The sequence below is a fragment of the Abrus precatorius genome, unplaced genomic scaffold (genome assembly GCF_003935025.1).
Source record: "Abrus precatorius isolate BTA unplaced genomic scaffold, Abrus_2018 Scaffold11, whole genome shotgun sequence".
Lineage (NCBI taxonomy): Eukaryota > Viridiplantae > Streptophyta > Magnoliopsida > Fabales > Fabaceae > Abrus > Abrus precatorius.
This window is the reverse complement of record NW_020874303.1, coordinates 29,606,245-29,717,165: the sequence shown is the minus strand read 5'-3', so window position 1 is coordinate 29,717,165 and position 110,921 is coordinate 29,606,245. Positions and strand designations below refer to the sequence as shown.

Here is a 110,921-nt window from a genome sequence, read left to right as displayed (position 1 = left end):
CTAAGATAAAAGTCAAATTTTTGGATACCATTTTTGACTGCTAAGGCTTCTTTGTAAGTAGTATGATAATGCTTCTCAGATTCTTTGAATTGTCCACTGGCATGACCACAATATGACTTTTTCCCATCAATTTCCTCAAGTAGAACAGCTCCTCAATAATGATCACTAGCATCTGTTTGCAATATTCTTTTTTCATCTCTAGGAATCTTTAATGGTGGAGGATTCTGAGCTACCTTTTTAAGATGTCGAACAGCTTCAGTCTGTTCATTGCTCCATGGTGGAGGATTTTTTCTAAGTAATCTTGACAAAGGGCTTGTATATTTGGCAGCATTAGGAATAAAATCCCTAATATAATTCAGAACTCCAAGAAACTGTTAGATTTGCTTGATTATGAAATTTTCATTAGGAAAATTCAGAAGTTCTTCTACAATGTGAGGCTGTGGTTAATAATTTTCCTGAAAAAAATGCATTCGCAAAAAATCTATCTGGGTTTGAGCTAATTGAATCTTTTTTTCTGACAACATAATCTCATAAGTATTGGCAATATTAAAGAACTTGTCAACATGGCTTTATAAGACTCTGTGTCTTTTGAAAATAATAATACATCATCTATGTAGATGAGTATACCATCAAGAATAGGTTCAAAGATTCTAGTCATGGCTTTCTGAAATAAGAAAGGTGCCACTTTTAAACCAAATGGAAGGACTTTCCATTGATACTGGGCATTCGGTATACAGAAAGCAGTTTTGTATCGATCAGAAGGATCAACACCAAGTTGCCAAAATCCTGATTTTAAATCAAACTTTGAAAAGATCATGGTATCTTTGATAAGGGTATGGAGAGATGAGGTTTTTGGGGTAGGAAACTTATCATCTTTGAGAAAATGATTAAGAGGCTTGTAATCAATTACTAACCTCTTCTTTCCTCTGAGTTTTTCTGATCTTTTTTCAACATAGAATGTCTGGCATGCCCATTCAGATTTGGTTGGTTCGATCAATCCTTGATGAAGAAGTTCATTGCATTCTTGTCTAGCCAGCTGAAGATCACTTGGACTCATTCCAGGATGAGTAGCTTTAGTAGGATTGATGTCTTCATTAAGCTTAAAAGGAAGCTTTATAAAAAATTCTGGATTATTCCAGATTGCATTGGGATGAGAAAAATTCTCATGACCATCTACACATAGAGTTTTTAACTTTTCCTTGATTTCAGAATATTCTATTGGACTTTCTTCAAGCAAATAAAGCTTTAAAACATCTGTGTAGGGCTTAAAGCTTCTTTTGAATTTTATTCCTCTAGGAAGAATTTGAAGTTTGTCCGTCAGGCAGTAAGCATCCATTCCAAGCAGAATATCTTTATTGGGAAGATAAGTTCCTAATGCAATCTGGAAACAACTTAATTTCAATGGGCATTTTGAAAATTAAGTGTGTATTGAAGACCTTTCCATCAGCTACTACAAAACTGGTTGTATATTGAGTCCAGCATTCTTTTGGAAGGATATCTGGATTCATCATGGTTCTTTGTGCTCCAGTATCCATATAAGTTATGGCTCTAATTGGTGTAGCATATTTGTTGATAAGAACTTGAACCTCAGCACAAGGTTGTGACGGAGTTTGAAGGACACTATTTACTTCTTGAGTAAAATAAAGAGGAATGTACTCTTCTTTTTTGCTTGAAAAATCTGAAGAATCATCAGAAGATTCTTGAATAGCAAAGATAGTATCCTAGTCTGCTTCTTCTTATTCAGAATATTCAGATTCAATGTCCCCTTCAACAGGGTCTAATGAATTTATCAGGTTTTGGGCTTTGGCATCTTTGTTAGGACATTTTTTTTTTGCAAAGTGTCCTTTTTTTTCGCAGATAAAACATCTGGTACCTTTGCTTTTTCCCTTCTTGTTTTTCTTCTTGAAGTATTTTATCTTATTCTTCTTCTTTGAAAACTTCTTTATTTTGCCTTTTTTCTTGGATGAACAAACACACTTCTTGTCTTTACATCCAATTTCAAGATATTTTTTCTTGCAGGCCTTAGTAAACTTTGATCTTTCATTCATCACATCAGAGATGAATAGATGCATTCTGCATAATTTGTCAAGAGATTCCAATGTCTTCTGGTGAATTTGGCTAAGGCTTAAACTGGTTAAGTCTTGTCCTTGAGCTGTAATAAGTTTGTGAATCTCTGGCTGCAGTTCTTGAGGAAGAGAAGCAACATAAGTGTTTTTTAGACTAACATCATTGTATCCATTAAGAAGATAGAAAATTTCTACCATTCTTTTATAATGTCTTTCTAAATCACTTCTCTTTAATGAACAACATCTCATTTCAAAATATTTTTGCGTGATTTTCTTGTCATAGAGATCCATGTCACCCACAAATTCTTGATGTATAGCTCCAAGAACTTGGTGAGTATTTCTCAGTTGATGAAACTGGTTCTGTTTGACACTGCCAAGGTTGTGATACCATTCTTTCAAGGTGTCAATCATTCTGCAACAGAATTCTTCAATGACTTTGTATGGATCTGCATCTAACTTCATGAATTGGGTGTCTAACCAAGCTTCAAAATCAAGTAATCTCTTTCTTCAATATTTTGAAGAGACATCATCAAGAGTGAAATAAAGACCTCCATTAATTTTTTATCCTTTTTTCTCTTGCCTACTGGTTTCTTCTTCTTCATCAGGTGAATCATAAAAGGATCCTCTTTGATTACTGGATTGTGCTGTATTAACCATCAGCATTTTAGTAATATTGGTGAAGTTTTCATCTGAGGATTTGATTTCTGACAAGTCTGATTCACTCTGGGATTCTTCAGCTGTTGAAGATCCATAAGATCCCTCATGGGAATCTTTCTCAGTTTCTTCGGATAAGTTGGAATTTGAATCATCAACTAAGTCATCTTCTTCAAATATTACACCTATGAAAGGTGTTTTCTCTTGACTTCCTTTTGATGACTTTTTTGGTGGAGATTTTTCTTCTTCAGAAGATTCTAAGCTTTTTGTCTTGATAGTTTCTGAAGAGGAAATACTCATCTTTCATTTTTCCTTAAAATCACGTGTGGAAGACCTAGGTTTAGGTCTATAAGCAGAGGGTAAGGAATAAGATGGTGCTGTGAAAGTTCCTTGATAGAAGGGAGATGGACTGAAAGGAGAATAGTAACTAGATTGTACATGAGGTGGAACAAGAAAGGGATTAACTTCAGCTTCCCTATTCTGTTGTTTAGCAGCAATCAATTCATCCATTTTTTTGACTTGCTCTTTGAGTCTCCTAATTTCTCTATATTTTTTGTGGTATTCTTCAGTGAAAACAGCTTTTTCTTCTGTCAGCTTCGAAATGTCTAACTCCAATTTAGCAATCTGCTTCTGAGATTCTTTATAACACTTTCTGAGTTTATCAGAAAGATATTGGAGTCTTTCTTCATTCTTATGGACAGATTCAACAATCTGATCCATTTTTCCGTCCATCTTCTTCAACAGTTTGTTCTAAGCCAAAGAATTCTTAGTTTGACAATTGAGAACTTCTTCAGCCTGGGATGGAGCTTTAAGAGCTCCATCTGGTTGTACTTCTGTAAGTATCACTAAAGGCCTAGTATTGACTTTAGTGACTGGATCCACTTTCCTTTCTAATGAAGGAAATTCTTCATCATACTTTGTAAACATCATAAATGGAACAAGAGTTGGAACCTTTTCTAAAGGTGTGCTGAAAGAATTGCACAATCCTGGAGGAGGAGGCCATGTGATCAGATCTGGATCACTAGGAGGTTTGGACAACAGACCTTCTTTCCTCAGAATCTCCAGGGCCTTATCATAGATGGGCAAAGGTTTTCTTTCATTCCTAATTCCTAACCATGGAGAAAATCCAGAGTCTCTTCTTCTGGGCTTAGGAGGTGGCTTACACGGTTTCTTTTTCTTCCTTCTCTGATCGTCTTCATCATCATCATCTGATTCTTTATCAGATGTATCACCAGTATGCATCCAGCAATCACAGTCAGGATCACACATAGAAGGATCAACATCCCACATGAAGTGACCATCAAATTTGTCTGAATAGATGGAAGATCCATCAGGTTTAAAGCTGTATACTGGGATTCTGTGTTCTTTTCCAACAGGAACAACCATAAGTGATCAGAAGCAGTTGGAAGAAGGGCTTGACTCGTCTTCAGGCTTTTTGAATATAGTTTGGACACCACCATCAACAGATCTTCTAAAAGTAGCTTCAAAAGATTGAATAGGTTTGTTGTTTTGCCTGATTTTCTCATAGTTAGTTGTCCACTCAAGCGGAATCAACTTGAGAAGTTCCTTTGTGGGGATTTGCCTGAGAACTTGGATAATGGATGGTACCTCATCTTCACTTCTATTGGCTATGACAAATAGATTATCATTCACCATTCCTGGAAGAGGAAGGTCATGGGCATGGTTTTGCAATCTGTATATCATTTGATGATGAAGTGTTGCGGTGATGGCTTCTTCAATCTGTTCAGCTCCAGTGAGCTGAATCTGAACCTTCAATCTGGTTGGCAGAGTTTTATCTCTCAATGAGACATTGTAGTTTGAAAAGATAGTGAGGACCACACTTCCAGCATGAAGAGTGGTTAGCAATGTTACTATAACAGCATGTTCATAATGGATATAAGTAGAATCAAGGAGAGTGATTCTGGCAGTTACTGGGAGATTTTTTCTACCATGCAGTGATAGGACTAATCTGATTACTCCAAAATGTAGAGCAGTATATCCTTCAGTTTTTCAGTGGTCTATGAAGGTTTTAGGGATCTCGAGATTAATATACCTTTCTTCTTTGGTGGCAGGTATATCACACTGGTCCATTCGAGTGGATTGGACATATTCTTTGATAAGAGATTGTTTCCTAAGAATCAACAAGTTGACTTTGTTGGTCCAAGATTTTTTCCTTTTGAAAACATTATAGGGGTTTACCAAAGGAGCTATAGATTCTTGAATTTGAGCATCTTCAGGAACATAGGTTCTTTATTTTATCAGAGGTGGTTCTAATACAATCTTTTGGTAAAGAGATTGGTGAATTTAGGAGAATAGGAGAAATTTCAGTAGAAAAAGTTTGGTTAGTGTTTGCGGTTGTACTCATGATTTTGTAGAAACTCTTACTTACTTTATTTATAATGACAATAAAATTGACAATAGTAGTAAAATAAAATTTCAATATAATATATATATATATATATATATATATATATTAATGGAAATGTTGATCTCATCGTATTTGATTGCATTTAATTAGATGGAATAGAAGATAAGTACATCACGTACACTTGTCTGATATGGGTGCTAATATATTATAAATTAATTTTTAACGGCGACTTTAAAATTAAAGTCATAAGTTATTTCATGTTCTCTCTGAATTTTACACGTGAAATTATTATTATTATTATTATTATTAATTTTATTATTTAATAGTAAAATTAGTAGTTTACATAAATTAACCTCTCAATTTTATATTAATGAACTCTCAGTGGTAACTGCTTTTGATTTGATGGAAAAATAGGTACATGGATAGGAGCCAGACTTGGTAAACTCACTCATCGAAACTCACCCTCCTTCTATTATTACAAGAATCCTATATAGTATATGTGCCCAACTAAACAGATCAAGCACACATGCACTTTTTCATTGCATTATGTGTGCAATCTATTATTATCATCAAGCATGTGTGGGATAACGAACACTAAGCAATTTTATATCATCTATGACGGGTCCACAAAGCGAACCAGAGTTATCACTCTTCATAGTGTAAAATGTGCTTAGGAACCGAATACGAGTACGTGGCAAGACGGCCTTGAAGCGAAGCTTGGCTCTAATAAACCCTCCTTTACCCTTAGATTGATAAGGAACTTGGATGGTTTCTTTGCCAGCAAAGGCTTCAACGACCATGGAACCTTCACATGCATTGTTGGCATCGCCCACAGTGAAAGTGAGGTCATAAACCTTGTCAACCTGAGTGATGACAATTTGTGCAAGGGCGCTCTCTTTCCCAGCAACAAGTTCAATGGCTCTTTTTCCCTCAGGCACAGCGAAGTGATCAGAATCAATATACTTCACTGCCTTCAGAGACTCAACTATCCACCCTGGCAAAGGACCGTGAGCATCCTCAACGTGGGGTGGGATCAAAGCCCCCCATGACGAATTGGGAAACAAATATGGCCCTTCTTCAAAGTTTCCATTTTTCAGCAAATTGGCTGCACCCACATTATCAATTCAGTAACGCTAATTCATAAATATTTTTATATATAAAAGATTTAAAGGAGAGGCAGAGGAAAGGGAGAACTCACCTCTGGTTCTTCTGGGTGGGTTCAAAACCTTGAGGGCAACAGAATCAATAAGAGGCCCGCAAGCTGGATCCTCTTCTTTGCCAGGGTTGTGGATCACAATTTCTCCTGCTGGGTAATCTGCTCGGAACCCACAAGTGAATGATTCCCAACCGTTGCTACCATACATAGTTTGAATAGGTATGATTCCCCAGTCTCTCTTTTCATTGTTTGGCACCACTGACACGTTAAGCTTCTCTTCTTGGGCACACGTGCGAGCTGCACTGAGCGTGATGGAGTAGAAATAGCCCTTGATCAGCTTCACCTTTTGCTTAATTGAAGCTTCGTTACCCAGCCTTACTGCATAGTCACCTTCCGGCACAACTAAAAGCATGTTCCCCTGTTTCTGCCCTGATTTTATGTATTCCACAAAGCCCGAAGTTATCCAATTCGGAATTGCATCTGCCTTTGTCACTACCGACCCATTCAATTCTGATGGGCTTGGGCCTCGCTCGAAGTTCCCATTCGGCAACAACCCTTCATTAAGTTCATGAGTCGTGTCACTTTACATCAAATGAATCATTTTCATTTAATTTATGCAGGAATCAAGTAATTTCTTTTAAGAACACTTTTTGGTCTTGTTCCTTATGGTAAGGAACGTGTTAGTGCAAGCTGTGAGCACGTGAAAGAATGTGTAAGCCATGTGAGTGGATTTCCAAATATTGTTTTGTTCTTGTAGATCCTTATGGATTGTCGGTATGTGTATTTTTTAATGGATCTTGATATTGGACATTGATTATATTCTTTAACTGTCTTAGTGTTAATTTAATTCTAATATTACATCAAAGAAAAGAAAGATAAAAGTGACTGTAAAAGAAATTTTCCTTACATAAAATTTTAATGCAAAAAAATTGCGATGTAAGTCAGAAAACATTTCCTTTTCTTCACAAGAATTCACAAATGTAGTTCATTATTTCAAGGATTTAAAGAAAAGCAGAGACATTAAAAATATATAATTATTCAGTATATAGTTTTTTTCAAATAATTATATATATTTAATAAGATATATCAAATATTCCTTCAATCAATTAACCGACTGGAAATATGAGAAATTATCTTTTAGATAGCACATCATAGACTGTTTCTGAATATGTTACACAAGTTCCAATGTATCAAAATGGATTCGTTATTATGGAAGTGGAACAGATTAAGAGCTAATTCATATACAAACAGCAAACTGTTTTTTCAACAATACTATTTTCTCGTTTTGATTTTGGTATGTTGGATCGCCATATTTTCTACGAGCTCACTTTAAAAAAAATTCAGTTCGGTATGAATCTATGTTTGAGTGGTTGCAACCTAAAAAGAAACACACAGTCTTTGTCTACAATTATTGGAAAGTAAGATCTAAGGCATCCGTTCCCATATTGTAAATAATGTCAGTATAATAATAGAGTGCCTGAGATCTGACCAAAGGGGTGTTACGGATTCAGATTTACCAGAACAAAAACATATAACAATTTACATAATATAGTAATATAGTACTGTTCAATTATTTGTGATTTTGTAGGTAAAACATTCGTGGTATTATGAGGAAGGTAGTGATCATAGCATACGAACTATACATACATAATGTAAGCAAGATAGTATTCAATGGGTTGTGAACTGTGATTAAATATTCTAATCATGGGAATGTAAGTAGCGACCTTGTTAAACGGATAAATTTAAAATTGAAGCATGTTCTGCATTATGCGATTCTTGGTCAATTTCGAGACATTAAATATGAATGCTTTAGCAATTGAAATGCACAATGAATAAAATCATAATATATGAGTACTATATGATATGATGAACGATACGATTGCATATATAAGTAGAACTAACCATCTGTGAAGGAGAAAGCAACGTGGCAGGTTGAGATTGAGAGGCATAGCACAAGTAGCACTTTGAGCTTCTGCATTTTGATGAACCACAAAACACAGAAACAGAGAGAGATTTATGTGAGTTGAGGTTGGGATCCAAGGGGGAGCGAGCACTCGGTTTTATTTGAATCATTACATGAAAAAGCCACTTATTTGGCGTAAAACTACATTAATGCCACTGGAACTATCCTAATTCTAAACCTTTTCATTATGATTTCATTTTTCCCGGAAGAGATAGCTTTGTCCCGAAGACATGTTAATGTTGCCAAACGAATCTCAATAGTGTCAAAGTTAAAAACCAGTTCATTTGTATTTTATAGTAAAGTTCATTTAATGCTTTTTCATTGGTAACGAGATTCACACCGAATTTTGTTTTTATCTAATTTTTGTTATCAGAACCATCTACTTTGCATGATTTTGATAAAAGTGGAAAACTAATGTATATAAAAAGCATGTAATGCATAAATTATAGTTGTTCATACACTAGGTTTGCATATTATTCAGCACATTCTGAGTTTTGTTGTAACTTGTTTAAATTAATTCAAATCCAGCACATAATTTAGTTGCTAAGTTAACACTTAATTGAAGGAAATGGTTTGACGAAGCAAGAAATGAATTGAGCCAGCACTATTTCCTTAGTTGAAAGAAAGGAATTTTTATTACTACGACATGGTTTGCATTTGCAAGTGTTTGCAAAATAAAGTACAATATTCAGTTTGGAAAATAATGGTTATACAGATTAAAGATGTTTTTAAGTGTATGTATATAAAAATATATATAATATGAACTTTTAGTAGTTGTAATAATGAGATTGATTCAATTTTATGCAGCAAGGTGAGACAAAGCCATTTAAAACCCACATGCTCTTTCAATCCAGAACATACATTGTCGGTGACGAGAAATGATTTGGTGTTCTAAAAGTACTATATTATATTATATATTATTATAATTCATTTAAATGAAATTATTTTAAATTCCATTTATGTATGACTATGATATCCACACGATATTTTTTAAAATTTAACTCTTTTAGAGTGAAAAGGTTAAATTTATTTTCTGTCGCTCACGATACATGAAACATGTTCGTGGACACGGGCTGTTTTTGTCTGTTTTGGTTAGTTTTTTCCCCTTCAAACTTTGTTAATTTATTCAAGAAAAGAAAATATGAGAATTAAATGGCGACTTTAGCCTCAATGTACCATGAGGACGACACACATGGCTGTGAATTTGATAATGTTCATATGGATCTTCGAAGAAGGTGGGTTGGGTCCAAGATATCTGGATTATAAAGACAATATCACCCCTCAATAATTTAAAATTGGTAAGTGTTGTATACCAAATCTACATGGTTTAATGCATGCCCTCGTGGGGATTCAGAAGTGTACATCAGATCAGCATCTAACCTGTGAATGATAAATCATGAAACTGGAAAATGAAAAAGAGGATGAATCAGATCCTATCCTAGGCAACCCATGTGAGTGTTTTGAGTTATTTTTTTATTTCAATGCACCTTCACCTTGCCTATATATCGGTGCCCATTCTTTAATTTTTATCCTTTTGTTTCTTGTCTATAAATTTTATCCAATGTGTAAACTTATATGTACAAAATAAAAGTTGCATCAATTCGCTAGCCTAAATATGAAAGATTTTACCTGGAATGAACCAAAAAGAAAATTATTGAATAAAAGCCTAACAACCTCTTCCTGCTATATTAGCCAAAACATGTAATTCACTCATTAAACAAATTCAAAATTTAAGGTTTATTACACCTAAGTATGAGTTTTTAGTCTAGAGACCAGAAATAAAAGAGGTAAAACATGGGTGATTTGATGGCAGATTCCTTAGCCGACAATGTCATATGGTGAGTAGATGTGCCTAGGGGATGTACCAGAAATTTTTGGGTCTCTTTTATGTTAGTTGTTGCCTTTCATTCATATTAAAAAAAATAAGAGATTTTCATTTTCATAACTTTTATAATATATCTTTTTAACTTCCAAATAAAAATAAAATAAAATAGGGAGCCATTTTTTATTTTATATATTTTTTTGAATATGTATCTAATCACGACAAGTTCAAACTTATGCACTACTTAAGCCGTATAAAGTGCATATCATTTGAAGAAATGTACGGCTAACTTAGAAACACAAATGAAAAGTGACATACATAGACACATGTTAGTAAATTTGAAAATATGATTACAAAGTATTGCACCGTAATTAAGACAAGTTTTGCTTGGGTTTTTTGATAAAACGTAGGCCCATTTGATTTATCTTTATGGGCTATATTGAAAATAGCCCATTTGATTACAAGGAAGAAATGGCTATGAAAAATGATGGGCTAAGGAGCTATTCTTGCTAAATAGTAGAAGTTTTGTCATCAACAAAAACACCGGTTAAGTAATTAATAAATACTTTTTTGTATTGAAAAATATGTTTGGGGTGTATTAGAAATCAGGTAGAGTGTTACACTTTTTAATAAAAAAAATATTTTTATTTTTTTAACCGGCTGATTAATATTTTTCATAATATATTAACAGAGGATCAATATATTACTAGTCGCTGCAATGTAGAAGACGTAATGCACAAAAATGTGAAAAATATTAACAAAAGACGTTTCGATAAAGTATTTTTTTAACATTTTCTTTATAATTTGATAAAATTTTGTGGGAGTTTCACTCAATAACAAGAGCCTATTCTCTTTTGGCAGGGCTAACATTGCGAGGTGGAATTTGAATATTAAACTTCTGTTGAAATTATAATATATTTCACATTTTATTGTTGTCTAAAAAACTCGAGATTATCTTTCCTTGGAGCATTTTAGTGATTTCATGTACAATATAGAACATAGATGAGGTTGTTGGTTTATTACTTACCGATTGCTCCTTTTTATGCATTAATATGTGATATTGATACCTTTTTGTGCATAACATAAGGAATACAAGTAACTAAAGCAAAAACACTGAAATTTGAATTCTATTATTTTTCGTGATTGATTTGCTAATTTTACATATAAAGTTTCTATTATGATACGCTATACCACTTAATAGCATCAGCTTGAAAATTTTAGACTCTAAAACTTGATCTTCATATCTATATACATTGATATCATCTTTTTCTTTCGGCAGGGATTGGAGCAGTTATTATATAATATCCATATTCATCACATTTCCATGATAATCTGTGAGTTTGGATCAATTTTTCTCGCCACTTCATCAGGATAAACCTGAAAGCCCTCGGTGAAAACAAATACAACACACTTTTTGTGAGAGAGAGAACAAAAAATATTAAGCTCTAAATTCAAATAAAGAATAATCAAATTGTGGTTACCTGGCCATGTCTTTCCTCACAAAAGCTTCTTGTTCTGACCTTCAACTCCCCTCTATTAGTAGTTAACCCATCCAATATTTCAGCATTATCCATTTCCTTGGATCCAACTCTGGGTGATTCCACCATCTAATGAAAAGTAAAGAACATCTTTGATATCCAATATTGATGTGTAGAAGAGAATTAAGATGAAATAGTCATAAAATTAAGCACATCATACCCTGAAAGACATATTGAAACTAAGTCCTGGAGCACCAGCTATTTCTTCATATTCAGCCGCATCTAGTTCCCTAAGATGGTGAGGTTTGAACAGCTTGGGGAGTATATGCTGCCTCAATGTGATCAGCAAAAAGAAAGGCAAAGGGAATAGTATTCCAGCTATGGGGATCCATGTCACTCCAAAACAAACCAAAAAATATACACATTGGAAGAGTGTAAAAAAGACTATGTATCTATGAGGTACTGATTCCACAAATGAAGCATGATCCCCTTCCAACAACCTGCCAAATATTGTGTAAGAAAATTGAATGAAATAATTGATAGGGGAAGTTTCATGATTATGTGAAATTGATGAAATCATAGCAACTTCCACTTACTTGTACCACCTACTAGGTGTTACAAAAAGAAGTAGTATCCTTTCCCAGAATTGATTCCCTGGAAGACTATCTATGGCCATGTAAGCAAAGTATCCCCACAGAACTGAAGTTGGTATCTTTCTTATCGCAGGCATAGCAAAGACTGATGCTCCTACAAGGAGTGATTGTAAAAGATTGCTCAATCTCTGCTCCTTTACTCTGACAGGCAAATATGCATCAATGTGTTTCTCAGGATCAAAGTTATTCTTATTGTTGTTTCCTTTGTCTTCACCATTTAGAACAACCACTTTCAAATCCTCTAGTTCTTTGGCCACTGCATGATCCTGCAAATAATCATATTCATGATCATAAGGAATTTAGCTATTGCTAAGTTAGCTTAATTAGGCTAAGGGAAGAGGAGGCTTATGCTTACATCTGGGCTGTTATCCATTTCTATGAACACTGCTTCCATCTTCCCATATATTTCAGAGTTGCTAGCTTTCAACCTTATGCTTTCCTTGGCACTTTGAACCATCTTTCTTCGGATCAACTGCAGTTGAAAAATTGCCATATCAAATATCCAATTCAATCATGATACTTACTAGAAAATCCCAAAACTGATGACCCACTTGTTTCTTGAAAACAGATAGGCTCTTGGTGTGCATAGGGGATTGAGGCAGAACTCCATTTGAAGGGGGTAGGCCAATTAATCCACAAAGCAATGTCTGAATTTTTGTCCACAGAGCAAAGCATCAATTCCAAAATGATCATTAATGTGAATGACAATTAAACAAGTCACTACAAAAGAGATATTATATATATACCATGAATCCTAGCAACAATATGTCATAGTGATATGCAGAAGGTTTTCTGAGATTGAACTCCTTCTGTTGTGCCAGCTGAGAAGCCACACTATGATCAAAGAAGTAGAGTCCAGCGATCATTAAGGCAGGAATAAAAGCAGCAAAAATATATGCCGGAGAAACCTTCCCCATATCCTGCAGCAAATGATGATTAGTAATTTCCGAAAGTACAAAAGCAAATAATTGATGTGATTATATGCAATATGGATTACTTTGATTACTGTCCAATGATGTAAGGAAGTAGATTCCCAAGCCAGAGGAGAAGTGAGCCTTCTGGGAACACCAGAAGGCACTTTACTTGGTACTACAAATGACAGTGCTGTCCACACCACCACCATGAAAGGCACCCCATAATCTGCTACGAAACTTCTGAACCACCCTGCTCAATAAACAAACTGAGTCAGATTCCCCATTCCATGCATCCTAATAATGACTCAAATCACACAGAATTCACTTGACAAACCTGTCCCATAGTACCATGACCTCGCTCTTCTGCTTTTTAAAGAAGTATAGAGAAGGCCAAAGGTGAATATAATACCCAACAATCCATTTGCATATAGCCAAGGAGAGTGGTACTTTTCCGCTGTTGGGTTTCCATCCTTAGGAAGATTGAACTCACTTATCATTCCCTGAACTTACAAAAGCTTGTATCAAAGTCCTTTTCACATGTATTATGCCTAATCATGTTTCATTTTACAGTTAATACCTAACCTATTATATCACAAACTGACCTTGATAGCCTCTTGAATGAACAAGACAGTGATCAACATGCCAAAAAGTTCACCAGCAATCCTTGTAAATCTATTAATGATATTGCCAGCATTGAATATTGCTAAAAGAAACAGCAAGAGAGCAGTCCACACACAAACCCTGAAATGTTAATAATAATATCAATTAGACATTGGTTACAAAATGAACTTGGGTTATACACAAAATGTTATTCTTACCATCCTGCCCAAGCTAAAAAGAGTTCGCGTCCCAAGGAGTCCCTATCTTTAGCAAAATTGTACAAATATGTGTACATAATGATAGTGGGTTCAGCAACTCCTACTATTAGGAGAGGCTGGCCTCCCAAAATTGAGTGTATGATGCCACAAATAGCTGTAGAAGCCAGTGTTTCTACGGTGCTCAAGCTTCCATCTATACACAGACAAAAAATTGCTCAATACAAATAACACACAAACATACGTATGCATGCTTGTATCTATGAATATCTATGTATGTATAAATATGTATTGTGCCTTCTAAGTTTTGAGTTAAGAGGCGCAAACCTGTGTCTTTACTTATCTGTTCGCCAAAGGCAATAACAGGTAGAGCAGAAGCGAAGAAAATATAGGTAGTTGGGGCCAATATCCTATCATTAAACAGAGAATGGTCGTTAGAGAATACTAAAAATTTTCAAAGAAAACCCTTCATGATCTTTGTGATAAGAAACGTACCCTTTTCCTGAACGGAAACCAGAAGTCCAATCTTCTTTATAGTGCACCAATCTTCCTCGAATATCGTTCAAAACACCCTTGAAAGGTGTTTTTAAGCTCTCCATTTCTGCATCCACGGCCTAATTATCAAGGAAATAATAACGGGACATCCAAAAGAAAAGTCAAAGAACAGAAAAATAGCGAAATATTGATGAAGAAGTAACACAAAAACGTGAGAGGAAACTCATAATGCTTTTCATAAGAATCATTGGAACACAAACACGATGTAAAGAAACAAAAGAAAGAAAACTCTATCATCTTTGCACGCACATGCAACGAAGAAACTTACCAAAGGGAGAAAAAAATGATGACAGTGTAGCAAACGAAAATGAGTATTTGAATTTGCTTTGGCTTTGAGTGCTACTTATGCAGTGGGAAAACAAAGTCTTTGCCTTTCAAAGACCCACGAGAGAGAATCCCAAGTAGTCCCCAGCTGTGAGAATTTCTATTTCTATGATGTAATATATGATATCACAGTATCACACTCACATTTTTTAATCAAAACTTTCAAAGCAATGTTAAGGTGACAAGAAGAACAAGCTCATTTTTGGCAATAAATCAAAGCAAATAAATTTCCTACTACAATTGCCACCTGTCATCTTTTCATTTTTCTAAATTATTTTTTTTCTTGACTTCTCTCTCTTATCTCTTTGTTGACCTTTCGTATTGTTAATTTTAATTTTTTTCATCTTTTACATTCAAACGAAAAAGACTTTTTAATATACTAATGATTGATAATTTTATTGCATATGAGATTTTGAATACCTTTATGTTTTAGAGACATTAATATATTTATTTATTTATTACTAATACATCCGAAGTATTAAAAGGATTGATAAGAAGATTAATAGAAAGATATTATAATAGAATCTTATACTACTGTCATTCTTTTGTATTTTTGTCTTTGAACAAATGGCATTACTCTTTTGTGGAAATGTTGGAACTAACTTATTTTAAATCCTTTTTTTTTAATTACTGAAGTAATATTAAGCACAAAGTTTTTAAAACAATATAACGTAAAAATGTTTTTAATTAATTAATTTTAGAAACTTCTCACCCCTCCCTACTATTTGCTAATCTGTGTAAGATCAAAATCACACTAACTAATTACTTTTTCGAACTAAAAAAATAAAATAATTTAATAATATTTACTTTAATTTTAAATATATTGTTTTTAACTCTAGTGCTAAGTAGTTGTTATGATGCATAAAAAAGTCAAACAGATATGCTAAGTAGTTCATTTCTCTTTTATCTTTTAATCATGTTTGGATATCTAAAAATAAAATAAATATATAACTTTATTATTTTTAAGAAATTTTATGATGAAATAAAATAAAGATTCAATGTCTTTATTTCGGAAGTTGAAGAAATAAGCTTATAAAATATAAATTAAGAAATATAATTACTTATATTAAATTTTATACTTAATGTTGTGGTCTTTCTTAATAATTAAACTCTAATATAAACAATTTTTTTTATAAGACAGATAAAAAAACAAAATAATAGAAAATAATACTTAAATGATACCCAAAAAAAAAAAAGCAAAAAAATCCTAATAGTATTACGCTTTTAGTCCTCAAATCTAATTAATTACGTTATAAAACATTAATTATTAATGTATGAATTAAATTTTGTCAATACTTTTTTCTTTTTCTTTCTCCCATATATATATATACACGTTTCCTTAAGAAGCTTTCAACCTTGATAATATTAACAAGCAATTGGTCCACTACTTTAATATTTGTGAATATAAGTAAAAATAAAAATATTAAAAATAAGAGAAAAATATTTTATTTACTCCAAAAAATCTTATTAATGAAAAATATTATAATAATAAACAATTTTATTTACAACAGTAAAAGAATGACAATCTTTTCTGTCTTTTGAGATTCTCATGGAGATTACTCCATTTTTAAATCTTTACCGCATGAAAAATAGAGAAGAAAATAAAAATATTTGAAGTAGATTTAGGGATAGAGAGAGGGATCATACTATTCCATGAGGTCCCCGACTATTAAATTTTTTTTTTAATTTATTTTTTTTCATGAATGACTTTTAGCTTCTTTTTTATTAACCATTATATAAATATATTTTTAGTATTTTCTTGAAATAATTTTATATATTAATTTACTTATAATTTAAAATTAACTCAACGACCTAAATTTATTCAATGGATTTTTTATTATTAAAGAATTTTAAAAAATTATTATTATCATTGTTATTGTTATTAAAATTAAGACTCTATAGAGACTTGTAAATTATTAATTTAAAAAACACGGTCTCTTACTATATATTAATTTGACAAATTAATAAAATATACATATTATTATGTAATACTAACATTAATAAAAAAAACAATAAAAGAAATATCAATTACAAATAAAATATATAATTTAAGTGAAAAGTTTTAAATTAAGATGATACAGCTAAATTATAAAATCATAGCAATTAAATTTTTGTGAATAATTACCCACCTTTATATTCATTAAATCTGAACCTAATTCTCATCGTAACCGTTGGTATTTTGGTCACATCAAGTAAATAAATAAAGATGCTTCGTGCGCTTCAAAATTAAAATAAAAAGACACGTCACTATTGCCGTCATTTGATAAATTATATATTATCAAGTCTATGTAAAAAATTAAATATGATAAAAATAATTTAATAAATATTTAATTAATCACCAAATACCTAAACTGACGTAAGAACTTTATTATTTATATTAATCGCACGTGGATAAGTGTTATAACACTAGGATTAACTGATAAGTGTTTCTTATAAAATTTTATCTTTCACGATAATTTTATACTTTTAAAATATAAATATTTAATTAAATATAATCTTAATTTATTTCACAAAAACTTTAAATTGAATAAATTAATTAAATTTTGTTTCTACAAAAACTATTGAATGTGTTACTTCAGCTACTTTTACCTTTTTTTTCACATTCAATGTTCTTTTCACCTTCTTGGATGGATTATTATTATTATTATTATTAAATTTGATTGTTAACCTGGTTTAATTAGTATGGGTAAACATTATGAACAAAATTTAAATTAAGGGGCAACTTTTATCCTGTAATCTTATGCATTTTGAGAAGAAAGATTGAAGCTCTCTAATCAATGATGAAAATATCTTTCCACTTTCTGGGATTTTATGGGACCATTCAAACATATTTGATGCGTATAAGCAACTATTTATAAACCCAACATTGGGCTTTGGGCTACCTACATTACATGGGACGGTTATTTTTCACCTACTTTCAATGTTTTTTAATGAACCCAAAACGTATGTCATTACCTTTTTTGGCTCTGTACATTTAAATCAACGCCTGTTACATCCTTCATTTCAAAATATCTTCTACCCTTTATAGTATTGCGCACATTTGGGAAAAAAACACAAAGTACTACAATAAAACAGCTTTATATTGCTATTAAAATATTTTTCTTAAAAAAGTTTAAGTTTGATTGTAGTTAATTGAATATTTAAGTAAGTTATTAGTAAATAACCGTGATATTAAAAAAATACTTAATTCTAAATATTTAGAGAAATAACAGTCTTACATCTACTCTATCTGAAGAGTAATTTTTTTCTCTCCAAATCTGAGGAATGATTTATGCTCAATGTCACGATGTATTTGAACTGCTATATATCTAAAAATATAGCAATAAAAAATAATATTTTATTAGAAACTGTAAGTATTAGTATATTGAATTTTATAATTTTAAAAGAATCGTTTTTCTAATAAATAAAGTGGTGGTAGATGGCGCAAACATGGATGGATTTGAATTGAATGGTTGCGATAAGTGTACAAATCAAAATAATAGAGTTTTACTTCTCCCAAAGGATTGGACGCTGTTCATCCACTTACGAGTGCGAGGGTTACCTACTTGTCACTTTTTCAAGTGTCTAACCAATCAAGCACACAACGTTGGACAAGAATATTCCCAAAGCTTAGTTTTCTTATGTTGACCATGGAAAATAACACTTGGAAAATGTGTGTGTGTGTTGCTGCTGAAAACAATGACTTGAAAAAATGGCTCCTTAGAATTGATTTCATTAGCTGTCTGTCTGTGTGGTAAACAATCGTTGTGAAAATTTGTGTTATGGCGTTATTCTTGACTAAGACGCCTGTCTAACTTCTACTGATGAACCAACATCAACACAGAAATTAACGAAATCAAAATAATAAGTTCCATTTTTTAACTTATTAATATGTTATAAAGTATTTTATAATTTTTAATTATTAAATACGATATTAAATATATTTTTTATATTTTAACAATAACAAATAACATACTTTTTAATTTGCTGTTTATTTTTATAAAATAATAAGACTATTAGAATGACAAGCAGAAAAGTACAGCGAAACTCTATAAAGAAACATCTCAGCGTCTCGCTGGTGGTGACAGTAAATTGAGACCAAAATACTATGTCTTGTAGTCACCTCAAATGGAGGGTGAAGAGAAAAAAACGTGGGTTCTTAATTTTCTTCAATCTCAGAAAAATAAAATCATCCACTTGGATTATTATTTTTCCATTTTGTGGAGGTTCCAGGTGCCACAGCTTCAGGACCAATGCGAAGGTTTATAGGAGGCTGTGACCATAAATATTTGATGGCCAACAAATTTCTCTTTTCCAAAAAAGAATGATCTTGCTAACCAGTTCCGTGGGACATTGGCTAAGTAATTAATAATAATAATATTTTATTAAAAATTATGATGAAGGTATAATAATAATAATAATAATACTTTTATTTTTTTTTGAAAAAAAATTAACCACAGTGCTTAGCATTTGCTAAACAAAATTAACAACAAAGAGATGAGCTGCGTTGGGCTGCCCAAATCATCTTCAGTTGTCAGTCGGGCGGACATGCTGGGCCCATTTACAAATATTAATGAGCAGGCACATTTTGACTTTGTTTATGAATACTTTAATTTTATGTATTCTCTTTTTGTACCACTTTTTTTCAACCATGGTAGCCCATTAGTATGGAAATAAAAATATATAACCTATTAGTTAATTTAAGAATTTAAATTTCAAAAATCACTTCCAGAATTTAATTTATGAAAAGGTAGCTAAAAACAACCACCTTAATGCTAACTACGCTTAAATTGAGGGCCCAAATAAGCACCAGCGACCCACTGATCAATGCACACTGTTTCCTTGTATTTCAGTTGTTGGCATAGTGGCTTACGAAGGTTGATACGCATTTGAAGGACAGAATGGCGGCTACATCAGCAGCTCCAAGATGAGATGAGAATAGAGATGCTAAACCAACTAGAAGGTAAATCCGATACCCCTAAAATTCTCTTGTTAGCATATATTTATACCCAAATTGTTCAAATACAATGTATTAACTGAACGTAAAGGTTGACAAACATTTAAGAGGATACCACATAGGTTGGTCCTTACAAAACAACGTGGCTGGGGTGAACTAGCCTTCCTACAATTTTCCTCTTACCTGTGGATATATAACTACAACACGCCCCTCTCAAAATTTCGTTAGATTGCTATTTAGAGAAAGTCAAATATCAGAAAAAGAATTTTCTTTCATAAAGAAGGATTTAACTGTCGGCACAAAAAATTCTGTCCATTTTAAGTTTACTCTTTACATCTTGTATCTCCTTCATTTGTTTCTGCAAACAAAACAAATTATATCAAAACATCTAGCCTAGACATGATATGTTCAATCAACAAGATTGTCGGCCATGCATTGGAAACACATTGAATAATTTTTCACGATGCTATACCTTATACAGCGCATTCCACTGATAATTGGATTTCAGATATTGCAGTAGCCATTCAGTGGCCATCTCGTACTCAATTGTGTTGGGCTGGGAACAATGTGATGTTGATACTGCATTTCTCTTAAAAAAAGCAAAAAACACAAAGTAAATCATGTTTTCAAATGTGGGGGAATAAGGTAAAGTAAATCAACCAATTAGATGAGTTAGGCTACAATCTCCTGGCGTTGCTTATGAAGTGCAGTTCTGTCAAAGACCAAATGGCCTGTGAATTTTCCTCTCTTGACTGGTTCACTTAAAGTTTCCTTTGTGGCACATACAATCCTGCATGAAAATTTTAAACGGTATATATTACGCAGTACATTATCATGCGAAGTTAGCAATTTGTCTATAGTCCTGTTTATAATAGAACATTATGGCATCATTCGATTTATGTAGCTGACTCTAACTAGTATGAAAGGTTTGGTTGCCGTTACAATATTATGCAAAGTTTAAAATGCTTCAGAAAATCAAAGCCATCCAATATCAAAGATTTCTTCCCTTGCATTGCAACAACAAATGATACAAGCGGAATGGAAAATGCATATGGTTTGCATTAACAATGCAGCAGCTACTGGGACGGAGTTTCCATATTGGCTAACTTTTCAACTTCATAATATAATATTTTTAAGAGGTAGGGGGTGTTATATCGCTTAGATGTCATCCAAGTTCCTAAACAGAACAAATTATCACTGGAGAACAATCAAAGAAACTAGAAGATAAATTCAACATGAAAAACAAAGCAACAAACAAATTACCTCCCTCCTCCAAGAATAAGGCATCTCTTGTTCAACTCAGATATTGCAGATTCAGCTGCTTTTTTTGTTTTAAAAATAACCAATGCTCTACCTGTCAGCAGATGAGAAAACAAAATCAATGGATGATCTAAAAATCACAACACATTTATCATGCACCCATGAATTTGACATTTCTCATCATACCAAAGAAACAGCAACAAAAATAAAATGAAATATGGGATTGTTTGCTGATTATAAAGGTAAATCTGTAAATACCACAGTATGTATTGGAAGTCAGGCTCCTTTCTATCATCCTTGCCTCAACCTGCTCATTGAGAGCATGCCATACAAGATTCTGAACAAGAATTGAAGAAAAAGAAATTAAGAAACAAGACCACTAGGCACAATGTCAACATTAATTTAAAATATAAACCCAAACTTCCACTTAGGAGGGAAGAATAACTCTTCTCACAACCGATTGTCCCATTACATCCATTTAAGTTTCAATTATTTGATTATAATCATACATGGCACGTCCGCACACAACAATATAGCGTATTTTAAATAAATCAAAGGTCCTTCCAAAACTATGCCAACATATAGATTATATCAGTTTCAACTAACAGAAGATTTTTCACTTTTCAGTTGTCACATTGAATAGCAATTCTACAGCTAATCATGTCGTGTCTCTGCTGATGTTGAAATTTCCATAAAATTGTTCATAATTGTAGATGGTTGTTATTTTCAAAAGTTTAATGTGCAAATGAATTAGGCAGCAACAACAATTGTACAGTTTGTTTGTCATAGCACCATCTTAACACGAATAAAAATATAAACAGGTTCTATTCAATAAAAAGTAAACAAGCAACAAGAAAAGAATTTGAACCTCTACTTCATGTGACGTATAGGATGGATCCAGATTATTCAGTAAAATCAGGGAATCCAACTCTTGAGCTTTCTGTAGTCTGTCATCCCAAGGCTACAAATGAAATAGTTACTAAGAAATCAAGCATAACAATGTTATATCATTATGATAGAGAAATATTACATTTACTCATATATAAAATCTGTGGTAAGTAAACATGACTAAAAAGATAAGGAAAAATGTTTATAGTTTTAGATACTAGGTCAATATAAACCAGTTTAGATCCCTAAGTACTAGGTCTTAAAGTTCTGGAAAAGTAAAGAACCTTCAACATAAACACTATTTATATATTATTTTAGACACAGAAACCAGCTCCTTTTTGTATTATCCATATAAGAAAAAGACTATTTGCTGGATAAATCCAAACAATGAAATGATCAAAACCTAAACCACGAATCTAAAATGAAAATAAAGAAATAAAAGCTCACCATTTTCTTAAACCACTTTCTTTTTTCCTGCAACAACAAAATTGGAGGTTGGCAAGGGATTAGAACCGTGACTAGAATCACATACAAAATCACATTTGCAGGTTACAGATTATAAATACTTTTTTTGTTACCACAAGGTTCCCAAATACTTGTTTTTGTTACCACAAGGTTCCCAATCTTTTTTTCTCACTTAAGAAGATAGTTAAATCATTTATACCCAGCAAAGAAGGGACATTTTGCATTTAAAGAAGTGAATGATGAAAGAGTCCTATCATTGTAGTCAAATAATAAAAGGGGAAAAAAAAGAGCTTTGATATAACAATTAACAATATATACAATGATGATGAATCTCTCATATTCGACAATATTTACAAGGTTTGAAACAAGTAGATATTATGGTGTATCTGATTTATTCACCTTATCTAGGATTAATCTTTGAGAAAGCAGTTAAAATATGATAACCAACATTGATTTTTAGAAACTTACTGCATTTGGTCTTTCGGTCACGACAATAACATTTTTGTATGTTTTGACTCTTTTATCCTGACTGACTTGTAGCTTCTTCTCATCAGTTTCCTCTTCCTTAAGGGTTTTGCTACTTTGACCAATGGTTGACTTCTCCTCTACGATCTTCCTCTTTTTATATGGAAAAGAATGCGATGATCCCTTTGGCAACACATTCTCAGAAGTCCTCACTTCAGCTTTATCATTAACTTGACAGTGCAAGATAGTCGAAGGATCATTCTTATTCTTAATCTCAATTTTAGGTCTTATATTTGTCCCAACATGCAGATGGGTACTGGGTTTTATATCCCTCTCCCTGTTAAAGAACAGCTCCACTGCAGAACAGTAACACAATGAGCTAATGTGTCTAGAAAGATAACTTAAAACAACTGCAAGCTGCTGTATTACAAAAATTTCACTAATTGCTCCAAATTAACAAGTCAAAGAGTTTCTACATGAGGTATGCACAGTTTTAATTAATGAAGATAGCAGGTCAAGAAATACAAGACATGGATCACCTTTAACTCCACCAATCACATCAGGAAATTTATCACTGATTACACGCCTGTCAACATCAAAAGTATAACTGAAAAAGTAGTTTGCCATCTTTAATTCCGTTTCAGATGGCTCAGGATTTCTCTTGTCCTTTGAAGTGCAAACAATACTGCAATTTCCAAGAATTGCTTCCTGAAAACAAAATTTTAAATGGAGGAAATAGCATCAACAAACTTCTAGAAAATGACAGACTGAATTTTCAACATATAAAATTTTATGAACTAGAAAAGTACCATGTAAAACAAAAAGACACATTAGGTCTTCCCAAAATGATAATGACAGAATGTACCAAAACAGGAAATTCAAAACATGTTAGCTACAAGCCTACAACGTGTTTAACAACAACTTACGTAACATCTCAATCCAACCATCTAAATGCATGCCAGTAAGCATGTATGCATATCTTCAGCAAGATAACATGGTGCGTGGTTTATAACAGTGCTAAAAAGTAAACCAAATTCATTAATAATAACAATTTCAGAAGTGCAAAAGGGAGTCTGGTATTTGGATGAATGCAGGAAAATGCTCCTCTCATTCATTTTTAACCTTCTGAAGTTCCTCTTAAAACTGGCATTATATTAATTGTGACTCGGTGTAATCTTGATTGGGATCTTCATAATCCTCAGCTCTCTAGTATGTAGATGTAGAGTTGACGTCTAGTTCCCCCAATCACAAAACACTTCAACTATGTGTTTGGAAAAGCTTTGTATAGGAGAAATAATCGCTTATTTTTCAAAGCTCTCTCAGAAAGCTAGAAAAAATAACCAATGCCAAAGTTTGCATAATCACCATTTTCAACCTACCAAAATAAACTAACATGTGCAATCAGATGTCATGATCCCAAACATTCAGACCCCTTAAATTCCACATTGAAATAAAACTTCTTCTTGAATATATAACTTCACACTCAAAACTTTAATGATAACTTGAAAAGCAATTAACACCGTACACGATCAATACGTAGATAATATCATAAATTGAAGCAATTAATCAACTAAATTACCAGAGGAAAGTCATTGGAAACAGCTTTGCCCCCACCAGATGCCAAAAACAACTCATTCCAACATGGCTTATAATCTCCAAAGAACTTCCGAATCTCAGCAGGACGAAGAAACCAGATAACTCTGGCCATCTTTTGACAAGTTGACGTCTCAAACAAGTTCACAATCTTGCCGATAGAAGTCTCAACAAGCCCTGTAGGATGAAAGAATGCACAATCATGTAGAAAGTACTCCTTATTTTCGAAAACAAATGATTCATAGTACCGCACGTCCTTATTCTCCCCACCAACTTCCCTCTTATTACCCCACTTAAATTCTCCAACATTTTCCTCTGACGAATGTGACATGGCTTATCACGTGCCACTCACAAATGATTGGACAAAAACCTGAGATAATAAAAAAAGAAGATTACACACTAAAAACAATATATTATTACTATCAAGACGCGAATCTAATAGAAGATCAAGTATAGAATGCTGAAGCGGCAAAGTCGTTACTAAAAGGGATTAAAAAATGATTATGACAAACAAGAACGTGATTATTATGTAGAACATGAATAAAGAAGATAATGTTAGCATCGTTTCGGTCGCGAAGAATAAAAACGAGTTTTGAATACGGTGACATTTTCAATAATCTATTAGCTTAGATGCTTCCATTGCATTTTTATGGCGCAATGATAGTATTATAGTAAAAATGAAGCAGTGTGAATGGAGTACCTAAAAACAGAGAAGCTGAGTATCAACGTGCGGGGGGGAAGTGGAAGAGAGGAAAGCAAAGCATTGGTTAGTACTTAGTGGCTAGTTAACAGTAAGTAATGGAGGAAGAGGGAAATGTAAACGACATCGTTTTGTATCTGCACGGGTTAAGAAATAGGCGCTACCTAGCCCAGTGCAGGGGCAATGAGAGCATGGAAGCATGCATGGCATGACCATTGGCATGACCATTGACCACATTCCCAAACTCATTCACGCGTTTCTAGCGTTTCCCATCCCACTCTTACAATCTGTTCTTGTTCAACCTTTTTTTCTCTACCTAAAAATGTATTTTCAAAACTTTTTTTTTTATGTGGTGTTAGAAATATTAGAAAAAATTTCAACAATTTATAGTTTGTCTAGTTTGATTTGGATAAGTGATCCTTGGAATAGAAATACTTATTTTACACGCTAACAATTTATCTCTATCGATTTAACTATTATCCTCAGCATATTTTAAATTTAAATAAAAGAAATAATTAATTCAAAATATGGAGCTAAACGAAAATGTTGACTAAAGAAATGATAAAACTGCAATAAAATTCATGAGTTTAAAATAACAGATTTGTTAATCTCATCTCTTCAAATTAATTTAAAAATTTAGATAAAAATGAAAAGTTTAAGTATGAAAAAATTAACACGGCCAAATTTATTTAACTTTTATAATAGTGAAGTGAGACTTAATTAACTAAGAACTTGAGAGATCAAACTTACAAATAGTTTAAATTAAACAGACTAAAATTACAATAAATAAATAAATAAGTAGTCATAAGCTATTATCTAATATTAATATTTCAAAAAACCAGTCTTTTTTACCAGCTGAAATAAAGAGAAGATTAAACCTGAGGTATCCACAAATTGTTTTGGCACCCAAAAAAGAGTTTAAATTTCATTTTGATACGTTGTTTAATTGCTTTAGTTCGTAGACCCAAAAGATATATTAAATCCCTATTAATTTAAGTCGTGAACACATAAGGTAACAAAGCTCTTCCAAGTTCCTATGAATGAATGTAAATGAAGAAAAAGTTGTGCTAATAAAATTCTCCCCTTATTTTAGCATGTTTGAAATAGCATATTTCAAGAGAAACAATCGATTCTTTTAAAAAAAACTCGTAAAAGACTGATAAATAAGCAATGGTTTTTTAAAAATAATTTATATCAAGCATGCACTTGATAGGTCAGCGCAACTCGGATTCATCATAATTCAATTTCAATGTGGCTTTAGGAAACCAATAAAGCAATTAAAAATGTGGAAACGAATTTCAAACAATTTGTGGGCTTCAATTGTGACCAAATTATAGTCATAAAAAACTGTGTTAAGAAGTGTGAAGTGCTTTTATTTAGAAGGTCGGAATCATAAAATGATAATTTTCAGCAGCTGGAAATAATCATGCTACATTATATTCATGATCAACCTGATGATAAATTAAATTTACAAATGTATGTTTACTTATCTTCCCACTTTCTTTTAGTGGGAAATGACAAGCAGCTCAAATGAGGATAAATATTGACGGCTAAAAAAAGATGGGTAGGAAGATACGAGTTAAAACCCCTAAAGCTGGCACATCAAAAACAACCAAGAGAAGAGAGACGCCTTTGGTCTCTTTCTCTTGGAAGTAATATTTGCTTATAAAGAAAGAGAAGTAGAAACCAAGATAATGACAGGGCAAGGGAAAACGGGGAAACAAGCACGCTCAATTGATGAACCTATGTATTGTCAACATGAAAAGAGATGGTCATTGGCTTTGCGAGTTATATACAGAGAAGAGTTTACTAATGAAGGGAGATATAGCTGCAAGCAACGCATTTGGACACTCCTCATGAGGTAAATGGCCACATCCGGATATCGCAACCAGTCTCTGCATGTGAAATGGGTAAGGGAAGTATTAGGAAACCTTGAAAAGTAATCATATGCCGCAAAAAATGCTTGGGAAATTAAAAATGTGACAGGAAAACAACGGGGAAATGAAAAAAGAATCATCCACCTTCCGATACTCCTTCCAATTACACCCTACTTTCTTACCCCCGATTCAAGAGCATGATGGGAACTTGTATACTTACAGAATTTACAAATTTGGAGGCCATTGCTTGACAATATTTCATAGAGACAAGTGAATCTTCAGCACCAGCTATAACCAACACTGGAATGTCTTTTACAGCTTGTAATAATGATTCTTCATTTTTGGCTGAAAGAATGGTTTCAGATGACAATTTACCAATCTCATGAAGTGCTTCATCCCATCCCTCTACATATAGAGGCGCCTAAACACATTTAAAGTACAGTGTAACATAAGTCAATAAAATCCTTCCCCAAACGTGATACTCAATAAAAGTACAAGCAACCAACACCCAGATGGAAAGAAAAAAGAGGTAGAAAGATCACATAGAAGGTTGTAAGCTAAAATTATAACCAGCAAGCAAAGTTTATCATGGTTTATTAGGATATGAAAATAAAAAAATTAGCAAGGATTATACGTAAAACTAACAACATTCTCAAAAAGGAATATATGAAACTAATAATATTATGTATTCAATATGCCAAACTATCCAAAGATAGCTTGAAATATGGGGGGTCTACTCTAGTTAACGTTTGTGAAAGTACATTATACGACATTATCTTTAGGTTAGTAGTAATTTTCCATTTTATACAATTACATATCACTGCAGTTTAAAAGGAAAGAGAAGCTCCTATTCATGATTATCAACGTGTAGCTAAAGGTACCAACATACCTTGTAGAGAGTCAAAACTTCTGATGTCAATTTGGTAGCATCATACCATGAATGCCGATTCACCACTTGGGTGATTTCTGTTCTTAAGAGTGGACGAACCAAATGCTTCTTTCCAAGTGAGGTATGCAGAAGGATTCTGGCAAAGGAAGGAACTACTTCTCTTGACAAGCTAACATTTAGCAATATAACCCCTTTCACTGTAACCTGAATGACACAAGCAGATGTAATGACTAAATCAAATGAGTAATGCGCACATTAACAATAAAAATCATAACCACAATCATTAACGATTAGTTCACATCAGACAACTTTACTAAATCTGAGTGCATGACCACTGTAAAGTGATATCTTCATCTATACAAAAATGAATACATTACCAAGCTACTTTACTACTGTCCATGGAATCCAGTTTTTTTTATCAGTCTTGACTATTTTGTTGGATAATTAGCAACTAACGTGACCCTAGGCACACATGAATATATATTTTAATCCCAACATTACATGAGGATTGAGGCCTTCATTCTGAGTAAGTAGGTCTCCTAATGGATTCTATTTCAGCTTGCCATCATGACCCCACATATCACGACAAAAATAAATCATTAAAACAATGAACACAATATGCTCTATAGCATACTTTCATCACCATATTGTTTGAAAAATTTAAAGGAGTTTTGCTGTTCTTTAACCGATCAGGTCCACTTACCAGGTCCAATTAAAAGCTCAACTGCACAATGCAGATTTGGTTCCGTTATCTATTAAACATATGAAAGCAGGAAGAAATACTCACATTGAAAGAATTCATTGATGTTTGAACTCTCTGTGCAGCCATCAAAGCAAGCAACCCTCCATCATCATGACCAATTAGCACAACTGAAGAAAATCGAATCTCAGAACAGAAAGACAAAAGCAGGTCAACCTGGAAGAAAAAGAAAATTCCATCAGATACGTGACTTCGGATAAAGCTTAATCAAAAACTAAAAACGTAAGGGAATATGTTGGTCCAAAGGCTGTCAGTTGGATATAAACTGAAAGCTCTAGACCTTGAAAGCCAAAAATAAACTATCCCATTCGAAGGGAAGCAATCTCATCACAACTTCAGACAGAAAAGGAAATTGGCACATACTTTTGATACTTGTTTAATGATCATGTCTACAAATATAAAATATCGAATGTATTCTAAAACACCTCACTAAGGATTAATAGTAATCACCTGACTTTCAAGTTTATAAGGATTAGGCAGTTCTTTTTTCTCCCAATCCTCCTGACGCAGCCTTGAAGTCAATCCCCAACCAGGCCTGTCAAATGCAGCAACTGTGCAATTACTCTGCCGAGCTAGAGATCCCATTACTTGTCGCCAAGAGAAGACACCTCCCCCAAACCCATGTATTAAAACAATACCTACTTGGCCAACGCCCTCTAAACTTTGCTCCAAAGACGAAGATTCTAAATTAATTGTTTCATCAGCTTCACAAATTTCATCTAGATGAAAAATGGGGATATTGTCAGAAAGAAGGGGAGTAGTTACTGGACCATCTAAAAGAGGGGCATGTAAAGATAAGCTATGGAATTGATTGCTATAGCTCCTGTAGAGTTGTCGTTGGCTTTTTGGAGACATAGACAGTAAATTCCTACTAAACTTTGACAAGCCCCCAGCCATTGATGAAGTACTGCAAATAGAACTAGATTCAAGCAAGGATGTTGAGGACAAGTTAAGAGGAGGTGAACCAGGCAGGCTGAGCTTGTAATGGAGGGTAAGGCCTTGGCAGGTGAGGAATAAGCTCTCTGAGTCTGAAAGTAATCTGACTGGCAGTTCCTCATCACGAGCTGCTCCAAAAGCTCTACACTTCATTTCACTATCACTTTTTGGGGTTCTCCCCCCAGAGGGAACAGGAGAACGAGGGACCTTCTGATAGCCAGAGAAAACGTTTTTGCATGAAAGGACCTGCTAAATTGGACAGAATTTTTAAAAAAAAAATTACATATGCATCATCAAAGTAATTACAACTGTCATTAGAGAAAAAAAGTAATTAGAACTGATCAACTTAAGCTTTTTTTTAGAAATTTTTTTAAGCTGGAGCATAATATTACCGCCACCTAATTCTGAAAAATTAAAAAAGAGAAACCAACATACTGAGCACTAGACTGAGATGTTATTATAACGCTCGAAAACCATTGCAAACTTACCGCTTCAGGGTCAACTCGGTGAAACAGGAGCTTCCTCCTTGCTCGGCAGCTAGTTCTATAAGCAACCACAGTATGGCCAAGGGCAAACACAACTGACGAGAGAAATAAGACAGGCATTCCCCACGACTTCTTCAAATGGAGTCTCTGCCTTGTAGGGGAAACCGAAGTTTCTGCTTCAATCTGGGAATTTACAGTGAAAACGCAAGCTTTGACTGAAAGTAGAACAATTGAAATAGAAGAGGACAGAGTCACAGTTCCAAGGTAAGGACCATGCGAAAGAGCGGGTCCATCACAAATGGAATAAACACCTGCATTCATTTGTGGAAAAGAAAGGGCCAATATGAGAACAAAACTTTTATTTTTAATATGAAAAAAACTGCAAAAATTAACACGCAGCAGCGATTCATTTGATTAAAAAAATTCCAGCCAAACGGTATGAGATGCTGCTACATTGAATTTAACTAAAAATGTATTTCTCATCATTTCAGGAAAAAAAAAAACCATCCTTCCATTCCTGATCAACTTCCATTTTATCATTTGATGTAAAGCAAAAGAACATAAAATTTATCACGTAAAGAACATAAGATGAATCATAACGTGCTCAGTTGAAACACTATAAAAACTGCGTAAATTAGTACGACTACGAGAAACGATTTCATGGAAGAATCTAATTAGCAAAAATATAAAGCTAAACTATAATAAAATAAACAGCGAACAAATAGTTCGATAGACAAATTAAGCAATATATCCTTCACCTTCAAATGCTCAACCTGAACAAAAAGATGAAAAATGAATTGTCCTAACAGTAGGATCATCATCGTGGCGTCATGTCATAATGCAAGTGAAAAGTGAAAGGGATGCCACAAAAGCAGAATAATGGATCATACAGATAATGATGAAGGATCTTATGACTGAAACGAGAGGAATATCCGTCAATGAGCTCTTGAAAGCGTATCGACGAAAATGCTCCTTGAAGCCGTAGCACCTGACGCACGTGAAGCTCGAAATCAAAACGCAAGGCACGAGAACGTCGACCACCGCAATGAGCACCGGCAGCGACGTCACCAGCAGCGACGCTACCAATGTCCCCACGAAAAAAACCATCCGAACGAACCTCCGAAGCTTCTCGAAGCACTGCCCTCCCCTCGCCATCACGACTCAACAAATAGGGATCCGCCAGCCGGTAACGGTTCCCAGGTTCGGCGAGCGGTTACGACGGTTTTCTTAAGAAAAAATCGGTTAATTAGTCGAAACTTGAAAGAGAATGATCTCCGAATCCGATATCCAACAGAAACCCTAGCTCAGCTAAATCGAACACGGTGTTAACCGGCGGCGACTCATCGGCCATTCCCGGCGGCGGAAGTTCAGTGTCGCCGGAACGATTGCGTGTGAGGCAAGAAGAAGGCCATGAACATCGCTAGGGTTTCAGTGGAAACGAAAACGAAGACAGAGAGAGATAGAGATAGAGAGAGAGAGAGAGAGAGAGAGAGAGAGAGAGAGAGAGCAAGAGGGTGGAACGATGAAACCCCTCTCCCTATGATTTGTCCACAAGTTTTGAAATCCCCTTTGCCTTTCGCCTTCTCCAACTTCTTTCTTCGTTTCACTTCCTTCCTCTCTCTCTCTCTCTCTCTGTTTTCCTCGTTCTCCCTTTTTTATTTTTTATTTCTTTTTAATTTCCCTGTTTAAGAACTCATTTCGGATTAGTTATTTTTAAATGCTAGACTTATAGAATTATGTAATATGAATATATATATATATATATATATATATATATATATATATATTGCGATTCTTTATTATGGTTATTTAATTATTAATAATCACTTGCTGTGTTGGCAGACAGGAAATCATCATTAGTTAATTAGAATGATTTTATTTTAAATTTTACACCATTCATTCCCAGCGTGTTGCAAACCTGGCGCCTTTTGCTAATCTATGTTAGATTTGAAGGAAACAAAGTTCTAGAAAAAAAAAATAATTTTAAGAGTTATTTTATTTTTATTTTTTTAACTAAACAGAAATAAATAATTGTTTATAATTTTCCTCTGTTTTCTTTTTCTATTTCATCAAAACCAGATATTTTGTGTTTTGTGTGTGTGTGTGTTTTTTAATATTGTTTCCTTTATATTATTGTATGCTTGGACTCAATTTGACATAAAATAAATAAATAATACAGTTAAATAGTTAGTCAAAAGTGTTGTGAAGAAGGGCTGAAGAGGTCGAATTGGTAGCATTAGCTTAGCAGTTTCTTTTAATAATGCAGAGTACAAATGGCATGATGTTCTTGAGCCCTGAAACGGTCTCGATTGATTTACCTTTTTCTTTTAAATTTGAATTCGACAAGTACTTAGCCACGCATGCATGTTAACAGATGTTTATTCTATTTTTTTAGTTTATGTCAAATTGTCATTTCCATTTATATTTTAATATATGGACATCGCTATATTAAAATTTTAAAACAATGCTAGTTTAATTGCATTATAATTCAATGAAGGTTCTAACTAAATACGTTTGTAGGATTCAAATAAATAGCGGGGGATCCTCGCTCTCAGAGATTCGCAACGGCTAGGGCGAGGCAAGTGGTTCGGTGTGATGGGGACCAACAAATCAAAGAGAAATGCCAAGTGGACCCAACCAACTCTGAGTCACCATTGCATTTGCACCACTCACTCAGTCACACCCTGTTTCCATGTTCGCTAGCTGCCACCTGTCCGTTAGAATCATTTTCCACCTTTTCCTCTGTCTCCCTCTCTTCTCCTACCATTAATCGTCATAATGTTTTAATTATTATTTTTAAATAATAAAATTATTTCATATTTATGTTAAATATACACATATTCATCGAACAAATCCTGTTCGGTTCATTTTATTTTATTTTCCCCCCTTCTATAATTCTTTTAAGCCTCAACGGTAGGAAAATGGTTTCAAATTACACTCGAAACTGTCCGTTGCCACTTCATTAAAATTAGAAATTATTATTAGTAAAAAAATTACTAAATTACAAGACAAATAAATAATTTGATTGCGAGTGGGGAAATAGGAATAAGATTAGCAGCTTCCCTTCCCACACCTTAGCTCACATCTTCACTTTTCACTTTCTCTTTGCGCGCACCGCAGCAGATACAAGCATGCGCGTTCTCTGTAACTTTTCTTTTTTCTTTCCTCTGTTTAAAAATGTTGTTTTCAGGGACTACCCTGGTTATAGGGATCATGGATCACTCATCACGTGTATCCCCAAAGGACTATATCGTGATAATCAAACGTATATTTTAAGTAATAATTTTGTTCACCAAACATTTAAATTACGATAAAATTCAAATGCAAATTATTGTAAATGTGTGCATTTATGTATATATATACATGTGATTTGAGTTCTTTTAAGCGTTTTATAATTTTTTACCGGATTCTTAATTAATTTTAAATAAATGATATTTTGTAATTTCTGGAGGCGGTAAAAATGGTTTGTCTTGGTGTGTGAATTAATTATGAAATTTTTTCTCTTCACCATTCGCCAATTTCTTTAATTAAGTTCGTATTAATTTAATCTATTTAAATGTAAAACATAGATTTGTATGAACTCATTCCAAATAGACCGAAAGCTTAAATTGAATTTTAATACAAAGATTCGGAGAGGGGAAGACAGTGATAACAGGGGAATATGCCAATTCCCAAGAATCAGAGTGTATCAGAGTGAAGCCCCGAAAAGGAATTGACGCATCTGCAATTTACAAGCTTTATAGGAAAGGTCCTCACTTTAGTATATATAATTTTCCGTATGAAAAATGAAATTGGACCCCATCTTGCATTCTTAAGGCACATCAGAATTCACAGCGCAGCTCATTGGCAACATAGCAAGTACCAAGGTATCCAGTACAACCTTGTCAGGCAAAATGAGCCCAATTAACCCATTCTTTTCCTTTTACCATAATTATTTTCAAGTTCATACATGGAAATGAAAGAAAATAGATGAATTTGGTTTGCATATCTGATGGCCCAAATAAGCGTCATGCGTGATTCTTCTTCTTCTTCTAAGTTTTATCTCTCCATGTGCTTCTTTAACTATGGTTTGCTGATTTTTTATTTTTTAGAACAGGATATATTTAAAAATTTAACCACTGTTTAAAGATTAATTAAAGTCAAGATAATTTATCTGTAAAATAAATTGTTCATTTTGAAAGAGTCAAATTTGTGCTTCGATGTGGCCCCTTTGTGTTCTTCTCCTCTGTCCTGTTTGATGACAGGATCCACACATACTCACAGAGGATCTAATAATACGCTCTTTTTCCGTTCGAAAAAACTGGAGAGTATATTTTGTGCTTAATTTTCCCTGGTAATGACAATATTGGCAACTTATGAATCTATCTTTTCCTTCTAAATAGGCTATAGTGCTGTCATACCAATTCATTGCCCAATAATGCAACCATAGCGTAGGCTTGATCTCCAAAATGGAAGCATAATTTATGATTATAGATTGGTTTATCTAAACATTAAACAAAGTGATTTTAATCATATATTGTAAAAGTTTTTCAAAAAAACATTTTTAGTATTTTATAATTTATATTAAAAACTTTAAATAAACATCCTACAGACCATTAACAACGTTATAATGAAATATTAAATCTCTGGATTTACGTATTCTACTTCCAAAATTGATTGTTCTAAATCTCCTGGAATCAAGCAAATTTGCAGTGACTATAGACTATCGACATCATGGCCAAAATAAAAAAAGACAAGTCAATAAAGTGCTATAAAAAAATTCCGAGCTGGTGTCAGAATGAATCAAATTTTCAACACTGGCGTATTTCTTTTACATTTTCAATGCTCAAAGTTTCAAAATAGAAAATAATTTAGCATCTAACAAACAAACAAACAATACTGAGCTGTACAGTTATTATAATCTAATTAACGAGATATTTCAATCTATATATATACACTTGGTTACATAAATTGTGGAATCATCTGTCTCTAGCCAAAATTGTCGAAACAATAGAAGAATCTTTGTCTATCACATTATTACATGCAAAAAAACGAAACAACACACACTTGAACATTTTGCTATTCGTTAACTACACTAATCTACGTTTTCTGTTTTCTTCTCAAGGTAAGCTAGATGCTTAATTACACCACAGGCATCTTGCACATAGAGCATGTGTATCTGTGTGGTCCCCTTTATTATAGGCTTTACAGCAACAATTTGCCATGATTTCCCCATCAAAGCAGTGCATGTACTCCTACCTGTTTGGATTGTTGTTCTTTGAACCCGTTATATTATTGAGATATTCTTTACTATAATGTTCTTAATAAAGACACATATAATAAAATGATTCCCAACACATAGCCCAGCTTTCTCTTGTGCAGGGAACAATGATGGACGACGTGACTCATTTTCTGCAATATGTTTCTGTTTTTTAGAATAATTATACGACCTTCAAAGTTTCACAATATGTATTGTACTTTGCGTTTTTTAAATTAAAAGAAAAATAAAAACGTTTTAGAAAAAATTGAGAGAGATCGTTCATTATTTTATAAGATTTTGTTTCCTTAAAATAGTTAAAATGGCTTTGGCAGGTAGTCCTGTATAGTTGATGTTGAAAAACGGGAAATCTAAAAGATGACAAAGTCTAAGCAACCCAGTGTTGTCCATTTGATGATAAATTATGTGCCAAAAGACAGCATAAGTCAGAAGATCGGCAGCTCAATTATTTGTTTTTCAAACTTGTTTTGGTTTAATTTGATGGGTCATAATCAGTTTTTCCTGCGAAAGTTAGGCCTATTTTAATATATAACTTAATTAGATTTAACCCCCTACGTGCATAGGGCTTGACATTGAACAATAAACTTACACTTCAAATTTATTTTGCAGGTTCTAATTTCAATGGCATTGTAAATTATTAACGTAATTTTGGCGTGCACATGAAATACTACACAGTTTTGTTATCACTTTACATAATATAGTAAATATGAGAAAGAAAAGCTGTCGGGTTAAAAAACACATTAAAAGATAAAACGCTCAAAACAACGAATAATTAAGAAACCAGTACACAACTTTTGTTGTTATCTTTTGCTTCATATGTTTGTTTTTCTATTTTTGGTGGGTAAGGACAACACGGTAAGTTTCAAGGATATAACAAAATTTTGGGTCCTTATGTGATGGGCTAAACAGTGTTTCTTTGATAGGTAATTAATTTATGGGAGTGTGACTGATACTTCCTATAAATATTTTTTTTTGGTTACAAATATTTATTAAAGAATGGATATTGGATTAGGGAAAATATAATTAGTGGTAATGTGGAGGAAAACTTTTCCTAATAATATTATTTGCTTTCTTAGGTTGAACCAATTTTGTTTGGATTGAGTTGATCCTTTGGTAATGATTAAGAGATAAACTTTTCACTTGAAATGTTTCCTTGAATATATATGTCAAACTCTCATATTTCTTATTCCAGCCATGACTAGTTGGGTCACAATTTAAAAAAATCCATACAAAAATATTTTTTTCTTCACTCTGTTTAAAGAAAATTTCCTTAATCTCACGCTATTAGGATTCTTAGTCTTCTTGAAAAATTCTAAACTAATGCAATATCCTAATAATAAATCACACTTCACCAATTTTGTTAGCAACTTATACCTGTGTCTTAGAGTATAAGTCTTAAAATGACAATGTATGTAGTGGGTGGATAACAGTTTAGGCATTACTTTTTTAATGTAAAGTTAATATATGGAATTTTTATCCGACAAAATAAATCACCTTTTATATATTGTATGTAGATATGAGCAAAGTAAACAGGAACCGTATGTTTTCTCATCAAATTACATGAAGCAAATTAGGTTGATGTTATTTTAGGTAATTAACAATTCATTAAAAATGTTGTAGGGGACAGAGTCAAAGCAACCCCCTCCTTTGTCTGTTGGTTGATTGGGTTTGATAGAGTTATAAGCCCACTTTTCCATCGCCGTGGGTATAGGGACACGACCAAAAACAAAGAACTAGGTACAGGAAAAAGAATTTTACCGGAAATATCAAAATGTGAACCAAAGAAACAAAAACAGAATGATATTAATTGCGAAGAACTCACGAATTAACGAAATAGCATTAATCATAATATGGATTAAATTTTTTTAAATCTTTATAGTACTTAAAGTTGTTCATTTATGATATAAAAAAAAAGTTATATATTTTAAACAAAGTGACATTATATGATATACCAACAATATCCATTTGTTTATATTAATCAAAATAACCTTTTCTAGTTTCTTACAAAATATTATCAATTTATAAAGAAATATTGTGCTTATTATTATTATTATTGGTCAAACAGTATTGTATTTCTCAATGTGATGGATCCCCCCAAACAATGGGATCAAAGCCCAATTAGCAATGTCCCATGAAAGTGATTAAGATATGCCCAAAAGTTCTCCCGCGCATGTGCATCTGATACTTTCATGGCAGACTATAACATGTTGACCCAAAAAACAACTATTTTGATATATATTCCTTTTTGGTCCAACTATAATATTATTAATTTTGATACGTAATTTATTTATAACTTGATAATGTCATAAAAAATGTATGAATGGATATTTTTTAATTCATTTTATTAATATTTATCCTTAGCGTTAATTTTATGCATACAAAAATAACATATTTTTTACCAAAGATTTTTTATAACATATGCATATTTTTTAATATGATACATATTTACCTTTTTAGATAAGAAAATTTTATCACTTTTGAGTCTTTAAAATCAGCCTTATATATGAATGTTAGTAATTTTCTTTCTTTTATTACTTATGGTTAGTAGTACCTCCAACAACAGTTAGTCAAACAATGATTATATTTTAGTTGCTTGTTAGAAGGGAAGGAAGAACACAACAAGCAACAGACAACATAGTTTGAAGCAATCACGGCTTTGTGTCCTCTTTCTTTACGTTCCAAGAAAGGCAGCACAAACTCTCACGTTAAGGGGAAAACAAACAAGAAGTGGGTGGTCGTGGATGTAACAATTTAGCATGAACCTGCATGCATTTTAATATTTGGATACTGTTCGTCACTATAATAATATAGTTCAAATCATCCTCATCGTGCAAAAGTCAAGAAATCAAACACCATATTAAATGCACCTTTATAAAGTTCATTTTTGAAATAATTTAAAAGATTTATGTATAAAAACAAAAAAATAGAAAGCATTTAATGACATGTTAAATCTCACAAAATAAGAGAGGAAAACTAACCAAAATATGACGTATTGAATATTCTTAATTGTGAATAAAAAAATTCTTAATCGGCTAATTCACTCATGAATCACGTTCTAAGTCCAAGGTTCCGGAATACGCAATGTTACTTTCAAGTTGTCTGTTTTTAATTTTAAGATGCTGTGAATCCATGCAAATAGCGTTTTTTCTATTTCTGTTATCTGCAAAAAAGAACAAATGAACATTTGGTAGGAGAGAGGAGAGAGGTTTTGGGAAATCAGAGCTAATTTAGTTGCCATTTTTATTAGCCTTGTGTGGGAGTAATTATTGTTACATTAAAAGTGAAAGATCCTACGAATGCTCTATATTTGGTGCCTGTGATTGACCGTTTCCCATGCACTTTTCCTTATCTATCCTTTTCAGTTCACTCACCATTTGTTGCCACACTACCACTCGTGCGAGTTCATCTCCAACATAACACATCCCTTACGTTAACACATTCACTTTAACCCCTTAATTTTACTTTTTGTTGTCTTCCTCAGTCATTTGAGAATTGAGACAGAGGGATTAGTAGTCGAAGATTCTTTGGCATATAACCTTTCCGAAAAGATATTTATTTGTATCTGTCCCTTCATTCCTTTAACAAATATATATATCTCCAGGAGCAACCACCTTATCCCTCGTTATCCCTCTCAGCTTCTTTGTGTTGTGTCTCTCTTGTTCAACCTAAGAGAGACATGGACGTTGTTCTTCAGACCAAAGGGCTTCTCTCTCTCCCCACAAACCCAAGGAACAGGCTTTTACAAACATCCCAGGGTTTAAAGCATAGATTTTTCTCTCCAAAACCAAAAATCCTTGGTGGGTCTTTTCTGACTTCCAATGGATTCCAAAAGTTCAATGGCTGTGCCTCAATGGGTAATAATGTCTTTGGCCCAAGGAACAGAAATTTGTTCGTGTGCAGGGCTGAAGCTGCTGCAGCTGCAGCTGATGCATTTAGGGAGCCAGAAAACGAGAAAGCCAAAATTTTGGGTATTGAGGTTGCCACCCTCAAGAAGATTGTGCCTTTGGGGATGATGTTCTTTTGTATACTCTTCAATTACACCATTCTAAGAGACACTAAGGATGTGCTGGTTGTCACGGCCAGAGGAAGCAGTGCGGAGATTATTCCGTTTTTGAAAACTTGGGTGAACCTTCCAATGGCTGTTGGGTTCATGTTGCTGTACACAAAATTGGCAAATGTATTGTCCAAGCAAGCACTCTTCTATTCTATTATTCTCCCCTTCATTGCCTTCTTTGGGGCGTTTGGGTTTGTTCTTTACCCTCTCAGTAACTATATCCACCCTGAGGCATTTGCTGACAACCTTCTTAACGTCCTTGGCCCTCGCTTCCTTGGTCCACTTGCAATTATGAGAATCTGGAGCTTCTGTCTGTTCTATGTCATGGCTGAATTGTGGGGGAGTGTGGTGATTTCTGTGCTGTTTTGGGGGTTTGCCAATCAGGTTTTTTCATTGTTTCAACTTTTGAGTCTATTTTGTCAGTTGGATTTTGGCTTGATTCTGTTATAGTATATTTTGGTGTTGTTTTCATATTATCATTGTTAATTCTGGTATCTTGAACATGGAATCTTAATATCATCATTATGATTGGCTATTCCCTATTGGATTGTGTCACTTTTCATCTATTACATTTTTTTATCTGTTCGTTGGTATTGATTCATTTTCCTCAGGTTTGCATGTCAATGGTAATTATTCATTTGTTATCTATTATAGCTTAGCCGCTCAGCTTTCGATGATTCACTTATATGTTGTTTCTTTTTATGTGCTTAATTCATGATTGCTAAATGATTGTGATCATGTGATGGTAGGGCAAGGTGTTGCAGCCTCTTCTTTTATATTGCGAATATATTTTTCCAATTTGAACTGCTTTATGCACATTATAATGAATATAAAGATACTGAGTTTCTTCTTTGTGAAGGAGAGTGCTAATACCATTTTTTTTGTCAGATAACTACCGTTGACGAAGCAAAACGATTCTATCCACTGTTTGGACTTGGGGCCAATGTAGCCCTTGTGTTCTCTGGTAGGACAGTGAAATACTTTTCTAATCTGAGACAGAATTTGGGTCCTGGAGTTGATGGCTGGGCCATCTCTCTGAAAGCGATGATGAGCATAGTGGTGGCTATGGGACTAGCAATCTGTTTCCTGTATTGGTGGGTGAATAATTATGTTCCTCTTCCTGCAAGAAGCAAGAAGAAGAAGGTAGTCTTTTGAATCGTGCTCATTCTGTTCTTCTAATGCTTACATATTTTCTTTTATTCTTGAGTGTATACTAATTTAGTTGTCGAGAAAACTGAAAGCAAAGTAATATATCATTTCTCAGTTTTTTTCTGATGTGTTAAATGGTACAGGGAGTATTTTATTACAAAAACTGGCTTTCAATATAATGTTTAGATGGGGAATCATTTCTGTAGTATGATTGATTCATTTCTATGCGTGTATGAAATTCTCCTAGCTCTTTGGTTATCCTCATTTTATTTTAAATGTCCGAAAATAGGAAATTCCAATTTTTTGGGTCAACTACTAATATTGTGCAATTTTTCCAGGAGAAGCCTAAAATGGGAACAATGGAGAGCATAAAGTTCTTGGTTTCTTCAAGATATATAAGGGATCTTGCCACTTTAGTGGTTGCATATGGAATTAGCATTAATCTAGTTGAGGTTACATGGAAATCAAAGCTCAAAGCTCAGGTAAAGTAAAACTTTCTTACTTTTGGTTTTATGATTTATCACAACTTTTTTCATCACTCTCTCATACACACCATTGCAATTTGTGCAGTTTCCTAGCCCAAATGAGTACTCATCTTTTATGGGTGACTTCTCAACTGCAACTGGAATTGCTACATTCACAATGATGCTTCTAAGCCAATTTATATTTGACAAATATGGATGGGGAGTTGCTGCCAAGATCACCCCTACTGTCCTGCTTTTGACAGGAGTTGGTTTCTTTTCTCTTATATTATTTGGCGGCCCAATTGCTCCTGTTATTGCTAAGTTTGGAATGACTCCACTGCTTGCTGCTGTATATGTGGGTGCCATGCAGAACATATTCAGCAAAAGTGCTAAGTACAGTTTATTTGATCCTTGCAAAGAAATGGCCTACATACCCTTGGATGAGGATACCAAGGTTTGTACTTATATCTGCTACAATAATATTTGTGCTAAATCAACTTGAAACTTCTAATAATTTATATTACATATATAATTAGGGTTGTATGGTCAAGATTGTATTACTTAAATTTGATCATGTCCATCTATTTGTTGTTGCATGATTAAAGATTAAATTTTGAATTTAATTAAAATACACCGATATTGTAATTTTTTTAAAAATTATTCAATCTTGAATTAATATATCAGCAAGAATCATTGTCTTTTGGGATTTTTAATTTAAAAGTTATGTTCTAATTGAGTGGCAATATAATTTTTTTCTACACTTATATCACTAAAATTAAAATCTTAATTTTTCTCATGAGAATATGTTCTCACCTTTGACTGGTTTTGAATCCCAAAATCTTGCAGCTGTATCCACTTATAGTTGACTTGTGTTAAACTCCTTGGTGTAGGTGAAGGGGAAGGCAGCCATTGATGTGGTGTGCAACCCATTGGGAAAGTCTGGAGGAGCTCTAATTCAGCAGTTTATGATCTTAAGTTTTGGTTCACTAGCTAATTCAACTCCATACCTTGGAGGGGTGCTTCTGGTGATTGTTCTTGCTTGGTTATCAGCAGCTAAGTCTCTGGATACCCAGTTTTCTGCATTGCGTCGAGAAGAAGAACTTGAGAAAGAGATGGAAAGAGCAGCTGCTGTTAAGATACCAGTTGTGGCTAAGAATGAGGATGCAAATGTTTCACTGTTAAATCCAACTCTAGGTGACTCCTCAAGTAGTCCTTCTGAAGCTTCAACTCCTAGCAATATTTAAGCATACTTCTTTCTGTTGAATTGCATGGCAGAAAGAATCAGATGAACTCATGAGTGATGTTAGCCCAAACTATTTGTTGTAGGTCATTATTTCATAGAATAAGTTTCTCACTATTTTTTTCAAGTCTCATTGTTGTTACTTTTGTCCCCATAGATAAATGATTTTATCATTCTCTCATTATGAAGCTTTCCTATTTTGTGGGAGCACATTTGTTTTCAAGTTATATCAAATGAAAGAATGAACAGATTTGTAATTTTTGTTTTGTAAACAATATATGTTGGTTGGTTTACAGGGAGCTATGCTACCCACTTGCCACTACAAAAAAAAACGAATGTAAATAATTAAAAAAGAAAATTACTCTACAAGTGAATTTAGGAAACAACAGGTAATATCTATCAATATATAATTGATAAAATTAATTAAAGGATCTGTAAAATAATTTTGATTAGTTAGTTGATTAAATAAGGCTTACTCTTTAGGAGACTTTTGAATTGATAGTAGCACTTTTTTTTGGTCGAGATGGAAGCATTTCATTATTGTCTTTCGGTTTTTTGGGTCAAACGAAGCATTTCATTTTTAAGCACTGTCCTTACATGGGCTTCTAGTTGAATCTGTAGTTCATATATTTTTACACAAAGCCCAAAAGATATTGTGTATGAGTAGGCACAGAACCCAAAAGAAAAAGAATTCTGCCGTGGAAATGGCCCCAATTCAAGAATATAATTATTTTTGGATTTCACCTTAGGCAAAAGAATTATGGCCCGGGCTATCCTCAATAAAATAAAATAACATAGTAACTATTATTTATTTTAATTTTATACAATTCTTACTTTTTAAATTTTTCAAAAATATATTAAAAAATTGAAGTGAATGAAATATGTAATTTCACAAAATTGAGGTTTACTCTAAAAATGAAGTAGGGTGGGGCCCATGGTACTGAGAGGTACATATGGCAGCTTCGAAAGCAACAAACGTTGGGATGGTTCACGAGATTGGGATATGCAAAACACAAACTTTGGCGTATATGTGGGACCCCCCCAGGTTTCCGTTTCATTGTCCCCACTGCTATGCACGGTTCAATTCCTCGTTCTTGATATCGACGATCGTAAATCCATCATCACCTACCTTTACTATGGTGCAACTGTGACATCATAAACAAAACAAACAACCTTCAATTTTTGTTTGTATATCCCTTCTCAATTCCTTCCTATATGGTATTCTATCCATGTAAATGGAACGAGTCCAAATCCCTCACGCAAAACATTACATGTAGAATCTTAGATCCAACAAACCACTCTCTTTCAAGTCCTTTTCAACTCTGATGCTGTTATAATTACTTTTGTTCTCCAACGATTTCAGCAATTTAGTCTCTCTCTCTCTCTCTGTCATAGGAATGGAAGATTAAGCAGTGTGAATACTCCCACTCCTCTTTCTAAATTCCCCAACAAGGCTAAAATTAAAACACTGAAATATTTTTATCATTATCTTACCAATACAATGCAGTCATACTTCATATATCTTACTGTTTTGCACGCTGACATTCCACCCAAAAATATTTTAACTTAAAATAACTAAAATTGAATTGGAATTAAATTAGAGAACAGCCGAATAAAATCTCACAGCATTTGTCAACGAAATATACTACATACCTGCCAAATAATGGTCCTAGTTCTGTTTGTTATCCACATATGAACAAATCTTTATTATTTACCTGCTTTGTAATGTAAAATACTAAAATCAACATGAACATTTTTCGAGGTCATAGTTGTCCACAAAGATATTTTCACTATTTTTTAATATTAAAAAAATAAATTCATAGATGAAAGTATTTATATGAGTACATTACATTACATATAAGAAGCAAGGAATTGTGGAGCTGAGTTTCTGAGTGCTCACAGAAATGAAGAAGCAATCTTGTGAAGAATCAGAGACCAGTTTCCCAGAGAAATGTGTAAGCCAATTATCCTCGGAGTGCTGGTTCGACGATGCATGCATCCTTGACATGGATTACTTCGTGAAGACCCTTTCAGGCATCAAACAGAAAGGTGTGCGTGCTGACTTGATCGGTTCCATCATCACTCACTATGCTTCCAAGTGGCTCCCTGATCTTTCTGCGGCTGAAAATGGCCTCACCCATTTCCATGAATCACCCGAAAGTGTCACAATATCATGGATGAAGAAGAGGTTCTTCGTGGAAACCTTGGTGGGTGTTCTTCCTCCAGAGAAGGATTCCATCCCATGCAACTTCCTCCTTCGTCTTCTAAGAACTGCTAACATGGTTGGTGTTGAGGCCACTTATAGAGTTGAGCTTGAGAAGCGCATTTCATGGCAGCTAGATCAAGCTTCTCTCAAAGAGCTCATGATACCCTCTTTCAGCCACACTTGTGGGACCCTCTTGGATGTTGAGCTTGTCCTTAGGCTGGTTAAGAGGTTCGTGAGTTTGGACCATGATGGAGCTAAAACTGGTGTTGCTTTGGTTAAGGTGGCCAAGTTGGTTGATTGCTACCTCGCCGAGGCTGCTGTGGATGCCAACTTGAGTTTATCTGAGTTTGTTGCACTTGCTGGAGCTCTTCCATGCCATGCAAGAGCAACCGATGATGGCTTGTACCGAGCCATTGACACTTACTTAAAAGTATGCCTTTTTTTGTTTCAATTTGTTTTATTATTCTTTGATATTCAGTAATCTTCATTGTCTTAGTTTATTTATTAAAGACAAGGAGAGAAGCAAACAAGTGGAGATGAATTTAGAGGTTCATTCTGGATATCCCAGAAAATGTTTCTTGTGTTGTCACCAACATGAGATACTTCGGAGGGTAGGAGATTGAACAGGGACCGGGAGCAAAAAGCCAAGTGAAATGACATAAATGTCTTTCATGTGGGGCTACAGGATCATAGCTGTAATTAGCACTTCTCTACATTTGGCTTTTCTCTTGTCCACTTACTGATGCATGGAAAAGGTTATTCAACTGTTTTACTGAAATGGAACGTAATTAATGATTACTTGGTATGGGAAACGGGAAACCCTTTTTGGTGTAGACGCTAAAGCTGGGCATTTCCTTCCTATAGCAATGTGTACTTCTTAGGTGTTGCCACTCTAACAAGTATAGTAGTTCTTCTGAATTTAAGTAACCCACATGCATCTTAGTAGTTAGTCTTCTCCCACGATATTTGAATAATACAATCTTGTCCAGTTTATGATTACAGCTTCATTTTTACTATTTAAAAATGCGGGATACTAGTTATTGCTCAAAAGAAGAACATGGGAATTGACTTTCCATAACTAGTACGTCTGATCATGATATAGCAAGCAATAATCCTAAATTCAATACCGTTTGAAGACTTATATTTGGTACACGGGTAATACTAAAACCCATGAAAAGCCAGGAATAAAAAGAGGAAAGAAAGAGAAGAAGAGATTTGAATGAAATTTATAGCATTTTGTTTTGAGTACTTGATCAGAGTAAGTTTATTTTTGGGTATGATCTTGAAACTCTTCTAACTCTGGTTATGTGTTATAGGCACATCCAGGAGTGTTAAAACAAGAAAGGAAGGGTCTGTGTAGGCTGATTGATAGCAGGAAACTCACACCGGAGGCCTCACTTCATGCAGCTCAAAATGAAAGGTTACCTGTTAGAGCTGTGATTCAGGTGCTCTTCTCTGAACAAACCAAACTCAATCGCCACATAGATTGGAGTGGCTCCTTCAGTGGCTTGAGGAGCCCAAATAGTGGCCTTGATCCACCAATACGATGCCTTTCAAAGCGTGAAATGAATGCTCAACAAATGGAGATAAGGAGGCTGAAGGAAGATGTTCACAGGCTGCAAAATCAGTGCAATGCTATGCAAGTTCAGATGGAGAGAATGATGGAGAAGAAGAAATGGTTATTCAAATGGAAGAAATTTGGAATGCCTGTGTTTAGTAAAAGTTGGGGAGAGGTGGAGAAAATCCAAGAAGAAGAAGAAGAAGAAGATGATGATGAACAGGCTGAAAGGGAAGTTGGGTTTGGAAGGCAAACGCCCATGTACATGAAAACCGGTCTGGTCAAAAGTAGGACTCCCTACAAGTGGAGGAAATCTTTGTCCTGAAAGAGAGGCTGTGAATAAAAAACATATGATTGACATAATTTGTTGTGTTATATAAGTCCGTTTGTTGGAACTTGAGAAATAATGTAAGATACAACTCTGTTGTATTTGGAATCAATTCAATAAAGATGTGTGTATACCGAAGTTCTAGATACAAATGTGACTACATATATTAAGGTATGCCCCCAAGTAAAGATATATATGAAAGAAAGAGTGAGACAAGAAAATGGACAGATCTGATTTGCTGGAGGAAAATTCAACGTACTATTTAAAGTGCGTTCTTTTTTAAATGTTTCCTCATTTTTAATACACCAATTTACAAATTTTAACCATTCTTGACCTTCTTGCCAAGTTGCATCAAGATTGTTCTTTCAGCAACAATGGACATATAGGAACAACAGCAACCAAGGTCATTTCTGTTTGTAAAAGGTGTAAAAGGGTATGTGAACAAAGAAATTATTGTAGCAGATGCGGGAATTTTCAAATTTCTTGCACAAAGTTTGCGATAACAAGAAGCTAGAAATGCTTGCGGCAAAACAACAAGCTGTTATCACTTGTCAAATATTTGACAGCTTAAAAATCTTATACACAAATCAAACAATAGAATACCAACATTTCACACCTTATTTTCTCTTCTTTTTTTGGATTACAATAAATTTCACTCATTTTATTCTCCTAGCATCACTCAAATTTGTAAAATAGTCAAGATCAAGAAACACAAGGTACAAATGCATTCCTAAAATATATTTTGTATTCATAATTTGACAGCTTTCTTGATTGTCTTCATGGATGACCTCAAGAAGCTGTTTCCTGATGCAAGATCCTCATTAACACCATCATCACTTGCCATTGGCTTCTTCCGTATGTAGTCCACACCTTTTTTTATCCCAAGAAGCAAAGATGGAGAAGATGGGATTCGCCTCAAGGTCTTGGCACTCTCTGATCTAGCAAGCTTTTTTCCCTTTTTATGTTGTTCCTTTCTTTCCATCCCTTCAAAACTTGGAGTGCCATTTCCTTCACATATGCGAGCTTCTTCACAGTAATTTTTGTATCTTGTTGGCATAACACTTATATCTTCTTCATTTTCTATTCTATCTTCTTTCTCTGTCCAGCCCTTATTGTCTTGAAGAAGTTGCAGCTTCTTCTCTTCATAATCAGAATCTGAAACTTTTGAGACCTTCAACTCCTTTTGTGGAAACTTCTGATTCAGCTGTTGGATTATTTCTTCAGTTTCAAGAGAAGCGTTTTTGTTTGTTTCTTGTGGATCAGTTCCTTCTTGTTGACCATTCTCTAAAAGCATTTGAAGCCACCTTTCAACATTTCCTTTGCCACGTTCCTTCCTTGTTTCTTCATCATCTTCCTCGGTTTCTGTCTCATGAAGACCCAGGAATGAAATGGCATAATTCCTCTTCTCTTCACTGATTTCTAGCTTCTTAAGTCTGTGCTCAATTGAGTTTTCTTCATCCAATAAAACACTTGATCTGGTATGCTCCTCAAGCTTCTCTTCTGTTTTATTAGTAGTTGGCATTTTCAGCTTCTCTTCTTTTTCTTCCTGTTTTTGTTCTTCGTTTGCAGATAAGCCAGCTTCAGATGCCCTTTGTTCTTCTTGTAAAAACACTCTGAGCTCCTTGTGCAAAGGTGTTCTTGGTCTGCTGGGTCCAGGCAAATAAAGAGCAGGTTTAATGTCTCTCTCTTCAAATGTGAAATCATCTATTCTTGACCTCTTCCTTCCTTGCTCCCATTCAGGTCTAATCTGTTTCTCTATGTCATCCCTTTGTTTGTATTTCTTGTGAAGATCTTTCTCAGCAGCATCGCAGAGTGCCCTCTGTGCTTCAAGTCTAGCCATTAGTGCATTAGTTGCAGCCTGGTTCAATCTTACCTGTTCCTTATAAATGACACTCCTGCACCAAAACCAATTTTTCAAAAACTTCTTGTTGACGATCAATAATACAATTATTATATTGAAAATACAAATATTAGAACTAGCTTTATTGAAGTATATAGGAGTGTTCTTTTACTGCTCTTTACCAGGAAAATATAAAGAGAAATGTGTACAACACACTCAATCACACTGTTTTCAACGCTAGATATTACATTGCATTTATTTCAATTGAGGTTATTGGGACTTACTGGTGCATAGTGTCTCTAATCATCTTCTCTAGCATAGTCCTGTAAGAAGATTGAGCCTCAGCTAAACGTCTGCACTTTTCTGCTTTCCTCCTACGTTTAATGAGAGTTAATTCCAGGTCTTGAATAGTGAGCTTTTCTTCCTCATTTTTGAGCTTCATTTCATTCACTTCATTATCTAGCTTCAGCATTTCTGCGTGCATTTTTGTAGTTTCCTCTCTTTGCTTCAGGGAATCTCTGGCCATGACAATGGCTTGGTAGGGGTTTTTCACAAACTCTGGATCTTCATTTTCTTTCAGGAGATTGCCATTTCTTTTTCTTGCAGCAACTGAAAAGATTTCCAAACAGAGGCTGGTCAGACACAAAAATCAATCTTCGTATTCAAATTCAGATAATTAATTCAAACTTGATATGATAATCCCATAATCATGCGCTGCTACTAACCTATTGCAGGAGACATGGGCCTTTGCTTCCTATTGTAATCAAGTTGTCTTAATGCATCATAAGGTTCCCTTCTAGATTCCACAATTGCAGCTGGAGCAAGGCCAATTTCATCTTTCAATCCAACAAAGTGTTGTGGAAAAGAATGAGAATCCACTATTTGTGAAGCATTCAATTCTTGATTTTCTCCTTCATAGAACAAGAATGAAAAGGCTCTGTGCCTGTTGTTTGCAAGTACAAAAATATCATCACCCTTCTCCACATCATGTTAATGAAAATTAAGGCCCAATAAAACTAAATAAAGCAGAAAACCTGCCTGAAGTCTGAGTTTGAAGAAGCAAAAATGGACATGAACTGGTTTACAGATATACCCAATTGGAAATCCCACCATGGCACCAAGAATTCCAGTTTGTTTTTCTTCCTCTTACAGGCTTGCCTCTGTAATATACTTAGATTGCTAAGAACAGTCAAACCTCCCCCTGCATTATCATCCCAAAGAAGCAAAATCACACATTGAAAGATATGTCAATTGAATTCTACTCCCTCCAATTTTTTTTAGACCTCTTTGATGATATTTTATTGTCCTTGACATATCACTCTACGAAATTTTAAAAACATTCATTAATTTTTTATATTTATCTTTCATAAATATTAAACCTTTCTCACTTCTCAGTAATTAATATAATAATAGAATTTGAATTTAGTTTAAACAGGGATAAACTTTAACAGCTTTGTAATATCTTCATAATAATCTAAATATTAAATAAAAATATATATTTATTATGTTAAAAGTATGAAAAAGGATTTAATACTTTCTTTAGTTAGTAAAATTAAGAGTATTTGTAGGCATAAAAGTAAGAGAAATTATAATCAATTAATCATTTAATTTAACAAATTTTCTTAATACGTCCTAAATCACACCGAATGATTAATTGAAAAAGAGAAAGAAAATTATTACTTGAACAGGGAAACCAGTGATCAATATCCCAAGCCAAAGGAGAAGCTGAGTCAGCATGATAATAGAGGACGTTGCCATAAGCATCAACTCGAATCACCGCAGGGTCAAAGCCAGCATTCCTGAAATTTCCCAAATTGATCACAAATCAAATCAGAATTGAAATTTCCAAAACATGTTTGAAGCTGCCAAACTCAAAGTACCTACCCAAGATGGCTCAGCTGCTTCCACAAGACACTCACAAAGATTTTAGGTTTGCTCGTTGGTTTAGCTTTCGGATCAATCATCGGAAACATCTCATCCAAATCCCTTGCTCTCTCAGCCTAAAAGTCAAACAAAAACATAGCAAACACATAAACTGAATTTGAAGCTACCCAGTGAAACAAATCATTCACCCCGCAACTTAACTTCCTTAAAGTTGCGTTTTTTTTTTTCTATAAAACTGAACGAAGAGTGAAAAGGGTCAGATCCAATTTGCTTACCTCGTCTTCGTGCAAAGCATGAGGTATGAAAGTGAAGGGAGGGCCATGGCTATAGGGAGTGAAACCTCGGTCACGACAGAGTTTAGCGTAGGCTTTAGGGTATCCAAGGTTCTCATTGACACTCATTTCCTCTGGGGCAAACCCATAATCTTCCGCCATTAGCGTTGAGCTTGAAGAAGTTTTTGTTTGAAGCAGATACAAAGACAGGGGGGGAGAGCGTGTTATGTGGGGGAGAGAGGCAACGGTCGAATTGCTTTTAACTTTCAAAGGTTTCAAACTGAAAATTTATTAAATCAAAGTTTGGGGTTATACCTAATATATTTCGATGCTATACTATGGTTGGGGGTAACGGTTACATGGGAGGAAAATAAATGTCATAAATTTATTTGGACCAAAATGTCCTTGAAATTTTAGATGTAACCCAAAAAAGTGGCAAAAGAAGATGAGATGAAGACTAGTTTGGTTACAATTGCCGTGGATTAACATAATGTCGAAATTTGAAATTGGTGTTAAAAGTAGGAAATGATTCCTGAAAAATCAATCTCGTTTGAACAGCAAATTGGGTCACTGCTCCCAGAAAAGCTACCAAAAAGTCCCTTTTTTTCTCAAGGTACACTCCCAAATAAGAAATCCAATTGTAAGATTTTGTCTCTCAAAGGTCACAAGACCCCAGGGTTTATGTTGAGCGAATTTGGATATTGCCAATGCTCACCAATCATCATTTGTGGGGTAAGTAAGTGAATATGGCCCATGGATTCAGCAACTGTGCTTTTAACTTTGTAGGTCGATTCCCCACTTATCTAATATATAAACAGTAATTTAAAAATTTGGTTCATTTAAGTTAATTTACAGTTGAAAAATACATAAACAGTGATTAAAAGTTAATTTAAATATATTACTTGATTATATTTTTTTATAAAATATTTAAACAGACTTCTTAAATAATTATTTTTATTTTAGTTCTCTTTTTCTTTGGTGAGTTCTTAAATAATTGACTTGATAATTAATAATAAATAGTACTGATAAATATATTTAAACATACTTTTACTTAATTCTTTTTGTATAAAATAAAAATTGAAATTTAAAATATAAAATATTAATGGTTTTAGTATAAATATAAAATATTTTCTGGACTACATTTTTTTTTTGTCAATAGGACTACATTTTATCCAATAAACATGGATCCATCGAATTGACAACCTTACCATCGAATTGACACATGATTTGGTTATTGAAGTATGTTAGCATGATCAAGTTCTTGACCAAAAAAAAAAAAAAAAGTGTCAGTGCAACGCTTGTTATTTCTATTAACACAGTTAACGATAAGTAGGATATAGCAGTAGTGATGATAATATTATCAATCAAACCTTTTCTTGTTAACGTTGATTAACAAATTTTCAAATTCACTACCTTGTGGTTTTCTGCTAGCCAATCAAACAGATGACACGATACAATGCCTGCATTTTTTCAATTTCCAAGTGTCCAACGCAATAACCAAGTATTCATTTCTTTAAGGCTTGAACTTGTCCATGTTCCAACTTTTTAACCAACCCTTTTCATTATGGTAAAGTGTAATAGGAAGCAAAATAATAGCTTTAGTTGACCCCATAATCTATAATTATGTTTCATTTAAATGTCAACAACTGATAGATTGTGCCGGTTAACAGATGACGTTATGAGTCCAAATCAGAGTTCTACTCTTATAAGTTTCATTTGAAAAATATTAGCAAGAAAAGAGTGTACCTACTTGCATGGATAAATTTAGCCATAAAGTCCACGATTATTGCGTCATCCTTGCTTGGCTCTATTGTCATATCATGCCCTGTTTAGTCTCAAAACTTCAGTAAAAACAGGATCCCTATTCCTGACACTTTACCCCCAGCACTTTCATCTGTATATATGTATTCATGCATGCCATTGTTTTTCCTTTCACGTATTCTTAGGACGTGAGGAATGAACTTAACATGCAAAGAAAGATTTTGTAACACTATTCCCTGGTTTTCAACTTGTAAGAAAAGTTTGGAATAAAGTTGTCGGGCTAAACTAGTTTGAGTAGTTGTTGCAGCTCTAGTTTTTTGCTTTTTCATCCTTTCTTGGTTGACAATGGAAACTAGTAACCTGAATAATGTTACTAACAGCTTACGAGTAAGTAGTTCTTCAATTTGGAGAAACAATACGATGGACGTTTTCTCTAGGTCCGCTCATGAAGTAGATGATGAAGAAGCTCTAAAATGGGCGGCACTTGAAAAACTCCCTACTTACAATCGTTTAAAGAAAGGCTTGTTAACTACATCCAGTGGTGAGGTCAATGAAATTGATGTCACTGATATTGGAACAAAGGCAAGAAAGAAAGTGTTGGAGAGGTTGGTACGAGATGCTGAAGAGGACAATGAGAAGTTTCTGTTGAAGCTAAGGGAAAGAATAGATAGGTAACTTATCCTTCTATTTTCTGACCATATTATTACAAGGCAAAATGGTTTAAGCTTTTATTGTTTTGTTTTAATGTATTTCCTTGACAACGCAACAATGAGTTTTCTCTCCCTTTTTTATCATCCAATATTTCTAGAGTTGGTATTTGTATTCCAACAATTGAAGCCAGATTTGAGCATCTAAATGTTGAGGCAGAAGCTTATGTTGGCAGCAGAGCCTTACCCACGTTTTTTAACTTCATTGTTAATACATTAGAGGTAAACCGTGTGCTTTCTTGCCTTTTTTTAATCAAAATTACTATTAGTTTATGTTTGATCTATAATAACTCTCACAATTTTGATCTTTCAGAATTGTTTGAATTATCTGCATATTCTTTCAAGCAAAAAGAAGCATGTGACTATTCTTAAAGATGTTAGTGGAATAGTAAAACCTTGTAGGTGAGAAGATAGGATTGTGTGGATTCATAAAGCTCAAACCTTATTTATTTTCCTGTATCTCAGTCTCATACTTCGCCATTGCTTTTATCAGGATGACATTGCTTTTGGGTCCTCCAAGTTCTGGAAAAACAACACTACTTTTGGCTCTGGCAGGAAAACTTGATCCAAATCTTAAGGTGAAAAAAATTCAATTCATCCTTCGTTCTATTTTAATCAATTAATTTAATTATTTATATCCAACTTGAATGCTTATATATGGTGCAGGTTTCTGGGGGAGTGACTTATAATGGGCATGGAATGAATGAATTTGTACCTCAGAGAACTGCTGCCTATATTGGCCAACATGATGTTCATATTGGAGAAATGACTGTAAGGGAAACCTTGGCTTTCTCTGCAAGGTGCCAAGGGGTTGGATCACGTTATGGTAGTCAACTTTCACCTAAATAAAAGCCTTTCTTTTCATTTCATGCTTTTATTGAAAATGATTACTTCCAAATTTGTAATCCAAGCATTACTCAATATTGTTGTGGCCATACACAGACTTGCTATCTGAACTGTCAAGAAGAGAAATAGCAGCAAATATTAAGCCTGACCCGTATATTGACATCTACATGAAGGTGACAATGAGCTTTAAAGTTTGTTTTATGTCCAACGCTTCCATTAGAAATCTACTTAAAGAGATTTTTAGTGATTGTTTTATAAATAAATCAACTTAGTAAAAATTATTTAAGCGTCCCAACCTCTTATTATAGTCCAGTTATATTTTGATTAATAAAGCTTATGCTATTCATTTTATTGGCTTCTTATGATACCAGGCAACAGCATCTGAAGGCCAGGAAGCAAACCAGATGATGACAGAATATATACTTAAGGTGATATCTTCATTATTCTTCAAAGTGTTCTGAGCTTACTACAACTGCACAAATATGAAGCTCTCAAGAATTTACTTACTTGTATTTTATAGATCTTGGGGCTGGAAATATGTGCTGATACTGTGGTAGGGGATGAAATGTTGCGTGGTATATCTGGTGGACAAAGGAAGCGTGTTACCACAGGTAGTGATTCAATTCAGTTTCTGCATTCTATATTCGTGTCTTGTAATTTGTATGGATCATTTACAGGGGAGATGTTGGTTGGTCCAACAAATGCACTGTTCATGGATGAAATATCAACTGGCTTGGACAGCTCCACAACTGTTCAAATTATGAAATGTCTTAGACAAATTGTTCACATTCTAAATGGAACAGCAGTTATCTCACTATTGCAACCAGAGCCAGAGACATATGAGCTTTTTGATGACATTATTCTCCTCTCTGATGGCCAAATAGTATACCATGGACCTCGTCAGCTCGTCCTTCAGTTTTTTGAATCTATGGGTTTCAGATGTCCTGAGAGAAAAGGTGTTGCGGACTTCCTTCAAGAAGTAAGTCAATATTTACTTTGTTGAAGGCAGAAATGACTAAATTAAAACTTATAAAGATTAAAACAATCATGACTTTTAAGAGCTAACTTTTGGGGTTGAATTAAGTTCAAGTCTAAACTTAAGATGATATCAAAAAAACTTGGCTCCACATATGTGAATCAGAATAGTAGATGTATCTATATTCTTTGCCTACTCTTATAGGTAACTTCAAGGAAGGATCAAGAACAGTACTGGGTACACAAAGATGAGCCATACAGTTTTGTTAGAGTTAATGAATTTGCTGTGGCATTTCAACGCTTCCATGTGGGTAGGGAAATTGGAGATGAGCTATCAGTTCCATTTGATAGGACAAAGAACCACCCAGCTGCATTAACTACTAAGAAGTATGGGGTAAACAAGAAGGAGCTTTTGAAAGCTAACTTCTCAAGAGAGTATCTGCTTATGAAGAGGAATGCATTTGTTTACATCTTCAAGCTATCACAAGTTAGTTTTAGGCTCAGTTGTGTTTACATGCAATTAGGTTTGATTGTTTTGATTTTTAATTTGTGTTTTGCCTGCATGATTTTACGTGTGATTTTTCTTCTTTTCCCATTAGCTGGCAGTGATGGCAGTGGTAGCAATGACAGTATTCATGCGAACTGAGATGCATAGAGATTCTGTGGATAATGGGGGAGTTTACAGTGGTGCACTTTTTTTCACTATAGTAATGGTCTTGTTTAATGGGATGCCTGATATTTCCATGACTGTAGCAAAACTTCCTATTTTTTACAAGCAAAGGGACCTCCTATTCTACCCTGCATGGGCATATGCTATCCCCAGCTGGATCCTTAAGATTCCTGTTACATTGACTGAAGTTGTGGTCTGGGTATCTATCACCTACTATGTAATTGGATTTGACCCCAATGTTGGCAGGTAAATAGTCTTTCCATATCTCAGCCTTTAGAATTAAGTTTAAACATTCAAAAATAGTAAACTTTTACTGAAAATGAGAGCATTTATTATACTTTTGTATATTTAATTTAATAAATACTTTATTTCTCAGTAAAAATTTATTATTTTTAGATGCTTAAACTAAGCCTTAACGGATAAAGTTGAGCAAACTAATAAACATTTACTTTGCACCTGGGACAGACTTACTCCAGTGAATTAGATATGAGATGCTTTTCTTGATGCAGGTTTTTCAAACAGTATTTTTTGTTATTACTACTTGGCCAGATGGCTTCTGCGTTGTTTCGTTCAATTGCTGCAGTGGGTAGGAATATGATTATTGCTAACACATTTGGATCATTTGCAATAGTCACACTTCTTACATTGGGTGGCTTCATATTGTCAAGAGGTACAACAGTCCAATAAGTGTAAAATATGTCTTTCCGTTTCAAATTTTTGAACCTTATGTAGTGGTTTGCCCTTTTTTTGTCTCCTATTGAAACAGAGGATGTTAAGAAATGGTGGATTTGGGGTTACTGGATTTCACCAATTATGTATGAGCAGAATGCTATGATGGTCAATGAGTTCCTTGGTCAGAGTTGGAATCATGTAATTTTTCAAATTATCAAACTTCAAATGTTTTCCAGTTTCCAATGAGTTGCTAGAACATCTATTATTTTGGCTCACCAAACACCAACTATAGGTTCTTCCAAATTCAACCGAGCCATTGGGAGTTGAGGTTCTGAAGTCTCGTGGTTTCTTCACCCATGCATTCTGGTATTGGATAGGGGTTGGAGCATTGTTTGGGTTTGTTTTTCTGTTGAACATCACATTCACTTTGGCTCTCACTTATCTCAACCGTGAGTATCTCCCTTATATAGCTTTTATATTCTTGAAAATGATACCATGACTGACTTATGGTAATGATTAAGCAGCACTAGAGAAGCCACAAGCTGTCATATCTAAAGAAGCTCTTGGCAAGAAGCATAGAGACAAAACTATAGAAGATATTGAATTAACACTCAACCTCACAGTAAATGCAACAACAAGTAACAACATAAAGATAGGTGATTTATTTTATGCTTATGACTTGCATATACGTAGCATGTTTGTGTTTTTCTTCTAGAACTCGTAGCAAGTCTTTCAGATTCTGAAAAACCTTTCAATTGTCATGCAGGGAACTTAGATGACAATGGAACAGAAAGTATGTCTTCCAGCTCTGCATCAGTGAGGCCAGAGGCTGATGTTGAGTCCAGCCACAGGAGGAAAAGGGGAATGATTCTTCCATTTGAGCCACATTCTCTTACCTTTGATGAAATCACATACTCGGTAGACATGCCAGAGGTGATTGATTCTCACACAGACACTAAAGATATTGGACTTGGAAAGAATATTATCATATCATAAGTCTGCTTTTTTATTTCAACTTGCAGGAAATGAAGAATAGAGGTGTAATTGAGGACAGATTGGTCCTTCTGAAGGGAGTTAGTGGAGTATTTAGGCCAGGCGTTCTCACAGCTCTGATGGGTGTAAGTGGAGCAGGTAAAACAACTTTGATGGATGTGTTGGCTGGAAGGAAAACTGGAGGGTACACTGAGGGGAGGATCACAATTTCAGGGTACCCTAAAAGGCAAGAAACATATGCTCGAATCTCTGGCTACTGTGAGCAGAATGATATCCACTCTCCTCATGTTACAGTCTATGAATCCTTACTTTACTCAGCATGGCTTCGTTTATCACCTGAAGTCAATTCTGAAACCAGAATGGTTAGCATTTAAAGTCCAACCTTACATATTGGCAATTGGTAATTACCTATGTTAACTGATCATAAGTCTAAGAATTAGTTATCTTTACTATAAATGATTATAGATGTTCATTGAGGAAGTGATGGAGCTGGTAGAGTTGAACGTGTTGAGGCAAGCTTTAGTTGGTTTGCCTGGTGTGAGTGGTCTCTCTACTGAACAGCGCAAGAGGCTAACTATAGCAGTTGAGCTAGTGGCTAACCCTTCCATAATATTCATGGATGAGCCAACTTCCGGTCTAGATGCTAGAGCTGCTGCAATTGTTATGAGAACAGTTAGAAATACAGTGGACACAGGAAGAACAGTTATTTGTACAATCCATCAACCAAGCATTGACATATTTGAAGCTTTTGATGAGGTGAATTCTGTTCTTGATCAAATGATAATTATATTCTGATTTGGCTCTTTGTACAAGTTGAGCATGATCAACAAAAATTGGTTTCAGCTTTTCCTACTGAAGCGAGGAGGACAAGAAATATATGTTGGCCCATTGGGTCGTCATTCGAACCACCTCATAGAGTATTTTGAGGTAAGGCATGTCTAAAAGACTCAACAAAAATCTCAAATGACATCTATAGGAGTTCTTGACAGTTGTTATTGATACTGCATTATTTCTAACTCTGCTTTCAAGCAGAGGATTGAAGGGGTTAGTAAAATCAAAGATGGACATAACCCTGCAACATGGATGTTGGAAATTACAACTTCGGCACGAGAAATGGATTTGAATGTTGACTTTGCTGATATATACAGAAATTCAGAACTACATAGGTAATTTAGTTTGTAGTGTTGCACAAGATTCTTATTTTGTCAAAATATTTTTTTAAAAAAAAATATTACAAGGATATTATTTAAAACAAGTGCTAAAAAATTTATATTTATGCCATATGTTAGGAGGAATAAAGCACTTATAGCTGAATTGAGCAAACCTGCTCCTGGTTTCAAGGAACTCAATTTTCCTACTCAATATGCACAGCCATTTCTCATCCAATGCATGGCCTGCCTATGGAAACAACATTGGTCATACTGGCGCAATCCTCCATATACTGCAGTGAGATTTTTGTTCACTACATTTGTAGCTTTGATGTTTGGAACAATGTTCTGGGACCTTGGATCCAAAACGTGAGTTACTATCACTTAACTCATAATTAAAAAACATGCGCATAAGATGTGTTGATACTTGATCCCTTCTGAAAAATTTGCAGACGACGGAAACAAGATCTGTTTAATGCCATCGGTTCCATGTACAATGCCATTCTCTTCCTTGGGACCCAGAATGCCTCTTCTGTGCAGCCAGTGGTGGCCATTGAAAGAACAGTATTTTATAGAGAAAGAGCAGCTGGAATGTATTCAGCCATTCCCTATGCAATTGCGCAGGTTATTAATTTAACTTTTAGTAGCATTATTTAGTATTTACGGCTATGTCAATTTTATATTTTAGCATATTAATGTTAATCTATACATCTTTTAATTCTTAGGTTGCAATAGAGCTACCATATATTCTTGCTCAAGCTGTTACATATGGCCTCATAGTTTATGCAATGATCGGATTTGAATGGACTGCATCCAAATTCTTTTGGTATCTATTCTTCATGTACTTCACATTTCTATACTTCACCTTTTATGGCATGATGACTGTGGCTGTAACACCAAACCAACATGTTGCTTCAATTGTGGCCACTGCATTCTATGGAATTTGGAATCTTTTTTCTGGATTTATTGTCCCAAGACCTGTAAGTCATGTAATTTACAAATGTAATAAGCATGCATATTAGGAATTTCAATAAATGTATATGGATACCAATGCTTAGTTTTGTTTTCTATTTTCTCTGACTCATTTTGGTGACAGAGTATTCCTGTGTGGTGGAGATGGTACTATTGGGCATGTCCTGTGGCTTGGACCTTGTATGGATTGGCTGCATCGCAGTTTGGTGATGTAACAAGTACAATTGAGTTTAATGAGACAGTTAAAGAGTTTCTAAGGAGGTACTTCGGTTATAGAGATGATTTTGTAGGAGTTGCTGCATGTGTAGTTGTTGGGTTTGCAGTTCTATTTGCTATTATCTTTGCTATATCTGTAAAGGTCTTCAATTTCCAAAGGCGATAGAATAGAAGCTTTCAAGTGAATAGCAAATAGTATATATAAGTCACTAGTGGATATAGAAAGAAAAACTAAAAATAAAAAATGGGAAGCATGGTTTGAACTTTGAATATGGTGAAAGACCCCTTTGTAAGCATTGAACTGAAGGTAGCTTACCACGCCTCTCAGTTTGGACTTTGGAACTGATTATGACATTAAACCATTTGTTAAATAGGTGGTGCAATTTACACAGTCTCTGACTTATCAACAGAGGACATTGACCCTAAGTTTTTAACACCTCCCCCCCCCCCCCCCCGGGCGGCGATTGGTGATACTTGTTATTTTTTAGTACATTATTTATCTAATTTCTTGAGGGAAAGAAAAAATTACAAATTATTCAGAAAAACTAAACAAAATTACAAACTTCTTAGCTCATCAGCTTTTGAAAAAGGTTCAAAAGATCTGGCAAAGACACTTTGCTCAAATTTGTCACCCCCACACTTTAATTTGTGCTGTGTAGATCAAATTTCTTGAAGTCTTCCAACATAGTCTCCCTTAATGGTAATTTTTTTTTTAAAAAAAAAATCTCTACTCATACCATGGGAATGAGGCCAAAAAAATGATAATATACAATATTCTTAAATATTTAAGGATACTTTGTGACATGGGTACATATTATAAAATGATATTAACTGATATAAAAACATCAAAATAAATAAGCCATCTAGAAGCAGGTGGCAATTTAAATATTTGCGTCATAAATTTCAAATCGGTCAAGCCACCGAAACCGAATCATGAATATAGATGGGAAACCAATGAAAGAGAATAAGTCCAACAATATTTTATTGATTTTACAGATGCCATGCGTAGACCCTTGGTGGGAGTGCTAAAAGATAACGTGATCCTTCTCCATTTCCCTTTGCTCAACCAATAAACTTGTGGGCTGCTTTTCATGCATCTAGAAGCCTACACTGTTTACTTTTTTTTTATTGGATAAATTTAAAAACACACAGTATCGTGCCATGATTCATGATTCATGAAAATCTCTAAATCAAGAGATATCTAATATATGTTGGAATTAGCTTTAATCTAAACTTTAAACTTGTTTTATCAAGTTTGGAGAAAAACAAAACTTTAGTCAAATCCAATTGGTGTCAATTTTTTTACTCCTATGGTTGAAACCATAGCTTGATAATAAATCACACTTGTTTTGATTATAAAAAAGGGGTTTAAGTTCGTATTTAATGTGGACCATTAAAAGGGTAAAAATCTACTAGATCTATTACTACTATAAGTTTTCCTTTTTTTTTTGCAATCGAGTACTATCTATCTAGAAGTTGATTGATTGGTCTAAAGCGCCTTTCAACGACGAGAAGAACAGATCAATTTTGTTGACCGACGTTAAATTTAAGTTTTTATGAATCTAGAAGTCAAAATGCCATGGCTGATTGTTCTAGTTGCCATTATTTGGGAAGTGAAGACTCATAAACAGTACACACGTGAATTTCCAACCTTCAAGCTTTTATTTTCTTTAAAATTACAAATGTAAAATATCTGTGAGTGACGTCTTTGCTGATTCAATTTATTAGTTGATTTTTGCTGTTTCCTTTTCTTTTAATCAAATTTCATCTCAAAGGATTCTTATGTCCTTCCATTGGACATACATTATAGTTTTTCAAACAGTGTCATATCATGTCTTGCATTTCTAAATTTAATTCTACAAAAACTACAAAAGATCTTCCCTCCCTTGTAGGATACTTTACAACCGTACTGGTCAAGCCCAAAGTCCTGACTAGACCCTTTTAATTATTTAATATTATTTTTAAATATCCTAACCTTTTTTAATTGTCTTCTTTTGTTATTTTGTTGTTTTATGAATCCCTTTTGCTGAATTATTGTTAGATACAATTATTACACACTGTTCTTCCATCCCCAAACGAGTAGTCTCAGCCGCCTTGTTTTAATCCAATAATTACGGAACAATAATATTCCCTACCTTTTTTTTTTTTCATAGATTTTGTTTAATTCTTAATTCGATTTTTTCGTATATTTTTGGCAAACATTGCTTTATTAAAAGTTAGAACAATACAATGATACATCCCGAGAAACTTTTGCATGACCGTGCATTCTACGGCCTCGTACTAGTTATTTATACACATTTCTAAGATAAATGATATACTTTTTTTTTTTTATGAAAAGATAAATAATAAATTAGAGCATATGATTCGAGTAACCAGGAAATTTCCTCTTTCTTTATTTGACCATTGGAGAGTGGAACTTTCCCTTCAGAGTTTGTTATGATTAATTTAATTTCCCCGTGTTCTTTTTTCTTTCTTTTCTGGTTTCATTGTTTAACTTATTGTACTTTTTCTTATATCTTTAATATGAAAAAATAAAAGAAAATGGGATATATTTCAACGTTTGACTCTTCCTACGCCGCCTGTTTTTTGAACTTCAAAGGTATAAATAGAGACATGTTTTTCCATTCCATACTCAATTTTCATCGCACCCCAGAAATCAAAATTTTATCTTTCATTTGTTTTTGTTCATTCTTTGATTCTTTAGCATTCAGCTGCAAACAAAAAGAGAAGTGTGTTGTTGGGTTTGGTCACATACGCTTTAAATTTGCCTACCTTGAAGAAGAAGAAACAAGGAGGTGGGTAAGTGACAATGGAGGGAAGTGATGTATACAGAGCAAGTAATAGTTTAAGAGCAAGAAGTTCCACTGTTTGGAGAAACAGTGGTGTTGAGGTTTTCTCAAAGTCTTCTCGTGAAGAGGATGATGAAGAAGCTTTGAAATGGGCAGCACTTGAGAAGCTACCCACATACAACCGTCTCAAGAAAGGTTTGTTAACTGCATCACATGGAATCACCAATGAGATCGATGTCACTGATCTCGGTTTTCAAGAAAGACAGAAACTTCTTGAGAGGTTGGTCAAGGTTGCTGAAGAGGACAATGAGAAGTTCTTGTTGAAGCTCAAGGAGAGAATTGATAGGTATATATATATAATATACCACCATGCATGTGGATTGCTTTTGCGTCCTTCTGTTCCAAGATTCACTGTTTGATGAAGTAATAACTAATAAGCTTCTTATCTCATTCTTTTTTTCTAGAGTTGGGCTTGATATTCCAACAATTGAAGTTAGATATGAGCACCTGAATATTGAGGCAGAGGCATTTGTGGGAAGTAGAGCTTTGCCCAGTTTCATCAACTCTGTTACTAATGTCATAGAGGTAGGGAGGGACAGATTCTAGTGCATAAAATTTTGCTTTTTGGTTTTCGTGGTTTCTTTGTTTTGGTTTGCGATTAGTCTCATGGTCTTTCTCTATTTTGGTCTTTCAGGGACTTCTGAATTTGCTCCATATTATCCCAAGCAAAAAGAAACACGTCACTATTCTTAAAGATGTTAGTGGGATTGTTAAACCTCGGAGGATGACACTGCTTTTGGGTCCTCCCAGTTCAGGAAAGACTACACTCCTTTTAGCCTTGTCAGGAAAGCTTGATAAAAGTCTTCAGGTGAAAAAGATCTACCTTAAATATTGTATATTAAATAACAAATATGGTATCACTAAAAGCAAAATCTAATTTGGATACCTATGTGTTTTTCAGGTATCCGGGAGAGTGACTTACAATGGACATGGAATGAATGAGTTTGTACCCCAGAGAACTGCTGCGTATATTAGCCAGCATGATGTTCATATTGGAGAAATGACTGTGAGAGAAACCTTGGCTTTCTCAGCTAGGTGCCAAGGGGTTGGATCACGTTATGGTTAGTCCATTTTTACCACCTTGATAACATTTTCAAAATCTAACTTAAGATGTGTGTAGCATAAACACAACTTGTTTTCATTTTTGGGATCCACAGACTTGCTGTCTGAGTTGTCCAGAAGAGAGAAAGATGCAAATATCAAGCCTGATCCAGATATTGATGTCTACATGAAGGTGAGAAAAACAAACTATTATCAACCTTTACTTTAGTAAAATAAGAAAACAAAAAAAGAAAGCTACTTTATTTATATATTTAAATACTGTCATTGTATCTAAATCTGATTATCTTTTGCTATAACAGGCAACTGCTGCTGAAGGCCAGGAATCAAGCTTAGTAACGGACTATACACTAAAGGTAATACTCAAGGTTCAATTCAATTGCGTGATGTCATGAGTTGAAGTTTGTTTAAAGGCCAAGGTATTCAATTATTCAACTGTATGATTTTGCAGATTTTGGGGTTGGACATATGCGCTGATACTATGGTGGGAGATGAAATGTTGCGTGGGATCTCTGGAGGACAAAGGAAGCGTGTTACTACAGGAGAGATGTTGGTTGGACCAGCAAATGCTCTATTCATGGATGAAATCTCCACTGGGTTGGACAGTTCCACAACATTTCAGATTGTGAGCTCTTTAAGGCAATATGTTCACATTCTTAATGGAACTGCTGTTATATCTTTGCTCCAGCCAGCACCTGAGACTTATGAGCTTTTTGATGACATTATCTTAATCTCTGATGGACAAGTTGTTTATCATGGTCCACGTGAATATGTTTTGGACTTCTTTGAAACCATGGGTTTTAGATGTCCTGAGAGGAAGGGTGTCGCTGATTTTCTTCAAGAAGTGACTTCTAAAAAGGATCAAGCACAGTACTGGGCCCGAAGAGATGAACCATATAGATTTGTGACTGTTACTCAATTTGCTGAGGCATTTCAATCATTCCATATTGGTAGAAAACTTGGCGAGGAGCTTGCAGTTCCATATGACAAGACTAAGAACCACCCTGCTGCATTAACCACTAAGAGTTATGGTATCAACAAGAAGGAGCTGTTAAAGGCTAACTTCTCAAGAGAGTACTTGCTTATGAAAAGGAATTCATTTGTCTACATCTTCAAGCTATGTCAGGTTGGTTCTAGAGTTCTTCCTCGTTTATATGAATAAAAACCAAATGCTATATTTCATTTATAAATGAATGTTTTACATGTACATGTTTTTGACCTACCGTTTTTCTCTTGATGCTTTTCAGCTTTTCGTCATGGCCTTAATTGCAATGACACTATTTTTCCGTACCGAGATGCATCATGACACTCAGGATGATGCGGGTGTTTATGCTGGTGCACTGTTTTTTACATTAATAATGGTTATGTTTAATGGAATGGCTGAGATTTCTATGACCATTGCTAAGCTTCCTGTTTTCTACAAGCAAAGGGACCTTCTATTTTATCCCTCTTGGGCATACGCTATTCCTTCATGGATTCTTAAGATTCCTGTTACAATAGTGGAGGTTGCTGTTTGGGTATTTCTCACCTACTATGTTGTTGGATTTGATCCAAATGTTGGGAGGTAAAGAAGCTGCTTTTATCAGTTAGGAGTGCGAATGCTACTTATACTAGTTTGCATGTTACTAATGATGTGAGGTCTTGAATTTTGTGCAGGCTCTTCAAGCAGTACCTTGTGCTATTATTTGTTAGTCAAATGGCTTCTGGATTATTCCGAGCTATTGCAGCATTGGGTAGAAACATGATTGTTGCCAACACATTTGGTTCCTTTGCAGTTCTCACACTTCTCGCATTGGGTGGTTTCATTCTGTCAAGAAGTAAGTTGAATTAACACACACCCGTGACCCCAAAAAAACAAATTGTTGCATTTTTCTCATAATGTATAAACCTTAACTAATGCTTCTTGCATTTCTTTGCCAATGAAACAGAGGATATCAAAGGCTGGTGGATTTGGGGTTACTGGATTTCACCTTTGATGTATGGGCAGAATGCTTTGATGGTCAATGAATTTCTTGGGAACAGTTGGCACAATGTAATTTCTTGAAATTGCAACTTTAGAATTTGCCTACTTTTGGTTAAGAAAAGTGCAGGCCTAATATTTTTGCTCCAATTACAGGCTACCAACAATTTAGGAGTTCAATATTTGGAAACTCGTGGGTTCTTCACAGATTCATATTGGTATTGGTTAGGCGTTGGGGCACTTGTTGGATTTGTGTTCCTTTTGAACCTGATGTTTGGTTTAGCTCTTGAGTTCCTCGACGGTGAGTATTTTTTGCATCATTTGTACTTTAAAATGTCTTTTTTATAGATGCAAGTTTTATTAATAAATATGCATTTAAATGTGCAGCATTTGATAAGCCACAAGCATCAATTACTGAAGATGAACCAGAAGCAGATAACCCTAACCAAGGAAATGTAGCAGAAGTTGAATTACCACGCATAGGTGCACTACCTTGCTTATAAATCACTCATGAATACGCTATGGCAAACATACTCATTAATTAGTAATTCATAATACACCTTAAGACGCTGAAATCTGAACATTTTTTCAAATGTCTTGCAGAAAGTTCAGGAAGAGGTGATTCTGTTGTGGAGTCTAGCCATGGAAAGAAAAAAGGAATGGTCCTTCCTTTTGAACCACATTCTATCACCTTTGATGAGATCATATACTCTGTTGACATGCCACAGGTAAATCACAATCATAGTTGTATACAAATTTAATATTTGTGTTTCTAATAGTGTTTCTCTTAGGATTTCTAACTCTATATATATTTGAACTTGCAGGAAATGAAGGAACAAGGTGTACAAGAGGATAGATTGGTCCTTTTGAAGGGTGTTAGTGGAGCATTCAGGCCTGGTGTTCTCACAGCTTTGATGGGTGTTAGTGGAGCTGGTAAGACTACTTTGATGGATGTTCTGGCTGGTAGGAAAACCGGTGGATATATTGAAGGAAGCATAAAAATTTCTGGGTATCCCAAAAAGCAAGAAACTTTTGCTCGTATCTCTGGCTACTGTGAGCAAAATGATATCCACTCACCTCATGTTACAGTTTATGAATCCTTGCTCTACTCAGCATGGCTTCGTTTACCTTCAAGTGTTGATTCCAACACCAGAAATGTTAGTAAGAACAATGAAAAAACTTTTAGCTAAGTCATTTATATAGCTGGCTTTCTCTTCTTAGAGGCTGATTGTTCAAACTTTTTGGATTTGACCAATGGTTGCAGATGTTCATTGAGGAAGTCATGGAACTAGTTGAGCTGAAGCCATTAAGGAACTCATTGGTTGGTTTGCCTGGTGTGAGTGGTCTCTCAACTGAACAACGCAAGAGGTTGACTATTGCAGTTGAATTAGTGGCCAATCCCTCTATAATATTCATGGACGAGCCTACTTCAGGGTTGGATGCAAGAGCTGCTGCAATTGTTATGAGAACAGTGAGGAACACTGTTGACACAGGAAGAACAGTTGTTTGTACCATCCATCAACCTAGCATTGACATATTTGAAGCTTTTGATGAGGTGAGCAATCATAATGATAAATGAAATTGTCTTATGTAGGTTTTTTCTCCATTAGACTTGAACCTGACATGTTATTTTATGTGTGATTCCAGCTATTCCTGATGAAGCGTGGAGGACTAGAAATATATGTTGGACCACTGGGTCGTCATTCAAGCCAATTGATCAAATATTTTGAGGTAAAATCCTACTTAAATTTCAACATTATTAACTTTTAAGTGAACCACTGTAATTCTTTATAATTATTTATATTTTTTTTTTACAATAAATTCAACTGTGCAGAGCATTGAAGGAGTGAGCAAAATCAAAGACGGATATAATCCAGCTACATGGATGTTGGAAGTTACAACTACAGCACAAGAACTTAGTTTGGGTGTTGATTTTACTGATTTATACAAGAATTCTGATCTATATAGGTAAGATGATAATGCATATAAATATAAGTCTATTAACTATAGTACCCATTGTCATTTTTATTTTCTTGATTTGCAAAATGCTTAAATTTGTTTTCCATGGTTCTTCAGGAGAAACAAGCAGCTTATACAAGAACTGGGCCAGTCTGCTCCTGGTTCAAAGGATCTTCATTTCCCTACTCAATACTCTCAGTCATTCTTGGTCCAATGCCAAGCTTGTTTATGGAAACAACGTTGGTCTTACTGGCGTAATCCACCATACACTGCTGTGAGGTTTTTCTTCACTACCTTCATAGCCTTGATGTTTGGAACAATGTTCTGGGACCTTGGAGGCAAACAGTAAGTCAAAATTTTTAAACAAAATCATATTATTCACCAAAAAAAAGTCTCATCTTGCAAATTCCACTTGAATTCTGATTCATTTTGGTGATTCTACAGCACAAGTAGACAAGACCTGTTGAATGCTATTGGTTCAATGTACACTGCTGTTCTCTTCCTTGGAGTACAAAACTCTTCCTCAGTACAGCCAGTGGTAGCAGTTGAAAGAACTGTGTTTTATAGAGAAAAGGCTGCTGGAATGTACTCTGCCTTACCCTATGCATTTGCACAGGTATTAATCACACAAACATAATCATTAATTAATAATTAGTACCTTAGTTTGCATATGTAGTCATGCTAATTAACACAACCTTTTTTGTGACAGATTCTGGTAGAGGTACCTTACATCTTTGCTCAAGCAGTGACATATGGTGTCATAGTTTATGCCATGATTGGATTTGACTGGACTGCAGAGAAATTCTTTTGGTATCTATTTTTCATGTACTTCACATTTTTGTACTTCACCTTCTATGGCATGATGTCTGTGGCAGTGACACCAAACCACCATGTTGCTTCCATTGTGGCTGCTGCATTTTATGCAATTTGGAATCTCTTCTCAGGATTTGTGGTCCCTAGACCTGTAAGTGTTAACAACCTATGAATGCATTTATGAATATTATTATTTATGCTAAGTGTTATTTGGTTTTGAACAGAGCATTCCTGTGTGGTGGAGATGGTACTATTGGGCTTGTCCAGTGGCTTGGACCATTTATGGATTGGTTGCATCTCAGTTTGGAGATATAATGACAGAAATGCAAACTGAAGGAAAGCCTGTGAAATATTTCCTTGAAGACTATTATGGTATCAAACATGACTTCATTGGAGTTTGTGCTGTTGTTGTTGCTGGCATTGCGGTTCTCTTTGCATTCATTTTCGCTGTTGCAATCAAGGCATTTAACTTCCAAAAGAGATAAATAGATTTTCTCTATTCCACTCTTTCCCAACGTGAAAGATTCTTTATATTTTCATTTTTTCTTTACACTAATATAGATAGTACTTGTACTTGCCCATTTTCAGTTTCTTTTTATAAATGTAAGCACACCAATAAGAATACTTTTGTATTGTTAATATAATTCTCAATGCAAAGTAATGTATTTTTGCATCTTGTTCTCAATTCCCTATTCCATCACTTCATAATTGATATTCATCTAAATCTCTGCATGATGATGTGGATGCATCGTTCTTAATCACTAGTTCTCAATTTAATATCATTGATGAAACAAACAATAACTCAAGGCTTTGGCAATATTTTGCCGCTATCAGGAGAAACATCAACTATATTGTACATTAAAACATTGTTTCTTGTTCCCATAGAACAGGTTCCGCATAAGAAGAGTATGATTAAAATATAATATTACATATAACTATTTAAGGTCGGATGATATCAATACTAATTGTAACTCTTAAGCTTAATTTATTAAATGGAATGAAATGGTTTTATATAGCCAATACAGAAACAGGAGTAAAAGAAGGACCCATAACTATATCATGGCTATTTCTACGGAATAACAAATTAACTAAGAATCCTATCCCTGGAGAGTAGGTTTATTAAAAAACAAACAACTAATTCTAAACTTGAATGAGTCAGAACTTGTTCCACAAACAACGGTACTCTTCCAACAAACCCTCCCTTAAACTGAGTTGTTATTCAAGTAAGCACAATCAGTTTACTGCACATTCCAAGTCTTTCTCTCAATTTCACGAATACTTCCAGTTTCAAGGCCTTGGTCATAATGTCAGCTAGCTGATCCTTAGTACCACAGTGTACTAATTCAATTTCTCCTTGATTTGTCAACTCCCGAAGAAAATGAAATTGAACATAAATATGCTTACTCTTACCATGATTTGTCTTCTCCTTAGGTGATTGTTTTCAAAATATTCTTGTCAATAGATTGAAACAGATTATTCTTGGCCCTCAAGTCCTTTAGCTTTCGCTCCTCCAAGGTTTGACGTTCTGCTCTTGTGAGTGACTCCAGTGTTTTAGGCTCTTCATAGCCTTGCTCCACCACGCTCCAGTACTCTTTTGATCTCAACAAGTTTTCCATTAACATGGACCAGTGATCATAGTCTCCATCAAACTTCAGAATACTGAGGAAGCTATTGCCGTCAGCCATGTGTTTCACTCAACTCTTCTTCTTCTTTTGTTTTTTTTTTTTTGTGCTTTCTAAGTATCAGGCCCTTGTGTGGGCTCTAATACCAGTGTTTAAGGTCGGATGATATTAATTTATTAAATGGAATGAAATGGCTTTATATAGCCAGTACAGAACAGGAGTAAAAGAAAGATCCATGACTATATCATGGCTATTTCTACGGAATAACAAATTAACTAAGAATTTTATTCCTGGAGAGTAGGTTTATTAAAAAACAAACAACTAATTCTAAACTTGAATGAGTTAATCTAACAATAATGGTGTACAAGCAGTATGAAGACCATGGACTTGGACATGCACAAATTAAGATTCGCATCAAGATTATCCATTATGCCAATGTGACCCTACAAAGTAGTGCTATGACATTAAAACTTGCCTTAAACTCTCAAGTCTATATAGTCTATAGTCTATATATATTTTCGTGATCAACTCCAAATATTTATAATGACTTGCAAGACCTTAAAATATGCAGTTTCTGGATTCAGTAGTTAGCAATTTGAGACTGGTATACAGAATGTAGAGAAATTATTTTGTAACACAGGTTTACACACAAATAATTTCTCTTCTTTTTGTTTTCGGTCCACAATTCTTGTTTTTATGTCTCTTGAAATACTAATATAAAAGGTTAAGAAAAATTTTGAATCCTACAATATCAAACCGAACTGCTTAATTATTTTTGGATGTGTTGGGCTGGAATAAATTTACTTTTTATTTTATTGGGTCTATCTTTTGGTGGACGCAAAAACAAAGCAAAACTGAGTTTCAATGTTCCGACATGGGCCATTGACTAAAATAAAATCTTGGGCCTATCTTTGACCAAAGCAAAAGAAAAAAGGTTTTGCCCATCCAAATATAACATGACACGAGAAGAGACTTGAAAATCCCCAAAATAGAACAAAAATGAGAACGCCGTTGCCGGGGATCGAACCCGGGTCACCCGCGTGACAGGCGGGAATACTCACCACTATACTACAACGACTGCTTGTTAGGTTGGCTTATTTAATTAAAAATATACTTTTGATTGTACTGAATTCAGTTATTTAGATGCATATAATGGTGGGTTGTATGATTGGCAAAATTCAGCACTTTGTCTACCATACTCCCATGTTTTTCGTTGAGGAAATGCTTTTGATTATATCAGCCATTTTGTCTGCTTGTTGTAAGCTGATTGACGATCTTAAGCCACTTAGGACCTTTTCTGGTTTTTGCTTTCCATAGCATTAGATTTGTTTGGCTTAGATAACTGAGATATGCCACCCCCATTATTGCGATATAGGAATAGCTATACCATGTTGCCTGCTTTTTGGTCTCTTATCCATCCAAGCAAGAAAATTAATAACTCAGCTACTTTTTAGCTTTTAGCTGTGTGGTCTGGTCTCTGGGAGAATCTACCCAAGATTGATACTTGAATTAACTTATATTACATCATTGGTTGTGTTGTGTTCATGAAAATTCAAGTACCAAGAAACAACTATATAGAGCAGAATAACTGGAAAACTGTTAATTTAAATTTTGTTTGTGATTATTAAATTGAATATACTGTATCAAGATTTATTATTATTATTATATGCGATGATGGAATAGAAATTTTAAAGTTTTATTCTATATATATCATTTTATTATTATTTTATATTTCAATCTTTATAAGAATTTACAAGTCTATTATTACAAGGTAGGGACAAATCCATGTCACGCATAGTTTAGTTTTAAATATGTGTGCTTAAAATAGACATGGCAGATATTGAACTCAAATGAGTGAAAAATATTTGGGGTAAGCAATCCACAAGAGATCGACAAAGCAGAATACGGAATTGGTGCTAGTATTGCATGACCAATACTAATATATATTTAATTAGTATGTTAGATCCTAAATTTCTTGTTATATTATCAACTCTATTCCAATAATTAAAACTATTATATCCAGGTACGATGGATTAAATGGACGTCTAATATTTTAAGTGCAATATATATCTAATGTGCAGAACGACATCGGAATCTGGTGGAAGCAAAAGGTAGCCACATAAACCCAAGTGACAAAGGAAGACAAAATAGGGAAATATATGAAAATTATAAAATAGCAATAACGGGTCGTTGCTTACAATTAGAAGCCAGCCCGTGCGGTGTACTAAGCGTTGAAAACGATATGCTTTTGGAATTTGTAGCCATTTTCTTTGGAATCAAATAGACCCACGAAGGTTAAGCCTTATGAAGAGAGGTACCTCTCAATCACATTGATAAGATTAAGATAACAATGCTGATCATAGATCCGAAAGGTATAGTAGTCATTCACAATTTGAAAAGACATTGACCTCGTGAAAGAAGAGTGCATGGCTTTTCATAATTTTATGTATAATATTTTATTTTTCTTTGGCACCAAATGCTATTATCTGATCCTCATGGGCTTGTTGCTCGTGTGGTGGGATCAGAGAAGAGGTAGGTAACAAAGATCATCGACAGCAAGGTGGCTTTGGACTTCACCCGTCAACATGATTTGAAAAGGTGAATATTGAAGCCGTGTTGAAAAGTTTGATGAAAGCATTGGTCATATTCGATTGGTGCAAGTAAAACATCTCATTCACAAAATCGTAATAAAAATCTAGCTTATATGATCTATAGTTGATGTGACTTAGATTGATTCGGATATCCTGGCTGATAAAGAAGCTTGATTCTGATATTTGATAAAAACACTTCAACAAAATCATGATTTGGGTTCATTGGAAAGAGCCGCATATATAGTCCTTTGACATAATTGGCATTGCATAATACAGCTCAATGTAGGAACAAACTAGTCAAATTCAAATATAATTATGATCTCCTAAACATTTCACCCATATTGAAACACAACCGAACTTCACCCCAAAAGGGGTTGCCTCTTCCTTCATTGAGTCACCAATTATTTGTTCAAAGTTGGGATTTAGCTGTCTTTCGCCTTGAGGCACTTCAATCATTCCCATCATGGAGTGCTTCAAACCTTCCATAGGATAAACTAAATCATGCATCTTATTGCGTCACAAACTCATAGTCATAGAACAGTTAAACTCCACCATATTTCAAGCTCTAATATCTTTTCATAACATAAGCTCTGAACTTATTAATTAAACCTCGCCGACACTTGAAGAAAAAAGATATGTGTCATTCAAGCTTGACGTGTATCAATTATACACCTGGCTTAAATAGTTCAACACCTAATACTTTTTAAATTTAAGAAAATCTATATTTGGCACTTCTTGTATAGCACCTTCAATAAAACATATCCGAGATATTTAATTTCATATAATTCATTTGTTCATATCATGTTCCATGTCTCTATGTATTGTGTTTTGTAGTGTAGATATGTCGCGTTGTGCCCAATAACTCCAATTTGAGAATAACAAACAGTGTTTCAATCTTAACCTGTATAATGCAGTGTGATCAACTTGCACCCCACACCTACGTTTAGTACTGTAATTAATGCTGCAAGACAACTCACACAGCCAGCGTAGTATTAAATACTTACTGAATTGAAATTAAATTAAGATTGTAACGTATATAGACACAAAAATCTTGAACAGAGGAGAAGTTTCTTTGGGAATGTACGGATATACATCTTGGTGTGCCAATTAATCAATCGTGCACCATTTCTTTTTTATCAACAAGATATTGGTGTGTTGGCAACCTAATCTGTGTGTTAAGTTCATCTTCATGTCATTGTCACATGAAAGTGTATTCATTAATCATTTGATGGAATAGTTCACGTCACTCTACTAATGTGTAATCACCATTAATTCATTATCCGTATAATGGGAAATTAGAAAGATAACCCATTAAGATTGTTGAAAAGTTCAGAACTCAATGGTTTTACAGCGATTTCACTGATCCTACTCCATTAATAACAAACTAACTACATGTATGTCGAAATGGACCACTTTAATCCTTCAATAATGGCTCATGCAAGTAATCTTACATTTCTTTGCTTCGCAATAAAATGATAGAGATATATAATAATTGTTGCGATAACTAAAAGGAATCAATTATTAAAATATTTTCGTCAGAAATTAAAATGAAGTTGCATGCAATATTAAATATTATAATTTAAATTAAAAATTGTTTTAACAAAATCAATATAATAATAATAATAATGTTACCCTCCTTTTTGTATTCTTTTAATTTAAATGATAATCTAAAAATATTTATTCAGAGATCTTTTGGTACTATTAATTATGTAATATAAAAGGAATTCCATTTTTTCACCATTTGACTTAACATGAAATGGAAGTTTTTTGTTGTTGGAAGACATAAAATGCATGTTCTACAGGCAACTCTCTCTTACTATCTTAATTTATTTACGTTATACTCCTTCTGGTTCTAATTATACATAAAAAAAAAACATGTTTTTTTTATTTCAATTATAAAAAATCTAGACCTTCTTTAGATATATTAATTATTAATTATTAAGTATTTTTATTTTACTTTATTGTAAATTTTGTATTAACAAGATATTTATTTTCTATGCAAATATATATAACTAATTCAATCATTTAATATTATGAATATTTTAAAATAAATTGTAAATTTATTATATTTAAATGTTTTTATTGGTATTGTTTAATTTGAGTTATATCAAAAGACTAAAAAATTATAATATATATATATATATAAGGGCATGATCTTCTTAAACTGGTGTAAGTCTAAAAACTTTTACACTTAATCTGAACCTTTCATTTAACTTACATCTAAAGGGTTATAATTTATTACTTCACTGTTGTTAGATATAAATTAAATGAAATGTTTAAATTGAGTGTAAAAATTTTTAGACTTAAACCAGTGTAAGAAGATCTTTCCTCATATATATATATATATATATATATATATATATATATATATATATATACACAATTTTTTTCTTTTTTCTTTTTACTTTATCTCTCATTTCTTATATATTCTTAGAGAAATAGAAAAATCATTTTTCTTTGTCATACAAAAGTCAGAAAATTAAATTAAGAAAAAACTCTATGTCTTGACATCTTTTAAGGAGAAAAATAATGCCCAACTCATCTTTGTTATACCTCTTAAAATTGATTCACTCATAAAAATTTTAAAGAAAGAAAAGATAAACAAAAATAATAATAAATATGGTGCATGATTGATCCTACAAAAAGGAAAAGAGAAATTAAAAAATATATAATTAAAATAATAAAAAGTCAGGATTGATACACATACAAACTTCCTTTCACACTTACAGAAATTGTATATTGGCCTTCAGTTTTTTTTTTATAAGCAACAAATTGGGTTAATTACAATTAATAGCATACAATGATATATACTCTAACTCATATAAATGGTTAATTGCAATTAATAATACAAGGATATATACTCTAACTCATACAAAAAGTTAATTAATATCAAATTTGTAAATGATACCTTTCCTTTAAAATGAGCACTAAGAAAAATCCTATATCAAAATTGTTCCTTTTGTATTGTGAAGCACCCAATGGGATTAGATCTCCACTGTCGGAACGTGATGTTGGGCAAATCCTATATTGGCCTTCAGTTCCCAGGAATCCTATGAAGTTTTTCTTACTGGCTATTATACAAGCTTTTCCTTTCGACAAAGGTTTACGAGCAGATTAATTAATAGGAAAAGGGGGAGGGAAAGTCCTTGTAAAATACATATGATAGAAGTTACGTAATTAATTTATGATAATAATTTATATAACAACTTAATTTTATGATAAATATATGTTGTAAATATGAAGAAAAAAGTTATATCTAAACACACTTTAAATTTATGATAATATCAGATTTTGCTCAAAACTTAGTTTGTTCATTGAGATGAAAATATATTTATGTGATTTTACTTTAAGAGGACAAATGTTTCATTTTATCAATAAAGAAAATCATTAGAAAGAAGAAAAATTTAGGGCAGGCTGGTTGAATAAACATGGGGGAAGACCCCAACAGCACAGACGTAGGGACAACATGCATATGCAAATTCAACAACGATAAAGAAGCTAATAGGAAGCAAACAAGACAAACCAATGACATCAAGTGCGGTAAAAACAGGCACTTCCTCATCATAACCTTAAGGGTAGCCCTCAACACGTGGTTGCAGAGAGACAATAACAACGTTGTGTTCAGACAATGATTTCATAAGTCAAATGATTGAGAATTATTCCCTCTCACGCTATTTCATTTTATTTGGAGTGAAAAACATACCAAGCAGCTGGTAAGTTCTTTGTTTCTTTCACGTTCATCACTTATCTACGGATTGTTGTCTCCTAAAGTATCAAAAGCTATATTTTAGAAAAGGTGCTAGCTGAAAGGAAAGATTTGCCCCCAAGTTATAGACTTTGATATTAGAATTATTGGAGAAGGTGCATTTTACAAAGGATCTTGCTGAAGGAGGATGATGGTTTGAAGACAGATGAAGACATTTTTTATTTTATTTGATTTTAGGTTTGATATTTTACAGACGAAGAGATGGGAGAAAAAAACTGACCTAAGTCAGTGCAAACATTAGCTTGAGTGAAAATACTTGTTTAGATTATTATAAGAAATACTTTATGATATACTTTATATTTGTAATACGTATATGCTGGTAAACTATTATTCATATGCTTATGATTGATAAGTTTTAAAATTATTTATTTTTGTCAATGTTTATCCAATATGAATAAGTTTAAATGATTTTTCAGTAAATGTTTATAAACTAAAATAAAAACAATCAAACTTTTTAAATAAATAAAACTTATGTATTTTTATTATAGGCTTAAATATCTTTTATTTTAGCAAATTTTTAGCTTTAATCTCTTCAAGTATATTTTATTTTTTTTAATATCTAAATTTTTTGTAAAATTTTATTTTTAATCTCTATAATTGTTGTTCTCGTCAGAATTTTTTTTTTTCATTTTGTGATTTTCTTTAGTTAAACTAAAGGATTGCTGTAGCAGTTAGAGGCTTCCTTGTGTTCACACTTAGGTAATTTATTTAGTAAAAAATTTTCTATTCAAACTCCATCATATCCGAAATTTTACCATACCGTATAGTCTCTAATGTTAAAAAAAAAATCAATTTTTATTTGAACAATATAATAAGAGAGATTAAAAATGACAATTTACAAAAATATAAAAACCAAAAAATTAAAGAGATTAAAATAAAAATAGTAAAATATAAAGAATTAAAAATATATTTAAAATTTTATCATTAAAAAAATCTTAACATTGAAATTTACATTGAAAAGCTCTTAAATTAAAAACTTAAATTATAGCCATGCATTTCACTCTCTAAAACACATCCATCCTTTTCATTAGATCTGCAACCCGTGTCAGTCATCGATCAGTGAGCATAACTGAGCAAAACACAACTTGGCTGGGTGGAACCGTTCTCTAGTGATTTTGTAAGGTTCTCATAAATGCATGTCCTTCATTTTATACATATGCGGCTTCGAGGGGATCCATTTTCTTGAGGAAATGAAAAACAACAATTTTAATAAAAGAGACTTCAAAACAAAGATTTGGGCGGCTATGTATATATGTTTTCATCCAAATTTTGAACATAGAAAACTGGGTAACGATTCTTTCGTATTTTACTTCATATATTATATAAGCAATCTGCTATTGGACCAAAACTGCTCCACATAGAGAGTTCCTAGAGTGCCTAGTACACAAAATTTAAAACTGAGGTGAGGATTTTGATTATTATACACCTTCTCTGTCTTATTTACATTAACACAAATTTAACATAAATATCAAGTTGGAAGGAAAATGTATTTTAGTGCGTCCTGTGGTCGAATTGAATAATGAAATTGGACAAATTTTGCGATGTCCCTTTCAATAATACAAGGACAAACGAAACATCAGTGAGAGTGTATGTTTGCATTACTTTGTTTGATTTGCCGTATCTTATCCTCTGAATGGCTTGTGCTGTATTCTCTCTCCCGTTTAGAGCCAAACAAATTAATCTATACCCTCTTCAACTTCTGTATTGTTTGTACCCCCACCACATTCAATTGATTAACTAAAAAGTTTCCAGTTAAGTAAAAATAGGTACTTCATTTCTGTTGCCTTTTTATGTTTGGTACAAAATAGACCATGCAATAAGGAACAAACGAAAAAGTTCAAAGCAATCTAGCCCACTTGCACACTATTTTTGCGAGGATCGCTTACATCAAACAAACCGTTAATAGGTGCACAAAGCCGAACGGATGAGAGTGCCTTGTTGAAATGCTTTGCTTTGGTGCCAAGGTATTCATTCCAAGTCACTGGCCTGTACAGTGGAGGCTGTGTTGGGCCCACTAACTTCGCATGTGGACAGATTTCAACATTGGATGGGGGCCCATATAGATAGGCAACTGAAAATCGTTGCCGGCTCCGGTTCACTAGAACCCGATGGAGCACACTCGGGTATAACCCGTTTGACAATATGTGGAGGAGGTCGCCCACATTGATCACCAGCCCACCGGGGAATGGCGGCACTGTCACCCACCCGCTGCCTTCCCGATGAACCTGCAGCCCGCTTATGTTGTTTTGGTAGAGGATTGTGAGAAGGGTGGAGTCGGTATGCGGGGCAAGACCCATGGCCCGATCCGGATCCGGGCAAGTCGGGTAGGAGTTCAATTGCAAGGCAGCACAAGCCTTTTTGAATTGGCCTTTTGAGCCGGCCCATTTGATGTCTTCCTTTGTAATACCCAGAGAATCCAACATGAGCCACATCAGCTTTCCCGCTAGCTTTTTCATGGTTTCATCATATTGCAAGACAATATCACTGAAGAAAAAGACAAAAAAAAAAAGAAGAAAAATCCCCAAATAGAGGAGTGTTAGGAAAAATCATACCACAACCCTGTTGACCAATAGCCAAGAGATTTCCAATATATTAACAAATAGATGCAAGTTGATTCGGTGCAATAGATTCTCATCACACTCCTAATCTTCAAGGGGGTCCATACCCCTCATTATGATCTTTGCAAATTAATTGCATTAGGATAAGAAAATGGTCTTATAATTTGTCCATTTGTATCGTCACCACAAAAAATACCAAAAATGTCTTTTTTAATGAAAAAGAAAAGTAGAAATTAGTAATGAAAAACAAAGAAGAAAGAAAGAAAGGAGAAAGAGAGATGAAGTCATATATAGCTTGTTAATTTAATTTTAAGGTTAATAATATACAGCATTGAAAACACGTGCATGAGGATATAAATATATTTGTTTTATGTTACGAACCAGTATTTGGCATAATCTTGGGGCCAGAGTTTGCTGAAATGCTCAAGAGGGGATCCAAGAATTGTGAAACCCTCAGACCACATGAGTTTGGGGAAGAAACAAGAGATACGAGCGAGGCCATAGCCTGCAACACCATCAGGGGAACGAGCTGCTTTGTGTTTTTGGTGAGGAGGAAGAGAGAAAAGGGTCTCTCCAAGCCATTGAATGTCATCAAGGAGGCTTGTGGGGATGCCATGGTTTACCACTTGGAACACACCCCATGTTTTGCATGCATGGCCTATGAGCTTTGAAGAATTGGGGTCATTGAGATCAATAACTGGGACACTCTCCTTGACACTATAATTGGAAGGGTAATTAGTGTGATCATCAATCTGTGTCCAAGTGTATGATTCAGGGAGTTCTTGTAGGGAGTTGAAGTCAGGGTGCTTGTGTTGGACGTGCACTGGGTGGGCTCGGTAGGCTTCGGAGAGTGAAGGCATAGTTTGGAACAATGAATGACCAATTACAATTAGGGTGCGTGCGTGTGTCTCTCTTTCTGTTGAATACTACTTCAATAGTAGTAGTATATATGGCTAATTAGGAACAGGGACTAATTATGACCAGTTCGGAAATAGTAGCTATTGGTGCTAGTACTTGCAAGAAAACATAGGACCATATAGAAAGATAAAGATGAGATGAGAAACATGATTGTGCGTAGTGAGTATATATAGAGCTGATGGGTAGATGGCGACAATGTTGCCCTTGCCCCAAACCAAAAGCTAGAAAGAAAAAGCACTGTTTTTATTCAATTCTTTTTCCCCCCCAGGTGTTGATTGCTGTTGGATTTTGTAATTACCCTTTTCTCTAAACATAAATTCACACGTACATGCATATATACTTTAAGAAAAAAATAATAAATATTGAAGTTATATGATAAAAAGAAAATAAAAATTGAGATGTGAAAAACCAAGATTAACATGAGCCGAAATTATTTGTAAAAAACAAAAGAGGGCGTAGTGTAATTGGACAAGGGAAAGAACAAAATAGGAAAGGACCATCTTGTCCTCTACACAAAGTATATAACTGAAATGAGGAAGGGGAAGCATCTCAACCTCTCAACTCACAACTTTAAGGGTTCCACAAAAGAATAGGGGCCCCTATCTCAACATGTGCCCTTGTCTTGTCCTCAAGTAGAAAAACATTTAAATCAAACTCTTCCAACTTGTTCTGATTTATCTCATTCGCTATCCGACAATACTCACAATGCCCCAATTGGGTTGGTTCCCATCGTGACCAAATTGCCCATCTCGAGAAATTTCCTACACATATAAATATTAATTATAATTTTTATATATTTATCTTCTTCTTTTTTTTAATATTTCATTATCGTATATAATAAATAAAATAAAAATATCACGTTTTATAAACATGAAAAGAATTATACAGAGAGAAAGAAAAAAATACTAACAATACTTTTTAATACATTTTTTTTTACATAATCTTAATTATTAGTTAAAATTTATTAAAAATTAGTTGAATCTTACTTTTTCTCACATGTAATTTAATGTGTCGTTAAAATAGCTCATTTATACATAAGACTCCAACCTTGAAACAAACATAATTCATAGCTATTTATTCATTTATCCAATATTTATTTATATTATTAAAACTATATTATACAGTGATTATTTTTAAAAGTACATTAAACTTTATAAATTTAATTTATTTAATAAATGTTATCAAATTAATAATTTAATATTTTTATAAATTTTTAAATAAATTTAACAACGTTTACTCTCTTAAAATAAGCAAAACTCCTTCAATCGAAAATTGGAGAAAATCTACCGAAAAAAGAATAAGTAAATCCCCGTCTAATCCAATAAGCACCCTACTGTTATTTTAGACAGTACTCTACACTTTCGATATTTTGACATATTGCACCACTCGATACGATACAGTGTAAGAGCTCTTTAACCATTTTTATGTCCATAGAATGGATGTTTATAACATAGTGCTTACGAAAGTTCAAAGATTTAATGAGAAGAGGACAAAATATATAATAGCACATAATTGAGCAAGAGTTTGTGCTTCCCTATGTTTTTCATTTGTATGTATGATCATTTTCATGAAAAACCAGTAGAGTATTTATTTGGTATTTTGCATTTAGATTAGTGTTTTACGTTTACCTGTCCCTTGTGCCTCTAGTCACCTTACTGATATTCAGCAACGTCATTCATTTGACAAAACCACCACAGTTGCTGGGTTTCCTTTTGTGCTATTGCTTTAGTTTAGTGGAGGCTCTGCCTCCTCCCAAGCACCCAAAATATATACATCAAAATACAACAAATTTGTGGCTTGTCCCCATAATATCACTAGAGTATTTTTAAAAAAATATATTAATTTTTTAATTTAAACCACAGTTATTATTTTTTAAATATTATTTTGTTCAAGTTAAATTCAACAGTTATAAATCACAAAGTTAACATGGATACATTTATTCAAATTCAAATTTGAAAATATGATTTAACTTAGAATAATTTTTGTTTTTCTTTCTTTTTTTGGTCGATTTGAATCCTAGGTTTATTTTTCCTTTAGGAAAATGAATCGTTACTATTTTATCACTCTTTCTTTTTATTATGTTATACTTGCTCTTAAGTTTCTGATTCATACTTTTTTCACTGCCACGTAAGTGAAATTAAAAGCAAAAAATATATACAATATGCATATATATGATGTCATTGATTAATTAATAACAGAGGATGAATAGTGATGGCCCTCTTCTTGTAATTGCTCATGACATGACTTGCATTCATGGGACATGGGCTCGTGTGTGTTCACAACATCTCACATAACATTCATTATAAATTTATAATACTCTCTTTACGTAGCACATGCAGTTCACGTGGTCCAAACATGGTGAGGTCGGGACCGTTTGGGTCGCTGCTGAACCCACTGCTTTTTTTTTTTTTTAGTATTAAGTTTATTTTTGACTTTTAGCTAAATTATCTTAAAGTATTGAATAAAAAATTATCCAAATATTATTCATATACCTCGTCTCTTATTTTTTAATAAATATTTTTTATTTGTTATTTTTTAATTAGTGTTTTAAATGTGTTTATTGGTATATCGTAGTTTTTTACAATTTGAATTGTCTGCACTTTATTCTTTTGTTTTAAAAAATTGATTGGGTCCTTTTATATAAAATTCTCAAATTATTTTTATCTAAGTATTTAGAAGTTTATACATAATAGGTGTTTGAAATATAAAATAATCGTAAAAGCTTAAGAGCAAAAATTAAATAAAATTTTGAAAGAAGTTATACAATGTGGTGGTGGGATTAGAGTCTGAAAAGGAAGAAATTGGAGTTTTTTTTTTATTTTAGATAAAATTTGTTTGGTTATAAAATTTGAAATAACTGTTTTTACTTGAAAAATTTTGAGATTAGAAGTACATATATTATATGGTGTTATTTTTTTATTTATTGATAGCGAAAAATATTTTATACTAATAATTAGTTAAAAAAAAATAAATAAATAATATAAATTTTTATTTTTTTAAATTTAGACATGACTTAGACTACATATTTGAATGTGGTGAATGAGTATTATTAATTATTTTTTATATATATAAAAATTTAAATTTAAGATTTGATGTAAGTGATATCGAATTATTTGTTACTCAAATTAATCTCTTTTAGTAATAATATATCAAAATTTAAACATTAAAATATATATATGCATGATTAGTATATAGTTTACACGACACTGGGATAAAATATTAATTTGAAAACACAATTGTAAGAGCCAAAAATAGACAAATGATACATATATTATGCAGGAATCTGGCTCTTCTAATTAATGTATGTACGTATTCATATTAATTAATTAATTAAACGGTTGTACGTGAGCGTCAACTTCTCTTTTAAAAAGGCCGGCATTGTACAGAGCAAAATGTGCACAAATATATGGACGGCAATATATCAAAAAACAGGGGATTTAGACCATTAAGCATGTAAAGTAATTGATATACAATTATTTTAATTTAATCACTGAATTTGAATTTAAATTTAAATTTAAATTTTTAGCATATTGTTACGTAAACTTGAAAAAGAATTGTTGTGTAAAATAATTTTTTATAAAAGAGACTGATGTGTGAATGAAGACAGAGTATTTTTTGATTTGAATGAATAACATTTTTAAAGCAAGTAACATAGTTGAGTTAGAAAATGATTTATTGTGCTACAGGATAAGAACATGCATGGTTGAATCTCTTCCTAATATGTCAAAACAAAGTTTCTTACGGTGTCTATTACAATTTGACGTACCAGCTGTACAAATTGAAGGCTCTACTTAGTCTCAAACATTACCATATTGCTAGGCACCACACGTTTAGATATGTCATCACTTCCAATTAAGACATTTCAAGAACCATTTTAATCATTTAATAATGGAAAATGTTAGGACACTAATCAAATAATCAAAATAGAAAATATATTTTTATATAATTTTAATGAATTTTCATATAAGTGCTTAATATAAAACTAATAGGACCCTTTAGTAATTAATAAAAGATCAAATTTTGTAATTCAATACTGTGAGAAAATATTTATTAAGAAGTTAAAAAAATAAAAAATATATATTTTAACTTTAAAAAAATGAAATAAAGATAACATTTGATACATATTCTAAAATACAGTATATAGCTTCTTTTTTATATTTAATACATTTTAAAAATTAAATTTTAATAAAAATTGGGGTTAAAATTATACATTTTAATTATACTAAAAAGGTCTAATAAAAATTAAATTAACAGCGCATTTTTTGTATTCTGTCTTGCACGCCAAATGTTGCGTACCCAAAGGCCCAACGGGTTAAGGACCAATGTGTTGTAGCATACTAGCATTCCCCATTTGTAATATATATCTTTAAATTATCTATAAATTGTTTTAGTGAATTTTCAAATTGATTTATTAGAAAATAATTGTTTTTAAAAAATCATGAAATTTTAAAATGATTTATTTTAAGGAAGTTAATCCAAATACATTATTAATTTTTCAATTTTTTTTTATTTCTTTTAACTATGACAAAAGCATCTTAGATTACGACATTAACATCATGCTGAGAGAGTTAATCTTATTATGTTATAAATATTCTTAAGTTGAATAGAATTGTTTCATCTAAAAGATATACACATGACATTAGACCCAAAAGAAAAATCGCATTATTATGTAATGAAATTTTTCACTTAATTATAGTATAAATTTGCTGTACTTTTAATTTTTAATAGAGTAAAAGATATCACTCATTAAGAAAAAAAAAAAAGCATTTTGTAAATGATCTTTATATGGGTGGCAACATTATTTACAAACATGGAAAAGCAAGATAAATCCAAAAAAAGTCTCGAGTCGTTGAGTATCCAAGTCTAGTTACAAATCCCACTTTGTTTAGCTTTCTACTTGCAGCAGATGATTTTGATTAAGAAAGCAGCACGATAAAAGCAAGATTCTTCATGTTTCAACGTAATTGGGTGGCATCTTTCACATATTCATTCGTAAGCCTATGCATCTATCTATATAATGTTTAGGTTCATATGCCTACCCTATTATGTTATCAATCATAGTGTTAGAAATTAAGGGGAAAAAAAAAACTCTTGCACAATAATCGTTTTCAAAAGTTTCGTCACCCAAAAACTCACGATGACTATAATAATGTTAGTCATTATAACTTAACTACTTTTTAATTGTTTTCAAGATTATAGTAACACACACAAAAAGCAAATAAAAGGCGTGGCATACATATATATATGACTTGCAAACCCCAAACACAGTAGAAAGGAAGAAAGAAACTGATCAGTAGTTAATCCAATGCATGGTTGCAAAATTAACTTCCACTGTGATACAATCATATAAACCAAAGTTAATTCCCAGAGAGACTTCCTTTTGGGAAACACAATTGAAAACTCCATTAGTTCATCCGTAACAATCCTTTAAAATCCACACAAAGCACCATTACTAAAAAATAATATGTTGCCATCTTTGGGTACAAAAAACCGTGCAAATACATATTTTCTTTAATAAACCTAGCTACCTATTGTTATCAATAAACAACGACCAGAGATTAATCATCCATATTGGCAATAATGATATTAATTATTCAATTACTACAATATTTGAAGGTTATCTGGTTTATGCCACATTTTTTCTTTAACAAAAAAAAAAAAAGTTGTTCTCAAAACTTTTAGTCGTAACTAAAATATACTAATTATTTATATTTTAAAAAAATGCAATATGCTTGAGTTATATGCCAACAATATTAGTGTATTAATTAATAGGATTAGATTAATTTTATTTATTTAATATCTTAAAAATTATGGTCATTTATTCAATTTAGACAATAGCTTTATGATTAGCATAATTGTAAATAAAAAAACTATTACTAAAATGAATAAGTAATAATTATTTAAACAATAACTTATCAATACTGTTAAAATAATTGTTTAAACTTTATACAACGATTATTTTACTTTTGAAAATAATTTTTTTATGTCCTAAATTTTAAGAGTAATTTTTATTATTACTTAAAAGGGAAAAAAATATTGTAGGAAATTCTTAGCGGACGCTAAAAGTTAGAATCATCAAATTATTCATTTTATGAGGAAAAGTTTTAGGACGAAAAAAAGGGTGCCATAAGTCCAACTTTACCTATTTTATGTTACCATAAAATTTTGTTTCATAAAATAATGAAAACAATGCAAAGGCCGATAATTGATTTGAACATTCATTTGCAGCTAAAATAATAATAAAAAATCATTATATCTTTTTACAAGGTTACGTGCTCTTTAAATACTTTTCTTTTTTTTTCACTTTTGTTTAAAACTTGTAATATCTAAAGATTATATTGGACATCACGAGTGACACAACATTTTCTTTATATTTTTATCGTAAAACCTCTATTAACTAATGTACACTAATTTGATGGTATTTTCTTCTAAAGAAATTGTCGAGCACCGGAAAGAGCACGTGGGAATATTTTTTATATAAAAAATCATTTAAGTATGTGTGAAAGGTATTAGATATGTGATTGAGTGTTTGTCTATCCTAAATGTGAAGCATGTCATGGTCTTTGGAAATCTGAATTTTTATATTTGAAAAGAAAAAGAAAACAGCTGAATATGAGGAAGGTGTGTCGTGGCTAAACATATGAGGGCATAGACAAATGCATCTTTCATATGATAACACTTTGCATCAAGTTATACGAACCGAGAAGCAAGCCTTACATGCATAATTTAAGGGTTTTGATTCTGATATCTGTCTTCTGTCACACAACAGTGATGCATGCTACAACCCTCCAAACAACACACCAAGCACCTATACTCACATTCGGGATCACTGCACGTGTTCGCTTCAACTTGGACCGTCCTATACCTACTCATTTAGATCTTCATCAGTAAAGAAAATTCAAGTTTTTGGATAAAAATTCTTATTTTTAAATATTTTAAATAAATTCTAAAAATTTCTATAACCAAATTATAGAAATTTATTCGACCAAAGTTTAATTGGGGGTAATATTTTCTCTCAAACTGTGAACTGCATGTATATTATATTGTTTTTCATTAAACTATTAAGTATCATTTATGTACAAAGATTTATAGATATGTAAACTAGTTAGTTAGATATTTATTAATAATGGTAAGTTAGTTATTCTCTGTTACATTAGGCACTGCTCTTGTGATTCTATTTATAACCCTCTCATGTATTATATTCATTGGCAAGTTAATACCATAAGCTATTGCTTTCTTACACACTTTCTTATTCCCAAAATAGAGTAAATACAAAATATAGTTATGTTAATCTTTGAAGTTTATTACCAACCTCGAATTAGCATCTATACCTAAATGATTCTTTTTTTTTTTTGAGTTTTTAAACTATTAGAGAGTCAAATATGTCAGTTCGGGAGAACTTATTAGTGCTTCCAACTTTGTAATAATTTAAAGAATAACATGATGAACTGTTTAATAGTTCAAGGACTTGAGGAAAAGTTTTTTAAACATAGGGAATATATTATTTGAAGCTGGAGAAAAAGTTTGAGGTTTCAAGTAATTATTCAATCAAAAGGTATAAATTGGATATAGTGATGTGTTTGATGTTAATAATGTGAAAAGAAAAAGCTAGAAATTTCTTGTATATGTGTAAAATTGCAAAAATTAAACCTGTAGGTAAATTGTCCACTTTTATATATTGAAGTGCAGTTCTTATTTGGATTTTTTTTTTGTTATACTGTCTCCTCCTTAATCTCACCATTATTTAGTAGTTTTTTTTTTATGTTTTTAAATGCTTAAAATATTAATTACTTTCATTTTTTATATTATTTTTTCTTCTCAAGTCTTATATAATTTTTTTAAAGACAAATACCTTTGAATTTTTGCTATATTTTCCTTTTTATCCTCATATTTTAGTTGCTTATATTCTCAAATAAACCATTTTGATTAAAGAATGTTATAAGTTATTCCTATTTGTAAAATTTTGAATTTAATTTAAAAAAAGTATTCATATTTTTATTATATTATTTATTTTTTAAACTTATAGTTCAATTTGCTGGCCATGTTTTTGTCTTCTTATAAGTTGAGGGGTCATTGTGTTGTTTCCAATTTTGGGATTATGATTAAATAGGTTGACTGGTCTCATTTTACCTGTACAGGTTTAGTTAGATCATTCCATTATTGAAAATATCTTATATTCATTCAATAAAATTATATAATAAATCTTTCTTTTTTCTATCTTAATTTATTATTTCTGTTTTTTTTTTTGTCAAACAATTTCTCGTTTTAAAAAGGCGAGTGTGGCATGTGTTTATTGGTACACAAAGCTTGATGTGTCAATAGCAATTTACATTCAAGTGAAAGAGAGAAGACCCATTAGGTGATGACTGATGGTTCCCAATGTACTTCCTAATACACTTTTGAGTACATGTATTTTAGGCTTAGAGGGTTCGTATTCTACTCTTGTGTACGTATTGCATAGCCCTACATACAATGACATGTCTAAGTGATTGAAGAGTCATGACAACTCTTGATGGTTCCAATTGTACTTTCATGAAAAGTTAGATCAAACCTGACTATAGATTGGACTTCACTTACAAATCATTAATCAAACTTGAGGGACGTGCCATTTGTCTCATTTCTTCTCTGATTCCTCTTCTCATTGCTTCCTTTACTTAGCTTCTATTGTTAAGTAATTTGAGTTTTTTAACTGTTGTTAGGTCGTAATTAAGTGTAATGTCAAACAAATTAATACTCAAACCGTAATTATTATTCAAGGTTTCTCTCATAAGGGCATTAATCCGTTTTATTTTCCCCGATATAGATAATTTGGAAAGATATTATGTTTTGAAAGCTACATACCAAACTGTGGATCAAGAATAAAATATTAAGTTCAAATTATTTATTTTATTTCTGTTTAGTAGATTTATAATTTTATGCATCCATCGGGACATAAATTTGTCAATTATTTGTTACTGCAATTTATTCGCTTCTATTATTAATAGAGATGCGCCGAAATTTAAAAAAAAAAACGATAAGGATGAACTTTGCATATAGATATGTAACGACAAACTAGGTAGTTCCCATGATTGAGATTGTATATCATACACGAAGATCCAGATATAAAATATTGCAAATTATTATATTTTTACTGAATTAAATAGCTAGTACACAAATCAAAACTGATCTTCCCATTGATTTCTTTTTACAATTTTAAAGGTTGTTGAGAGATAGGGTATTGACTCCAGTTATCAATTAATTTCTAAGCATAAGCTTAATAATTCACTTATTAACACACACACACACTATAAATTTGTTGGAAAGTAAATAACAAGAAAACTAGAAAAGTATATTAACATGAAATGGAATGTGCTAAATATAAATTGAGAGGAAAACTAATGGGTTGGAAAATAACATCAACAAGAAGTTAAAAAGCATGGAAAATAAAGCACAAAAAAAAAATGAGCTTCGAAAAAAGGTAATATATATTTTTTAATTCTTTAACTTGTGGGCTAAAGCACTCAGTAATATATTAAAGCCCAAGAGAGTAAATTTCAAGAAATATAAAAACAAAGATGTAATGGAATTCGAATTTCATTTAACATAAAAATAAATCGAAGGAGATACAAATTGAATGATAGAACTTGAATAGAACTGTAGTTTTTGTTTTCTATTGTAGAATTTTAGGTTTTCTTCAGAGTTGCCAACTTTGAATACATTAAAAGAATTAATATTAATAAAACACGCCTAATACTTTCCTAAATTCTAATATTAAGAGCTCACTTACTAAACAATTAATTAAATTATATCTTCAAACACACCCATAATTTGAAACTGCTGCTCATCAGCAAAGTTGAAATTTCCTTATTTTGAATTCGAATGATGCAACCATCTTTAAATTAAAACTATTATAGTATGTAATCACTTCATCATTTGATCGTGAAAAACAGCTGACCCTCCTCTGGAAGGTTGTAAAAACCATGATTTCAAATCCCCAATACAATGATGGAAAACGTCCTCATCAGCAGCACCACCACACCTTCTGCTAGGCCCCTACCAATTCTCATGCAATTTCTTGGAGGAGCATCATGCCAAAGGAAAAGCCTTAATTTTTTTCCAACTCCTAAATGATTTTGATAACATATCATATTATATTTTCATAAATCATAGTGATACGTATACAAAATAAACAATTGAAGACACCTCCAACACCTAAAAATGCAATCAACACCCATCAGTTCTTTTTACCCTTTGAAAGAGAATACGGAAAAAACAAATAGAGGCATTTCATCTGTAGTAGTTAAAAAGAATGCCATTGTACGCCAGAGTCTTTATGCTGATCCAAATTCAGCAAACCACTTCTCATGGCGTTCAATGTCAGCCTGAGAAACACTTCGTTGGACTTTCTTCAAAGCTTCTTCAAAATCACACATTGCAACAGGATCCTTGGAAATTTCGTCCTTTGACATGTTCTTGATCTCATCACGCGTCTTTCCCGCAATCTTACGCCTCATACCATTGAGGGAAGCATCACGACAGACATTTGTCAAGTCATCTCCACTATACCCCTCTGTCCTGCGAGCCACTTCATCTATATTCACATCAGGGGCCACCTGGTGCAAGACAAGAATCTCAGTTTCTTTCATTTTGTTTTTGGTGAAGAAAATGCTTGAATTCTACTCAATATAACATAATCCATCAATTCAAAGCCAAAGTCAATTAAATTTGAAGGCTTTAAGACAAAAAATAAGTCAATGTCTGGTCAAGATCCTATATAAACATAACTAAACATCCTAACTTGCCTCAACAGTCTTCAAATTGATACGGATCAGCTCTTTACGGCTCTCAAAATTGGGCAGAGGAATATATATACGTTTTTCCAGCCTTCTCCTGCTTTGCAGTAACATCAAATTGAATCAGCAAGTGGTGACTAAAAGATTTCAGACAAAACATGTAACTAATCACATCCATTTATCATTAGAACTTAGGAAGTAAGAAAAAGATTGCAGAAAAACAAACACAGACCTGAGTGCCTCATCAATGTCCCATGGGAAGTTCGTGGCTGCCAAAACCATTACTATTTTACGGGTACCGTCTTCATTTGTGGAACTATTATTTACACCATCAACCTGAACTAGAAGTTCAGACTTCACCCTTCTGGATGATTCATGTTCCCCAGAAGCCCTGATGAAGTAAAAGTGTACTAAAATCAGACTTAGTTCAATCGTTCAACATAAATTCATGATGAAGGCTTACCCCCTAGCATTGCAAAGAGAATCAATTTCATCAATGAAAATAGTACTAGGTGCATACGCCCTTGCAAGATCAAACAAACAGCGAACCATACGCTCGCTCTCTCCGCGCCATTTAGAAGCCAAAGTAGCTGAAGAAACATTGAAGAAAGTGGTACCACATTCAGTAGCAACTGCTTTAGCCAGAAGCGTCTTCCCAGTTCCCGGAGGACCAAACATCAGAACACCTTTCCACGGTCTCCTAATCCCCTGCCAATTACAAAGTATTATATAGACATTAATTTAAAATTGCAAATATCAGTTCCCATCATTTTGACCAGTAAACAAATTAATCTCCATCCTAAAAAAATAGCCATATCAATCTTCATCTTATACAACCTCACATTAGTCCTTATAACACATTAAGTGCCAATTGAACTTGTATAAGATGAAGACTAATATGACTAATTTTCATGAGGAAAGGAATAAAGACCTGGAAATATTCAGGCATCCATAAGGGAAGCACAACAGCTTCTTCTAGAAGTCGTTTGGCTTCGGTGAGGCCAGCAACGTCATCCCATCTAACACCAGGAGACGTTTCTAACACATCCCTCTCAAGCATTTCTGCTAAGTCTGGATCAGGACCTTCATATTGCGTCTTCTTTGACTTCCCTTCTTCGCCACTCTGTCCACAAATTCCGCAAACTCTGAATTCCCATGTCAGACTAATAAAACCACATTCCCTGCAAATGCAATTCAACTTACAACTGAATCCGCCTTGCTCGACTTCCCTTTCTTTCCGGTGGTGGGTGGTCGGGGCCCAGAGTTAGGCCTGGGCTTGGCGCCACGACTAGTTGCAGTGGCGGGTCTCGAGGAACCTCGGGCCCAAGCCCCATCCTTGCGAGTAGTGGGCCTGGCGGGCCTTCTAGCATCTTGAGTGGGACTGGGTGGCCTCCACACATCAGGATCGTAGTTAGTGGGAGTGGGATACTCATCCAACGGTTGAAAAACGAAGGAGGAAGAACATTGGGATTGGGAAGCATGGCGAGTTTCCTTAAACGCCCTTCTCTCTTCGTGGAGCTGTTTCACCACTTGCGTTTCCTCACACAGTGCTTTCTTCACGTTCATCCATTTAGCACGAATTAGAGGGTCTTCCACTCTGTTTAGGTGCCTGAAACCAAATAACACCTCAGTTAAACGTTGAATTTGAATTCAGAATGATTGATTAGTGATTACTTGTTGATCTGAGCAACAGCGCCGTCGAAGAAGATGATAGAAGTGTCGTACAGTCCTTCCACAGCGTATTCTCTTGCCAACTTCAGATGCTCTCGCAGCCCACTCAACGAACCTCCACTCATCTTCACCGCCTCAACTCTCAATCACACAACGCATTCGTTTGGTTTGGATTAGGATTTTGGAGTCGTAACGGAATGGCCCCACCAGCCCCCAACTAACTTTGTATTTCCATCTCAATTTTTTAACCACTTTCTATTCCATTGTAATAGAATGCCAGGTTCCACCAACTCCTATTCATTTCGTTTTTCTTTCGGATGTTAAGTGTAGGTGAAAGGTTAATTTTTCTGTAAAATGACGTTATGTTTTTAATATCTATAATCTATATTTAGTATCTAACTAACTCTGCTTTGAGTAGCAGTAGTCATGGAGGATAAAGATGCTTCATGTACAAATGGTATCAGGTTGCTTAGTACGCACAGAAACCACAACAAACAACCAGTTCCAACCACCCATCATCAATGTTGGAAATTGTTTCATGTTGCAGTAAGTTAAACAATGAGGCATGGAAAAAAGGGAAATTAATGGCAGCAACAAGTGTCGATAAAGAGAAATCTTTTTTACTATTGCATCATTATATGTGTGACACCTAGTAGTATAATTAATGAATTTAAGAATTTAAGCCAATGTGTTCATAATTTCAATAATCGACCGGTAATAACTATGACACTGACAGAGTAGCAAAATGAACGAAAAGTGAAAGATCTAGATCGAACAACTTCCAACAACGAATAAAATAAGGAATCAGTGAATAAGGAAGAAGTGCATGCATTTATTTGGAGCCATTGTTTTGAATATCAAAATGAAAATAATAGAAACTTGCTATCCCACATATCATTTATTGAATTCAAATTCAAATGCACAAGTTGCAAACTTGCTACATTGGCAAGTGGATTTTTATGTGATGATATCTTTTGTGTTGTTTTTTTCCCTTCAGTTACTGCCGCAGTCCATCTCTAACCAATTCTTCTAAGCCTTTCTTCAGTCTCTCTGCAGCAGCTCTGCAATCATTCTCTGTCAAGCCTCCAAATGAAATCCTAAGATTGCCAGAACTACCACATGCACTTCCTGGGATCACTGCAATGCCGTGCCTGTTAGCTAGCCAGCGAACAACTTCGAAATCGTCGTAACCATTTCCATCTGGGAGCTTTGCCCACAAGTATATAGCACCTTCTCCTCCTTTCACAGACCCCTCTCCAAGAGGAGAGAGAGCTTCTAAAACAATTTCTCTGTTCTTGTCAAGACTTTTTACCCGCTCTGCAACCCATTCGTGCCCCAGTTCCAATGAAAAGAGGGCAAGATACTGAGATAATATCGGAGCACAAATCGGAATGTTGTCTTGAACTTTAAGAAGTTGGGCAGCAAATCCTTCTACTTCAGATGGGTATGCTATCTGCGATGAGCGCGTATTAGGATAGAGAAGAAGTGTTTATCATTTAACACTAATCATGAAGTTTACAACTGAAAACATAACTACCATGCTGCAGAGAAGAGACTGATAAGATAGAACAAAAAGTGGAAACAATATATGTTTAGGGTTCATAGTTTAAACTAGATTGTTTCTCTCCCCTGCCTGTGGAAATTAAGACATCAGAAGTGGTACTTACGTATCCAACACGCCATCCCATCATTCCATATGCTTTGGAGAATGAGAAAACGTTAACAATATGATTTCCCTCCACACAAGAGTGTTTCAGATCACCATACATAAAATACCTGCATGCAGCATTAATTTGCTTTAAAGCAATTCTAGAAAATATAAGAGGATTCAAGGACAGTTGTAGAATACTTATAGCTATAGGTACTTTTAGTTAGTGAAGACTACTAGGGAGATCTCATAAGGATATTTTAGAAACATCAAGATCTGCCCACAAGATTAGTGAGACTGAGTAAAAAATTTATCTGAAATGATAATGAACTGAAAAAAGAATTAAATAAAAAGTTATGATTTGTCCCGAACGCAACCAATTGATTAAGTGGTGTTAATCATAGAAACAGAGAATTTGTTGTTTTCTTCGTAGTCAAAGAAAACAATATGATAAATTTTCCATTAACATAGCAAATTAGAAGACTTACTCATATGTATTATCAACAACAAGCCAAGAGCCTGCATTCTTGCAGAGATCTGAAATCCTCTGATCAATTAAAGAAAGTAGTTAGAAATTTTATAAATTACAAGGTTCAAAGAAATCTTATGGTCAATTGACGGTCAAATACGTGAATATTGGCTGCACTAGAGAATTAAAAAAGAACCACTTTAATAATCAAACTAGCTGCAATACATTCAGAGAGAGAGAGAGAGAGAAACCTTTAGAAGGGGCTCGGGAATGTAAGTTCCAGTTGGATTGCCAGGATTTACAACAGTAACAAGCTTTGGGGCAGGTTTAGTTTCAGATAATATTCTTTCCAACCAATCTAAAAATCAAGAAAACTCTGATAAGTAGCCTAAACAAAGAAATCTGACACCAAAAGAATGCGTAAACTTGGATGATTTAGCCTTCTAGGATTCTTACATATGTAAAGGACAGCATTGTGCAGATAGTTGTTCATCACCATGAGCAACTTGTACAAAGAAATTAATGAAATAACACATGGAGTATCCTAATCCGCATTCAGTAATTTACAAGAACTAGAAACCAAAATTCAGACAAATATTCAACTTGGTAATGACTTATTATACAATGCAACTTACAACTCAATCCAACATTATAAAACACCCAACCTATTGGACATGCATGAGTTCTTAACAGCCCAATATACCTTCTAAATAGAGGAAAGGATTACATGTATCCAGATCCAATCCATCCAACTACTGACCAATGTGTAAATCCCCTGGATGGAGGGAAAAAATACTCTCAACCAATTATTGCCTTTGCTTTCCTAGTACATGCCATTAAAAAATAGATTGCAGTAACCATATCAAGCAGCTTCTTACCTGCATCAGGATGAAGTGTTTCTGGGTTGCCTGGTCCAACGAGTATATTGGTAATGCCAGTCATCTGGAAGGACATGTAGGCATTGAAGTAGTAAGGAGCAAACATAACCACGGAATCCCCTGGATCACACAGTGTAAGAACCAGATTCACAAATGCCTGTATAGGTAGGAATTGTGTTACCTCAAAGGTTTAGTGATGAGCACATAATATTATTCAAAGCTCAAACTATACTGATCAACCAAACAAAATGAGTTCTCTAATTGCACTAGTCTTGAATAACTGGTCAACAGGGAGAGATCCAAGTACTATAAAATTAAAAGACCACAAGTGATAGAATCTGTAAACTATTAAGTTAACAGAGTCAACAGTAAAAGGTACTGCCTCCATTGGTACAAAAACATGCCGTACCTGTCAGATACTTCCCCTTTCAATATGCATTAAGTTACAAGAAAGAGAAGTAGCAACACTATGATGGTTTTAGATTAGATAAAGATTTTAGATAAGCAGGCAAGAAAGCTATATTTTTAGATATGCCAGTGCGCTTCACCATGTTTTTTCAGAAAATGTGTTATCATTTTTAAAATATAACAATATAATGAACAAAAAAAAATGGATCACCTCACCTGATTGGCACCTGCCGTAACCATTACTGAAGATTTGTGCAACTTATTTTCATCACGCAACTACAAGATAGAAACAAAGAAGTCGATTGATTGGTCACCGAGATCCAATTTCATATAGCAAAATAATTGGTTGCAGAGATCAATGGGATACAAAGGGCCATACATACAGTAAAAGCAAGTTATTTTATTTTTTACAAAATAATACAGCAACACCCCATAACATCGTTTATAGGAGAAAGCTAGCAGCAATGCAGCTATATGTAATATAATCATATGATTATGGAAAGAGAAAGCTACGTATGTACTAGAGAGTTTGAATGATGAAGGAAGGGGCGAGCAGATATTATCGAAGCATCAATATCAATTGATGTTCATTTCTCCTTATAGATGAAAACATAACTGCAGTGCAAATCTTCAGAATCTACTCAGTCCATGAGTTGCGTTTTTATATAAATCTTCAGATTTTTATATAGCCCAAATGATATCACAAGTTTCGTCTTACAGACAGTTATTACGTTAATTGTACATAATCAGCTTCATCTGAAGGCAAATGAAAATAGGACGCATTAATCTATATAACTAACAAGAGTTGTCATTTGTCATTCTTAAACACTAGCTTTAAATAGGTTTTTATCTGATGCAAGTCCCAAGCTCCATTCAATTGAAGAACTTCAAACAGATAGCTACTGTTTCCAAATTCATACAATTACAGAATACATAAGTTGAAAGACAATATATCATTTACCTTTTTGATCAGTGCTTCTCTGAGTTCAGGAATACCTTCATCATTACCATAACGACTAACTATGGGGTCAAATACAAGTTCTTTCACCTTTTCCAACGCTTGCTTGGGAGGTTGCCAATGGACCACCCCCTACAGTTAATAAATTCAAAAATCCATTACAAGTTGCCGCGAAGGAGAAAATAATAGTACATAAAATCAGTAGAATTATAGTGGTCACCAGCCATAGCAGTAAAAATCAATTAAAAATTAAAACAGGCAAGCTTCATTTGATGATTAAAAGCATGCATAACCATGAACCAAAATCAGATGCATAATCAAAACCACGTAGCTTTCACTTTAGCTCACAATCCTATGTGAAGCTATATCATACAAATCACGCCCTGCATCAAACTTTAAGACTGCCTTTGGCAATTGGAAAATTTGGGTCGGGCCTCAAGATCAACAATTCCAATTGAGCATCGCAACCAAAACTGTAACTGTGTTATGAGACAGAAAAAAGTACAAGCTAAACAAATAAAATAATAACCTTATTCCATGTGTGATTTTCTAAATTCGGTTCTATTTTTTTGGTATGCATCTTTCAACTTTAGCGATATTTCGAGGCAAAATATTCATGAATATGCCACTTCATCTCATCTCCAGTTTCCCATAAGAAATGTTGTGGCTCAGCCATTTTCTAGATCAAGAAGGCACCAAATTTATAATATAGTGACCACAATCCACAAGCACGTTTAGAGCTAAAACTGTGTCTCAGTGTCTGTAATCATCGTTTGAAGTTTCCGAAAAAGAACAAGTACTAAATAAACTGTTCCCATTTCTCAATATCTCCATAACACACCAAACTCCCAAGCAAGCTACAGAAATTTACGATCAGACATTGGAAACTCCATCTCCTTCTCTCACTGCCTCCGCAATAATCGCTAAGAGGTTAGACTAAAAAACATAAACAAACAAACCTTGGAAATGGAGACGCGGGAGACAAAAAATACCTGGGCCAAAGACACGGCATTCTTAGCTCCTCGGAGCAATTCCTGCATCTGCAGAGACACAGACACCCACCACGATGATAAAAAACAAGTCATATTCATAGCAAGCATTACCAAATACCAGTCCAAAGTCCAAACCAATAAAGGGGTCAAATTGCATTGAATAAGAGAGTACCTGAACCATAACGGGCATCTCAGTTTCCATGACCCTCCTTGCAAGGTGTCCGTAGGAACCCATCTCTGAGCAACCCAATTCTGTGATCTTGCCCAACACAAACTGTCTCTACCCGTGAACCAAAAGAATCCAACTTTTAAATGCTAAGCTTCCCAAATTACTAATATATACTGTACTATTTTAATTAATTTTAAAAAAGGAAACTTTTTGAGTAACAAAAAATCAATTTTGTCACGCTTGACAAAAGAGGAGACAAGGCACGAGGTTTTGTAGCATGAAACAATCTAGTTCAGTTGCTTTTTGTGGGTTTGACTTGCCTTATCAGAATTTTGACGGAACAAGTCACTTCCCACTTAGATCAGAGTCAGATGCGATGGATACAATAGAACAACTTCATCCACCCAATCAATTATTCTCTCTCTCTCTCTCTCCATCAAAATTGTCTCTCTTTGTTTTTTTGGTAAATTTTCAAAACTAGATGAGTTTGCAATACAGCTTGGATCTTCCGGGAATTAGCAAATTGCAAAGGGTTTTTTATTTATGCGTTTGAATTGAAGTGTGAACGTGTTTAATGCATGGGAATGGGAACGTGGGGTGAGGACAGTAATTCCCAGAAATAGAGGGGAAGGGAGAGAGAAGAGTTAAGGGAAGAGATAGAATCTTCAAAAAAAGTGTGCTCTTTGGTTTGCGTGCACTCAGCCACTCACTGTCTGTCATGCAGATGCGGACAAAACTCAACATTGGATAGGCCTGCAAAACGATGTCGTTCTTTTTGCCTTACTCATTTCTTAATAAAATTTTAGTTTTTTTTTAATGTGTTGCGTATATGTTAAAAAGTTTAAAATTATATTATTGAATATTATTAATTTAGTAAATTCTAAATGTTTTATTATTTTTAGTAAAAATATATTATTGATAAAATTTTATTATTTTTGTGTTTTTGTATATATTAAAATTTTATAAATAAAATCTACATACCCTTTTCAACCGAAGGAGTTTTGATAATTTTTTATTGACTTTTATAGTTTCAAAATTTAAAGTTGAGTCTATCAAATTAATATTAATAAATTATTATTAAAATTATTTTTTATATATTAAAATTAGACATAAATAATCATGAAATTTTGATTTTAATGCCTATAAATTTTTATTTTAATTTAAATATTTTTTAAATTCAATACGTATGGCTTTAAAACTGATAACGTAACTAGTTGAGAAGTTGACATTTGTTAAATTTTATTACATTATCTAACACGAGAGATTGAAAATTCAGTGATTAAGACAAAAGATTCTTTTTTAAGAATTAAAAACTCACAAAAACACAAAAACACAAAAACAAAAATTATATTTAATCATCTTTTTAATCTTATGCAGTGAATTATTTTAATATAAAAAATTAAGTATTTTATATTCAAAAATCAAATCATTAAAAGAACATAATACACATATTTAAATTTTATTAGTTTACTCAAAAAAGACATAATTTTTTTAAATACTAGCCATATTTATAAGAAACAGTTACTAATTTTTTTTCATAAATATAACAAGTAATAAATATTTAAACATATTATTTTTAATCATTTTTATATTTTTATTTATTATAAAATTTATGTTAATAAAGTATCAAAATAAATAAATAAATTTTAATATATAACACACTAATTTAACTATTTAATAGTGTAAGTATTACGAGAATAAAATATAAATTGATGGTCTTAATTAAATATTTATTTTTTATAAATAAATGTATGAATAGAATATAATTAGCAAAGCAAACTATTTATATTCAATAACACATAGTCAAATATTTATATTCAGTAACATACAGTAAAAATATTAATGCAATCAAATTTAAAACAAAATGTTAATATAAAATTAAATAAGACAGGGGCTATGAGATTGCGAAAAGCATCGATTGAAGTGTGCTTCTTTAATGTTAGGATGCTAATCAGTTTAAAAAAAACGGTGGCACTGATAACTAAAAACAATAATTAGATTCTTTTACCCTTTTCTTTTGCTTCTTCAATTAGATTTTAATGTATTTGGTTCCTTGATTTTAAGGTTTTGTTTACTCTCGACAAGTGTTCATTGCTTTTGTGGATTGCTTTTCGTTTCTATTTTTATGATTTGACAATTTTGTTGCAGGATTCACTTTTTCTGAATCAACGTTACTGTTAAGTTATTATTACATCAACATTTATATATACATGTTAATATAAAAATATAAACGAAAAAAATGCTGAGAAAACTAAATTTAATTAACAAAAAACATTTTCTTCACTCATTAATCATAAATAGAAATATAGAATACGTGTATTTAAAGTTTTTAAACCCAAACAATGGTATAAAATGCTTTGATTAATAAAAGAATTATAAAATAATGTTTCAATTGTACGTTATGAATATTTTATTATATTTAATGTTTGCTAGAGATATTTTAGTTTTGTGGGAGAATTAAAAATAACAAAAAAGTTATTAATTACAAAACAATTTAATTTAATATGATTTAAATACTCCAGAAAAAATGTATCATTATAAGAGAACTGCATGATTGGGTAAACAAGAATTTAGAAAACATATAAAAAAAACGTAATGTTAATAGATAAATTGCAGATTTTTTTAATTTTTTTTTATGGTGCTCCTCTTCCAATCTGTTGGCCAAAGAAGCAAACACTACGTGGCTGCAAAGCTCAGTTGGTGATTTCATTGCAAGGTAGAGAGAGAAAGAGACATAAAAAAAATGGCGACTTTGAATGTTTTCTCTCAGCCATGGCAATCTTCCTCTTCTTTCTGTTCTTCTAACACTAACAACAACATTTCCTTTGCCTTTCATAATCATAATCATATTTCTAATAATTCTAAATTAAATTTCTTTTCCAATTCTCGTCACTTCTCTCTTCTCTCTTCCCAATCTAAGCTCTCTCACTTCCCCACCCACTTCTCAAAGTCAGGTACTTTTTCTTCACTTTTGTCTTCTCGATGTTACAAATTTTCAACCCAGTTAAACAAAATCATCAATTTAGTCTAATTAGATAAATGGGTGCATGGGGGTTGTGTCATAATTTGTTTACTCAGATTACTACAGCACATTTGAATTGAAAATTTTCTCACAAATTTTGACCTTGCTTGATTAGTGATTATTGATGCAACAACTCAAATTCCTTCCAGCTGATTATTAGACCTTGCTGTTAAGAATGAAAGGAACTTTAGGAGCTCTATTTTCATCTTCAACAGCTACATTTTCCCATGCTGTTGAAATGATTTCTGTCATCTGATATAAATCCTTAATGTAAAATATTAACCTGTTTAAGCACAAAAAAGTAGTTTTTTTTTAATTATTAAAAAATATTTATCGTGCTTTAATAATTTTAATGTAATAAATATGTTTTTTATTATAAAAATTTATTAGAATCTGTTATGCACCCGTAATAGTTAACAAAACTTATATTTAATGTACATTTACAATACTTCATGCAGGCAGAGGAAGCTCATGGCTACAAAACGGTTTCACTGGTGGTGGCATTGAGTACAGGAAGCGTCCGCTATATTCTGTTTTTCCTACAAAACCTGCACAAGTTTCATCTGTGCAAGACCTCTTTGAATTTATTTGCTCGGGGCCTTTACTTGATAAAATAGGTCTGACACAAGAGGAAGTGGCTGAGTCCATTGATAAGTGGTTATTGTATGGGCATTACTTATGCAGATTGTTTCAGCTTAATGAATTGTACCTTACAGAACCTCAAAAAGCTAGGCTTTATCACTACTATGTACCAGTTTTTCTCTGGTGCGAACATCAAATTGCTCAGCATCAGTCCAAGTTCAAAGATGGAGAAGAAATACCTCCTTTAGTAGTATGATATATACTAGATTTCACTCTTTCTCTAATAGTTTGTTTTCTATATGTGTTGATGTTATCGAGCTTATTATGAAGCCTTAAGAAGACTATAACTGTAAATTTAACCATAGGATTTATTTCCTAAAAAAATGTTCAAGGGCCTTATAACTTTTTCATTTTGCATGACACAGATTGGTTTTAGTGCTCCTCAAGGCTGCGGGAAGACAACCCTTGTCTTTGCTCTTGACTATCTTTTCCAAAAGACTAGCAGGTAGGATCTGAACTTGGAAGCACCAGTGATCTTGATATTATCCTTTGATTTTGTGACTATAAGGATAGGAGATTAACTAACAAATTGCAAATACATGATGAATTTTTCAGGAAGTCCGCAACAATATCTATAGATGATTTTTATTTGACGGCTGAAGGTCAGGTATATAGAAGCTGTTATCGATATTTGTTTTTCAGTTGATGATCCGATGTTGTTCTTTTTCTGTTGGGCTGACAACATGTTTGAACTGTAGAATAAACTAAGAGAAGATAATCCAGAAAATGCACTCCTTGAGGTAATTATACACATATAGGTGAAGTACTGAACAATAAATTATATAGGGACACTAGGATTTATGTAAGCTAAAATACTTTGGTTTGGCTTGTTTCCTTCTAGTTGCGTGGAAATGCAGGAAGCCATGATCTTGCCTTTTCTGTTGAAACCATGACATCTTTAACCAAAATGACAAGAGAAGGTGGCTCTCTGTTCTCAATTTGTTTTCTCTTTGTTATATTGTATTTTACGTGTAATTTCTTGTTATTTGAAGTGTCCAGGTATGAAAATGAAGTTACCAAGATATGATAAAGTAAGGGCATGATAACTTGCATATATGGATTATTTATTTTATTTATTTATTTTGAATTTGTAGTTGCTAACTGCAAATTTCCTGTGGATGCAGTCTGCATTCAATGGGAGAGGTGACCGTGCTGATCCTTCAACATGGCCAGAAGTTGAAGGCCCCCTTACGGTAAGAGAATCTTCTGGTTTTAACTTTTAAGCTGCTTCTGATGGATCGTTTTCACTTGGTAAAAATGATCCAACACGGACAAAAAATAAAAAATGGAGCAGCTTACTGAAAGTATTTTACTACCAAAATTTACCCTACTCCCCGATTCCAAAAAAGGGAATTTCGTTGTAGTTCTGAGAAAAGTTGGATTTGTCACCAGAACACAGATTATAATAAGATAGGTGGGATTGTTGGAGTATTTTTGGCATGAAACAACTGGTATTTTAGCTCACATCAACATCCTTTCTGAAAGTGTTGATGCTTCCATTATGACACATTGATGGATGTTCTAGGTTGTGTTGTTCGAAGGTTGGATGCTTGGTTTCAAGCCCGTTCCAGTTGAAGCAGTAAAGGTTGTTGATCCACAGGTTAGAATTAGTGAAGTTCCTTTTTCCTTCTTAAGATTATACGCATGGGGTTTATGATACTGAATCACTGATCATCCAAATTCTCCACCGTTTTCTTGAGAGGAAGAATTGCTACTGAATTGTGCTTTTGCAAATAGAAATAATCAATTGTGCTTATTTTTCAGCTAGAAACTGTAAATAAAAACCTTGAAGCTTACTATGATGCATGGGACAAATACATAAAGTCATGGATAGTCATCAAGATTAAGGACCCAAGTTGTGTCTACCAATGGCGCTTACAGGTAGGTTGTTTTAACATTCTCTTTCATAAATTACAAACTTTGTGTTTAGAACCTGATTATAGCATCTGTATTTTGCTGTTCGAATGTGCAGGCTGAGATTGCCATGAGAGAGGCAGGAAAACCGGGAATGTCCGATGATGAGGTCTGTTTCTCACATGCATTTATGTTTGATTAAGGATGAATATATGATAATGTCTTTTCAGTGCCTGTAACATCTACCTTCTAATATGCTAAGAATTTTCATGGTTTGTGGTCTGCAGGTGAGAGATTTTGTTTCTCGCTACCTGCCAGCATACAAGGCATACCTTCCTACACTTTACTCGCAGGGTCCAAATGGATCAGATCCTGAACATCTCCTAACCATTGAAATAGATGAAGGGAGAAACCCCATCCTTGCTGTCTAAGTTAACTACATGCATGGCAAGGCATTGCTGGTTTTTCAATTCTTTGAGAGAATCTGAATTGCATTCGGCATTACTTGGATGCATCATCAGTGGAGATAAGTCAATGTATCTGCTCTATTTTCCTTTAAATGTATAGAGAATATCTTGATTTATACACAATAACGGCTATAATGCTTTCTGGTTTTCCTTAAGGAATAAATGGCTATAGGAACCACAAAAAATGCTCTCTTTGCTTGCCGTTTATTCAAATAGAAGCTAAGACTACTACTAGTCATTGATAGTTAATGGTACTTCTTTTCAATACTTTGTACAGAAAATCCTGGTTATCATCATGCTAGTTACTACTCTTGTGCTCCCGCACTTGGTTTATTTAACAATGAACAGGCATAACAAATTAATGACTGTGATTTAAAATTAGTTGAAGTACATGGCTGTGATTTAAAAGAATCTTCCTAATTGACTCCCAGAATGTTCATTTCATACAACAACACTAATAATAAACATAAACTTGAGAAACATCTCTTAGGAAGTTGGGTAATCTAAGGACAGCAACAACAGGTGCGTTCCAAGCAGCACTCACAGCTCTCATAGCAGCAACAGCAGCAAAATAATGTATACAAACTGAACCAAAGAGTGAATTGATCAGCTTCTACTGTGTGTAACAAAAACTGAATCTTGGATGGAGAAAAAGAAGAAAAAAATAGAATTGGAAACTAAAGATGTACAGACCAAGCATAGAGGCTTCCCTTCTCCTCACGGCGAGTGCGAACGTGATCATAGTATGGCATTCGCTGCTGTGATGGTGCAGACCCTGTCATTTTTTCACGAGATGAAGAAGATAATTCACAATCATGAAAGGGTTTGGCCACATATTTATAAGCAGAAGCACAGAGAGGTGCCAGATCATGTTCAAGGGTTCCCACCACTCCCTCTCTTCTTCCTTTTCACATGTCATTTATTATGGTGGTTAGTAGAAAGGAATTTGCTGACTTTATTGGTTGGGAAGTGAGAAACTAACTCCAGAATGGTAGAAAGAGCCGCAGAGAAATACTACTAACATGTTCTTTTAAACACATTTTTAATGCAATTTGTGATTAGTCAATTTTTCTAAGAGGCAATGTAATTTTTAAAAATAATTTTTTAAGTAAGTAGTTTGATGAATTTTAACAAAATGTAAAAACCAAACATTCAAAGATGTCATAGTCACTAGTTTAACGCTGTTGGACGTGTCTACACCAGAATTGCTCCTCATAAATTCAACTTCAATTGGAATATATGTTTTGTATTAGATAAGATACTACCCTAAACCTACCAAAAAAAAAAAAAACTGAGTACTCCCTCGGTCAAGATAAGTTGAATACCTTCTTAATTAAAATTAAAGATAATTAATCTAATTAAGAGTAATAATTAAGAGATACAAATAAAAGGTTGACTTTTATATGTTAAATAATATTTATTATTTAAAATTAAACCTAACTTCAGCAGTGGAGTGCCTTTTGTAGTACCCTCCCTATGTCAAGCAATGTCACCAAGATATAGAAAGACGTCACCTTATTTAAGTAAAAACTTAAAGACTAGTATTTTCCTACCAGAAACTTAAATTTTATAATCTTAAAACTGAGGAATTGTATATCAAGGAGAAACTGGAATAATGGAAAAGAACAACCGTCCATCATAACTACACATATGGAAGCATACGGTATACACTGACCCGTGCCTCAATTTATTACCAACTCTCGTACCTTGTTTTTAACACCCTTCAAACCTATCCATTTTACACTTTAGCAATTACGAATCTTTATTTTTTTGGTTGTGATTTTGGGTCAAAGCTTGAGCAATCATTGAGTCGTTGTATGATAATGATTGGACTTGAACTTCTGTAGTTCGACTTCGGGTTTTATTTGGGCTTTAACATTGGGCTTTAACTTGGTCTTAGTCAACGTGACATATCTTCACTACACTTCATTCTTCTTGGAATGTGCCCAAAAATTTTTAAATTTAAAATTTTTATTCAGGTCAAAAATAATTTAATAAAAGTTTTAAAATTTTACGGAAATTAATTGAAATATCATTATTTATTTTAAAATAAAAATCGAAAAAAGTTAAACCAAATATTATCTTATTCGTAAGCGTAAAATATATTTCCCTTACTTTTTCCTTCTTTCCCCACTCAAACATCCATACAAAGGAAATTAAGTTTACTTCTATCCCCTTTGTTTCTTTATTTATAGTTTTCCTTCTCATCCTTTCCCCAAACTTAAAAACATCCAAACGCAGATTACAATAGGTTTTGAATGAGCTTTTGGAGAATAATATTTGAGAGAGGTTGAATGTTGGGTGGTTCTATAATGGAAACCTTACTTAATTGTCCTATATTTCAACATCTTTACAATTTCAAGACAATTTTTCATATGACGTGTCAAAGGGTCAATGTTTTAATTGTATCACATTATTCCTAAGGATCAAACGTGTTTTTAAAACATTTATTCATTGACGAGCATGAAAACCTAAATTTCTTTATTTCTTTCTTTACTTTTCGTCTCTGCGATAAATCATATCATTCATGCATGATAGTTTTTGAAACATGCATGTTTTAACTTACACATAAATCATATCATTCATATCTAAAATTAAATCAATATGTCTCGAAGGATAATTCCATCTTTCTTTTAAGTTAAAGTGCATCAGGATCTTAACCCATTAAAATTTAGAGTGAATATATCCTTATTTGATTACCTTTAAAGACAAATCTGATTTTAGGGGAACTTTTTCCGATCAATATAATATCAATAGAAATATTATGTGAATTATGCAGTGGATCGAAAATCATCGATCAATCGGTGAATATATCCAACAACTACAAAAACGGGATACAATAATTAACAACTATCTTTGCAGACACCAAAGTCATTACATTACACACTCCATGATCATAATATTTATTACATGCCAGCCTCCTTTATTTATTTGTATCACTAATATAGAGATCAGTCGTTGTTCTAGTTTTAAAGTCAAATGGAAAGTTACTAACTATAGGTGCTAAAGGGACATGTACATCAAGCACCATGGATATTTCATCACACAAAAATTAACGCTTCTAACCGGAGCTTGTACGCTTTCAAGGTGTTCTCCGATATGGAATATTAGTAGATTTTTATCAGTTTATGGTCATTACACTACTTATTCTTCTAAATGGAACCCGTACATTTGGAAGCTGTCCTCGGACCTGCAATGATATTCGTAAATCAGAGGATTAAAAACAAAAATCATCGTATAATATTTAATTGTATAATGAATATATCACGCAAGGAAAAAATAAATAAAGAAATCAACGAACCTAAGCCATTGGCCTCTGAGCTAATCATAAGCCTTATCCTCTTGCATGATTCAACGAACATCCTAGAACAACAGCCAAAAAACAGAAATTAATTTTTTAAGAAAATGAAACGACTTATACATAGTAGAAATAATAATGGCGAATTCTTAAAGTTATCAAATGGTAAATCATATATAGAACTTACTTCCACGGTACATCCCCAACCAACATCCAGTCACCATCCTTGTCCTCATAGGTGGGCATGTACTCAATTCCATTTCCAGAGTCCATGAGTTTCCTCTCATTCATCAAATGATTACCTGCAACGATGGTTGGCCACAAAAAGACCCGCTAATATCAAAAAAGTATACCTACGTATATTGACACGAAGAATATATAACTTTTTTATAGTAATGCAAAGGTACATAATAAAAAAATTTAATAAATATTTGTTTATTAAAAATTATATATAATTTAATTTTGTAATAACATTTTATTATGCAAACACATTTGAAAAATCAGAACATAAGCACATAAATTAGCACACGTTATCACTAAGAGATGATGGGTCTGGGTACGTACGAATGGTCAAGCCAGAAAACATGGTCTCTAATTCCCTCATCAAATGTTCATAACTCTCATACATTTCAAGATCCACTTTTCTTAGATATGGAGCTCCATCCACCGCCACCTTAACGTACTTGCAACTCTTCATCACAATATTCTTTCTGCTCGCCCTCACCGGCGGCCACCCCACCACTTGTTGCCTGCAACATCACATCCATCAACACCCAATTCATGAAATTTAAAATTAAACCACAACTAATTATCCTTCAATTTTTTCATACATAATTTAAGCGAAAAAGAATTAAATATTCAAATCCTAGCTTGCTTGTTTCTTACTTGGGTGTAGGGAATTTGGATGTGGACATTTTATTCGCTGAATTTTCAGAAGCACTCCTTGAGGTTCCAAGATGAAGCTCAACGGGGTCGGAGAAAGCACGTTTTGTGCCAGTTTTGGTGCCAGGAAGTCCCAGCGTGAGCTCAGTCTCCTTCAAGTTACAATCAACGGCGTCAGATTCCGATAAGTGGATGCCACTTTTTGACGACATTTTGCTCTGAAACAGTTGCACGCGCCGCGCAATTTCAACGTTCAAATTAAGTTGGGTTGTTTGGTCGTGTGACTTCTCTTTTCCAATTTTCTTTGTTTGCTGCTATGACTAACTCTTTATTTTGCCTTTATGATTTGAAAGAGAGAGAGAGAGAGAGAGAGAAACCTACCAAAATGTTTGATATTAGTATTCGATTGCGTCGTTGTTTCGGCAACGTGCGCGCTTATATTATGGTGCGTGTGGCCGGAGAAGTGCTGGACCATAGAATGCATGACACGTGTATGTTAAAGACCGGCTTCGATTCTTCCACGTATGCGAGAGTGTATGATGGAAGCGTGTGATTCTGATTCCATTGCTTTCTAGTTTGGGCCCCTCTTCATTCGAATCAAACTTTGCTCTTTCATTTTCTCGTTTCATTGTTCCCCTTAGCTCTCTTCACTACCTGCGACTCAACTAACACCAAAGTTCCACGTAATCACGTAATTATGTCCAATCTACCACTGTTTATGCTTAATTATTATTATTACTGTTACAAACATTTGAAAACACTAAACCATGTAGCAAGATACTCGTGGAGATAAACGTATTGTCACGCTCAATTTTCTTCAAACAGTACCGATTAATATGGAGACAAATTAGAGAAAAGCGCGATCACGTTTGTAAGTTGAAACACAAGACTTTGGGGACTTAAATTTTATAATGTAATAAAAATTATGTGAAATTAACACTAGTTATTTTGCACTTTTTCAAAAAAATGGTAGGTTGAGTACACGAATTTGAAGCTACGCACACAACTAGCCAATCGAGCCTTGGTGCTTAAAGATTTCGATCTTATCATAGAAGAGGTGAAAAATAAGGGAAAGAGTGGGGGGAGCAGGTGGGGCCCGCATGTTTCCGTTTTAGAAGTAACGGTCAACTCTATGCGAAGTCTGTGTGCACGTAAACAACTCGTGGTTTAGGGTTTGTGTCCCACTTAACCACGTGACCATGTTTCTTTGTCGGTTCCGGTAACGACCTCGCCACCTCTACCATTTTTTTTCCATTCCCCACGGCCCTCGTGATTAAGCTTTAGAAGTTTTCCTGCTAAAAGTGACTTCAATAATTTAATTAGGTTTAAGAATAAAAAAATGGAAAGGAAAACTTCCATAATTTTTTTAAAAATAAAAACATACAATAAATATTTGAATGAAATGAAATAGACTTTATTTAGTCTAATAGTAATATTTCCAATTTTCGATATTAAAATTTAAATTATTACCTGATATTTTGATTTTTAATTTAAGCAATTATAAAATTATAATGTAGTGCATATTTTTGCATTTTAATTACACTAAATATATTATTTTATTCCTTTCTGCATATTTTTAAAAAATTAATAATATTCATAAAATATAAGTACAGATTATTTAGTCTATGTTTAGGAGTAAAGAATTATTTAATTAGAAAGGAAAGTGTTAGATGGTTTTTATAATATTTTTTTTTTAAAAATTGGTCTTTAATTTTTTATTTATTTAACATTTCTCTTTAATGGTCATCTCTCACGTGGGAGTGACTCAGTCTAATCCTGTAGTTTCAAACGTGGTTCAACTATAATAACCGTCATTTACGGGCCCGTGTCTGTTGTTGAAAAGTCGAAAACGGATAGGGGATTGTTTGATACCGTAATCCCCGAGACCCCGTACAATTAAAAGTATTTTACTGTAGAGAGTTCGCATACATGGTACACAGTAGATACGCAGAAATATACAATTTAACACAGATTCAGCCTTTAGACAATTTTTCCCCCTAAAATTACTTTTTAGGGTATGTTTGAGAAGGGATTTTGAAGAGTAAAAAAGGGGGACGTATATTTTTAAATTAAAAATATTATATATCATTTATGATGATAAATATATTATTATATTAAGTTTATATTAATATATTAATTCATATTTTTAAGTAATTTAAGATTTAATTAATTTCTATTACTATTATCTTTATTTAACAAAAAAGAAACAATTAATATAAGGGGATGAATATAAGGGTCTTATTCCTGCCATCCCTTTTTTTTTTATTAAAAATTATATAATTTAACGTTTATTAACTTAATTGTTTGTTATAATTCTTCATATTTTTTGGATTTGTCTTTAAATAGGATGACGGTGGATGAATGAAGGAGATCGTGGGCAATGGATGAAGCCTCGTCATAATCATGCTCATAGAATTGCATAAGTTCATGTTACGTAACCAAACAAGAAAAATATATTATACCCCAAAACTACAGTATTTCTTTTGGCTTTTTTGGAAGTTTAGAATGACCAGCAAAAGAGAGTTTAAAGAAAAAGTGATGAGAGTGTAAAAGAAGAGAAAATATTATTAATACAAAGCCTCTAGATTAGGACAATTTAAAAACATAAAATTAAGAGAATTTTGAAAGTTTATAAACTCTCCTCATTTAGAATTTCTCATAATCAACATATAAGTCTTCTATCTTGTTCTGAAAATTAAATTAAAAAAATCTTAGAAATTATATGAAGCTTTCACCATTCTTTTTTATATCTTATATTTCTTCCAAAGGTTAATATACTTTAATTTTATTAATAACATTTACTTAATTTAATTTATTTTTTTTTTGCAAAACAAATATAAATAAAATGAAGTTTTTTTTTTAATAAAATGGATCTAGTATTTTGATATTTGAGTCATACGTAACTTAATTCTCATTCATTTAATAAGGTGTACTTTAACTCTAAATTTTTTTCATATTTATAAAATATTTCTTTCACTAATTCGTTTTCAAAATTATCCTTATAAAGATCTAATTTAGCATCTCCAAAATTTAAATCCTGTGTAATTTAGTATATATTTGATCTTTTAGAAATTAAATCACACATAATTTAAATTTTATGGACTGAATCATGTACACATAAGTTCTACAGATCAAATATTTTTCACATAATAAAGATTTTAAAGGTCAGAATTTAAGGATTTAATAGAACAGAAATTAAATTTTAAAATATTAATTTTCAATATTTTCATATTCTTCACGTCAAGCTATCAAATCAAGGATTATGTAGATATATTTTTCTTATATCTTGAATTTTTATTTTAATGAAGTTTACATGTCTTTATTTGATTGAAGAACTTAATGACATAAGGACTTTTGACTAGAATTTTATCAAATACATAATATGGTCCTTTAGATTAAATTATATATTTTTAGCTTTATTTTTTATAATTTATAATATTTTAATTTAATCCCCTTATTAAT

General features: G+C 33.4%; 14 protein-coding genes and 1 non-coding gene across 34 annotated transcripts; 5 read left to right on the top strand and 10 right to left on the bottom strand.

The window, feature by feature from the left end:
- Positions 1-5,657: 5,657 nt before the first annotated feature.
- On the bottom strand, positions 5,658-8,222 carry LOC113856225. Its single transcript, XM_027487959.1, has 3 exons — positions 8,147-8,222; positions 6,287-6,799; positions 5,658-6,193 (listed from the first exon to the last, which is right to left on the bottom strand). Exons 1-3 carry the CDS (start codon positions 8,220-8,222, stop codon positions 5,658-5,660), a joined length of 1,125 nt encoding a protein of 374 aa, XP_027343760.1.
- Positions 8,223-11,024: 2,802 nt separating this feature from the next.
- LOC113854036 (boron transporter 4-like) lies at positions 11,025-14,951 on the bottom strand. 2 transcript variants are annotated; one of them, XM_027484850.1, is made up of 14 exons: positions 14,713-14,951; positions 14,385-14,503; positions 14,217-14,299; positions 13,893-14,085; positions 13,677-13,815; positions 13,409-13,574; positions 13,158-13,324; positions 12,907-13,080; positions 12,712-12,807; positions 12,516-12,632; positions 12,104-12,426; positions 11,728-12,007; positions 11,511-11,636; positions 11,025-11,406 (listed from the first exon to the last, which is right to left on the bottom strand). In XM_027484850.1, the coding sequence occupies exons 2-14, from the start codon at positions 14,486-14,488 to the stop codon at positions 11,344-11,346; spliced, it is 2,031 nt and encodes a 676-aa protein (XP_027340651.1). In that variant the 5' UTR covers positions 14,489-14,503; positions 14,713-14,951; the 3' UTR covers positions 11,025-11,343. The 2 variants fall into 2 exon arrangements, with proteins under 2 accessions (XP_027340651.1, XP_027340652.1); XM_027484851.1 differs by having other exon boundaries at positions 11,048-11,406; positions 14,385-14,490; positions 14,713-14,923.
- Positions 14,952-19,836: 4,885 nt separating this feature from the next.
- Positions 19,837-31,655, bottom strand: LOC113853885. Of its 3 annotated transcripts, XM_027484573.1 has the most exons (16): positions 30,913-31,459; positions 30,026-30,333; positions 29,052-29,783; positions 28,629-28,757; positions 27,842-28,045; positions 27,173-27,373; positions 26,872-26,970; positions 24,362-24,745; positions 23,322-23,490; positions 22,786-23,138; positions 22,300-22,326; positions 21,833-21,925; positions 21,223-21,301; positions 20,968-21,058; positions 20,177-20,494; positions 19,837-20,062 (listed from the first exon to the last, which is right to left on the bottom strand). In XM_027484573.1, exons 1-8 carry the CDS (start codon positions 31,175-31,177, stop codon positions 24,713-24,715), a joined length of 1,971 nt encoding a protein of 656 aa, XP_027340374.1. In that variant the 5' UTR covers positions 31,178-31,459; the 3' UTR covers positions 19,837-20,062; positions 20,177-20,494; positions 20,968-21,058; positions 21,223-21,301; positions 21,833-21,925; positions 22,300-22,326; positions 22,786-23,138; positions 23,322-23,490; positions 24,362-24,712. The 3 variants fall into 3 exon arrangements, with proteins under 3 accessions (XP_027340374.1, XP_027340375.1, XP_027340376.1); XM_027484574.1 differs by lacking the exons at positions 19,837-20,062; positions 20,177-20,494; positions 20,968-21,058; ... (4 more) ...; positions 23,322-23,490; positions 24,362-24,745 and having other exon boundaries at positions 26,440-26,970; positions 29,052-29,786; positions 30,913-31,655; XM_027484575.1 differs by lacking the exons at positions 19,837-20,062; positions 20,177-20,494; positions 20,968-21,058; ... (4 more) ...; positions 23,322-23,490; positions 24,362-24,745 and having other exon boundaries at positions 26,494-26,970; positions 30,781-31,655.
- On the bottom strand, positions 19,991-24,706 carry LOC113856023 (protein ANTI-SILENCING 1). The gene is made up of 9 exons (XM_027487645.1): positions 24,362-24,706; positions 23,322-23,490; positions 22,786-23,138; positions 21,833-21,925; positions 21,223-21,301; positions 20,968-21,058; positions 20,386-20,494; positions 20,177-20,293; positions 19,991-20,062 (listed from the first exon to the last, which is right to left on the bottom strand). The coding sequence occupies exons 1-9, from the start codon at positions 24,704-24,706 to the stop codon at positions 19,991-19,993; spliced, it is 1,428 nt and encodes a 475-aa protein (XP_027343446.1).
- A 7,001-nt stretch (positions 31,656-38,656) lies between the features above and the next one.
- LOC113853886 (ADP,ATP carrier protein 1, chloroplastic-like) lies at positions 38,657-42,330 on the top strand. Its single transcript, XM_027484576.1, has 5 exons — positions 38,657-39,717; positions 40,222-40,476; positions 40,821-40,964; positions 41,053-41,400; positions 41,837-42,330. Exons 1-5 carry the CDS (start codon positions 38,956-38,958, stop codon positions 42,188-42,190), a joined length of 1,863 nt encoding a protein of 620 aa, XP_027340377.1. The 5' UTR covers positions 38,657-38,955; the 3' UTR covers positions 42,191-42,330.
- Positions 42,331-44,022: 1,692 nt separating this feature from the next.
- On the top strand, positions 44,023-46,602 carry LOC113854058 (root phototropism protein 3). The gene is made up of 2 exons (XM_027484889.1): positions 44,023-44,822; positions 45,709-46,602. The coding sequence occupies exons 1-2, from the start codon at positions 44,091-44,093 to the stop codon at positions 46,273-46,275; spliced, it is 1,299 nt and encodes a 432-aa protein (XP_027340690.1). The 5' UTR covers positions 44,023-44,090; the 3' UTR covers positions 46,276-46,602.
- Positions 46,603-46,793: 191 nt separating this feature from the next.
- Positions 46,794-50,583, bottom strand: LOC113854057 (trichohyalin). Its single transcript, XM_027484888.1, has 7 exons — positions 50,278-50,583; positions 50,003-50,118; positions 49,799-49,917; positions 49,157-49,319; positions 48,858-49,061; positions 48,403-48,717; positions 46,794-48,173 (listed from the first exon to the last, which is right to left on the bottom strand). Exons 1-7 carry the CDS (start codon positions 50,434-50,436, stop codon positions 47,027-47,029), a joined length of 2,223 nt encoding a protein of 740 aa, XP_027340689.1. The 5' UTR covers positions 50,437-50,583; the 3' UTR covers positions 46,794-47,026.
- Positions 50,584-52,270: 1,687 nt separating this feature from the next.
- Positions 52,271-59,485, top strand: LOC113856513 (pleiotropic drug resistance protein 1-like). Of its 10 annotated transcripts, none has more exons than XM_027488356.1 (24): positions 52,381-52,706; positions 52,844-52,964; positions 53,056-53,144; positions 53,236-53,320; positions 53,409-53,568; positions 53,685-53,761; positions 53,960-54,016; positions 54,109-54,199; positions 54,266-54,567; positions 54,769-55,050; positions 55,163-55,479; positions 55,743-55,903; positions 56,000-56,103; positions 56,198-56,354; positions 56,430-56,452; positions 56,677-56,838; positions 56,928-57,260; positions 57,364-57,654; positions 57,742-57,825; positions 57,931-58,064; positions 58,188-58,415; positions 58,499-58,670; positions 58,772-59,026; positions 59,143-59,400. In XM_027488356.1, the coding sequence occupies exons 1-24, from the start codon at positions 52,381-52,383 to the stop codon at positions 59,398-59,400; spliced, it is 4,269 nt and encodes a 1,422-aa protein (XP_027344157.1). The 10 variants fall into 10 exon arrangements, with proteins under 10 accessions (XP_027344147.1, XP_027344149.1, XP_027344157.1 ...); XM_027488355.1 differs by having other exon boundaries at positions 56,430-56,471; positions 56,696-56,838; XM_027488354.1 differs by having other exon boundaries at positions 56,430-56,471; positions 56,681-56,838.
- A 2,404-nt stretch (positions 59,486-61,889) lies between these two features.
- On the top strand, positions 61,890-68,583 carry LOC113856606 (pleiotropic drug resistance protein 1-like). 3 transcript variants are annotated; one of them, XM_027488503.1, is made up of 21 exons: positions 61,890-62,369; positions 62,488-62,608; positions 62,718-62,891; positions 62,985-63,144; positions 63,241-63,317; positions 63,445-63,498; positions 63,594-64,268; positions 64,390-64,706; positions 64,799-64,959; positions 65,071-65,174; positions 65,259-65,403; positions 65,490-65,585; positions 65,715-65,830; positions 65,927-66,259; positions 66,367-66,657; positions 66,750-66,833; positions 66,937-67,070; positions 67,179-67,406; positions 67,506-67,677; positions 67,771-68,025; positions 68,099-68,556. In XM_027488503.1, the coding sequence occupies exons 1-21, from the start codon at positions 62,044-62,046 to the stop codon at positions 68,357-68,359; spliced, it is 4,284 nt and encodes a 1,427-aa protein (XP_027344304.1). In that variant the 5' UTR covers positions 61,890-62,043; the 3' UTR covers positions 68,360-68,556. The 3 variants fall into 3 exon arrangements, with proteins under 3 accessions (XP_027344304.1, XP_027344301.1, XP_027344303.1); XM_027488500.1 differs by having other exon boundaries at positions 65,490-65,587; positions 65,669-65,830; XM_027488502.1 differs by having other exon boundaries at positions 62,044-62,369; positions 65,706-65,830; positions 68,099-68,583.
- Positions 68,584-70,502: 1,919 nt separating this feature from the next.
- On the bottom strand, positions 70,503-70,574 carry TRNAD-GUC. Its single transcript has one exon. It is a non-coding gene; the product is annotated as a tRNA-Asp (tRNA).
- A 7,051-nt stretch (positions 70,575-77,625) lies between these two features.
- On the bottom strand, positions 77,626-79,446 carry LOC113855336 (gibberellin 3-beta-dioxygenase 1). Its single transcript, XM_027486944.1, has 2 exons — positions 78,793-79,446; positions 77,626-78,337 (listed from the first exon to the last, which is right to left on the bottom strand). The coding sequence occupies exons 1-2, from the start codon at positions 79,269-79,271 to the stop codon at positions 77,701-77,703; spliced, it is 1,116 nt and encodes a 371-aa protein (XP_027342745.1). The 5' UTR covers positions 79,272-79,446; the 3' UTR covers positions 77,626-77,700.
- A 9,674-nt stretch (positions 79,447-89,120) lies between these two features.
- On the bottom strand, positions 89,121-92,110 carry LOC113853629 (katanin p60 ATPase-containing subunit A1-like). The gene is made up of 7 exons (XM_027484107.1): positions 91,776-92,110; positions 91,305-91,710; positions 91,033-91,224; positions 90,565-90,809; positions 90,334-90,492; positions 90,111-90,198; positions 89,121-89,921 (listed from the first exon to the last, which is right to left on the bottom strand). Exons 1-7 carry the CDS (start codon positions 91,895-91,897, stop codon positions 89,640-89,642), a joined length of 1,494 nt encoding a protein of 497 aa, XP_027339908.1. The 5' UTR covers positions 91,898-92,110; the 3' UTR covers positions 89,121-89,639.
- A 475-nt stretch (positions 92,111-92,585) lies between these two features.
- LOC113853632 (aromatic aminotransferase ISS1-like) lies at positions 92,586-97,972 on the bottom strand. Of its 2 annotated transcripts, XM_027484114.1 has the most exons (10): positions 97,298-97,952; positions 97,126-97,173; positions 96,663-97,038; positions 96,137-96,265; positions 95,392-95,451; positions 94,768-94,924; positions 94,141-94,247; positions 93,909-93,967; positions 93,440-93,548; positions 92,588-93,225 (listed from the first exon to the last, which is right to left on the bottom strand). In XM_027484114.1, the coding sequence occupies exons 3-10, from the start codon at positions 96,711-96,713 to the stop codon at positions 92,770-92,772; spliced, it is 1,128 nt and encodes a 375-aa protein (XP_027339915.1). In that variant the 5' UTR covers positions 96,714-97,038; positions 97,126-97,173; positions 97,298-97,952; the 3' UTR covers positions 92,588-92,769. The 2 variants fall into 2 exon arrangements, with proteins under 2 accessions (XP_027339914.1, XP_027339915.1); XM_027484113.1 differs by lacking the exon at positions 96,663-97,038 and having other exon boundaries at positions 92,586-93,225; positions 97,298-97,972.
- Positions 97,973-99,965: 1,993 nt separating this feature from the next.
- On the top strand, positions 99,966-103,598 carry LOC113853630 (D-glycerate 3-kinase, chloroplastic). 5 transcript variants are annotated; one of them, XM_027484112.1, is made up of 13 exons: positions 100,038-100,119; positions 100,183-100,248; positions 100,775-101,148; positions 101,324-101,403; positions 101,514-101,565; positions 101,657-101,698; positions 101,800-101,878; positions 101,958-101,989; positions 102,083-102,151; positions 102,484-102,558; positions 102,723-102,839; positions 102,931-102,981; positions 103,100-103,598. In XM_027484112.1, exons 1-13 carry the CDS (start codon positions 100,038-100,040, stop codon positions 103,241-103,243), a joined length of 1,263 nt encoding a protein of 420 aa, XP_027339913.1. In that variant the 3' UTR covers positions 103,244-103,598. The 5 variants fall into 5 exon arrangements, with proteins under 5 accessions (XP_027339910.1, XP_027339909.1, XP_027339911.1 ...); XM_027484111.1 differs by having other exon boundaries at positions 100,038-100,125; XM_027484109.1 differs by having other exon boundaries at positions 99,966-100,248.
- Positions 103,599-106,056: 2,458 nt separating this feature from the next.
- Positions 106,057-107,874, bottom strand: LOC113854871 (auxin-responsive protein IAA1-like). The gene is made up of 5 exons (XM_027486155.1): positions 107,463-107,874; positions 107,142-107,326; positions 106,765-106,879; positions 106,581-106,642; positions 106,057-106,469 (listed from the first exon to the last, which is right to left on the bottom strand). Exons 1-5 carry the CDS (start codon positions 107,669-107,671, stop codon positions 106,432-106,434), a joined length of 609 nt encoding a protein of 202 aa, XP_027341956.1. The 5' UTR covers positions 107,672-107,874; the 3' UTR covers positions 106,057-106,431.
- Between the last annotated feature and the right edge of the window lie 3,047 nt (positions 107,875-110,921).

Bases quoted from the DNA above. Each gene is read 5' to 3' on its own strand.
- LOC113853632 (XM_027484113.1), bottom strand. From the start codon at position 97,360: ATGGGTTCCTACGGACACCTTGCAAGGAGGGTCATGGAAACTGAGATG. The intron at 95,452-96,136 runs GTAAATGATATA...TCTATCTTGTAG, and splicing joins GAGAAGCACTGATCAAAAAG to TTGCGTGATGAAAATAAGTT. The intron at 93,549-93,908 runs GTAAGTCTTCTA...TGCTGCATGCAG, and splicing joins GTTGTTGATAATACATATGA to GTATTTTATGTATGGTGATC.
- LOC113853630 (XM_027484108.1), top strand. From the start codon at position 100,038: ATGGCGACTTTGAATGTTTTCTCTCAGCCATGGCAATCTTCCTCTTCT. The intron at 100,249-100,774 runs GTACTTTTTCTT...TACTTCATGCAG, and splicing joins CACCCACTTCTCAAAGTCAG to GCAGAGGAAGCTCATGGCTA. The intron at 102,152-102,483 runs GTAAGAGAATCT...TGGATGTTCTAG, and splicing joins AAGTTGAAGGCCCCCTTACG to GTTGTGTTGTTCGAAGGTTG.
- LOC113856225 (XM_027487959.1), bottom strand. From the start codon at position 8,222: ATGCAGAAGCTCAAAGTGCTACTTGTGCTATGCCTCTCAATCTCAACC. The intron at 6,800-8,146 runs GTTAGTTCTACT...AACTTAATGAAG, and splicing joins TGCTTTCTCCTTCACAGATG to GGTTGTTGCCGAATGGGAAC. The intron at 6,194-6,286 runs GTGAGTTCTCCC...ATGTGGGTGCAG, and splicing joins CCCACCCAGAAGAACCAGAG to CCAATTTGCTGAAAAATGGA.
- LOC113855336 (XM_027486944.1), bottom strand. From the start codon at position 79,271: ATGCCTTCACTCTCCGAAGCCTACCGAGCCCACCCAGTGCACGTCCAA. The intron at 78,338-78,792 runs GTTCGTAACATA...CTTTTTCTTCAG, and splicing joins CAAGATTATGCCAAATACTG to TGATATTGTCTTGCAATATG.
- LOC113856023 (XM_027487645.1), bottom strand. From the start codon at position 24,706: ATGTCACATTCGTCAGAGGAAAATGTTGGAGAATTTAAGTGGGGTAAT. The intron at 23,139-23,321 runs GTGATCCATGTC...ACTGTTCTGCAG, and splicing joins TGTGATTGGTGGAGTTAAAG to TGGAGCTGTTCTTTAACAGG. The intron at 20,294-20,385 runs GTAGCCTAACTC...GCTTTTTTTAAG, and splicing joins ATAAGCAACGCCAGGAGATT to AGAAATGCAGTATCAACATC.
- LOC113854036 (XM_027484850.1), bottom strand. From the start codon at position 14,488: ATGGAGAGCTTAAAAACACCTTTCAAGGGTGTTTTGAACGATATTCGA. The intron at 13,816-13,892 runs GTAAGAATAACA...TTAACATTTCAG, and splicing joins TTTTTAGCTTGGGCAGGATG to GGTTTGTGTGTGGACTGCTC. The intron at 13,575-13,676 runs GTCAGTTTGTGA...TTGTAAGTTCAG, and splicing joins TCATTCAAGAGGCTATCAAG to GGAATGATAAGTGAGTTCAA.
- LOC113853885 (XM_027484573.1), bottom strand. From the start codon at position 31,177: ATGGCGAGGGGAGGGCAGTGCTTCGAGAAGCTTCGGAGGTTCGTTCGG. The intron at 30,334-30,912 runs GTATGATCCATT...AAATGAATGCAG, and splicing joins AAGATCCTTCATCATTATCT to GTGTTTATTCCATTTGTGAT. The intron at 26,971-27,172 runs GTAAGTATACAA...TTTCACATGCAG, and splicing joins CCTCCAAATTTGTAAATTCT to AGACTGGTTGCGATATCCGG.
- LOC113854871 (XM_027486155.1), bottom strand. From the start codon at position 107,671: ATGTCGTCAAAAAGTGGCATCCACTTATCGGAATCTGACGCCGTTGAT. The intron at 106,880-107,141 runs GTACGTACCCAG...CCATCGTTGCAG, and splicing joins GTTTTCTGGCTTGACCATTC to GTAATCATTTGATGAATGAG. The intron at 106,643-106,764 runs GTAAGTTCTATA...CTGTTGTTCTAG, and splicing joins GTTGGGGATGTACCGTGGAA to GATGTTCGTTGAATCATGCA.
- LOC113853629 (XM_027484107.1), bottom strand. From the start codon at position 91,897: ATGAGTGGAGGTTCGTTGAGTGGGCTGCGAGAGCATCTGAAGTTGGCA. The intron at 91,711-91,775 runs GTAATCACTAAT...ATTTGGTTTCAG, and splicing joins GCTGTTGCTCAGATCAACAA to GCACCTAAACAGAGTGGAAG. The intron at 90,199-90,333 runs GTCTGTGTTTGT...ACTGCAAAGCAG, and splicing joins GACATTGATGAGGCACTCAG to GAGAAGGCTGGAAAAACGTA.
- LOC113853886 (XM_027484576.1), top strand. From the start codon at position 38,956: ATGGACGTTGTTCTTCAGACCAAAGGGCTTCTCTCTCTCCCCACAAAC. The intron at 40,477-40,820 runs GTAGTCTTTTGA...CAATTTTTCCAG, and splicing joins CAAGAAGCAAGAAGAAGAAG to GAGAAGCCTAAAATGGGAAC. The intron at 40,965-41,052 runs GTAAAGTAAAAC...CAATTTGTGCAG, and splicing joins AATCAAAGCTCAAAGCTCAG to TTTCCTAGCCCAAATGAGTA.
- LOC113856513 (XM_027488346.1), top strand. From the start codon at position 52,381: ATGGAAACTAGTAACCTGAATAATGTTACTAACAGCTTACGAGTAAGT. The intron at 53,569-53,684 runs GTAGTCAACTTT...GGCCATACACAG, and splicing joins AGGGGTTGGATCACGTTATG to ACTTGCTATCTGAACTGTCA. The intron at 58,671-58,771 runs GTTATTAATTTA...TTTAATTCTTAG, and splicing joins TTCCCTATGCAATTGCGCAG to GTTGCAATAGAGCTACCATA.
- LOC113854057 (XM_027484888.1), bottom strand. From the start codon at position 50,436: ATGGCGGAAGATTATGGGTTTGCCCCAGAGGAAATGAGTGTCAATGAG. The intron at 50,119-50,277 runs GTAAGCAAATTG...TTTGACTTTTAG, and splicing joins ATGCTTTGCACGAAGACGAG to GCTGAGAGAGCAAGGGATTT. The intron at 48,718-48,857 runs GTCTCCTGCAAT...AGTTGCTGCAAG, and splicing joins AATAGGAAGCAAAGGCCCAT to AAAAAGAAATGGCAATCTCC.
- LOC113854058 (XM_027484889.1), top strand. From the start codon at position 44,091: ATGAAGAAGCAATCTTGTGAAGAATCAGAGACCAGTTTCCCAGAGAAA. The intron at 44,823-45,708 runs GTATGCCTTTTT...TATGTGTTATAG, and splicing joins CCATTGACACTTACTTAAAA to GCACATCCAGGAGTGTTAAA.
- LOC113856606 (XM_027488500.1), top strand. From the start codon at position 62,044: ATGGAGGGAAGTGATGTATACAGAGCAAGTAATAGTTTAAGAGCAAGA. The intron at 62,370-62,487 runs GTATATATATAT...CTTTTTTTCTAG, and splicing joins CTCAAGGAGAGAATTGATAG to AGTTGGGCTTGATATTCCAA. The intron at 67,071-67,178 runs GTAAGATGATAA...ATGGTTCTTCAG, and splicing joins AAGAATTCTGATCTATATAG to GAGAAACAAGCAGCTTATAC.